The 144,179-nt window shown below is 39.1% G+C and overlaps 2 pseudogenes; both read left to right on the forward strand.

The window, feature by feature from the left end:
* Window positions 1-990, forward strand: part of LOC149178028 (putative 1-Cys peroxiredoxin) — an 18,942-nt pseudogene extending 17,952 nt beyond the window's left edge.
* An 18,642-nt stretch (window positions 991-19,632) lies between these two features.
* On the forward strand, window positions 19,633-110,683 carry LOC149178029 (uncharacterized; annotated as a pseudogene).
* The last annotated feature ends 33,496 nt before the right edge of the window (window positions 110,684-144,179 follow it).

A 144,179-nucleotide genomic window follows, 5' to 3' on the forward strand; every position in this document is an offset into this window, starting at 1 on the left:
CCTGTTAGAAACCCAAAATCATGGGTGGTTTATATATATATAAGCAGTGTAAGATTTAGTGGTGTGGATGAGCAACATGTGATTTGCTCTCCTCTGATGAGTAATAAATGACTCGGTGGTTAGTAGCATGAAAGTAAACCAACGGTGTAATGGGTGAATCCTGGTGATTGGGTAAGCAAGAGGATCCATTCTGACTTTACTAAAAATTTTATTGCAACGGATTTTACACCAATCTGTACCACTGAGTTGGAAAATATTGTTGACTACGCTGATGAATTTGAAAGGCATGGGGTAAAACTTCTTGGGCTCTCATGTGATGATGTTGCAACACATCAAGCTTGGGTGAAAGACATCGAAACCTTAGTGGTTAGTCAATTCTAACTCATGTATCTTTCTATTCTATTCTGGTAATGATGATCTAGAATTGAAAATGATATATATGATAATGATGATCTGGAATTGAAAATGATGTATCTATATGGTGGTCATTTGTGATTTTGACAGAATGGGAAAAAAGTGAGGTATCCCATAGTGGGGGATCCAGAGAGGGAGATTCTTCTGCAGCTGAACATGTTGGATCCTAATGAGAAAGATGCCAAGGGGACTCCATTTCCCTCCAGAGCCCTTCATATTATTGGTCCAGATAAAAGGGTGTGTGAAAATTAACCTATTATCTATCTATTTCATATTCATATTCATGTTTTGAGTATTAATGTTTCAATGGCGGTGACATGTTTTGAAGCAGTTGAAGTTGGGTTTCCCATACCCGAGCACAACAGGAAGAAATTTTGATGAAGTGCTATGTGTATTGGATTCTCTTCAACTGGAAGCTAAGCATCCTATGCCACCCATGCAAATTGGAAAGTGGGTGAATGTGTGATGATATCAGCCTTTGTCAAAAACGAGGTGGCAAAACAGAAGTTCCCACAGGGATATGAGATGATCAGCCTCACATCTGGCAAATATTATGTTCGGCTTGTACATGTTTGAAGTGGCAGTGTCCTTCGTTTTTTCTTTCACTAGTTTAGTGCTCTTACCAGATGTAATATCCCATCTTTTAGTAATATAAGTAGAGTGTAAATAGTTAATTTGATTATTTTTTTCCCATGGGTGTGAAACTTGTGAATCCGTGTTCATATTGTACGTAAATTGAAGTTGAATGTCTATGTTGCAAAAGACACTATGGATTTTAATATTGCTTACAATCAATGTCTTATAGTAATATTATATATGTTGTAATAGGAGATATATTATTATTATAATTCTGTATCTAATTCAATTATCGTTATAGCTCTAGCTTTGTAGACTTTATAATAGTCTAGTGGGCTTCTCACACTGAGAAAGGTATAAAATTATTCTACAAAGTTCAGGCCTGTAACTACACTGTCTTCGCCGAACTTGTTGCAATTAACTATGAGTTCTTAGCGAAGGCGAAGAAACGAGCTTGGTAAATCGTCTCGTGGCTATATCTACGTAAAAGGGTTCATCGAGAAGAATACCCGACCCGTGTCCGCGGAATTTTTTTTCCATCACCTCTATAGTAGTGGCCACCTCAAATTATCATGTTTTTCTAGAGCATAACACCTGTGCACATAATTTATTCGCTGCATGTTTTTCTAGAGCATAACACTTGTGCACATAAATCATTGGTTGCATGCACGGATAGTGTAACATGTCAAATCCACTTTAACTCCATGATTGCTATGCCCAGGTATCGGCTTCAGCAAGACCAACGAGTTTTTCGTCGCATTTCCATTATCGCCTTCGATGTAAGTTGTCTGTCGCATTGTCATTATCGCCTTCATTGTAAGCAATCCAATCTTCTTATCTCCTTATGAACTAAGGAGAGCTGGAACAAAGCTTATTGTGGTGCTCTGAGTTCAATCAACATCATTATCATCGAATATGGAGGTCGAGGGCCACAACTCTACCTTCAGGTTGCTCGTAGGTCTCAGCTTATCATGGAATATGCAGGCTGAGGGCACAACTCTGCCTTCAGGTTGCTCGTAGGTCTCAAGTGAAGCGAATTAACTTATTAATGATTCTCCCAGGTTTGAAATGAAGGGTCCTTATCCCCTCGCTTCCACAATATGTATGATGTTGCGGATGTAACTGAATGTAGGGTTGCGGTGTCTCAGCGATCGACTTCAAGGGTGGGCTCTCCCTCTTCAAAGTGTGCTGGGGCGAACACTTACTTCATATTAGGGAACACAGTAGAGTCAGTGATAAGAAGGTAAGTTGCCACCAGGACCTGGTGGAGGCGTTTTGGTATTTCACTAAATGGGGAGAGCTCCATCATATGAAATAAGGAACTACGCTGGTAGTGTATGCATATCCATAGCTCCATGAGGAACTATATTGTTTCGAAGACATCCAAGAAAAGGTAGCGCCAATACTTACTCGCTTAATTAGAACAATTTCTTAACAATTTCTTTTAAACTTGAATTAGTTTTGTTTTAGGGTTGTCTCTTCTCTTATTCAGTCGCTAATTTAGGCCTAACACTGGCATTACCTGAACCTTGGGGCTTACATATGCTAGTCTGCAAATGACCATTTTTCACCATTTGGAAGCTCATAAGGATCTCACCTCAAGAGCACTAGAGGAATCATGGCATAATGTAGACTGAAAATGTACAGAATTCAGAATTCACATTCATTAACTTCTAGGAAATGAATATAGTCTACTCACATTCACATTAGTTATCTTCTAGGCAATGAATATAGTGTACTCAAAGGTATTCAAATGTTATCCTGTATGTTGTATGTTTTTCAATGTGATCCTGTATGTTTTCATGCATTGTAATTTCTTGTAACACAACAATCTTTGCAAGAAAAAATAGAAGCATTTTTTTTCAAAATTGCAGAAATAGAAGCTTTCTTGCTTGAAAGCATAAATGAAATTCAAACCCTAAGCTTCCCTTTGAATTAACGCTTTGAACAAAACATTTGTGTTGGTTGAAGTTTGTGCTATATCTAATAGCTATAGCATATTGTGATCCAGGGGTCATGTTCACAGAGCGGACATAATAGTCACCAAACGAATAGAATGAACAAAATGACCAAAATAGTGGTGTGCCTGTGTGTTACGTGTCAACATATAGTTCCTGTCAGCGTATAGCTTATTCCAATTAAGTTGAACATAAACATAAATTGTTCCAAACCGGACTATTCTTGAAAGAAGGAACAAAATGAACAAAAGATTAGGGGTCATGTTCACAGAGCGAACAAAATAGTTTTCGTAGAGGCATAGTTCGAACAAAAGAACCGTCATATGCCACTATAGAGAGGAGCGATAAGAGAGGCGTTCCAGAAGTCACAGACACAGAGGCAGAGGAACTCATAGAGGCAGAGGTCGAACAGGTTCTTGCTCATGTTCCACTCGCAGAGGCACATGTTCTTTCATCATTCCAGAACTCGCAGAGGCAGAGGGCGAAGATGTTCTTGCTCATGTTCCACTCGCAGAGGCACAAGTTCTTTCATCATTTTTTCATCTTAACAGATGCTTTTGCTTTCATTTTAAGCCTAAGGCAGGCAAGTAAAGCCATTTTCTCTAGGGAAAAATTTAAAGATAGAAAATTATCTTGAAGTTTAAAAAAGTTGGCGAATCTTACTAGTCCCTAATATGCAAACTATAAAATATTCATTGATATATTTGTAAAATTATTCAAATTTGTAATGATTTTATATATAGCCTCTATATAATGCTCGTGATTTTTAAGGTAAAAAATTTTATATTGTAAAATTTGGGCAAATCATTTTTAGAAAAAATGGAAGTTGGCGAATATTTTTTTTGGAAAAATCACAGAAAATTTGTCCACCTGCAAATATTAGCCACTAAAATTTTCCATGGTTTGCTCTCATGCAAACTGCAAACTACAATTTTGACACAGCAGAGCAAGCATGGTTTGACACGGCATGGATGACCTGTCTCAAAACTTATACTAATACCCAGTGGCGGTTGTTTATGAGCTAGCATTTACTGTTATCAACTAATGTAAGCATTAGTTCACCTGTTTCAAAATGCCAAGCAACCGGTTTTAAAATGCAGAGCAAACAAATAAATATATGATATGGTTTTGCCTCCCTGCGTCAAGAAAAAGCCAAATAAGACTGCAAAATAAAACGCAGTGTAAAATATACAATGTCGACCTAAAACCTTTGCCTAAAAACAATTAAACTAATACTAACTCCAAAATTTTGATTACTATAGTCCAATGCCATGACTAGATAGCATGATAATTATAGATAGCATGATAGTGACTAATAAGATTTGTCACGTCATAAAATAAGTTATAAAATAAAACTTCTACCCATCTTAAATTTCATAACATTCAGGTATGTTTTGGGCTTTTAAATCAAACTTGTAATAAAGCATGGCCCTACTTTCCCATCCACATATAAACCAATTATGATTTTGAGGAACAAATGACCGCTTCCGGGGGCATTCACAACAGTTTTTGGAAAGTACAACGATTTTTGGTTAATTGTCATGGAGCAAGGTTCCATCAGACACCACCGGATCTGGGTTATGAGAGTTATGAATCGTTGATTGTTTCCTGCACCTACACGAAATATCAATTCCACTTTTGGAGATTATTATTATATTATTTCCACAAGAATCTTTAAAGTCTTTGAGACATGCTTGGTGATAAAAGCTGCACATGTTTTAACCATATATTGGATGAACTATTACAAGCCCCAATTTCATCTCAATAAATTAAATATATTTATACTTATATAAAAGTGATTATGCCGAAAGAAAAAGTGAAGTACAACCGAGATGCAACACAAAATTTTTAATTATTTAAATGATAAAAGTTTTAAAAAATTAAGTCAAATTTGATAGAAGCAAGTGCATCATTGAAATCTTTCAGGAAGTTCTAAGCAGTCTTGTAATGAGTTATATATGCAACTACATACATAAGTTCTTTGTATTTAACCTGAAGTTCAAATAAAAAAGTCAATATTGACTCATCACCTGAAGTTGAAATACGGAAACCTTCGACTTCGACTAATGATATGTTGTGCAACCCTACTAAATATTTCCCTATCCTTCCTCCAACCAACCCAAGTCTTAGCATATCTATTCAACAAATTTCTCAAGAATCTAATGTATTAATTTCACATGAATCTAATCTCCAAATTTAACAAAGTGACGTGACAATTTGACTTTAAACCAAATATAGTCATAGTCTAACAAAAATACATCTTTGTAATTACTAGTGCAAATACTACAAGATTTGTTGGAATCATAAGTTTAAGTTGTGAACTCTCCACAATCTAAATGCCCCAAGAGTTTTTTAGAGTGTTGAATCTATATACACAGTGAAAAAATGATTTCAAACAACAAAGATTTAAATTTTACCTATCAAATCTCCCCTTTAAAACATATAATGTTTATACAACACCCTTAAATACTGTTGGGTGGAAATTAATCCAACCACAAGTCAATAGTACTAGTCATCTCAACACTCAGATAAAATAGAAAACAAAAAAATATAAAATCTCAACAGTCATGTAAACTGGATATTACTCAAACCACACCTTAATTATGCCTCTCATCTCAAAACTCACTTAAATAGTGCACAAAAAACACAAAATGTATAAAATATCTTGTTGGCCAGATAAATCGTTCTTACGGACAAGGCTGATCTCCCTAGTATCAAAAGGTATCTAGCAACAAACAGGACAAGAAAATCTACCTTTCTCTAAACACATTGTGATTCATTAATAAAAACTAAAGAGGTGTTTTAGACCCTACCTTAAGTCCAACGCTAGTTTGCAGAAGTCATCCTTCAGCTATGTGAAAGAGTTTCATTTTAAGAACCTGCAATCACAAACAAACACACATCAAAAAACACCTACATAGCTAATATAATAAATCATATTCATCATGGTGATCAAGGAATCCATGAAATAAACCATAAAACACAGCTTATTGAGAAAAATAAGCTTGATTGTATTAACTTTGAAAATAGAAGAACTTTACAACTTTTGGTGCCTTGATGTTGTACAAGCTCCTCCCAGGGTCTGAAACAAGAATCTCCTCTACTTTGACAAGCCTCACACTCTTCCAAATGAGATCAACAAGGTATGTAATCTTTCCTCACAAAAGCTCAATTAGGAAGACTAAGTTCCAGCAGCATTTCACCTAAAAAATATTCAGCTTTCAACCTCCCAAGTAACCAGCCCAATGCTTTATTTTATAGTGCAAAGGAAGGAGGTTACAGGTCCACCTATGAAGGGATAGAGTCCTCCTTCAAAGGGATAAGCTCCTCACATCAAGGGGTTAGCTCCTTAAGGTATGGGATGCATGAACCTTAAAGGAGCGAACTTGCCACCTCAAGATTCCTTCTAGAAGCTTCCAGAAATGACTCAAAGTGAGTTTTTAAGAATGTACTTGCACCTTTTTTATTTTTACAGGGGTCCACACCCATTACACAGAGATAGAGTGGTCAGGTGTGCAGGGGACATGACCATTAGGTACGGGACTGCAGGTAATGCTAAGAGAAAGTGTGGAACCAGAGTTTTAGAGACTTTTAAGGGCTTTCTCTTATTTTCAAGGCTTGACATGAAGAATTGAGGTTTAAGACTTGCAAAGGAGGAAAGTATGAGTGGTGATAGACTCACACAGATTGCAGAATGTCATGGTGACAATATTTTGTGCAACAGATTGCCCCCTAAAGTGCGAAGTCTATAATAAATGAGGATAGCATTTGTCATCTAAGAAGAGTGAGGTACTTTATCATTTCAAGGATCATTCTATGGACACCTCAGTTGGAACCTGTAAAAACATTCAATGCAAAATATATATGTGAACATATCATCACTGAGGTAGGCATTCCCATACTCAAATCAAAACTGACTAGAAAGCTAACTAAACTACTCTGATACAGGAATGGTTTTGTAATACATCACGAGTATAGACATATGTAGACACAGTATGGACGCAACCATCTGTTTATGAATATTCCACTGTATAATGAATAACAAAATTCCTCACAGCCTGGATGGTGGAAACTAGATCCAGGGTCTTGATTTCTACTTTCCGAACTAGTACGATTTTATCCATGTGAATGAAAGTGTCGAAGTCGAACATGGTAGAAATCACTTGATTACCAGTCAATGATGTGAACCATTAACAAGTGTGAGAGAAACCACCAGTAATGTCAATGACTCTCAAAGTACTCAGTACAATCCATGAAATGTGAATAGATACACTGATGCCGAACATGTCATAGAATCCTCTGATTGAAGGTCAATGATGCAACCTGTCGTCGAAGGCGAGAAACTTGCCATTAGGGCATGCAGATTCCAAGGTACTGACGATTTCTAGATCATCTTTCTGGATAATGAGTTGAAGTCGATAGACAGCGATCTGTTGTAAGCAAGCCCACAACACGAAATCATAGATCAAGTTTTGAAGAAATATATTTGGCAAGAACTAACTCAGGGATGGTCAAAATGGATGACAGATATTTTGCAGATGAATGGTTTATTTGAACTGACCTCTTGAACACATAACGACACTGTAGATGGTTTGGTGACAATTGACCCAAAGCTAATACCCAGAAACCCACTGAAGAATTTCAATATGGTTTGCTTAACTGTTAGGCAAAGGATTTCCCAACGCAGGTGAACAAAAAGTGTCGTGTTCAAGAGTGGTTAAATGCTTTTCTAAAACACAAAGTATAACAAACAGGTTCATTTTTTTCTCTTTTCCCCCATCATTTCTGGCAAGTACCTCTTTATTTTGGACAAGCTTGAGGAGGATAACATTTGCTTGGTTATAAGCTTATCCTTCAAATAAGTCCAACTTAGTTTAAAATTCGAACCCTAAGAAGGAGTGGTTCGTTCTTGTTTAAAATTGGACAGGTCCTTTACTATTTAATTTTAACGAGTCCAGTATAGGAAAAACGTGGTGTTTTTCAATTTTAGGGAGTTAGAAGAAAAACTTAAGAAAACTCCATGGATGTCCTTTTTCGTAAATTTGTGTTTCCCAAGCCCGAAAAAGTATAAAATAATACTTGAGAGAACTGCTTGATTATTATGATCCAGGAGTATTTTTCATAATTAGTGGCCTTGATCCGAAAAAGTAAAAAAACGATCAAAGACACGTCGTTTTATTTGAATTACCTTAATTATTAAAATATAGGTCCTGCCTTTAATCCTGTCCAACCAACCATCTCCTGGTCAAATTTAGCCATTGCTTGGTCCAGAAATATAGCCATTGGATGTTTTGCTCTGAGTATTTAATATGCAAAGGTGGATCTGATTCTTCAACTTGTCCTGATGATGAACCACACTGGTTGGTTCGAAACGCGTCGACAAATCAAATTTCATGTGATTTACGCAGAAGAATCTTTCAATAATAATAATAATAATAATAATAACAATATTTAAAATAAATATATAAATAATACTTTTTATTTATAATATTATTAATAATAATGTCATAATAGTATTAATAATATGATATTATTATTAGAAATATGTATTAATATTAGTAGTAATAATAATATTAATAATAAATAAATAAAAATTATAGGATAATTATGATGATGATGATGGTAAAACATCCACTCAACCCAAATTTTGCTCTATCGGACCTAAAGAAACAAATTATTTAGTTTTATTTAATATTTTATTCCTATGCTCAAAAAGCTTGGAGAGAAGCCTCCCGAGCTCACTATAATTTTGACATCGTAAAAGGCTAGGAAGGTCAGTATTGCGACAAAGATTATGAAACTGAGATCTAATGTGGTTGTACGTGGGGCACTCTAAGAGGAAGTGGTTTTCATCCTTGATGTTCCTATTCTCACAGAGATGGAAAATCCTTTCCATCCATGGTGTTTTAGGAACTACCTAACGACCTGTTTCACTATGGAGCTCATGAGAGTTCGTTCTAATCTTTGCTATATTAATTTTCTTCTTTGAGCTAGTTAAAATAGAGAGATACTTTTGATCTTCTAGGGTGGGGTTGATGACATTCTTATAATAACTTAATTTTCTTTTAGCCGCTAAATCTTCCTCACACCACATTTTTCTTTGAACTTAAAAGTAACAATATTTGTAATGTTATTAATGTTTTGCAATGCATCATTCTTGTTGATCTTCCAATAGTTTAATTAGGCCCTCGTGTCTTTATACCACCCCCGTTTGAGCCTTAGGTGGTTTTTCGCTGGAATTTAAAGCTAGCTTAGGAAGTCTATGCTCTCCTATGTTATTGAGTTTGTGCTTGTACAACAGAAGACTAATCATAGCTGGGCTCTCGATAGGGGAAAGACATACTTCTATAAGGAGAATAGTATAGGGTGTATTGCTTTTAATTTTCAAGTTATACGTTATAAAACGCTTCTGGATTTGCTCAATCTTTCTCCAAGATTCTCTAGAGATGCTGCAACCCAAAACTTCACATCCATATAAGATAACAGGAGGGACTAAAGTTTCAAAGAGGAACTTCTTTTTATCCCACATTACGAGGTTTGTCGTTATACAATTATTTTCAAGACCAAAATAAGCTTTCCACCCTCCATTAATCCTTTTCTCAATGCTATAGTTCCAGTTGAGCTTGTGATGAATATCAATTTCTAAGTACTTGTAAGAATACACTTCCTCCAAGTTATTATTGTCATACATAAAATTAGCGTAAGTGTCCTTCTTGGATTTGATAATTATAACTTTGTTTTGTTAGTGTCAACAGTCATACCCATGGTAGAGAAGAAATCCTTAAGAAGCCTAAGTTGCTTATCAAGATCAGATGGGCACCTTGCGAGAAGAACAATATCATCAATACAGAGAAGAAGGATGACGACTATCCTAGCTAAGATCATGCCAACACATCCTGCTTCCTCTAAATAACCTTCGAGCTTATCGATGTAAATGCCAAATAGGGTAGGGGAGAGGCGGCAACCTTGTTTAACTCCGAGCCTCACCCGAGATACACCGCACACGGTTTAGCGTTTCCATCGAATGGGTTTGTCGTGCCCGTTGCACATACCATTGGCTAGTCGTTCACCATGGGCACACTTGCTTGCAGGCTCGTGTCGCCCCATTGCAACCTCCGTCGTCGTTCTACCACAGATTGCCACCATAGAGACTCACTGTGTCAACCTGTGGGTGCCCTTACATTGGGTCGCCCTGGTCACGAATTCGTGCACCCGAACTCCGCCACGTTCTCGTTTAGTCCTGTCGCGATGTTCTGCTACCTGGGCGGTGTGGCGGCCTGCGGCTCGTCCACTTGGCTCGCCCGACCTGCGTCTAGCTCTACCTGACCTCCGACCGATCTCTGTGCTACGATATTTAACTCTGCCTGACCAGTGGGCTCATCTATTATTCCACCGCTTGGATAGCTCGCCCATGACTTATGAGCTCCTTTGCGATAGTCGTTGGATGATCTGAGTTATATTCTTGCCACCAAGGCTCCGTCTATATATACGATGGCCCAACCTTTGGAAGGGGCTTCGACATAGTCAAGCCGACCTTCACTTTGTTGTTTCGCCATGTTTTCACCGTTGGCCATGGTGTGGGGCGTCCACACACGAAACCTCCCACCCATATAAGTTCGCCAAGTATTTTAACACTTAGTCATCTTTTCACAAAGACTTGCGCGTCGCACCCCAGCTCATTTGGCCAACTCGTCGCACCGTTTGGGCACATCCACGACTTGTCGTTCCTACCACCCATCTCACCACTCGCTTGTCGTGCGCCCTCATCGGTTAAATGTGCCTGGTGGGCGTGCCTGACTCGCCAACCTGCACCAACAGCTCATAGGCGTTCCACCCTGGGTCGCGACTCCGCAAGCCATAGTTCAAGCTTGGAGGATCATAGACAACTTGACAAACAAAAAAAATATTATTAATAATAATTAATATTAATAATAATAATAAATTAAGGAAAAGAAATATAAATATCAAAAAAATAAATTTTATTATATTTATAGGAAAATTATTTTTACAATAAAAAGTAAAGGAAATGAAGAAATCATGAATTAGCGCATGATCAACAACTGTTGACAATCGCTAACAGTGGTTGACTATAGTCGACAAAGGTCCTTTTTTTTTCACATTTTGACAATCTTTGTCACAATGTGACAATAAAAATTGACAAACAATTTAAAGCATTAAAACACCAATGGAAAAAACATGGAATTTAAGGACATTGAAGAAACAAAAAATAAAAAATATTGAGACATAATTTAGTTCTCGCGACAACAACAAATTCCACAATGAAATCCAACTTTTAACGCTACACCATAATATAATTATTCTATGCTAGCCTCTTCCAAAACACACTCATACTGTTGACAAAAGAAACACCAATTTAAATTAATAGGACAATGATCACGATACTTTAGGCTTTCCAGCCAGTCCCTTCTTGTTTTCCTTCTCAATTCTCTTTGGTGAAAATGATACAAGGTTTGAACATCTGATTTCATTTCATGAAAGACATGAATATGCTCATCAACAAAACTAGGATGGAAGCCATGTCTCCTATCAATCCTTGTGTGAATATAGACAACAAAATTTATGGTTTCTGCAATAGTTGTTATTTCTTAAATGTAATACAAACCGTCATTGTTCTCCACATTTGTATTTCATTTACAAAAATATACGACTGAAATTAGTACATACACACACAAACATATATACATAAACAAAAATGTTGATATATGTTTTTGGTTATGTTGTGTTTAATCCACAACAAATTTATTAGGCAATAATATAAAAGGATTCAAAACAAAGACAAGGGAAATCATAAACAGGTATAATTTAAAAAATAAAACAACAATATAACCAAAAACATAATTATTTACCCATCCAATTTCTTCCAAATGGCCAATTTACTTATTTTAACAATCAACAAATATATTCAAATGATCAACAAGCAGAACAAATAACTTATCAATGTGCATACAAATAATTTTAAGAAACAACAACAATTATAGAGAACTAATCATCTTTTTGTGAGAGACATGCCACAAGACTAAGCTCTACTCAAGGAAAATACCTGGAAGATGATATCGACTCCAATAGTTCTTCCTCTTTGTTTCTAAGTGTAACATATGCACTATCTTTCATTTTCACATAATGTTGAAAGAAAAGGGAGTGAAATCTACAAACCATCTATCGACTTCACTCTTGATATAGTTGTAAACGTCAAACCCTACCTCTCTCTATCTCTAATATTCATAGTGGCGTTGCAAAGTCATCCCCTACGATTTGTGAATTGTCGAAGCCTATGCCATTTTCAATGACATTTGTCTAAGATTCCCCCTAAAAACAGGTGCAATCGGTGCAACATCTGGGTAGTTATTATCAAAGGGAGCACCACAATACTTTTGAAAAATAACTGTAGCGAAGTGTGGAAGTTGTGACAACTTTGTACCAGGTGTATAGAAAATATCTTCAATATATCCAAGTGCACCATTAACCAACCTAGCCTCAACCATCAAATTACACGTTAACATCACTTTCTGTCCATGACATAGAAGCACTTCACACTCCAACATAGCATCATCATTGTCACCAAATTCTGTTTTTCTAATGCATTCTGCAACACATCTAGCAATAGGAAAATTTAATGATTTAAGCATCCTTCGATTGTGCAAATTGACAATATTATTTGTTATGAAACCAGCTCACAAAAAGATAGAAAATATAGATGAACGCCTTATAACCTCTTCGAAAGGGCAACCTCCTTTACATTACACAAATGAACAATTCTTGGATGATACAAATGACAAGACCTCCTTTCTATATATAGGAATCTAAGGGGTCATAATATAATCAAATCCGACATAACAATAATAATGTAAGGGCACAATAATAACAATAGTGGGCATTTATGGGGACTACATGGGTACAACAATATAATAAGGGGGTTGTACTAATAACAATAAGGGGTTACACTAGTAGTATAAGGGCCTAACATGCCCCTCTTCTTCAAAAAGTGTTGTCATCAATGCTTGAGTAGTTCTTGATGCTTCTGTATAAAATTCTTGTCCTTCCATGTGAAATCCTCAACACGTAAGTTCTTCCACTTGATGAGATGCTTTGAAATTGATCGATTTCGTAGCTGTCGACTTCTCGGTTCTGTAAATGCTTCAGATTCCAATATTCTTTTTCCTTCCTTGTCAAGTTCTGTCAATATTGTTAGAACTGGGATATTCGACAACTTTTGAATGAGTTCCCACCCTGCTTCACCATTCTTCCATTCATACCTTCCTTTGTTTATCAAATCTGGTTGGATAATAGAAATAGCACAAAACAATGCTTCCACATCCTCATCCTTTCTTGAGAGTGCATTTGCAACAAAATTTTACTTCCATTTTCTATAGATGATGTCAAAGTCATAACCCAACATATTTGTGACAAATTTTTCTGTTCTTCTAAAGATAATAGTTGTTCTAAAAATTATTTAAGACTATCATGATCCATTTTTACCTTGAAGTGTCTTCCCATTCGGTAAGGTCACCATTTCTTAAGTGCATGTAGTATTGCTAACATTTCCTTTTTATAAAACCAAATGTTATGAAACCAGCTCACAAAAAGATAGAAAAAATAGATGAATGCCTTATAATTTAGCCTCTTCGAGGGGGAAACCTCCTTTACATTACACAAATGAACAATTCTTGGATGATACAAATGGCAAGACCTCCTTTATATATATAGGAGTCTAAGGGGTCATAATATAATCAGAGCTGACATAACAATAATAATTTAAGGGCACAGTAATAACAATAGTGGGCTTCTATGGGGCATAATAATAACAATAGTGGGCATCTATGGGGACTACATGGGTACAACAATATAATAAGGGAGTTGTATTAATAACAATAAGGGGTTACACTAGTAGTAACCAATGTAAACTTTGAAACGGGAACTGATACTGTTACCTGTTTCGTAGAGATAGCAAAAAAGTGATCTGATTTTGAAAAGGGGTGATGCAGAACACACATGTTTTTTTTTAGAGCATAGTTTTTGGCACTTTAATTTTTTTATGTACATTACGTTTTAGAATGGTAGTGATTTTCATGTTGATTTGAAAATGTGGGTATTCTGCATCAGACCCTTTTTTTAAAAGACCTATTTTTTGGCTTTAAATTTTCTAATGTATAAAATGTAAATAATTATTTTGTAAATTTGATAACTTTTGAAGTGGTCCTTTTCTTCATATTTTCTTGTTTTTTATTTTTTATTTTTTTTGTAGTAAGGTTTCTATTGTTTTGCAAGTTTTAAATTAGAAGGTTGATATTTTGAATTTTCGATATTCTCATATTTATGCATCTTTAATTAATTTTTCAATCCACATGAAATAATTGTTTCTAAAAAAAATATTTTTAACAATGGACATAAAAATAACCATTTTTAACATAAATATAATGAAAAAACTACACGTTTTGATAATTTTTTGCTAGAATTGACATGTCAAAATCACAATTTTTATATGAAAATTTTAACTAAAAATGGTTAAATAATAGTTTTTTTTTTTAATGAATTTCATGTCAAAAAAATAATAATAATAATTTTTTTTCAAAAAATAATGATTAACTTAAAAATCAATGCGAAAATCACATATTACAAATATTGAATGCATAACAACCCTAATTGAGTGTTTATTCTTCTCATAAAATGTCAAAGTTAAAACATTGCAAAGCTTGATTTCCAAGCATAGCTTAAATTTAATCAACAATGTCACATAATCCAAACTCTTCGTCCTCTAGAGTTTCATCATTGTCTTTTTCCACATTATTTTCTGCTTCCTTTTGCTCATCTTTCTCTTATAATGGATCTTTGATGTCTGTGAATCTCCCAATGTATGTCTCTCCAAACATTCCATGTAATGGTGGTTGGGGTTCCTTTGCCTTTTTTTCCACACGCGATTCACTAAAGTCCCCTTTCTTCAACCCAATTTCTTGCATTGTATCTGGAAGAAATTGAAGAGCATTAATTATTTGCTGAATGAAATTGCACTGTACTGGATCTTTTTCAATTGCAATGCAATTTCTTCCTTTTTGAAGGCAACATACTAGCGTTGTACCTAATTATCAAGCACAAAAGAAATAATGAACTAAATTAGTACAATGATATATTAATTGAAAAATAACATATTGAAATTCAATTCCATATAATAAAACTTACCTGAGCCAGAAAATAAATCCAGAGCCCAATCTCCTTCATTTGAACATATGTCTATAAGATAGTTAATCAATCATTGTGGTTTTTGATAAATGTTAATTATCTCTCATTTTTCTTCTTTGTCTTCATATGTTAGTTTTATCACAACAGCATCATAAGTCAGTATTTGGTTGTGACTCTTTCCATCTACCTGATTAAAAATCATAGACATATGGCTATCATATTTTTCCCAACTATCAATATGAATGAACTCACAATCATTATGAATTGTTGATCTTCATTGTTAAGAAGATTTGCCTTTTGCTTGTAACACGAAATAGTAAAAGTTCAATTAACTTGTACATAAATGAATTTTTCAACATTAATCAAATATAAATTTTAAACGTCTTACCATGTAAGCTGCATCCTTGAATTTGTTTTCCCCTTGAAGCTTGACAATATCATTTCCAATTGTATCTCTGAATGAAATGTCACAAATCTCCATAATGGTGATAACGCGACTTCTACAAATCCCGCAACCACTTTACTAAAAACTTGATAAGTATAAGGGTCACTATCATAGTCAATGTTTGGAATATTGAAACCATGGGGAATATCTGCAATGACTAGGGCATAATCCCTTTTAGGTATGAGTTTAGCAATGTCTTCATAGTCGCCTTGTATTACTTGATATTGAATAATGTCTAGCCCATTCCATGAAATGATTAAGAGTTGGATCAAGTTCAACATTCTTAATACGGTTCTTCCTCAGTCTTTCGATCTTAATTTTTTCAATAAAGGTTTTGAAACTGTCTGGTGCTCCGTTATCATCCTTCCTCATCTTTTATGAAATAAACAAATATATGTGTAAGTTATAAACTAAAAATAGTACACAGATGAATAAAAATTAATGTATAAATCAAGATACCTTTTTAAATGCAAGATAAAAATCTTTTAATGTTGATGTAGAACTTGAATCTGGATAGTTGCATACAACATCATCCCAACTATCTTTATTCAACAATCTAACCATGTGTTCTTGAATTTTCATGTAAACTTTGGGACTACATAGATAAAGTAACAAAAAGTTAATATAATGATTTGTATAACGAATACTACCAAGAACAACATGTTTTATTTAAAATATAAATATAATATCGAAATAAATAAAAATAATTCAACAAACTTAATTTTGAAATTCTTCAGACATTTCCTCCAATGATAATTCCCCTGACCTCACACGAGATAATATTGTTTTGACAATTTCTTCATCTTTCACTCCTTGCATCGACCTCCAAGGTGTGATAATCATAGCGTCTAGAAGCTGCTTCATTTCAGGAGCTAATTTACTGTTGCTACATATCAATGGCTTAGACTTTTTGACCCTTTGATTTTTAATGGAAATGTCTTCCCACATGTTAAAAATCTCATCAATCAACTTCCAAACATCTCCAGTTCTAAATGCCAATTGGAAAATTTTATCAACACCTCTGAATAAATCACTATTTTTGTTGCCTTTTCCACCTTTTGAATTGGTTTTCTCTTCAATTTGATAGCCTATTTCCATACAACATTTCTTTCATAAATCTGCAGTAACATTTATCCTATCCCCACCACATTTTTCTTGAAATTCACTATGAATAAATCTAATCCTTTGGATGAAAGTTATAGACATCCTATATTCATTATCTGAATTATGATCCCATGCCACTAACTTTGCTTCTGTATCTGATAAACCAACGTAAATGATACATTTCATTGTTTCAAAACGTGGGTTATTAGAATATTCCTCCATCAATTTTCCTTGAGCTTCTATAGAATGGTTCCCCCCAAGCACATAATAATTGTATTCAAAACATTTTGACTTATCAAATGCTTCTTTGTTGGGAACTTGAAGTGGATCAACAAGAAGCACATAACTAACCACATGAGCATATGGATTGTACCTCATCAATGTCTTCAAGTTGTGAACATGCAGATGATGTGGCTTTCTGACTTGATATTGACATTGTCCTTCACTTGCCTTATAGGTTTGTCTGACATTAAGATGAAATGTACGGCCACCATCAATTAAGTTTCTCTTTGTCAAATTCTGTCGAGTGGAATTTTGTTTTTTTTTTATAATGCCATCATCTAAATCAACTCCTGGTGTAATGATTTCTCTGCTTTTTTTTGAAGTTTCACTAGGTTCTTGACTGTTGGTAATAACTACTTCAAAATCTTCAACTTTAGTTTTCTTCGTCATAACATTCTCAACAGATTTATTCTTGGGAATTTTTACTTTTGGTCTTTTACGGCTCTTCTCCGTTCCAATGTCATCTTCAGTAATAGCAACATATGATTCACTATTAGTTTCAACTTCATAGTCCCCAAAAGTAACTTGTTTACCCTTGCTAGATTTATCCACCAGAGGCCTTTTTTTCTGATTCTTTGGATGTAGTTTTGTAGCATCATCAATTACTACATTTTGCTTGTTTTCCATATCTTCTTTTGACACTGAGTAAGAACTGCTGACAACTTTCATGATATCATGCTCTATGAAATGAATGCCTCTCAACCTAATTGAACAACTTTCAACAAAATTCTGCCAAACAAAATATCACATGTCAATAAAAACAAAGTTAAAAAAATATAGCGAAACACTTTCAAGAACACAAAATACAAATATAAATAACAATACTTACGATGTTTTCCATGATCTCATTTACGATTTGTTTACACAACTTTGTAGATACCTCTCTCATGTCATACAATGAATATGATAGCAGGTATTTAATCCTTTCATGTGACTTGGGAGCTTTTGTAAGTATGTAAACAACTTCAGCTTCCGGTACCAAACACATATCTATGACTCTTCCCATCACCTCAAAAATTCCATTATCATTCGGTATATCAATATATAGATATATATTCACATTTGTGCTTTCTTTTTATTTCACATACCAGATTCTTGATGGAAATTTCACTTCTTTTGAATTCTTCCAGTCTGAAATCATCTTCTTATCACTTGAGGCACTTGAAAGATTTGTAGCCATGAGCTCAGGTGGAGTTCGTTCACCAATGTTTCTTGAAGATGCACCTTTAAGAGTCTTTGGTCTAGAAAGATTCACAGAAATTTTCTTTGATGCCATTTTCCTGAAAAATAGAAACACATAAATTAGTAAATAACAAAAACATATTAACTTAAATTAACAACAAAAATATATCATAAATTTCTTATTTGTATAATCAGAATCGCCCAGCCACCCCTAACGGGATGGCGGGCAGATAGATGGGTGGATAGGAGGTCGGGTGAGGGACGGCTGGGTGGGGTACGCAGCTAGGTGGGTGAGGGTGGGCAGGGTCGGCGGGCGAGCCGGGTGGGTGTGGGCGAGAGGGGTGCGCGTGTGTGGGCAGGCAGGCGGTGGGTGGGGGTGAGCGTGCAGGAGGGGCCGGCCCCAACCTCCCCATTCTCACCCGCACCTAGCCCCCTTCCACCCCCATGCTGATCTTCTTCACTCACACCCTTACCCCCTCCTAACTAAGCCTCCCCCTCACTCGCCCTCCCCACACCCTTCTCCACATCTCCCTTAACCCACCTTCCCCAACCCTTCACCTCCTCCCCCTCCGCCTAACACACATTCCCCTCATCCACTCCGCTGACCCTCACATCCCCTCCCCTCCCCTCCCCTCACCACCTCACCAACCCCACTCACCCTTCCCCTCCCCCTCCTTCCATACTAAATGGTGAATATCACCATTTAGAAACACCAAATAAATGGTGATATAACAACTAAATATCACGAAATACTCTATGATACTAAATGGTGAAATAGCAACTAAATATGACCATTTAGAAATAGCAAATATATATATATATATATATATATATATATATATATATATATATATATATATATAACATCAAATAATTTAACTAAATATCAAATAAAATAAATATCACCATTTAGAAATAGCATAAAAAATGAAAAACAATAAATATCATAAAAAAATGAAAAACAACAATTATTGTAAATGCCAGGCCTATATATAAAGACCTAAGTATAATATCACCATTTAGAAATAGCATAAAAAATGAAAAACAATAAATAACATAAAAAATGAAAAACAACAATTATTGTAGATGTGGGGCCTATATATGAAGACCTAAGTATAATATCACTATTTAGAAATAGCATAAAAAATGAAAAACCTCCCCTAATCCACCCTCCCCTCACCCACTCCGCTCATCCTCCCATCCCCTCCTCTCCCCTCACCACCTCACGCACCCCACCCACACTTCCCCTCCCCCTCACCCACTCCACCTCCCCTCTCTTCCCCACCCCACCCCTCACACCTCCCCTCCCCTCCCCCCGCCCACACCCATGCCCCCCCCACCTCCGCCCTCCCCCTCACCTCCGCCTCGTCCCCTCCCCACGGTCCCCGCCCCCGGCCACCGCCCATGCCCTCTGCCTCCACCTCCCGCCCATCGCTCACCGTCCCCACCCACCGCTCACCGCCTGCACCCCAGCCCATGGCCTCTGCCTCCACCCCCTGTCCACGGCCCGCCTCCCCGCCCGACTGGTGGCCGGGCGATTCCCAAAATCGCCCGCCACTAGTCAGGCAGGGAGGCGGGCATGGGCGAGGGCGGGCCGTGGACGGGGGAGGCCGTAGGCGGGGGCAGGGGACAGAGGCAGAGGTTGTGGGCGGGAGTGGGGCGTGGAGGCCGTGGGACGGGGGTGGAGGCCGTGGGACGGGGGTGTCGGCGGAGGTCGTGGGTGGGGGTCTTGGGCGTGGGCAGAGGCGGTGGGTGGAGGCGGAGGCCATGGGCGGGGGTGGGGGTGGAGGCCGTGGGTAGGCGCCAGGGGAAGGGCACAGTGGGCAGGTGGGGCAGAGGCCTTGGGCGGGGGCCGAAGGGACGGCACGGCGAGCGGGTAGGGCGAAGGTGAGGGGGAGGGCGCTTGGGGGGGTGGGCGGGGGCGGAGGGGAGGGCACAAGGGGTAGGCAGGGCAGAGGTGAGGGGAGGGTACGGGGGGGAGGGGATTGGAGGGGAAGGTGGGGAGGCGTGAGGGGGAGGGTGCGGAGGCGTGAGGGAAGGGGGAGGGGGAGAGGAGTGGGTGAGGCGTGAGGGTGGAGGGGGAGGGGTAAGGTGGTGAGGCGTGAGTGGGTTGGGGGGAGGGGGAGAAGGTGAGGGGTTAGGGAAGGTGGAGAAGGGTGTGGGGAGGGCGAGTGAGGGGGAGGGTTAGTTAGGAGGGGAGGAGGTGAGGGGGAGGGCTTGCGGGTCAGGGGATGGGTGACGGGTCGATGTGGGGGCGGAATGTGGGGGGCGGGTTAAGGGGGCAGGGGCGTCGGGTGTGGGTGAAGGGGGTGAGGGTATCGAGAAGGAGGGAAGGTGGTAGGGGGCGAGTCGGGCTGCGGCGCTTAGCCTGGCAGCTCGCCCGCCCACTGCGGGGGTTGGATGATTCTCAGAATCGCCCAACCCCCACGACAGACGGCCGAGTCGCCGGGCCACCCCCACACCCCTACCGCCCCCCCTCGCCCTCACACCCCACCTGCTCGCCTGACCTCCCCGCCCACCCCGCGACACCACCACGCCCACCCACGACTATTGGGCGATTGAGTTTGATCGGACCCACCATGCTCACGATGGACGTAATTGTTATTTTGACTCAGAGAAATTATTAATTAAAAAAAAAATTCTTCTTCATTAAAGTAATTTAATATGAAAATTTTCAAGGAAAAAAATTTAACTTACCTTTCAATTGCGAGAATTCTTCGTTGAATATGTTGTTGATAGCAATGTAGCTGCTCCACAAATTCACGAGTCTTTCAACGAACTTTAGAAAACCTGGATGTGATGTGAGTAATAGTGATAATGAAATTTAATATATAAGTGAAATTATGGAGATGTTTTACCATACGGTTAATGTGGGATAATTTCTTTTAAAATATTATAAAGCGAATATTGTAGAATTGTTTTACAACGAGTTGAATGTGAGATTAATTTATTTTAGAATATATTATAAAAATTAAAAAAAAAAAATCAATTGTTTAGTAAATATTATATACTTTAACTATTAAAATAATTAATGTAGAAGTTGTAGTTTACAATTTTAATTTTAATGATTTATTTCATAAAAAAATTAGTTTACATTTTTCAATAAATTGTAGAATAAAATAATGAAAGTAAATAAATCTAACAAACTTTTTGGAGGGAAATATTTTCGCGAAACTTTTTGGAGGGAAAATTTCATTCTTTAAGCTATATAATATCTTTAGGAGATTCTCCATTTGTATCATTCAACATCTTCTATTTGAAAGGGATGGATTATTCTGATAGTGAAGTTTTGATTTATACACCATCAACATCTTCATCGTGTAACAACTCTATTCATATTGATGAATATAGCGGGAATTCTTCCACTATGAATAGAAAGTCAGTTCTTCCACTTAGTCCTGATTCTAAGGACTATGAGAGCAGCACTGATGAAAGAGGAGATGGAGAATTTCAAATAAATAAAGAGTCACAGATTCTACTTAGTCCTAATTCTAAGGACTATGAAAGCAGCAGTGATGAATAGCATGATGGTGAAGTTCAAAATAATGGAGTGTCACGGTGTCCACTTATTCCCAATTCTGAGGACTATGAGAGCAACAGTTTTGAAGAGCATGATGGTGAAGTTCAAAAGAATGGAGTGTCACGGTGTCCACTTAGTCCTAATTCTGAGGATGATGAGAGCAATAGTTTTGAAGAGCATGATGGCGAATTTCAAAAGAATGGAGTGTCACGATGTCCACTTAGTCCTAATTCTAAGGACTATGAGAGCAGCAGTGATGAAGAGCGTGATAATGAATTTCAGAAGAATGGAGAGTCAAAGTGTCCACTTAGTCCTAATTCTAAGGATTATGAGAACAATAGTGATGGAGAACATGATGATGAATTTCAAAAGTATGGAGTGTCACGGTGTCCAGTTAGTCCTAATTATAAGGACTATGAGAGCAACAGTGATGAAGAGCGGGATGAATTTCAAAAGATTGGAGTGCAACGGTATCCACTTAGTCCTAATTCTAAGGACTATGAGAGCAACATTCAAGGAGAGCGTGATGATGAATTTCAAAAGAATGGAGTGTCACAGTGTCCTCTTAGTCCGCATTCTAAGGACTATGAGAGCAGCAGTGATGAAGGACAGGATGATGCACTTAGTCCTAATTTTAATGAGTATAAAAGGTAGCAGTGACAAAGGACAGGACGTAGCATATTCAATAAGTAAACAGTCAAATTTTCGACGTAGTCCTAATTCTATGGACTATGAGAGTAGCACTGACAATGCACATGAGGAAGAATATCCATTAAACATCGAGTCAAATTTTCCATTCAGTCTAAATTCTAAGGACTATGATAGTAGTACTGAAGAAGGGGAAGATGAAAAATATCCTCCAAGTCAATATTTGAAAAGCAAAGTTGATCATAGTGTGGATAACATTCCTCTTAATGATGATGAAAATCCTTATACAAATGATGATCCAATGATGGAGATGTTGCCAAGAAATATTGTATCGAGGAGTAGTAGCAGACCTTTTCGTATCAATGCAAGTTGTTCTAGTTATACAAGGGGTAGAGCAGAATATCTGACGAGAAGAAGTTCTATCAGCACTCTCATTTCAAGTGAATGTTGCAAAAAAGATTGCTTGAAACATATGGATTTCAAATTTGCATTAGAAAGCAGGAAGAGATATTTGTCAATGAATAAAAGCATGCAAAATTCATATTTAGTTGGGTGCATGCAATCTACATTGTCAGGTTATGATTATCATATTAAGACTTTATTTATCTGTAGAAAAGCTTTTAAAATGTTTCTTTCGATTGGGAATTTTTGTCTCTTGAGAATTCAAGAAAATTTGGAAAAGGATCCCACATTTTATTCAGAAGTGCGTCATAAAAGACAGTTTGGGCCATTATCAAATACTGCAATGTCATGGATGAAAGATTTCTTTTCAAAGCATGGAGAGTGTATGCCAAATAGAGAGACAATACATATTCCAAATAATTTTTCAAGATGAGAAATCTACAACTTATACAAAGAATATGTAGAAGCTGCTAAGGGACATGGCAGGTTTATTACATATCAATATTTTGTGAAAGTATGGAAGAAAGAATTCAACAATGTCCGTATTCCTATGAAGACAAGGATGGGGATTTGCAGTACATGTGCTTCTCTTAAATAAAAAAGGGACAAATGTGAAGGGTCAGAAAGAGGTAAGAATTCATAACTTAAAATTTTAAAATTGTATAGTCATCAACTATAAAAACATATTTCTTAATGAATTTCTTTTATGTTGTGTAGATTTAATTGTCAAAGAACTTCAGGAGCATCACGAACAACAAACAAATGAAAGGAAGAAGTTGTACAAGCATCGAAAGAAGTGTTATGATAATCCAAATAAATATTTTGGTTTGATAATTGATGGTATGGACCAGAAGAAAACGCTTTTACCACATTTTGTTCGCACACCCAAAAATTTACAGGAGTAAAATTTTATTCAGTTTCACTTGGTTGGTTGTATGGTCTTCAATGGGAAAATGTTGCCAAGGGTGTACTTCATAGCTCAAAATATTCATAATGATGCAAATCTGACCATAACCATAATTCATGATGTGATTTCTCATTGGTCTGGTAATCTTCCTGAAGTTCTGTATCTACAATTGGACAACACTTGCCGTGAAAACAAAAATCAGGTTGTTTTTGGATATCTAAACATGCTTGTTGAATTGAGAAATTTTCAAAAGGTAAAGGTTGGTTTCCTTCTTGTTGGGCACACTCATGACCATATTGATCAGATGTTCAGTCATTTTTCAGTCATATTGAGGAGGAAGCAAGTTGGGAGCTTGCCATCACTAATTGAATGTCTTAAGAAATCATACATGCTAGAGCCTACTTTTGATGTGTTGGAAGAAACATTTGACATGCGAAGGTTTATTCTGGGATCATATGGTGAGGGGAAATGCATTGAACAACTTAATGACATTAGCTTCCAACATCAATTTCGTATCAAAAAAATTGATGGGAAAACACTAATATGGGGCAAGAAGTATTCAACTACTGCAGAATGGGCACCATCATCAGGTTTGCAATTTTTGAAGTTCATTCCAGATCATCCAATATTTGCATCAAAAATATTGTTATTACAATCAGTTGGTGAAGTTCAAAATGCACGTAGACAAAATAGAGATATAAATTATTCTGATTGGCTAGAAGAAATTAAAAAATGTATTAGATATACATATGAGTACTTTGACATTGCTGATTCAGTTTGGTGGGAGTCATTTTTCAATAATCAAAGTGATATCATTTCAACAACAACAAATGAAGATATACCTTTGAAAAATCCATTTATTTGGCCACAAAATGTGTCGAATGAACATGAGGAAATAAACATTGTTGAACAACAATAATCTCAAGGTATTATTAATTCGTCACAGGCAGAGGAAAGAGAGATGTATATTGGTTCCATAAGATCTCGTGCACAACATGAAGCCATGGAAGACCTTTACAGTGGTTCAGTACATGATATTAAGGAAAGTTGCATGATTGCAGTGCTAGCAAATGGAGATCCCAATGGCTATCCATTCTGGGTTGCTAAAGTTATAAAGGTCTTTACAGAAAATGAGGATGTTACAAGTGTTGAAGTACATTAGTATGCCACAAATACACACCCATTCAATGGTGTGTATAAGCTAGAGATGGTAGTTGACAAAAGAAATGGCGGAAAGAGAAAAAGAAAGGGTACAAATATAAATCGCCGCCGCACAGACATATTAAAATTGGAAGATGTTGGCATACTTGTTTATGACTTCAATTTAACAAAGAGAGGAACTCTTTGCTTCAAGACGATAGAGATTCTGAAAGGGTTGTTATAGAAGGAACAGTGTTGAGATGAGATTATGATGAAACCAGTCGTAGATCTAGAAGAATTTTGAAACCTGAAATGTTGGGCATGCATGTGGACTCAGATGGGGCACTAGTTGATGAAAGAGAAGAATATGGAACATCTTCATCAGCATCCAGTCACTCATCTAAAGATGTGAATTCTGATGGTGTGCAAGAAAATATGAGTGATTTTGAATAATTGTTTAAGACAGTTTATATAACTGATGTATGCATCGTATCTTGAAATAAAATTGATGATTTCCATATGGTGTTAAATGAGAAGTTGTGAGGCATTTTTATGTTGTTGGATTATATGTCTTAATTATGGTCATTTTTATTGTTTAAAATATCTACAACGCAGTATTAAATTAGAGATATAATGTATGTTTTATTCAATATGAAAATAATTACTTTTGAATTCATTTAGTGATGTAATTTGTTCATAATGTCATGGTTTTTTAATTTCATAGTTGAAAAATTTCAATTTCTTTTGTATCTAGCATGTTATGGTTGAAAACATGTTGAATCTATACTTAGGAAAAAAAATGATATTCTACCAAAAACATTAATGTGTTTTTTTTCTCATAAACAATTTTGTTTGGCACTTAAAAATTTGGTTTTACTAGCATTTTTTAAAAAGTTTGAAAATTGACCCAAAAAAAAAATCGTTGTTCTAGTATCATCACTTTCGTTTTGAAGCTATATTTTGCATGAAAATTTCGTAGTAAATTTCATAGTCACTGCCATTTTTAAAACATGTTCAAAATTGACCCCTAAAAAATAAAATCATCGTTCTAGTATACACACTTTTCATTTTTAGCACTGTTTTTTATGTTTTTTTCGGGGTTTTTTGGCCAGAGTTCCCGTTTTGAGTTTATAGTTCCCATTTCAAAGTTTACATAGTTAGTATAGGGGCCTAACATTATTTGTTTCAAACAAGTGAATAGAAGAATAAAATAAACTTTTTCCTGACAATCCAATAAACTATCCACACATGTCATAAGAAGATTTGAGTCAGCAAAAAAAGGCTCCGCATTTCTAATATTGGTTAAAAGATTACGAAAAGACTCATGTCTCAGATTTTATCCTTTTTGCCAATAAATTTTGTCCAAAGTCACAACAATGTTGAAGACTTCCCATAGATATTTCCAAGTTGTTCTACCTACATACAAGGGTTTATCCTTGACAGGGGGTAGCTTTCCAAGGTCACCCACAAGAATGATAGCCCATCTATTTGTGTGAATAACCTTGGACCTATAAAGCTAATCTCATCAATCAATATATAGCTAATATGGTTCATTTCTTCTTGAGAGACTACTAGAGCCTGGTTGGACAATGATTTTATATCTTTTTTAGGAATTTTCAAAGCAGAATGTATTCTTTTTCCACAAATGTTAAAAGAAACTATACTGGTTGGAGTGAGCAACAACAATGGACTTTTATAAGTCATTGAATCTGAAAGAGCATGAGAAATACAGTGAATGAGTGAAGACATGTCAGTTCCAGCAGTACCTTGAATAATCATTTTCAAACCAACATCATTCACACCATTAACAAAGTGTTGAAAAACAATCTCAAAAGAAGCTAATTGTTTGTCTGATAGACACAAGGGCGAAAAAAATGTATCCCTAACCAAGCTCCCATTGATTCCTGCCAATTGTAATGAATATCAAATTCCCCTCTACCAAGATTGTTAAGGCCTAAAATTCTTACTTTGCTTGGAGGAACTATTCGAGGAAAAACCTGTCGCTCTTCCAAGTATAGATCAAAATTTTCTTCATGTATAAGGGCTCAACATATTCTTCATTTCCTCCATCTGAAAAAGGGGCTCGATCAACATGCCACACACGATATCTGAAATTCCTCCAATTTTGAATGATACTTTCAGCCGAAACCCCTATATCAAGAAATGTCATGAAACGACTTGTATAAAAGAAACTCACTCTAATATAAGGTTTCAACCTCTTCTAACTCAACATCAGGAACAACATAAAATTGTGGCCAAACAAAAAAATAACATGGTTATCTCGTGGCCTCCATGGCTCCTGCCTACAATTGGCATCAAAACTCCATGAACTTGTTGTTTCTATCAAGCACAAATGCTCCAAAAAAATAGGTCGGGTTTGATATACCTGAATGAAATTGTTTGCACACAAAACCTCATTGAAATGTAGTGATATCTTTTGCTACAATTTATTTCTAACATTCAAAGGGGAAAAATTGCGACTACAAACGAGAATAATGAGTTTTAGCAACAAAAGGGAGGTTTCTTGAGCTCCAATGTCATGCTCAAAAAGCATTTCCACAAGGAACCTTCGATACACAGACAACGCAGGAGCCTCAGATAAGCTACCACTAGCCACTCTTGTCAACATTTCATGATAATGTTTTGATCTTCTCTCTACCTTTGAAACATACTTCGCTATATATTTCAATACTACATGTCAAGACATAACTGGCTGGAAATCAACATTTTCTCGCCACATTGTTAAAAGATATACATTATGAAAATTTAAACAGTCATAGTTCCGCGCTAGTTCATACTTTTTTTCCATTTTTCATCTATAGGTTGACTCCGCACAAACCTCCCATGGAGCATCATAGCAACACGAAAGGACCGATCCTTTTTTACGTAAACATGAATCAACGTTGCATTTCGTATGCCTCAAAACACGATCCACCAAATGTGTAGGAATTTACAGGGTAAGTTACTCAGACAGAACACCAAAGGACACCACTCACAAACAAATCACAGATCATAGATCAATACACCAGTATTATTTACGTGGTTAAAACCCTCAAAGAGGGAAACAGTCCACGGCCCGAGCCAACGTGGCCACTTTAGGCAATTTATTAATAAAATAATGAAAATTTACATAATCTTCTCTCATGAACGATTACCCTACAAATGACCCTCCATGCTCTTTAAATAGAGATCATGGATCAATCAGGTGTTAAGCCACGAATCAAGTGTCAGTAATACTGAGGAGAGAATGAACTGTCAGATCACTACATATCGTGACCGTTGGATTGGAAGTTACAAAAGTACATAGTGAAGAAACACACTTTACCTAACTCTACACTAGGCCAAGTTATACTTAACTATTTCCTATGTGTCAGAATATCCTAACATCCCCCCTTAAGAATAACTTGGGATAGGATTTAAGGATGTACAAATATGACACAATAGGAGAAGGAAGGAGGCATTAGATCCTATCCCCCCTTAGTGACAACTTCCTGAACTCCAACCATAAATCGAAGTTTAGTAAACTTCACCTCTGTGAGAGCCTTTGTAAAGATGTCTACAACTTGATCATCTGTTGAACAATATTTCACTTCAAGAACATGGTCGTGAATAAGCTTTCTGATGAAGTGCATGTGCAGTTCAATGTGTTGGACTGGATCTTTGCATAGTTGAATGACACTTTGATTATCACACCAAAGTGTAGTCGGATGCTACTGCTGAAAGCCAAACTCTGACAGGATCTGATGAAGCCACACAACTTCCTTACTAGCTTCTACAACACCATGATACTCTGCTTCTGCTGAAGAAAGAGAAATGACACTTTGTTTCTTGCAAGCCCATGTAATAGGTCCCGAACCAAGAGTGAACACATAACCTGAAGTAGACTTCCAATCATCAGGGTCACTAGCCCAATCAGAATCAGTGAAACCAACCAATAGAGGAGATGCTTCTGCATTGTAATGAATCCCAAATTGAACTGTATCTTGAACATAATGAAGTATTCTTTTAGTTGCTTTCCAATGACTTTCATGTGGGTTTTGCATAAACCGAGCAATAAGGCCAACAACAAAGGAAATGTCAGGACGAGTATGGGTCAGATACAAAAGTTTTCCTACAAGTTGACGGTATAAGGTAGCATCAACTTCAGGGGAAGTACAAGTGACTGAAAGTTTGGCTTTAGATTGAAAGGGAGAAGGGGTTGGCTTACAGTCTTCCATGTGAAAATGGCATAGAATATCACATGCATACTTGGACTGGGAAAGGGAAATACCTTCCTTGGATTGAAAGACTTGAAGACCAAGAAAATAATGCAAGTGTCCTCAATATGTCATTTCAAACTTCTTTTTGAGGCTAGACTTCACATGGTTTATAAGGTTTGGATCAATACCAGTAAGGGTAAGATCATCAACATAAGAACAAGAATGATAAGAGACTTGCCCACTTTCTTGGTGTAGATAGTATTGTCAGAATGACACCTAGAAAATCCAGTTTCTAAAAGAAAGCTATTCATTTTGGAATACCAAGCCTGAGGGGCTTGCTTGAGACCATAAAGGGATTTCTTAAGCCGACATACAAGGCTGGAGTCTGTTTTTATAAAGCCAGTAGGTTGTTCCATATATATTTCTTCATGCAAGTCCCCATGCAAGAAGGCAGATTTAACATCCATTTGATGGACTTCCCATTTGAAAGAGGCAGCAAGGGAAAGAACAAGGTGGATAGAGTTCATTTTGGAAACAGGGGAGAAGGTTTTAGTATAGTCAATGCCTTCAACTTGTGAAAAAACCTTAGCAACAAGACGAGCTTTATGTTTATCAACATTTCCATCTGGTCCATACTTAGTTTTGTAAACCCGTTTGCATCTAACAAGTTTTCATCCCTTTGGAAGGGGAACAAGATCCCATGTATCATTTGCCAATAATGAATGATATTCTTCATTCATAGCTGCTTCCCAATCTGGATGGCCTGAAGCTTCTGCAAAAGTTTCAAGATCATAATTAGCTAAAGCTTGAGCGAGTAAAGAATAGGCTCTATCAAATTGAGAATGTGTATATTGTTGATCTGTAGGATCACCGGCAAGAGCACTTGCTGCATCCTGAGTAGAAAAAACCCATTTTGGAAGTTGAGGAGCTGAAGGAGGGTCCTAAGAAGGTGGGGGAGGATTTTCATCCTCGCTGTCATCATCTGAAGAAGAAATATTTTCATAAGTAGAAGGGATAGAGAGAGGTGGCACATCCGCCAAACTAGGCTCGTAGGCTGATATATTTTAAGAAAAATTTACATCTCTTCTAATAATAACATTTTTTGGACTTAAGTGGAATAAGTTTGTATCCTTTGACATCTTCATAATATCCAGCAAAAATACATTTTTCACTCTTAGGTTCTAAAGCTTTATGTTTCACATCTGGAATATGGGCCCATGCTTCACTTCCAAAAACATGAAAGTGACTTACATTTGGTTTAATTGAGCTCCATGATTCGTCTGGAGTGATATTCTTTAAAACCTTAGTAGGAGTGTGATTTATTATGTAATTTGCATAGTTAATTGCTTCTGCCCAAAGATTAAGACTAAGTCCTTTAGATTGAAGCATATAATTAGCCATTTCCTTTAAGGCACGAATCTTCCTTTCATCTACACCATTTTGTTGTGGAGTATATGGAACAACATGTTGCATTCTTCTCAGTGAAAATTTTGATGAATTTGTTGTTAACATATTCTCTGCCAGTATCAGATCTTAGCTTAAGAATTTGATGTCCAGATTGTTTTTCAGCAAAGGCCTTAAAGGCCAAGAACATGTTAAATACTTCACTCTTGATTTTTAAGAAGTATACCCAAGTGCATCTAGAGAAATCATCAATGAAAGTTAAGAAATACTTGTAGCTAGAGAATGAAACAACTGGAAGTGGAACACATAAATCACTATGCACAAGGTGTAAAGGGGCCGAGGCGTGCCAAGAGGCACGTTTTTCAAAACTATCCCGATGATGTTTTCTGAGCACACATCCGGAACAAACGCCATCTCTGCAAGATACCATTGGAAGACCTATCACCATATTTTCTTTACATAGATTCTGAAGGGAGAAATAGTTTAAGTGACCAAATCGGTCATTCCAAAGTTTGCTCACTTCATCATTATGAGCAACAAATACCAAGGGAAGATTTGATGACCCAAAGTTATTAAACGTATACAACCTTGTAGAATCATCAGCAATGCCAGTAGGTAAAATTTGTCGAGGATCTCTTAGGTCCTTAATTAGAACATCATGAGGTGAAAATTCAACGATTTTACCTTCACGTGAATGAGTTATCTGATATACAGATAGAAGGTTGCAGTTGTCTATATGAACAGTTCCAGTCCCTACAACACTAAGAGATCTATCATCACCAACATATATATTTTTGGTGTTACAATCATTTAAAGAAGAAAACATGGCTTTGTTTGGCCATGTGATAAGAAGCTCCAGAATCAATGAGCCACTGATGAGAATTAGAAGAAGATACATTTAGTGCATATCCAGACTCAGATGTTTGACAACCATAGGCAGAAAGTGCTATTCTTGAAGATGAAGTTGAAGTTGAAGAGTGCTCCAAATGGATGTTATGCTTCTTCATTGCTACTTCAAAGGCTTCCATATTCTTGAAGCATTTGGATTCTAAGTGGCCATCTCGATTACAAAAGTGGAAATTTCTATCAGTCTTCTTCCCTTTTGTTTTTATTTGCCTTATCATTTTTTTGAAATGATTTTTCATTTTGAAACTGAAATTTCTTAGAACCCTTGTTTGGTTTAAGACCATTATTTTTAGGATACAGCTTCTTAGGATTCTTTGAATTTGATTGTTGTTGGGTGGCTAAGGCTTTCTTAGAAGAGTTTCTAAGATTAAGAAGACCAAGGTGTAAGAGTTTTTCTTGTTCTCTTATTAAATAATGACAAAAGGCATCAGAGGAAGGGGACTTGTATTCTTGTCCTTGAGAAATGAAGGCTTCTCTTGTAGAATGGAAGGTGGAAACAAACACAGAGTAGGCTGGTCCCAACTTAGTAAGAATGGAATAGATAAGGCTACCATCTACTTTCTTAACCTTAACACCTTCCAAGAGAAGTCTAAGGGTCTTGAACTGGGACAAAAAATCTTCAATGGAAGAAAAATTATTGGGGTCCAATTTAAGCAACTCATTTTCGAGTTGATGGGCTCTAAGTTCATTTTTAATTCCAAAAACTTTAGTGATCTGTTCCATTGCTTCATTAGGAGTATCAAGTTCTGCGATATGGAATTTAAGGTATGGAGAATAGACATCCCTATCAACCCACATGCTTTATATTGCCTATTTTCCCATTTGGATACCTTATCTTCATCTTTCAGTTTGGTTTTTTGGCCTGACGCTATTCTGTAAAGACCTTTACTTCTAAGTAAATCCACAATGTAGGACCACCATTGGAAGTAGTTGATGCTGTCAAGAATAACTTGGCATGGAATTTCCATTTTAATAGAAACAGAAACTATAGATGCTGAAACTAAGTGTTCCAATGGAAATATTTCGAAAAATTAGGCTGATTAAAAAAAACGGCTTTGAAAACGTCTTCCAGATGAAGAAGTTATGGCATTTTGAAGAAAAGTTGTTGAAGATGCCGATGAACTGTGGGAATGTGTGGAAATGAATGATAATGTTATATTTTAAAAAAAATCCCCCCCTTTCCAAACTTAATCTAATTAGCTCAACAAAGAGAAACACTTGAACTCAAGACCTCTATTCTCATAAAGTAACTTTGGACCAAGTGAACTAGTTTAAAAGGTTAGTAATTTTTTGAAAAGAGGAATGGTTTTTTTTTTGGGTCACCGAAGCTTTGGGGCGCGTGCGTTGGGTTGTGTTATATTATTTCTACGTAGTTAATAGGGGGTTTGAGGGGCACCCGTAACCCCAATTTATGGGGTCCAGGGCAACGCCCCAGAAAATTTTGGTTTTGGACCCTATGTTAGGATGGGCGGACCCACCTATGATTTTGTGCATGATTTTCGCACATGTTTTCGGACGCCATGGTTTTTGGTCCATGGTATTGGACGCGATGCTTTTTTAGTCCATGGTATTGGATGCTTTGGCATGTATAAATATGTATTGTAACATTGAAAGGAACAGAATGAAAAATCAAGCTAGTAGTCCCAGTTTTGGGATCCAAGGGAAATCTCTGTGTATATGTGTTTTATGTGTTATGCTCTCGCATTGTTTATTTTCTGTGTTTTAGAATTCGTATGCAGGTAATTTTTGTACGGGGTTAAAACCTACATTTGGTATCAAAGTAGATTTGGCTTCAAGGGGATGCCTTTGTTACTGAGGGGTTTTGCTCAGGCTTGTGGTAGACCCTATTTAGTGGGAGATCTACGAGATTGATTCTGGTGGTGAAAGAAGATGGCGAGCAATGGAAAGATAGAGATCGAGAAATTTAATGGTCAGAGTTTTGAGTTTTGGAAACTCAAGATGGAGGATCTGTTAGTGGATAAAGATCAGTGGATCACAGTAGATCCGGGTACTAAACCAACAGGAGTGTTTGATGAAGAATGGAAGAAGTTGGATCGGAAGGCAAAGAGCACAATACGATTGTGTGTATCAGAGTCAGTATTGTTGAATGTTTCAAGGGAAGCTACAACAAAGGCTTTGTGGGACAAGTTAGGGACTTTGTACTAGTCTAAGTCTCTGGTGAATAAACTGTTCCTACGGAAAAAGTTGTATAACCTGAGGATGAAAGATGGAGACTTGGTGACAGAGCATCTAAACGCATTTAATACTGTGGTAATTCAGTTAGTATCTGTTGATATTAAAATTTCAGATGAAGATAAGTGCATCAGTTTGTTGTGTTCTCTACCAGATTCGTGGGATAGTCTGGTTATTGCAATAGGTAGTAATGCAACTACCTTGCAGTTTTATGAAATAATCTAAGCCTTGCAGACGGAGGAGATGAGATGAAAAAATATGGAGAGCCAAAATGGTGATGCCTTGTTTGTACGAGGGTGGTCCCAGAACAAAGACAAAAATAAGTCATCAAGTGGGATATCTACCTCTAGAGGGAGATCTAAATCTCCAGGAAAACCTGTAAAGGTGGTGTGCTGGAAATGCGGAAAGGAAGGCCACTTCAAAAGGGACTGTAAATATAAAGCTCCTGACAAAGGAAAGGGATCTGAGGAGGCTCCTTCTACAGAGGCAAAAACCACCTCAGATGAAGGTGGGGATGTGTACTTGGCTTCTTCAAGTACACATGTAGATCATGAAGCATGGTTGATTGACTCAGGTGCATCCTTTCACTTCACTCCCCATAGAGAGTGGTTCTGCGAGTATGAGAAATATGATGGTGGTGATGTCCTCTTAGGGGATGAAAGGAAGGCTAGAATCGTTGGTCGCAGAAAAGTAAAGTTGAAATTGCAAGGTGGAAGGGTTAGAATGCTTCCAGGTGTTCTACATATTCCTGCATTAGCCAAAAATTTGATTTCTGTTAGCAAGTTGGATGATGCAGGTGTAAAAACAATGTTCAAGAAGGATACTTGCAAGATGGTTCGAGGAGCATTGGTATTGATGTGGAGAGTTCAGATTGGAACTCTGTACAAGCTGCAAGGTAGCACTGTTATTGATGGGTGCAATAGTTCTGTGGTTCCTGAAAGTGGAGCAGAAAATCTAGTGGTCTCTCGAGTGAAGACCATGCTGTGGCATCAAAGGCTTGGACATATTGGAGAAAAGGGCCTTTGGATACTTCATGGTAAAGGTATGGTAGAAGGTATGAGTAATAGCTCTCTGGATTTTGATTTCCATGAAAATTGTGTATACAGGAAGCAGAATCGGGCGAGTTTCCCCTCTGGTGGTAAGAGGGCAAAACATATATTAGAGCTTGTGCAAAATGATGTGTTTGGACCTGTGAAGGTTCCATCACTGGGTAAGTCTGTGTACTATGTATCATTTATAGATGACTTCTCAAGGAATACATGGATATATTTCCTTAAGAAGAAATTTGAAGTCTTTGATATGTTTAAAGAATTTAAGGCTCTAGTGGAAAACCAGACAGAGAAGAAGATAAAGGTGCTGAGGATAGATAATGCTGGAGAGTTTTGCAGTAAGGAATTTGAAGAATTCTACAAGAAGTGTGGAATAGCACAGCAAAAGACTAATCCATATACACCTCAACAAAAGGGAGTTGCAGAAAGAATGAACAAGATGTTGATGGAAAGGGCAAGAAGCATGCTCAGTGGTGCTGGGTTAGGACAAGAATTCTGGGTAGAGGTGGTGGATACTACATGTTACCTAGTCAACAAGTCACCTTCATCAGCGTTGGAGGATAAAACTCCACAAGAGGTATGGACTGGTAAGAAACCCCCTCTTTCACATCTAAGGGTATTTGGATGTGATGCATATGTACATGTTCCAAAGGAGAAACAAACCAAGTTGGATAGTAAATTTGAAAAGTGCATCTTTGTTGGGTATAAGGATGGTTTAAAGGGTTATAAGCTTCGGAACCCAGTAATAAGGAAGGTTGTGGACAGTCGAGATGTGGTGTCCAGAGAGGTGAAAGATGTTATTAAACATGAATTCCAACCAAAGGAGCCTGAGAAGATAGAGTTTGAGCTAAAGGAGGAAGAATCAGACTCTACAGCAGAGGAGGAATCAGAAGATGAAGAGCCACAAACTCTGACTGTGAGAAGATCAGTTCGAGAAAGAATGCAGCCAGAAAGGTATAGTCCATCTGCTTTATGTTCAAATTTTTCTTTGTCTTTTACTGATGATGATCCCAGAACTGTGAAGGAAGCAGTGGATTCAGAGGTTGGAAAACTCTGGAAAGAGGCCATGGTTGATGAAATGGCATCTTTGCACAAAAATGAGGCTTGGGATCTGGTGGAGTTGCCGGCTGGAAGTAAACCATTGGCAACAAATAGGTGTTCAATAAGAAGACAAATGCAGAAGGAAAAGTGGAGAAATACAAAGCTCAGTTGGTAGCAAAAGGTTATTCCCAGGTGCCGGGAATTGATTTTGGGGATATTTTTTCTCTTGTTGCCAAGGTAACTTCTATTAGATTACTTTTATCTATTGTTGTTGCTTTTGATTTTGAGGTAGAATAGATGGATGTGAAGACGAAATTTCTTCACGGGGATCTAGAAGAGGATATCTACATGAAACAACCTGAAGGCTTTGTGGTGAAGGGTAAGAAATAACTGGTATGTAAATTAAAGAAGTCTCTATATGGGTTAAAACTGTCACCAAGGATGTGGTATCAGAAATTTGATACATTTATACAGGGACTTGGCTTCACCAGAAGCAAAGCAGATCACTGTGTGTATTTTCAATTAATTGGTGACCGTGTTATTTATCTGGTCATGTATGTGGATGATATGTTGTTGGTTGGAAATGACAAAGAAGTTATCCAGGATTTTAAGACCCAATTGTCCTCCAAATTCGACATGAAATATCTTGGTGCTGCAAACTATATTTTGGGCATGGAAATTAAAAGAGATTAGGTAAAGAGGAAGCTTTGGTTAAACCAGAGGAAGTATGTCGAGACAATATTGCAGAGGTTTAATATGCAGGATAGTAAACTGATGAAGGTTCCTATTCCTGTAGGTGTGAGGTTATCTACTGAACAGTGTTCCAAGACATAAGAAGAGGTAGAGAACATGTCCCGTGTTCCATATGCTAGTGCAGTCAGTAGCCTGATGTACGTAATGGTATGTACTAGACCAGACATTGCACATGCAGTGGGAGTATTAAGTAGGTTTATGTCAAAACTAGGGAGGAGCACTGGATAACAGTGAAGTGGGTTTTCAGGTATTTGCGTGGCACTAGTGATTATGGTTTGTGCTACCAAGGAAGACCAGGATTGGACAGAGTGTTCAATATTCGTGGCTTTGTTGATGCAGACTGGGCTGGAGATTTGGATCAGAGAAGATCTACAAGTGGGTATGTGTTTAACCTATTTGGAGGTGCAGTCAGTTGGATGAGTAAGAAACAATCTATAGTGGCACTATCAACTACAGAGGAAGAATACATGGCAGCCACTCATGCAAGCAAGGAAGCAGTTTGGTTGCAGAGATTGTGTTCAAGTATGGGGTTAGGATAGGAAACTATAAGGATAGACTGTGACAGCCAAAGTGCAATTTTCTTGGCAAAGAAACCCACATATCATTCAAAGACAAAGCACATTGATGTTCAGTATCACTTTGTGAGGGATATGATAGAAGAAAAAAAGGTGTTGCTGGTAAAGGTGGACACTTTGAAGAATACTGCAGATGCATTGAAAAAATCTGTGAGCTCTGAGAAGTTCTCTTGGTGTAGAGAGACAATGGCCATTTCAGGGCTGGAAAAATGAATAAGCTCTCTTGTGACCCCCTGTGGAAAGAAAACAACAAGTGGGATAATGTTGGGTTGTGTTATATTCTTTCCACGTAGTTAACAGGGGGTTTGAGGGGCACCCGTAACTGCACTTTATGGGGTCCGGGGTAGCACCCTAGAAAATTTTGGTTTTGGACCCTATGTTAGGATGGGTAGACACACCTATGGTTTCGTGCATGATTTTCGTACATGTTTTTGGACGCGATGGTTTTTGGTCCATGGTATTGGACGCGACGGTTTTTTGGTCCATGGTATTGGATGCTTTGACATGTATAAATATGTATTGTAAGAGTGAAAGGAACATAATGAAAAATCAAGCTGGTAGTCCTAGTTTTGGGATCCAGGGGAAATCTCTGTGTATATGTGTTTTATGTGTTATGCTCTCGCATTGTTTATTTTCCGTGTTTTAGAATTCGTATGCAAGTAATTTTTGTATGGGTTAAAACCTACAGCGTGCTTACTTGAGAAAGCTCTCTCTTGCCTACAAAACAAAAACCACAAAACCGAAAACCGACATACAAAAAAAAAACAAACCTTATGGTTTGAAGTTAGCTTTACCCAGAAACTAACAATTTTCCTCAATGTTTTTGATTTTCTGACATCACACTAAGGCGCGGCGGAAAAGAGCATACGCATGAGAAAAATCATTCCTTTATGTTTCTAATTTGCCTAGATCGAATAGAGTCGTAGGCCAAAGAGCATATGTAGAAATGAAAGGTATAGATCCGATAATAAAAAACAGAGAGCTAAATAAACCAAAATAAACAAAGAGAAATAACTAAAAACTGCAAATAAACATTGTATACCTCCAGATCTTAAAAATGACGTAGCTAGGGCTACCGGAAACCTTTTCGTGTCAACCGAAAGGGGTTCCTCACTGGAACAGATGCTCCTAACACAATAGAGCAGTCCTCTCAGCCTAGAAGCAGTCAGTAATAGTATATCTAGGAAATGACAGTCAGATGCAGTTCTACCGGCTTCAGATTTGGATCACTAATGTATGCAGCCCTCAAGTAGCTCTGATGCCATGTACGAATTTACAGGGTACGTTCCTCATACATAACACCAAAGGACACTGCTCACAAACATATCACAGATCAATACATCAGTATTGTTGACGTGGTTAAAACCCTCAAAGAGGGAAACAGTCCATGGCCTGAGCCAATGCAGCCGCTTCAGGTAATTTATGAATAAAAGAATGAAAATTTACATAAGCTTCTCTCATGAATAGTTAACCTATAAATGACCCTTCGTGCTCTTTAAATAGAGATCATGGACCAATCAGGTGTTAAGCAACGGATCAAGTGTCGGTAATACCGAGGAGAGAATGAACCGTCGGATCACTACATATCGTGACTGTCAGATTGTAAGTTACAAAAGTACATAGTAAAGAAACACACTTTACCTAACTCTACACTAGACAAAGTTATACTTAACTATTTCCTATGTGTTGGAATATCCTAATAAAATTCTCAAAATATTCTTCAGGATTGCAAGAAAAAATTTGTTGTGTATTTAATAGGCATGGATTGTCATTCAAACTTCAAGGTATGATGACATTTTGATAATCTATGTCATGCAAATTCCAAGTTGTAACATATTTGTTCAAATAGCACATTGTTGCACCAACAACAACGATGTCTAGCCAATCCAATGTTTCCATATTCGGTGCTTTAGGAAACAACAAAAATCTGTGAATGTGGGTTGAAACTCTATGTTTCCACTCGTACTTGAAATAATTTAAAACATGTAATTAACATACAACTAACAACCCATAAGAACATACATTTTGTTCAAGGCTTAAAAAAAAGGGCAAAAAGGAACAATAACAAATCTATACCATAAGTACTTAGAGCCAAGATATCTCTACAAAACTATCTCTCAAAATATATTGAATATTTTGGTGCAGGTGCATAGCATCTATATGTGGGTACTTAATAACATTTTCAATTCTTTTGGCATGCTCACTTTTTCAATAACAATGGTTGCTTGAAGGCATTAAAATATGCGAGTCAGGCCAGTTTGGGTCTGTTGCACTCAAAGTAAAAAAAATGGTAGGGAAACCCAGCTGGGTGATCATGTCTATGAGTTTAGAACAACACATTGTCCAATATGCCCTTGTCCCCCTAAGTCAATATCCAAAATGCATTAATTTTTCATCTAATTTATTGTCTGGTAAATCATGTTGTTGTCGACGCAACTCTTGTATAGTTACAGGTGCATTTTCATGGATAGTCTTATTTGATCATAATATCTGAGTAGATGCAAACCATATTCATTCATCTCAAAATTGAAAATACGTGGATGCAACCAATCACCATCTCATGTAGGGAATAAAGTTGGGAATGCCATGTCCAACAAGCCTTCAGTATTATATTCATTAATGGGAGATGTACCAATATCAGGAAAGTCTATTGGTTCAACATATGTGCAATCCACAATCTGAATAAATCTTCTCATTCCATCAACTTCCCTAGATTCATTAGGCAAGTGGGAAAGAAATGACAATAGGTGACAATGTGTAATACCCTCCTCCCACATCTACCCAAGTAACCAGCCAATCGAGGTAAACATGTGACGAAGAGTCACTACGATATGATTCAAATCCCTATTTGTTAGTTAAGGAAGTGGAACTGAATAAACACACTATACAAACCTTCCAAACATACTGCAGAACCCCTAGAATTCATCCGAACCTTATAGGTGACTAAACCCTGAGACAAACTGACCTTTTATTGTATTAAACCCTCAGTTTCTCCCATAACATGGGCATGATTATGACTAGAACCCTATATTCAGTCCCACAACATGGGCATGCATGTGACTGGGGACTTTCCCACGTAGTTTTGTGTCCGCGACTTCGATTTTTGTGCCACTTTTTTAGGGCCAGGGCTCAGGTCACTGCCCAGAACTCCATGAAACTTCTAGAATTGAAAGATAACATTGGAACAATGATACAAATGAAAATTATTTAACAAGTACTTGATTGGACCCCTACTAGCCATGACAAGAATTTCGTCAAACATGTCACAAATATGCATTCTACATGTTTAAACAACATATATGAGCATAGCGGTCTCCTAATTATATGAGAATCACTAAGAAGCACTGATTCCTCATCACAATAACTACATTACCATCTATTAAGCTATATATTCATTGTGCATTGAGTGATTAACCAAAACATGATGAAAGCCATACATTTTCGATGTCATAAAACTCATTCATAACCAACATATAATCAACAGAAATATCAAGGATATAACTGCCATATAAGACACATATGAACAAGTATATTTACCCATAAAATACCAATGAGAAAGGGAGCTCTTATCGATGATTGCATAATCCAACCACGTATGGGACTTCCATGAACCACCTGACCGTAGACTAGGCTGAACCAAATATTTCTTTCAACCAGCCACCCCCATGCCATATTCCAAGCATGAATGTGGGATCTCATAAAAAAAATCAATCAAAACCATCCAGGGCTTCCAAAGGCCAAACCACCTCAACCCTCAACCAGTGATTCCACCTCATGGTCGGACATCACTAACCATCACCAGATTGGTCTCTACCCAAGTTGTCCAGGGCTCCAGAGCGTTTATTCCAACCAGGGCTTCTAGGACTAGTAACTTAACCCACAGCTGTTGACGGCTTCAAAGTGTTTTTCCAACCATGGATTCCAGGACTAGTAACTCAACCCACCAAGGAATTCCAGAGTGTTTTTCCAACCAAGGCTTCCAAGACAAGTAACTCAACCTAAGTTGTTACAAGGTTTCTAGGGCGTTTGTCCAACCAAGGCTTCTAGGAAATAATAACTCAACCCACAACCAAAGGCACAAGAAAACCAAATAGAAAACAAAAGTGAAACCACAACACCATGGCTATCCAAGAAATGGAAAGAATAGTAAAAACCACTATCAATCCAGGCAATCCTCCATGTTAATGAAATATCATAACCAAGAAACCACATGCATATGCCATGCATGCCAAAATTAATAAGGAAAATAAACATGCAACTCGATACCTGAAAGAAAAATCCATTGTAGTTGTTGGTCCCAATATCCTCTTGCACTTTCTTGCTCTTCCTTTTCCTTCTTGCTCCAAAACTCCAAGTATGCCACACTCCTCCAAGAGTGCTCCAAGAAAAATCTAAGTGTCCAAGAGTATGAGAGAGAGAGCTCCAAAATGGAACTGACAAAGTTTACCCATTGATCCTCATAAGCATTTTTATTAATGAGGCCTCTATTCTCTTCATTTTCCTCCTCACATGCAACCTGTGACCTTTCACCTCCCTTTTCTCATAATTTCAATTAGTTTCATAAATAGAATGTTGATAAATGCCTCATGACTTTCCAAAGCATTTTCCATTTCCTTTTCTGGCAATTTCCTTAGCCATTAATTAATCACAAGTGTTCCCTATCACTATGACTTTTCACAAGATTCAACTTGGAATACGTGTCCCATTACCATGGTTATAATTTTTCCTTTATTAACTTTTACATGTATTTTTAACCAGGGTTGTTACAAAACCCTCCCCCTTGGGGGAATACCATCCTCCGTGTTCAATGACACCTACAACTACAAGATTGTTGTAAGCAAAAAATACTGCCCCTGGAACTTTATAAATTAGCTCATTGCAGTATTTACAATGATCAACCTACTGAGAAGAAAACCAACATGACAACATGACAAATATAACATCACAATGACATGACACCCATACTACTTATTGGAGATTTATAACATAGGTACATATACCAAAACATCATACCAAATCATGTACCAAAACATTTGCTCAATCAACAAATGGAGAAGGATACATAGCCCACATCTGATCTGCCATCTCCCATGTAGCTTCATTGGGCCCAAAGTGCTTCTATTGCACTTTAACCTGCTCAATTGCTCAGTTCTAGAGCATTAGCATCTTTCTCTTCAAAATTCACTGACGTTCCAGATGGAATTCTCCTTATGGCTCCACCTGCAATACAAACTAGTCAATCACATGATAACCATCTTTAGCATACTTAAGATATGGCTTATGGGAAACATCTTGGACTTTCACTATTAGAGGCAGTGTAAGTCAATAGTCTACTGGTCTAATCCGTTCAATAATCTAGAAATGTCCAGAAAAACATGGTGCTAGCTTGGCACAAGATCCAATCTGCAGGGAGCTCTTCTTTGGCTTGATGTGCAAGTACACCTGTTCCCTAAAAAAAAACTCCTTAAACAACCTATTTTGATCTGCATAACTTTTCTGCCTATCCTGCGCTGCATTTAGATTCTTCTTGATTACTTACATTTATTGTTTCATTTCTACCAACATGTACGGTCCAATAAACACCCTATTCACTGGATCACTCCAACTGATGAGAGTATTACAACTCCACCCATACAATGCTTCAAATGGACTCATCCTCAAAGATTCTTGATACCCATTGTTGTAAGCGAACTCAACCAGTGGAAGGTACTCTTCTCACTTTCACTGTTGATGCATCGCATACATCCTCAACATATCCTCCAATATATTGTTGTCACTCTCTATCTGTCCATATGTCTATGGATGATAAGTTATGTTGAAGGCCAACTCTATACCCAAACCTGTAAATAACTCTTTCCAGAACCTAGAAGTGAACTTGGCATCCCTGTCTGATATGATCTTCTTTGGTACACCATGCAACCTCACTATATCCTTGATGAATACCTGTGCTACATCATTAGATGAATAACTAGACTTCACTGGAATGAAGTGTGCTACCTCAGTCAACATGCCCACCAAAACCGTGATGGAATCATGATGTCTAGATGTTCTCAACAAACCTATAATGAAGTCCATGGAAATTACCTCCAATTTCCACTCTGGAATCGAGATCAATTGTAGTAGTCCACATGGATGCTTACACTCTACCTTTACCTATTTACAATCCAAGCATCTTGTCACAAACTCTGCCACTTCTTTCTTCAAGTTCAACCAGTAGTAGAACTTCTTCAATGTTGTCAATGTCTTCTTATATCTCAGGTGACCTGAATATGGTTTCACATGAAACTTTCTCAAGATAAGCTTCTTGAGCTCCTTGTCATCTAACACATATATCATATCCCTAAATATGACCAAACCATCTATTGTGAGACGAAATTCCACAACATGTGCACCTGCACCTGTACTTGTACCTATGCTTGTACCTATACTTTGTTGTAACCTGTGCCTAATATCCATGTACCTGTTATCCTGCTGAGTTTCCTGTAAAATCCTATCTTGTAGATTTGTCCCATAAAATTTCATAGCTGCTATATGATTCACCTGTATCCACCTTCTAAGAGCATTTGTAAACATATTCTCTTTGCCTTTAATATATCTGATCTCAAATTAAAACTCACTAATTATGGCCAACCATCTAGCAAGGTTGTAAGGTTGCACAGGTTGCATGGTTGCAAGGTCTCATAGGTTGCAAGGTCGCAAGGTCACACAGGTCGCAGGGTTGCATAGGTCGTAGGTCACGACTTTATACCTATTGCAGTTTTTTTGGAGCCCAACCTGTCCTTCGGTCAGTTCGACATGGGAAATGAGGCTTGGGTTACGCCTTTTGGGCCCTGTCTGGATTCTAAATCCTAGATCACTGGGAAACAGGGGTGAATAAACTAGGTATTTGCTAGATAGATAAGGCAAAGGGGAATCTATATGGAGGAAACACAAGAATTAACTCAAAGTGGTAACCAAAATTAAATAAAACCCTCCTGATTTGGTCGGGTCACACTGACATGGAGGAAAAATGTCAAGGAATAATGATCACATGGGAGAAGAAAGGTCACCTACCTAGAATAAGTCATGCACCTCCTTCATTCACCTAGCCTTCCTCCCACTCAAGCACTTCAGTGGAATAAAGAAAATGAATCGGTGGGCGAGCGACTTAACTAGAAAAGGTTGCACGTGCAAAGCTAACATAGTTCACTAGGTTGCAAGGCCACGACACTGCAGAGAATGTATCAGAGTCGTGTGTGACTTTACGATGTGACGACCTATAAGGTTGAGGTTGCAGGGTCGCAAGGTAGCGGGGTCGTGATCTTGGTCTTGAAAAATAGGAATGGCTTGCGACCTAGTGACCTTGGAGCGAGAGGTAACTAAGTCACAAGCTTGTGAGGGGCACAAATTTTTAAATTAGTCAATCAAACTAAATTACGACCTTGCGACCTAACTTGGTTAGAGAGAAATTTTTTGAAAGGAAGGTCGTGGGTCATTGAGTTCAACTATATGAAAGCTCATTTTGTGTGACCTATAACTTGGGCAGAAGATGAACCTTAAGTACCACAAAACTGGGTATTTGAGGGGACCAAGGAGCCTTGGCTTACTGACAGTATGTAGAGGCGAGATTTTATAGGTAATTGAAAGGTACAAACTTAGTGTAAGGGTCCCAAAATTTTGAAGGGATGGAAATTTTAGGAGGGTTGTTGCAAAGGCTACAAATATTGATTCGCTAGTAGAACCTCAGTATCTCTGCTTGCCCTTGATTTAGGATGTAGTGGACCTTTGTGAGTGCATTGTTCCAAGATCATGGGTCCCACTGATGTCTCCAGGTTACCCTTAGTATTGATTAGAAGCTCCCTACTACTTTGACTTGGCTTGTTAACCACACAGACCAAAGACATTCCTGATGACTCAAAATAGGGGTCTGGATAATGATATGAGCCATAAATATCTTTGGTATTGTGGCTATTGGTATCTGGTGTTGCTATATTTCCAGGGAGTCTAGATAGTACCTGGCGGGGTCAGTCTCAATAAATCAAAAACGTCACTCCCCTGCCAGCGAGCCTGGATAGTACCCTAGCAGAGTCGTTGCATTATGTCTTTGGGCAAAAAGCCTTTCTCAATCCTTTTCCCTTTATTTAACTTTTATTCATGTGCTCATTGGAACTTATTCATTGGGCATTTATTTTCCTGGGAAGATGAGGGATCCCGACTTATTTTATTTGCAAGAGAGGTTGTTTCTGGTTTTCAGAGACTTTATTGTTTTCCTGAAATATGTTGCTCATTAAGGTTTTCCTTTCCCCTTCTCGATTCAGTAGGATGAACTGATTCATTCAAGCTATAGCCAAGTCAAAAGCAGGACTTATTGTTGAAAGATAGGGTGCCATGGATAACTAGAGTTTCCCACTGAGATATATCTTCACACCTTCCCTAGGTCATGAATTTAGAAGTGATCAAGTGTGGGAAAAGAAAAAGGTATAGCTCAACCATTGGTGTAGAGGCTACCCCGACCGTAAGGTGTTTGACTCAGGTGATGTTCCAAAATATTTTATTTAGGGTAGGATATTTATTAGATAATGGAGATACAATGATCAAAAGGCATGAAAGAAGATGAAACTAAGTGCAAAAGACAAAATCATGGCCAGAGCTAAGAAATTGTTGAAAACAGAAAAGAAAAGAAATTATAGTACAATGATGGGGAAGCAGCTAGGTGAAGTAAAATTTGAGGTCATGTCCATTTACAGGGAGGGGTTCTGTTATGAAACCAGCTCAAGAAAATATAGAAAAGATAGATCAACGCCTTAGAATTCAGCCTCTTCGAGGGGGTAACCTCCTTTACATTACATAAATGAACAATTCTTCGATGATACAAATGAAAAGACCTCCTTTCTATATATAGGAGTCTAAGGGGTCATAACATAATCAGAGTCGACATAACAATAATAATGTAAGGGCACAATAATAACAATAGCGGGCTTCTATGGGGCACAATAGTAACAATATGGGCACTACATGGGTACATCAATATAATAAGTGGGTTGTACTAATAACAATAAGGGGTTACACTAGTAGTATAGGGGCCTAACATGCCCCTCTCCTTCAAAAAGCGTTGTCCTCAACACTTGAGTAGTCCTTAATGCTTCTGTATAAAATTCTTGTCCTCCCATGTGGAATCTTCAGCGGGTAAGTTCTTCCACTTGATGACATACTTTGAAATTGATCCATTTTGTAGCTGTCGGGTTCTTGTTTCTGTGACTGCTCTAGGTTCCAACATGATTTTTCCTTCCTCTTCAATTTCTGGCAATATTGTTTGAATTGGGATCCTTTGAAACTTTTGAGTAAGTGGCCATACTTCTTCGTCCTTCTTCCATTCATCCCTTGCTTCGTTTATCCAATCTAGTTGGCTAATAGAAATAGCACAAAACAATGCTTCCACATCCTCATCCTTGAAGAGTCTTCCCATTCAGTAAGGTCGCCATTTTTTAAGTGCATGTAGTATTGCCAACATTTTCTTCTCATAAATAGCTTGCTTGAGATGTAGCAGTAAAAATACCCAATCACCTACATCAAAACATTTTTCACTACAATGTTGATCTACCTGTTGTTTCGTTTGATTTTGCACCGAAGTGGCATTATCCTTTAAAAGTTGGAGAACTTGTTGTTGATGCTCGATGTGATCTTTCACTGCTTGAACCTTTTTCTTCTTGATATGTCCTTCTATCTATAGAGTTTGAGGAGTGGTAATTTCTTCCAATCCTTTACAAGATATGGTCGGATTCATTTCTTCTTTCTCGATGTGATCTTTCACTTCTTGCACCTTTTTCTTCTTGATATGTCCTTCTATCTTGAGAGTTTGAGGAGTGGTAATTCTTGCCAATGCTTTACAAGATATGTTCTGATTCATTTCTTCTTTCTCTGGGGTGGTGTCCTGGTGTATATCTTCTTCTTTTGATATTTCTTGATCCTTTTCTTCCTCCTCTTCATATTCTATGTAAAATAATTTTTCTCAGCACACTTATGACCTTTAGTGCATTTGCTATCACAATTGTAACAAAGCCCTTTTTCTCTTTTTTCTTCCAATTGTTGTGGTGTAAACCTGTAAGTTGTGGAAGGCTAGGAGAAACAACACTTCCATCTTTATAGTTGTGAGGGGTATGCTTCTTGGTCTCCATTTTTCTTTCCACTATGTCACAAAGCCCTTTTCCCTTCCCAATTGTTGTGGTGTTGCTCTAAAGAAGGTGTTGCTCTTTGTATCCTCATAATGTGTTATCATTTCCTCCGTGAAAATTGACCACGTAACAAGTTGTTTACGAGAACAAATCCCTTCATACCATAAAAATTGATCCAGTTCTAAATATGAAGATGCAATACATACCTTTTGTAACAGTGGTACACCATGTAGATCAAAATATTTCTCCATCTGAAGTATCCAATTTACCGGATCCTTGCCATCAAACTTCCTCATCTTGCGTTTTCTTGATTTTAGGAGTTCGATCTTGAAATGACTGTAACTCTGTACTTTTGGATCTTTAAATTTTGAAATTGTAACCTATAGTAGCCCTCTGTGTCCTCTTTCCAATGCCACCAGTCTGATCCAAATTGGATTCTCCAAGAAAGAGTTATGCGCAATCTCCCAAGATGACCTGATTATAGACCTTTCGAGAAGAGCGAACTTGTATGAAGTGCCACGTGTCACTGTTTCGACCTTTGGCACTGAAAAATATATACAAGAAACTACAGTCCGTCCTCTTTCTATACCTTACAAAATTTCAATCCGATGCTTAGAAGAAAGTTATGACGATTTTCCCCAGGTCCCCTGTTTGGAATTTAATTCAGGAGTCTTCAAAAAGACCAAATTCCTCAGATCATATCTCAGCAAATATAGTGTGAAAAGCTCTGAAATTTGGACCCGAGATTTAGCACGATTTCTTCTCAAATGGGTTTTCTTTTTAGCTTCTGAAACATCGCAAAAAGAAATTTATAGTGAAAATGCCACGATGACCTGTTTGGAGCAGCGAAATCCTAGAATCCAAAGCTCTGATACCAAATGTTATGAAACCGGCTCAAGAAAAGATAGATCAACACCTTAGAATTTAGTCTCTTCGAGGGGGAAACCTCCTTTACATTACATAAATGAATAATTCTTGGATGATATAAATGAAAAAACCTCCTTTCTATATATAGGAGTCTAAGGGGTCATAACATAATCAGAGCTGACATAACAATAATAATGTAAGGGCACAATAATAACAATAGTGGGCTTCTATGGGGTACAATAGTAGCAATATGGGCACTACATGGGTACATCAATATAATAAGTGGGTTGTACTAATAACAATAAGGGGTTACACTAGTAGTATAGGGGCCTAACATGCCCCTCTCCTTCAAAAAGCATTGTCCTCAATGCTTGAGTAGTTCTTGATGCTTCTGTATAAAATTCCTGTCCTCCCATGTGGAATCTTCAGCGGGTAAGTTCTTCCACTTGATGATATACTTTGAAATTGATCGATTTCGTAGCTGTCGGGTTATTTTTCTGTGACTGCTCCAGGTTCCAATATGATTTTTCCTTCCTCTTCAATTTCTGGCAATATTGTTTGAATTGGGATCTTTTGCAACTTTTGAATAAGTGGCCATACTTCTTCGTCATTCTTCCATTCATCCCTTGCTTCATTTATCCAATCTGGTTGGATAATAGAAATAGCACAAAACAATGCTTCCACATCCTCATCCTTGAAGAGTCTTCTCATTTGGTAAGGTCGTCATTTTTTAAGTGCATGTAGTATTGCCAACATTTCCTTCTCATAAATAGCTTGCTTGAGATGTAGCAGTACAAATACCCAATCACCTACATCAAAATATTTTTCACTACAATGTTGATCTACCTGTTGTTTCGTTTGATTTTGCACTGAAGTGGCATTATCCTTTGAAAGTTGGAGAACTTGTTGTTGATGCTCGATGTGATCTTTCACTGCTTGAACCTTTTTCTTCTTGATATGTCCTTCTATCTCTAGAGTTTGAGGAGTGGTAATTTCTTCCAATCCTTTACAAGATATGGTTGGATTCATTTCTTGATGCTCGATGTGATCTTTCACTTCTTGAGCATTTTTCTTCTTGATATGTCCTTCTATCTTGATAGTTTGAAGAGTGGTAATTTCGACCAATGAATTACAAGATATGGTTGGATTCATTTCTTCTTTCTCGATGTGATCTTTCACTTCTTGCACCTTTTTCTTCTTGATTTGTCCTTCTATCTTGAGAGTTTGAGGAGTGGTAATTCTTGCCAATGCTTTACAAGATATGGTCTGATTCATTTCTTCTTTCTCTGGGGTGGGGTCCTAGCATATATCCTCTTCTTTTGATGCTTCTTGATCCTTTTCTTCCTCCTCTTCATATTCTATGTAAAATAATTTCTTCTCAGCACACTTATGACCTTTAGTGCATTTGCTATCATAATTGTAACAAAGCCCTTTTTCTTTTTTTTCTTTCAATTGTTGTGGTGTAACCCTTGTAGGTTGTGGAAGGCTAGGAGAAACAACACTTCCATCTTTATAGTTGTGAGGGGTATGCTTCCTGGTTTCCATAATTTTTTTTTCAATAATGTCACAAAGCCCTTTTACTCTTTCCAATTGTTGTGGTGTTGCTCTCAAGAAGGTGTTGCTCTTTGTATCCTCATAATGTGCTACCATTTCCTCCGTGAAAATTGACCACGTAACAAGTTGTTTACGAGAACAAAGCCCTTCATACCATAAAAATTGATCTGGTTCTAAATATGAAGATGCAATACATACCTTTTGTAACAGTGGTACACCATGTAGATCAAAATATTGCTCCATCTGAAGTATCCAATTTACCGGATCCTTGCCATCAAACTTCCTCATCTTGCTTTTTCTTGATTTTAGGAGCTCGATCTTGAAACGACTGTAACTCTGTACTTTTGAATCTTTAAGTTATGAAATTGCGACCTATATTAGCCCTCTGCGTCCTATTTCCAATGCCACTAGTCTGATCCAAATTGGATTCTACAAGAAAGAGTTATGCACAATCTCCCAAGATGACCTGATTATAGACCTTTCTAGAAGAGTGAACTTTTATGAAGTGCCACGTGTCACTGTTTCAACCTTTGGATCTGAAAAATACATACAGAAAACTAAAATCCTTTCTATTTCTGTACCTTCTTACGAAATTTCAATCCGATCCCCAGAGAGAAAGTTATGACGATTTTCCCCAGGTCACATGTTTGGAATGTAATTCAGGAGTCTGCAAAAAGACCAACTTCCTCAGATCATATCTCCGCAAATATAGCGCGAAAAGATCTAAAATTCGGATCCAAGGTTCAGCGTGGTTTCTTCTCAAATGGGTTTTTTTTGTAACTTTTGAAACATCGCAGAAAAAAAGTTATAGTGAAAATGCCATGATGAACTATTTGGAGCAGCGAAACCCTAGAATCCAAAGCTCTGATACCAAATGTTATGAAACCAGCTCAAGAAAAGATAGAAAAGATAGATCAATGCCTTATAATTTAGCCTCTTCGAGGGGGAAACCTCCTTTACATTACATAAATGAATAATTCTTGGATGATATAAATTAAAATACCTCCTTTCTATATATAGGAGTCTAAGGAGTCATAACATAATCAGAGCCGACATAACAATAATAATGTAAGGGCACAATAATAACAATATTGGGCTTCTATGGGGCACAATAGTAACAATATGGGCACTACATGGGTACATCAATATAATAAGTGGGTTGTACTAATAACAATAACTAGTAGTATAGGGGCCTAACAGGTTCGACCCTTTTTTCTAGGGTCTACAGTCTATAGATATGCTGGCCATTCTTCTCCTTAACCTAAAAGGGACCAATCCACAAGGCCCGAAATTTGGTGTGCTTACCTTTGTCCTCATAGGCTTTATCCCATTTGAGTACTAGGTCATCCACATTAAATTCATTACTCCTTGCTGGTTTTTCATCAAACCACCTCTTGAATTGGCTTTGATGCATGAAAAACGTCTCCCTAGCCTTCTACCTCTCTTCCTCTACATTAAGAAGGGTGTCGATTCGGCTTTGTGAATCTTGTAACAACTAGAGAGCGGGTAGGTACAAGTTTGGCGGTAAAATTAGTTCTTTCCCATAGACTAGGAAATAAGGGGAGGTTCCAAGAGATGGTTCCAGGGTGACACGGTCGTACCACAGGGAATTATTCAGGGCGTTGTCTTAGTTCCTTTGGTGTGATAGCAAGGTTTTCTTGATAATTCGGATTAGGTTTTTGTTGGTAGAATCTGCTAGGTCATTGCCTTAGGGGTAATAGTTAGCTGAATGTTTCAAAACAATACCATTTTCCAAAGAAAAATGATATAACCTGAAAGACGAGAAATAAGTAGAACTATAAAAAATGAGGGAGGGTTGAACGTCGAAGCTGGTCATGATGTGCTAACTAAAAAAAGGATATTACCTCTTGATCATTGATTTTCCACAACAGGATGGCTTCCACCCACCTCATAAAATAGTTGGTAGTTGTGTGAACATAAATGTGTTATTTCACCGAGTGTGGAACAATTTCCCCACTGACATCTAGCCCCCACTGTTGAAAGAATTCTTCAACTCCTATAGATTGGTGTGTGGCGGTTGACCAAGATTCTCTACTAGTGTACTTTTGGTTGATTGAGCATTTACGAATGTATGCGTGAGAATACTTGAGTAAGGTGGGACACTAGAAACTGGCTCTCATGATTTTATGGGTTGTGGTATCGCCAGTGTAGTGGCCTCTTGCTGGCCCATAATTCATCTCCTTTAACAATCGTTGGGCTTTGTCGGATTTCAAGCACTTGAGAAATACACCATCGTGATGTTTGCAAAACATAATTCCTTGTATTAACTAATAAGATGCAGCTTTAAGCCTCACAACTCATTTCTATCTTGTGAACAAGGTAGGAGGCAGGGTCCCTTGCCCTAAATATTGTTTCATATCAACATACCAAGATGAAGAGTCATGTTCAGTTGTGAGGTCGTTTTGGTACATCTTGATCTCATGGTCCTAGCCTTATAATTCTTCATTTTGTTGATCTGCGGCTTTAGTGGCCAATTTACATAATCCATGCCCTTTAACTGTGTGAGCCGGGTTGAACTCCAAGTCATATTCTTGGAGGAAAGTCATCCAGTTATCTCTTCATTCACCTAAATCTTTTTAGACAAACAATGACCTAACAACAGGATAAGGGATGAACATTGTTACATGGTTCTTCAAAATTTAGGGTTGGAAATGTTCAACTGCTTTGTAGATCGTGTATAACTGTTTATCCATGTCCGAGTAGTTGAGATCCGAATCTGGTAATCATTTTCTCATGAAGGATATAGGTCGCTCATTGTTGTTACCATCCTTCTGAGTAAGCACAATAGTTAGGGATGAGTCTGAGGCAAAAGTGTCCAGAATGAAAGATTTGTCGAATTATGGTTTGTGCAAAGAAGGGGCTTCCATGATGGCTTTCTTGATATGGTCAAATTCTTCCTTCTCTTATTGATTCCATTTAAATCCTACATCCTTCTTTATCATATTTTACAAGGGCTTAACGATCTGGGAAAAATTAGAAATAAACTTGCGGAGGAAGTTGATTTTACCCAGGAAAGACTGCATACCTTTCTTGCTACTATGGAGCGCTATTTGCACGATAACTTTCATGCGTTCAGGATCAAAAATAATTCCATCTTCCGAAATGAGGAAGGGCATGCACCGAAATGAAAATGTTCCACACTTGGTCCTGAAAGTTGTCTTAAGCAATCTGGTTTGGCAATCAACACTTGGTTGTATCCAGAGAAGCCATTGAGCAAGGAGAAAATTTTAGAACCAAATATTGTCTGAAGAATCTATTCCATAGAGGGCACTGGATATTTATCTTTATTTGAACCCCAATTAATATTCTAAAAGTCAACACATAACCGAATTTCACCCGACTTCTTCTGCATGGGAACAAAATTTTAGACCCAAGTGGAATGCCTGACTTTGAAAATGATGTGTGCATCCAACAGCTTCTTCAACTCCTTTTGGATAAGGGGTTCCAGTGTGGGGTGTACTTTCCTTAGTTTCTACTGGAACGGTTTGACCCCTTCCTTTATAGGTATAATATGTTGGATGATCTAGGTGTCATACATCTTTAGGTCATCATATATCTAGGCAAACACATCCCAATACTTTATAAAAAAGTTGATAAATGATTGCCTATCATCAGGTGAACACCTGACACCTAGATTGATAAACTTGGGGTGAACTTCAGTTTTGAGATTGATTTTTTAATGAGAAAGTGTGGAATATTGAGCCTTGGTATTTTGGGGACCCCAGAAATAGTTATGCAGATCAAATATCTTTTCTAGCGTAACAACACCTTTGGGCATGGTATTTCCCTTTCGCTCATCTGCTTCTCCTTGTAAGGCTCTGTCATTCTCTTCTTCATCTATTGTCGCATCCTTGAACACCTCATCTTTATCCATAAATCTAGTATCTGTTGATCATCATTGAAAACGGGTAGATTAGTTACATTATTTGGGACAATAGGATTATAAACAATCTCAATAGAAAATCCATCTCTTAAAGGTGTAATCCTAGCTGCCAAATTAGCTAAAGTGTTAGCGGCGACATTATTGGCTTGTTGTGTTGTACAACAACCCCCCATTTCATAAAATTTTTCTTTAAAAATCATAATATGAAATGGGTCCCTTTTAAACATAGATGTGTGAATAAATTGGTATTAAGTCATCATTAGGAAAAACCCTCATCAAAAGGTCTGACTGAAATGTGATATACCTTTCAAACAATGATAAAATAGGTCTTTTAATTAATCATAAAGCTTTTTATTATTACGATAAAGTGATCGCAAGATCGCATATCGCAATAATAAGAAAAACATATATAAAGACCCATTGAACTACTCCGATCCGAAAAGGGAAATCGCTATCGGATATCGGGGAAACACAAAGCACATCGTGTATATAAGGCACCCCCCCCCATTCCTCCGATGCGATAAAAGGTATCGCTATCGGCAATCGGTTGTAGCAATCAATTCATTAACTGTGGCACCTTCAAATCTTCTGATGTGATAAGGCGTATCGCTATCGGCGATCGGCGATTTCGCAATACCATAAGTAATGTGACCCGAACCCTTTCCCGATTGTGATACATTAAATCAAGGCGCATGTTTCGAAGCATATTAAATATTGGCATGTATTATACCACCTTTGGTGATTGAACGATATTTTGGACTATTATTAAAACCTTTCCCTTTCATGTCACCAATCATCAAATACGATTATCCGCCAAAAACCTAGGCCACGCTTGAATCGATTATTCACCATATAGACGTTATGATGGATATTTAAAATCTCCCTTATCATGATTGACAGGTGTATCGGCCAATTAATGAAGCAGTTATGCCGAGATTTTCCACTTAGATTCTATCTGCGGCAATTTCACTATAATCTTTGATTAGTCGCTAATAGATATAACTCTTTCATATTTGGATCATGTTATATATTTCTTTGTATCATGCTGGTTTCATTCCTTGTGCAGAATTCAGTTGAAATAACAAGTTTGAAGCAAATGGGAAAGAAATCCAAGAGGACCGCAGCAGCAGCGACCCCTGCAGTAACAGTCCAGCCCACCAGCGACCCAGGACCAAGTAAAAAGGGCCTAATCTCAGACACTACATGTCTCGGCCTTGGAAATACAAGTTGGAAAAGCATCTATAATTTAATTGAGGCAGAAGAACCAAAGGAAGTGTCAGAAGAAGCAAGTGCAAGCTCAACTAATAAATCAGAAGCCTCCCTGAAAGATTTAGCCGGCTCATTTTTACACAGGATAGCAGCTTGGGAGAAAATTCTTCCATACACTGATGTAGTCAGATGGGTGGTCGAACAACTTCCAGTTTCAAATAGAACATTTTTCACAGTTGACGGAAGATTTTTTGGTTCATTCTAGCCTGATGACTTGAGGAAAATGTATCATTTGCCCAAACCTGAAAAGAAATACAACAAAGCCTTTCTGGAGAAATTCGCAGAGGAGAATGAGACGGAATCAGCCCCGATTAGGAAATTGAGACAGAATCCTGCAAAGCACAAACATGAATCATCGGGTAAGTACTCCGTGGATTCCTTGTCATCTCCTTACTATTACGCTGGGGCAATGATGTGTAGGATATGGGGAATGCATGATTCATCAAAGTTTACTATCGAAATGGTTCCTTTAATGGAAGCGGCTATTAGTAGTTATGTCATAGATTGGGCAAATATATTGTCTGATAAATTAGCCTCTGCAATTCTTGATTTTAGATTCAATTCACGCAGAACCACCAGGACTATTCCCCCCTTCTATTACAGTGCTTATGTTATGGATATGCTTTGCTTTAATTCTGAATACCCGGTACTTGGGTGGAGATGGACGCCACAAGACCCCAAGCCAATCCACATTTATCATCAGATGTTATGGAAGGCACATTATAAGGACCATTTGTATCAAATCTGTAACGGTTTCATTTTCCCTATCTATTATGCCATTTTTGATAAGTTTGCTGCAAGGATTTCCGAGGAGGCAGAAGTTGACTTGACTGTTGTGGGGAACTGGTTCGGGGAAGATAAGTTCACATATATAAGGGTGTATGGTAGCCTCACAAGACCCCATGTCCTCCAATTTTATGTACCTGATAAAATGTTGGCACGAGAGTTAGCTTATCAAATAACAATAGCTGGAACATCCAAAACATTCAGGACTTCTAAAAAGAAGTCATGGCCTATATTCCCTTTGAGATGCGGTGTTTATACTCTACATGATTACAAACATGCTAAGAAGGAGGTAGGAAAAATAAATATGCTCAATCTTGCAACCATCCCTAACAGGCAATTCAATCCTCGGAAGGTTGCCTATAATGTGCTTGAACAGGCCAAAATTACTAAGTTTGACCATGAAAAAGATGAATTTGACGACCTATTCTCTTCAGCAGAATCATTGTCTCAGGTTAAAACATTGTCCAAGATGAAATATAAGGATGAAGGACTGGTGGAATTCAATAGGCTCAGAGAATAGAGGTTTCAAACTCTGCCTCTGGAATTATTGGTTACTACACCAACAACTAAGTCAAGCGAGCCTGAACAGAAGATTGTTGACGAACCTCCTGCTACAGAGAAAATTTCCGAAAAGGGAAAAGAGCAGGAAACAGAGCAGGAGAAAGAGAAGAAGCAGGACAGTGAAGTTATTGATCTAGAGGCCCAAATTGATCCCAAACTCCTCAAAGAGTGGCAACAATTTGACTCTATTATAAGCAATCCCGAGACTTCGCAAGGATTCGACACACCCCAAATAACAATTGGTCAAGAAACAACAAAAACTACGGTTCCAATTGAAGGAACCAGCGGCCTACCCATTAGCAAAGATGCAAAAATAATTCTTAAAGATCCATCTGATCAAATTGTTTTGCAGATAGAAGACATATCACCATTAGATGTCTTTTACAGTCCCAAACACAGGGCTGTGGTGAAAAGACAGAGAAAAAGGAGGAGACTTGATCAATCTTCCCTTTTTCCAGATCAAACAGAGATGGCTAATGTAGTGTGGAAGGAGGAATTGAACCCTTCCGATGACCTTACAAAACTTTCTCAGTATGCCGGAGCTTATTCGGCAGCCACCATGGATAAGGCCTCGGAAGTAAGCAATCTACTTAAGGAAAAAGATCAAACAATTGGTTCATTGCAGTCACAGGTGTCTGAAGCACAGCGAAAAATAGAACAGTTAGAACAACAACTATCAATACAACGACAGACAAACAGTCAATTAAATGAGCAATTGCTCAAAGAAAAACAGAGGATAGACTTGAATGCAGTACAAAAACAAAAGGAATTGTCCGAAGCATTAGCCAGATTAAAGGCGATGAATGAACAAATGAGAAAGACTAAGGATGAGCAAATCGCTCAACTGTCACAAGAAGTGGAAAAGTTCAAGAGTCTTCCTCAAGTCGCAGAGTTCAGAACCGAAGCTCTACAAATCAATAAGTCATTGATTACACAGCTAAAACTGCTATGTCATAACATTTCTCTGGCTGAGCCTCTTTGTGAGATTACTACATCAATAGTTGATAAATCAGTTGAAGCCAGGAAGGATTTAGAACAAGCCAATGAGACCTTAACCGGATTTCTTGCTTGGCAAGACTCCAATGAAGGACAAGCCGCGAATCTGCCCAAAATTCTAGAGTCACACAAAGACATCCTTTTCCTAGAATGGCAGTCACAACTGATGAAGGCGGAAGAGAAACCACAAGATGTTGATTATCTACTAGAAATTTAATTGAATTGGTCAATGACACTCTTTACCTGTCTAACATGATTTCACAGTGCAATCCAGGTAAATTGGCATCGGCCAAAGCCTTGGAACAAACATGCAATCAGGAATTGGAAAAGAATGGAAGACTAATCGCTGGCATTCAAAGTTTAACTTAGGATGCCTTTTGGTTTTTCTTAATTAAGCCATACAGTCAGAGGGCCGCCCACACTCAAATGTTTAACTCATGCAATCAGTTGCATGATTCCCAAGATCCATGATGCCACATATTCAGCCCAACTGCATTCTCGTCTAAGTCGCCCTCTAGAAGTGCAACTGATGCTAGCTATCTGCCAACTCAATCCAAAAGGAAATCATTTGAAAAAATGAATCATGTTGCTGACTGAAGACAAGCCGATTTTGAGGAGATATTCATAATATAGTTGTACCAATTAATATCACTTTTATTTTATAATTAGTTAGCGTAATTAGTATTTATAGGCCCTTTCATGCATTTAGAAAGGGTCCTTAGTTTTTGTATAAACTCAAATCAGTAAGTCACATTATTTTGCTTCTGATCTATTTTTTTATGAAGACTGGGCCAGTATTCTAAATTTTAACGAAGAAAGCTTTGATGACATGTGCACTATTGCCTTTTGTGGAAGTGTTTCTAAGTTAGAAGAAGGAATTTGAATGCGATTAATATCGGGAGTGATCCAAATAACATATGGTACTAATATCTATGCTCTTGTATCATTTTTTTATGTGAATTGGCATTTGTTTAAATCTTGCTATCATTGAATATATGTATGTGTTTTAACAACAATCCTTGTGCTTTTCACTATTGAATGTCTAAGGACTGTTATTCTTTCAATCATATCTATGTCTATGATATATATGAGGAATAGTGTAATAATGTTTGCTTGATTTCTTTGTTCAACTATTTGGGCTTAGTTATTATCATATGAATAAATATCTTTGTTTATCAACATTCTCATCTATATGCCTGTTTGTGGATGAAGACCATCAAAAGTTATGCTAAAAGCAGAAATTTCCCAGGATAGGATAGTTGTTTAAAATTTTACTTTTAGATTAAATCATTCATTCATTATCATTAGACACTCTAGAATCAACCATTTATCCATTCTATTTACCAATCATTGGGAAACTGGTCCCATTATATCCAGTCGGAGCCACCACACCAAACGGAAAAGGAGCCGCCTTTAAGGTCCGGACCGGGTGGTTATCCCCGATGTTGTTGCAACGATTTTCGAGGCATCAACATGACCCTAGGAACATAATTAATACTAAAAGATTTAAAAGAAGGAACTAAGCACCATACCTTCTGCTGATAATTTTTTAGATGTCGTGATAAACATTGAATAATATTTCATATTTGCCTTGTGATAATTTCAAAATCACCGATCACCTTCAAACATTAAACTTTTAGGTCAATATCCCTTTTTAGCCCAAGGATCAGCTCCTCATACTCTACAGTGTTGTTAGTGCATTGAATTATAGCCTACAAGAAATCATTTTATTTTTTTTTTTTTTTTTTTTTTTTTTTTTTTCTATTTGGGGGTCCATAAGGATACAACCGGCACCAACTCCATCATGAGTCTTAGACCCATCATAATATAAAGTCCAAATTTCATTCTTAGTTACATCTATGTTAAAAGTATTTACATCTATAGTACAAGGTTCATTAGCATCAGTTGGAAGGAAAGGAAAGAGTTCTAGTTACATGTCAGGTGGAATAGGCGATGGTAGGGCTTCATAACACCCAATACTTGTTTCCAAAAAACACATTCCCAACTCTTCTTGAGTGAAACTAATTGGATTATTTGGGGCTTCCATATCAGTGACTGTATGCTTCATGTAGGGCTCGCTATTGACTTTGATCTGGTTGTTCTTACCTTTATAAGGCAGCCATAAGTGGGACAAGTCAGTCACAAAATATCCTTGTAGCTTACTTGACCAGTCTCTACTAAAAAAAAAACCATATGATTCTGGGATGTCAACCACTACTATGGCAATGCATTGATGCACCTTAGAATTGGAAGACAGCCTAATTATCACATTGTTTAATTCTCCCACTGCAGGAACTTGAGATCTATCCAATTAAATGATTTTGACATTTGTCTTCTCAAGTTAGATGTTCAACTTTTTACAGACTGAGAAAGGCATGACGTTAGTTGATGCACCATAATCAACAACATAGTCTTGTATGTTGTAGTTAAAGATCTCAAACATTAGGAGGAAAGGTGGGGTTGAGCCCCTCGAATTTTCATTCACGACATTAACAATGGATTGGAGGTTAATCAAGGTCTGGGACTGGCCTAGTGAGCTAACCTTCGAGGAAGAGGTGGACCTATTGGTGGAGGACGAGGTAGCGAAGGTTTTAATAATTAACTCACGTTGTCTGGCTATCTTGGTGAGCTCATACAATGAAATATTGGCTCATGTATTATTCATATCTTCAATGATTTTGTACCCCAGGGCTGACTTAGTAGTGCCTTCTGTAGGTGCTTAAGGGATGGAAGGGGATTACGTGGAGTTAGTTGAGGGTTAGTTGAGGGTTCAATAATCGAGGAGTTCCTCTTACCACTTACTAAATTAACTTTTGGAGTTTGGCTAAACAAATTCCTAGGAGTGGAGGTTAAGGGCTGATTCAAGCTGTTTGGTGGAAGAATCCTCCTCAACAATGCCTTCTTCTTATCCACCATTGTGGGATCTGGTTCTAACTAGTTACTCCTCAAGTTATATGTCTTTAGTGGCTTAGGGGAAGGGGTGTCTCATATGTTGACTTCTTGGATAGATTAGACTTCTCCTCCGTGGATCCCCTCAAAAGCCAGAACAATAGAACCGACATTCTCATCACGGGGAGTGGATTCTTCCTTAGGGTCAATAGACTCTTCCTCATCATCTAAAATGGTCTTCTTGTCAAGAATCTTGGAAACTACTACAGTTATATTATGTATCTATTGCGAACATGTTTTTTCTAAATGGGAAGCTTGGTGAAGGTGCAATATTTTTCCATAACTAGAACTTCTACATTGAAATTTGCATTGGAGCTCTGAGATGATTTCACAGGGGGATTGGTGTTCTTCCTAAAGAAAGGCTTAGCCATTTTACTCCCCAATGAGCTCTCACTAGTCTTCCTCTTCAATTCAGAGACTTCATTGGTTAATTTCTTCAAGGATTTGGCTAAACCCTCAAAATTGTGTAGGCTTTAACCCCGTACAGAAATTACCTGCATACGAATTCTAAAAAACACAGAAAATAAATCATGCGAGAGCAAAACACATAAAACACATATACACAGAGATTTTCCCCTGGATCCCAAAACCGGGACTACCAGCTTGATTTTTCATTATGTTACTTTTAATGTTATACTACATATTTATACACGCTGAAGCATCCAATACCATGGACCGAAAACCATCGCGTCCAAAAAAAATGTGCAAAAATCATGCACAAAACCATAGGTGGGTCCGCCCAACCTAACATAGGGTCCAAAACCAAAATTTTCCAGGGTGTTGCCCCAGACCCCATAAAGTGGGGTTACGAGTGCCCCTTAAACCCCCTGTTAACTACATGGAAAGAATATAACACAAACCAACATTCTCCCACTTGTTGTTTTCTTTCCACAGGGGGTCACAAGAGAGCTTAGTCATTTTTCCAGCCCTGAAATTCCCATTGTCTCTCTACACTAAGAGAACTTCTCAGAGCTCACAGATTTTGTCAATGTATCTGCAGTATTCTTCAAAGTGTCCACCTTTACCAGCAACACCTTTTTGTCTTCTATCATATCCCTCACAAAGTGATACTGAACGTCAATGTGCTTTGTCTTTGAATGATATGCAGGGTTCTTTGCCAAGAAAATTGCGCTTTGGCTATCACAGTTTATCCTTATAGCTTCCTGTACTAACCCCATACTTTAACACAATCTCTGCAACCAAACTTCTTCCTTGCTTGCATGAGTGGCTGCCATGTATTCTGCCTCTGTAGTTGATAGTGCCATTACATATTGTTTCTTACTCATCCAACTGACTGCACCTCCAAATAGGTTAAACACATACCCACTTGTAGATCTTCTCTGATCCAGATCTCCAGCCTAGTCTGCATCAACAAAGCCACGAATATCCAACACTCTGTCCAATCCTAGTCTTCCTTGGTAGCACAAACCATAATCACTAGTTCCACGCAAATACCTGAAAACCCACTTCACTGCTGTCCAATGCTCCTTCCCTGGTTTTGACATAAACCTGCTCAATACTCCCACTGCATGTGCAATGTCTGGTCTAGTACAGACCATTGCATGCATTAGGCTACCGACTGCACTTGCATATGGAACATGGGACATGTCCTCTTCCTCTTCTTGTGTCTTGGGACACTGTTTAGCAGATAACCTCACACCTACAGGAATAGGAACCTTCACTAGTTTACTATCCTGCATATTAAACCTCTGCAGTATTGTCTCCTCTGGTTTAACCAGAGCTTCCTCTTTGTCCGATCTCTTTTAATTTCCATGCCCAAAATATAGTTTGCAGCACCAAGATCTTTTATGTCGAATTTGGAGGACAATTGGGTATTCAAATCCTGGATAATTTCTTTGTCATTTCCAACCAGCAACATATCATACACATACAAGACCATATAAATAACACGGTTACCAATTAATTTAAAATACACACAGTCATCTTCTTTGCTTCTGGTGAAGCCAAGTCTTTGTATAAATGTATCAAATTTCTCATACCACATCCTTGGTGACTGTTTTAACCCATACAGAGACTTCTTTAACTTTCATACCAGTTCTTTCTTACCCTTCACTACAAAGCCTTCAGGTTGCTTCATGTAGATTTCCTCTTCCAGATCCCCATGAATAAATGTTGTCTTCACATCCATCTGTTCTACCTCAAAATCAAAAGCAGCAGCAACAGATAAAAGTAATCTAATAGAAGTTACCTTGGCAACAGGAGAAAAAATATCACCAAAATCAATTCCCAACACCTGGGAATAACCTTTTGCTACCAACTGAGCTTTATATTTCTCCACTTTTCCTTCTTCATTTGTCTTCTTTTTGAACACCCATTTGCTGCCAATGGGTTTCCTTCCAGCTAGCAACTCCACCAGATCCCAAACCTCAATTTTGTGTAAAGATGCCATTTCATCAACCATGGCCTCTTTCCAGAGTTTTCCATCCTTTAAATCCACTACTTCCTTCACAGTTCTGGGATCATCATCAGTAACAGACAAAGAAAAATTTGAACAGAAAGCAAATCGACTATACCTTTCTAGCTGCCTTCTTTCTCAAACTAATCTTCTCACAACCGGAGTTTGTGGCTCTTCATCTTCTGATTCCTCCTCTGTTGTAGAGTCTGATTCTTCCTCCTTTAGCTCAAACTCTATCTTCTCAGGTTCCTTTGGTTGGACTTCATGTTTAATAACATCTTTCATCTCTCTGAACACCACTTCTTGGCTGTACATAACCTTCCTTGTTACTGGGTTCCAAAGCTTATGACCCTTTAAACCATCCTTATTCCCAATAAAGGTGCACTTTTTAGATTTACTATCCAACTTTTTTCTTTTCTCCTTTGGAACATGTACATATGCATCACATCCAAATACCCTCAGATGTGAAAGAGAGGGTTTCTTACCAGTCCATACCTCTTGTGGAGTCTTATCCTCCAACGCTGACGAAGGTGACCTATTGACTAGGTAACATACAATATCCACCGCCTCTGCCCAGAATTCATGTCCTAACCCAGCACCATTGAGCATGCTTCTTGCCCTTTCCATCAATGTCTTGTTCATTCTTTCTGCAACTCCATTTTACTGAGGTGTATATGGAGTAGTCTTCTACCGTGCTATACCACACTTCTTGCAGAATTCTTCAAATTCCTTACTGCAAAAGTCTCCACCATTATCTGTCCTCAGCACCTTTATCTTCTTCTCTGTCTGGTTTTCCACTAGAGCCTTAAATTCTTTAAACATATCAAAGACTTCAGGTTTCTTCTTAAGGAAATATATCCATGTATTCCTTGAGAAGTCATCTATAAATGATACATAGTACACAGACTTACCCAGTAATGGAACATTCACAAGTCCAAACACATCACTGTGCACAAGCTTTAATATATGCTTCGCCCTCTTACCACCAGAGGGGAAACTCACCCGATTCTGCTTCTCGTATACACAATTTTCATAGAAATCAAAATCCAAAGAGTTATTACTCATACCTTTTACCATAGCTTTACCATGAAGTATTCGAAGGCCCTTCTCTCCAATATGTCCAAGCCTTTGATGCCACAGCATGGTCTTTTCTCCAGAGACCACTAGATTTTCTGCTCCACTTTCAGGAACCACGAAACTATTGCACCCATCAAAAACAGTGCTACCTTGCAGCTTGTATAGATTTCCAATCTGAACTCCCCGCATCAATACCAGTGCTCCCCGAACCATCTTGTAGGTATCCTTCTCGCACACTATTTTTACACCTGCATCATCTAGCTTACTAACAGAAATCAAATTTCTAGCTAATGCAGGAATATGCAGAACACCCGGAAGTGTTATAACCCTTCCACCTTGCAGCTTCAACTTTACTTTTCCACGACCAATGATTCTAGCCTTCCTTTCATCCCCCAAGAATACATCATCACCATCATATTTCTCATACTCACAGAACCACTCTCTATGGGGAGTGAAGTGAAAGGATGCACCTGAGTCAATCAACCATGCCTCATGATCTACATGTGTACTTGAAGAAGCCAAGTACACATCCCCACCTTCATCTGAGGTGGTTTTTGCCTCTACAGAAGGAGCCTCATCAGATCCCTTTCGTTTGTTAGGAGCTTTATATTTACAGTCCCTTTTGAAGTGGCCTTCCTTTCCGCATTTCTAGCACACCACCTTTACAGGTTTTCCTGGAGATTTATATCTCCCTCTAGATTTAGATCTCCCACTCGATGACTTATTTTTGTTTCTGTTCTGGGACTGTCCTCGTACAGACAAGGCATCACCATTTTGGCTCTCCATATTTTTTCGTCTCATCTCCTCCATCAGCAAGGCTGAGACTATTTCATCAAATTACAAGGTAGTTGCATTTCTACCTATTGCAATAACCAGACTATCCCACGAATCTGGTAGAGAACACAACAAACTGATGCACTTATCTTCATCTGAATTTTTAATATCAACAGATGCTAACTGACTTACCACAGTATTAAATGCGTTCAGATGCTCTAAAACCGAGTCTCCATCTTTCATCCTCAGGTTATACAACTTTTTCCGCAGGAACAGTTTATTCACCAGAGACTTAGATTGGTACAAAATCCCTAACTTGTCCCACAAAGCCTTTGTTGTAGCTTCCCCTAATACATTCAACAACACTGAATCTGAGACACATAATCGTATTGTGCTCTTTGCCTTCTGATCCAACTTCTTCCATTTTTCATCAGACACTCCTGTTGGTTTAGTACCCGGATCTACTGCGATCCACTGATCTTTATTCACCAACAGATCCTCCATCTTGAGTTTCCACAACTCAAAACTCTTACCATTAAATTTCTCGATCTCTATCTTTCCACTACTCGGCATCTTCTATCAGAATCGATCTCGCATATCTCCCACTGAACAGGGTCTACCACAGGCCCAAGCGAAACCCCTCGGCAACAAAGGCTTCCCCTTAAAGCCAAATCTGCTCCGATACCAAATGTAGGTTTTAACCTCGTACAGAAATTACCTGCATAAAAATTCTAAAAAACACATAAAATAAATAATACGAGAGCAGAACACATAAAACACATATACACAGAGATTTCCCCTGGATCTGAAAACCGAGACTACTAGCTTGATTTTTCATTATGTTCCTTTCAATGTTATAATACATATTTATACATGCCGAAGCATCCAATACCATGGACCGAAAACTGTCGCATCCAATACCATGGACTAAAAACCATCGCGTTTAATACCATGGACCAAAAACCATCGCGTCCAAAAAACATGTGCGAAAATCATGCACAAAACCATAGGTGGGTCCGCCCAACCTAACATAGGGTCCAAAACCAAAATTTTCTGGGGCGCTACCCCAAACCCCATAAAGTGGGGTTATGGGTGCCCCTCAAACCCCCTGTTAACTACATGGAAATAATATAACACAACCCAACAAATTGAAAAAATCCTTATCCTTATCACAAGAATTGCCAGTTGAGGCTTGGGCCTTCTTACTTTTTGAGTTAGACTCTTCCCAAGTGTCATGGTCAAGTGCTCCTATGGAAAAAAAAAATCCTTTGGTACAACAAGAGCTTCTGTGAAGTTTTCCACTACAGTAGATTTAGCTACTCACTTGACAAACACAGTGATATCACGTGGTAGAGATTTAGTGTAATAATCAACAATTATAGAATCATCTAGAGCTACATCCGTTGGGAATTTATTAAATATGGTAGTGAATCACTGATTAAAATCCTTTACCTTCTCAATCTTATGGCACTTCAATACGCTTAATTCAGTGAAGAGCATAGATGATGTCTTATCTTCGGAGAACGTTTTGAGAAAGATGTTTCAGAACTCATCCTAATTTTGAATGGAAACCACCAGCAAGGAGTGATACCATGTCGCAACTTTATTCTCCAAGGTGTACAAAAAAATCTTGCAAGAAACATCATCATAATACACTCTCATCATTTCCAAGGCTAAATAAAAAATACTGATATGAGCTTCAGTTGTGGTTCCATTTTTAGGGTCAAACTTTAGGAGATATATCCCATGGTGACAAGGCATGTCATAAAGAGGGCCTTGGATTCCTAAAGGGAACTGAGTCATCCAGGCTAAATGTTTTTTACTGTTAACTCTTGGTGGTAGCGGAAATATGACATGGTTTGTGTTGCCTTCAAAATCACTTTCAGTGCCTGACCTAGACCCTTCACTAGTGTGAGGGGTTGTCTACCATTACCTTGAGGGCCCTAAGATGTCCTAAATCCCTGAAGTTCCTGACATTTCTGAAATTTCACTAATTTATCAGGAACTTGAGAGGTCTCTTGTTTTGGGGTGGGGAGGGGGGGTCTACATTGTAAATTTTAATCTGATTCTTAATATTCTCATCATCCCTCGGCCTTTGGACCACCTAAGGTTTTACCCTAGGTAGTTAATCATTGACCCGAGCATTTTCTGGTGGTGCTTGATTATTTCCCCATATATTCTCCTGTAGTGGTTGATTATTACCCCATGTAATGGTGCTTTTAAGGCCTTCTCTCTCGGATGCTAGGGGGATATCCAATCCTTCAATCGATAATCTTTCAATGACATCCACATAGTCATCCAAAATCATCCTAATCAAATGCAGTACCGAATTAACCAAGACGTCTTAATGGGTATGGTGAGGTTTAGAAGTGTGCAAGTTAGGGAGTGAACTTGTGGAAGGGATGCACATCATACCCTTAGAGAACTATCGAGTGATAGGGAATAAATTCCTCAACTTCTCATATGTGACTTCATAGGGGGAGTTTCCTCTTCCACTAGAGCATCCTTGATTGGAGGGGGTTGAAATTCCCCGAGGTGGAGATCCCAAAAAGGCACACCAAAGGCAGGATGAAGAAATGTTTTAGAGGAAGCAGGACAAGGTTGATTACTAGCTTGTTGGGAAGTTTTAGGGCAAGAGCAAGTGTTAGTGTCAGCCATTGGCCCTCCTTATAGTGCCAAATCTGTTGACAAGTTGGAATTTACCGCCAACAACTAGGGTATCTCCCCGTTGCAGAATCCAAACCAGACTCTACATTGTTGCCTTTGTGGGGCCTAACCTAGGTTCAGCATTAGTTATCCAAACAAATCCCTACACTACTGGCCCTTTTGGCATCAGCTCGCGAAGCGCGAACCGAAGTCTCACCCAAAGTAGTATGGGGGGATGCTGGAACCAAGTTTCTGCACCCTGAGATGGTCGTGATGTCAGTTTATACCCTTTGTTTCGACTTTCATGCAAGTCACTAAGCTTTAGGGCTTTGTCAGTCTACCCTTTATTCTACCCTTTGGTACCTCCACGGAGGTGTTTGATTGACTTTCGTGCAGCCTTAACCTGCGATCCAGGTACTTCCACGCTGCTAAGACAACGTATTGTATAGGTTCCCAAGTTATCTTAAGTGTCTTACTTATCTTACTAATCAACCACTATTAGGGCCACGTAAACTGATATGCTTGCCTGCATTCAATTAACCAATACATTCACGCATCACATGAACATTGTAAATTAAACCCAAAACGCAATATAACCAGATGCATTAACAAGAAATAAATACACAGAATTTGCAGAATACTTCTCTTTATTGGTATCTTCAGATTAATAAAAACTTTATCCACCCTGTGCACACAATTGCAGGGATCCTCACACTCAGCTGTGAACTTCCACCATAGGCCTCTGCGCACTCAGCTGCAAAGCCTCTACCTACGCTAAGACCCGAGAACACTTATACTCCAATGCTTAACTCCTTAGTTCATTCTTCCTATCTTCTTTGAACTACTTAGAGTTTACTTACTTATCTCCTTTTTATACAATCCCATGTTTCGCGGACCATGGGTGGATCTTTATAGCTGAATTTACACTTTACAAAATAAGGGCGGACAACCATTTATGACTCTTGACACCTTTGCGCTCCGCGACCACAAAATGTGGAGACTTTACAACTTTATTACAAAATTGTCCCAAAACATGGGCTTGTAGCCCCAAAACTATCCTTGGGGGAATTCGTTCCCAACAGGCCCCCAATACAAACATGGTGACTCACCCTCGAGTCACTCTACGGGCGCGGAGATCTTGGCATGAAGACCTCCTAGTTTGACTGTATGATGACAACCTTGGCAGTGCACTGTGCAGCCGCCTGCTTCGCTTCTTCAACCAACTGCTCTGTCGTTGGTCCTGAACTATCAACCTAGAGCTTTGTTGAGTTTCTTTCAGATTAGAAATGTTTCCTTCAATAGAGGCCATGACCAAATAAGCCTCATCCAACTAGGGCTTCAAGCGCACCTTCAGCACCACCTCTTTGTGCTACACTGCATCGACCTGTTCCTTCAATGTTTTGGCCTCCTACAATTTATCTAGTCTCTGCATGAGAGCGACAATGCGCACTATACCTTTTACTTCGTCATAGTACTACTATAGTTCTTGTGCCTCTGTCTCCAGCCATTATACATTAGGATCCTCCTGCAGGCTCGTCAAGACCTCGAATGATTGTTCGAAAAGTTGTGTGCATTTTGATACTACACTATCTATCGCCTCTATGATAGTGGTTGCGCACTGCTCCTTTACTTCTGGCGGATTTGAAGGCTGGGCCTTCAGCTATAAATCTGCAATCTGTAGGCACAACTCCAGTTGAACATTAGCCAACTTTGTGTGAGCATTGCACACCCCTATAGCAAGCTAGTGAATGCACACCTCGATTGGTTCTCCCTCGGGAATGCCCAACTTCGGGACCATTCAACATGCCTCCTCCACGACCTGAACTATATGCTTGTTTCAGTCAGTTTCCTTGGTCACAATGGCAAGGGCATAGTCTCGCTGTAGGGCCAGATACACATTATTGATATGTTGTTCACTGATCACTTATACAACGCACTGTTCGCAGGCACTCATCTTCGTGATCACTCCATCTTGCAGTAGGTGGAGTGCCTTGCTAGGGAGCACTGCTAAGTTCAACCCCATTCCCTTGAGGGAACTGACAGTGGGCTTGTCAGCTTCATTTTTTGTGGTCAGTGTTCCATTCGACAACACTATCGCACATGAGTCCCTTGCACGCAGCATCTCGGTAGCTTTTGAAGTACCGATAGCGAGGCTAGTGGACACTGTGCCAACCTATGATGCATGGATCTGCAGCTCATGCAGACCTATCTGGATGGCCCCCAGTAGTTGCTACTGTTGCGGCTCAAATTGCTTCAGGACCTCCATAGTGACATCCTACACTATGTTTCCGATGTCATTCAAATCTCCCTCTGTGAGGGTGATTGGGTCTAGCGACGCCATAATGGCCTTGATTTCTTCCTCGACCACACTTTTTCTTGTTCCCTTGGATGCTTGATGCAGTCCAATGTCGTTTGCGAGTCTACTCCATGCTACTATGTTTGCTCGTCCATTTCTTCTTCTGTTGCAAGCAAAGGTGACCTCGCGTCTTTGCCAGAGCCACACTTGGTTTCACCTCTTTTCTTTTCCACCTGCTGGGCAGCATCGCACTCTGCCTGGGCCTTGTCAGCAGCCTCTTTCTTCCTCTTCTAAGCTAGTTGCATCATCTTGAGCTTGGCATCCTCCCTTTTGTGTTGTGCGACAGACTTTCTCGACCCCACCGCCAAGTCTGAGGTAGTGCGCCACTCTGCCAGCTAATGATCAAGCACTGCATCAATCGCGTCATCTGTTTCCAAGTAAGGCAAGTCATACCATGTCTGCTCAGGGTCCTTCCATGCCCTGATCAATATGTGGTGAAATTCTTCCTTGAACTCTATGTACTCCTGCAGTTTGGTAAACACAGTAGGTTACAACCGCAGTTTGCGATTTATAGCCATGCAGGTATTCATTTCCATCAAGATCCAGAAGATCTTTCTATCCTTGATGCACTAAGCATCCTTGGTCACCCACAACAAAGCATGCTTCACTACCTCTGGCAAGTCTGGCGTGACCGAAGGGAATTGACTATCTTCCGGTAGCTCCCAGGCTACCAGCACAATAGACAGCAATAGCCATGCATAGTGGAAGGTCTTGTTGAGCTCCTATGCCTCGCAGCAGTTCGCAAGGAACTCATTGCAAAGATAGCATGCCCAATTAAACTAGACTCCCTTAGCGCATTGGGCTGCAAGAACAACGACTGGGGCCTACACTTCATCTGTGCGACACTTCCTCATAACCTTTCTTGCGAAAATCTGCGTGGCCACCTTGACCATAGGGTCACAAATACTCGAGATGGAATAGCCTCACTACTTCTTCACGAGCTTGAATTTCTCCTTCATGGCCTCTGTGAGGGCCTACTCGCCTTCTTTTCCACCAAACATCATGGCCGTGTTTTCCCCTATGTAGGTCAACTGCATGATCCTATGGATCAATCTATCGGTGATGGGTATCGACTCCTCTAGCCATAAACACCCATCGTGCACCAAGCATAGCAGTTGCTTGATGACCAATATTATAATAGGGATGCGATTATAGTGCGACACCCATAGCAGGTTGAGCAAACTTGCCTTGTCTACTCCCTTGAGCCACTTCCGCGGTTCTAATGCAGTCATCCCGGTGGTTGTGTCAACAACACGACACATTATTTGTTCTATTGCCAAGTGCGGGAACTTTTCATGGTTAGCTAAGTCCCAATCTTCTAGTCTCAATAGAGGAACCTGCCCCAAGTGCGGTCCTTCAAAAGCAATTTCGTCCGGCAACAGAGGTGTGCAAGGCGACCTTGCTCTCGTCAATGTCCTTTATCACCTTGGTCTTGGCCTTGCATGGAGGGATGTACTCGAGCAACTTGGTGATAGGGTTAGAACCCTCAACTTCAACTTCATCCACTTCCACCCCCAAGTCCTCATGATCCATCAGGATGTCCTCAATTTCTTCCTCTTCCAGTTCCAAGTTAATGGTTTTTCCCTTTTCCTGTGTGGTGGGCTTGTCCTTCTTTGGGTTTCTTCTGGACGACTGTTATAGACATTTTTGTGCCTTACAGCATGGAGCATGAAATGTCCATAATCTAAGGGATCCAAAGTCCCTAAACATGTTGTTCCTACCCCTAGAGGAACAAGGCTAACAAACCACAGCAATTCACAGAAGTTCTCCACCTGAAACTGCTCAAAAACAAGTCAATTCAGGATCATGCCAACTGCTCCACTGACCATCTGTGCTGAAAGTCAATGGCTCCACTAGCTACCTGCGTTGAATGTCAACTGCAACACTGGCTACCTATGCTGAGCGAGATTGGACATGTGGCGGACTCATTCCTCAAGGTGTCAGAACCCAGGAAGCTTCCAAAATGACACTTGCCTCAGGGAATTCGACTGGTGATGAGTAAGAGGTTCCAAATCTCCAAGTGGAAGCAAGAACCTCCAAGTGGACTCAAGAACTGACAGAGGGAGAGGACACTAGTCAGATCTCAAGCTGACTCATCCTCTCTCCAAAACATCTATATACGGATCTCTCCTCCATGAGATCTAGAGGCTGGAATTTTGTTATTGCAAATAATTGGTGTTGGTTTGAGACTGGAATCATTGGGTGCTTAATGCTTTGAAGGGAGGTGAAGAGACGAATTCCATTCTGCTGGGAAGGAGATGCTAGATTGGAGCCCTCTGGGTTGTATCTCTTCCTGAACCTTGTTATTTATCAATAAAGCTATCTTGGTTTTCTCCTATATACTGATGTATCTTTGATGTATGATTGCATTAGTGTATTTGATTTATTTCTAATCCTGAATCATTTATGAATATGAATATCTGCCTTTGTGTTATGTTCTTCTCTTGTCGCAAGTAGTTGTTCTCTTGTCACAAGTAGCTGTTCTCTTGTGATCTCGCATGTATCTGTTGAAGCTGGGCAAGCGAGGAGGCAAGTAGCTGTGAACACCCAAAGAGAAGAGGATTGGGATCGAGGGACAAACGGAAGACACCGGTAAGTCCATTGATCTCTCTTCTTTCGCATTTCATAAAGGAAGAAACCAGAATAGCTGTCTCTGTTTGTTGCTAAGGCACTGTCACACCTTAGGTGGATAGGATCGTCCTGCATAGGCATTTTTCCCCACAACAAATTGGCGACTCCGCTGGGGAGATTTGTTTTAGTCATTTTATTTGTGTTTACATCATTGTTTGTTTCATAGACTCAACAACAACGATCGAACTGCTTCTGCAAAGTAGACAGTTGCTGCCTTGATCCTTCACTGGATTTTGTCTATGATCTGAACAATGGACTCACAAATGACTTGATGATCCTTTGTGATAGATCTTATTACCCCCTCAAAGCATCCCTTTGATTGTACCTTGCTTGTGTTTCTGATTTGGCCTGAAACTGTTGATTTTTGAGCAATCTGTGACCCAGAACCCAGTGAGAAACGAGAGTTTCTCCTTCAGCGCAGACACTGTGAAGGCAGTCTGCATTTCAACGCAGGTCCCGTGAAGGCTACCTGCGCTGAATGTCAAACCCACAGTGTTGGAGTTGCGCTGAACCAGTTTAGCCTTGTGCAGCTGGGGTTCTCTGCTCTCTGTTGCCCTGTTTTGATCTCTGTTTTTTGCAGCCTGTAACCAGCATAGGTACCAGTCTGATAACTCCTTTTCTTTGCTTAGATTCCGCCTCCTTTTGTACAAAAAGACTGTGAGTGTTTTTATGTGTTTGTGGCGTCATTTACAGTTTTCCTTTGCATGAGTGAAATAATCATCCTGTAGCCTTTAATTCAGATCAGATTGACTATGATCTTAGGAGAGAGTTCATTGGCTGTTTACAGTTGATTATACATTTGCTTTTGCTTATTGGTTTGAGTTTGTCTCTTTTAAGTGTCGAAACAAGTATTCATTTCGAAAGTCGCAAAGTGATTGTAATCTCTTCTACCCTTGTTGATTTCAAAAAAGTAAACTTGTTTGTATTGGTCATTTAAAAGCAAATTCAAAGTTGTACAAAAAGCTTTCTTTGTAGGCATCAATACTAAGAAAGCGGAAAACAAACACCTGCATTGTGCATTTGCATTTTGATAAGTTTGCATGCTTGATTTAGGAAAAGTGCATTAGAGTGTGCTGATTGCTCTTTGAGAAAAGATGGTGTCTTTCTTTTCCCTTAGTAGCTAGGATTTTCAAAGTTGAAAAGATAATAAAGCTTTCTTATCATCTTAGACTGCATTTAGGAATTGTACCATACATCTCGTGGTGATCCAGAAAGGCAAACTTCTAAAAAGATCAACTTAAAATAAACTGAATGAACCTAACAACGCTTTGCAACATAACGCACAACATAGAGGTCTAGGCTAGAGACGTGTTCCGGCGTCGTTAAGCCTAGTGACTGTCGATCTCGTGGAAGGTGGGTGATTCCTCCTGAGGGACGATAGCGATAGTACGGATTGTGCTCCCACGTACCGTCGCGTATATATTGGGAGACCCCTATAGGCATATATCCTTTATCCTTATGAAGCCGTGTCGGCCGCCCTACTGATCGCAATGCAGTGAACACAGCATTCACGAAGATCGACCGCCCGTACCTTAAAAAGTATTCTGTGGTTTTGCGAAAAGTTTGGCACACCCTCTGCCTAGAACTCCAGAGCAGTTTCTTTTGGCCTTTTTCAGACTCTATAATAGAAAAAGTCCATCCGAGCATTTGTCACTTCGGGCTCGTTAAAACATCGAAGGAGACTAGAGTCATCTTTAGCTTTTTCTCGACTCTTTAAAAGTGAAAAAGCAAGTTGTGTCTAAAGCGTCGTTAACAATTTATTTTAAACGGAACAATCACCCTTTATTCCCGCGTTGATCTTTAGGTTGAAAAGATGGAGCACACCAACCAAGGAATTCCCCTTGGTGGAAATCCTAGTCCCTTCTCCTCTTGGGGAGATGTTGGTGCGCCCCACATGGCCACTTTGTCACTTCCAGGATTGACAATTGGCCTACCAGTCTGGCTCTTTTCAACCAATGTCGTTCAGAACAACACCATTCTTGAACAGTCGAGTCAACAGTTAGACCAGACCAGAGTTGCCCACCAGCCTTCGACTTCTAATTCTTCCTCCCCTCCTTCCTCTTCGCTTGACGGAACTGGTAGAACAAAAAACTGAGTTCCTAAGGAGAAGAAGGAGAGGAAGAAGAAGGAGCCAAAGGCGACTGGGGGCAAACAAGTGTCGTCTGACAAAAATCCACACACTGCACTAGCAAGGCCTAAATCGCCATGCGTCATATGCAAGGGAGACCACTTCCACCGAGATTGTCCCTGTATCCCCCGGATACTAAGAGACTGGTCCCCCCGTTTGCACAATTCGGTAGCGTCGACCTCTGATAGCCATGTTGACTGCTCGCCGTCAACTAGCGGAAGTGAAGCCCCAGGACAGAGTGGGAAAGCTAGATTTCCCTGCAAACTATGTGAAGGCGATCATGCCATCCACCGTTGTCCCTTCTTAGACGAGGCAAAAAGAGTTCTGGAAGATCGCCCGATTTTACGAGCGCAACTTCCTCCTGGATATCAAAGACTCCTGCCAAGTCCTTCGCTAGTTGAGAACCCGGCTGACCCGCCCAGGTGGTCAACCAAAGCACCTGTCATTGAAGATGAACCGTTTGAATCCACACCTGATGAAAGTCTAAAGGTTGAAACGGCAGTTGACCCGGTTTTGCCTTCAGAGGCTCTATCTTCGAATGACACCATCACAGAGGAGAATAAAGACGACACCGTCCAAATTCTCTTCATCAGCACTGACTCTGATGATCAAGGGGGCAATGCCACCATTCCTTTATCGCAGGAAGGAAGTTCATCAGAGCGATATCTGGCCGTCTATTCGGTCCCACCACCAAGCAACCTGGTTGTGTCCTTCGACTGGAACCAACTAGGCAGACCCCGCTTGCCAGCTAGCATACCATTCAGAATTATTGTCCAAATATACAGAATGGTAATGGCTGGCACAGTTATTGATGAAGGGGCATCTGTGAGTATCCTTTCCTCTATTGCTTGGAAAGTGCTTGGTTCGCCAGCGCTTTTGCCTGAAATGAGAAATCTATCAGGCTTTGATAAGGGAACCAGTCGCCCTTTAGGGATCCTCCCCAATGTGCCCGTAACATTGAAAGGGAAGACCGTTCAAATGAACGTGATGGTCGTTCAAGGACCCTTGGATTATAACCTACTCCTTGGACGAGACTATATATATTGCATGGGAGCCGTCGTCTCCTCACTCTTTAGAGTAATGTGTTTTCTGCATGAAGGAAGAGTGGTCAAGCTCGTGGACCAACTTTCATTTCCCGGATCACGCATCGCAAATAGTCATGTACCATCCCTAAATGGTCTATTCACGCAAGAAGTGTCTCAACCCACGGTCCGTCCTCCTGATGAGCGCGAGTAATCTGGGAGGATATGACTGGAACCCAGGGGGCATGCGTCCTGGTCTACTTCGGCAGGGAAACTTTGGGTATAGAGTAGGTTTCCGCGGGAGAATATGACTAGTCCGTACCCCGTCCGTCTAGGAAGAGGGGTTGTTCTAGAATAAGATTCTTTTGTCAAAGTTATGTGAGTCGGCGGGCGTTGTCGCTCACCGTTGGTAGACATCGCCGAAGAAGTGTTTTATTCGTAGCCGCGAACGAGACAATCTTTGGGTAACTTGAAAGAGGTAAGCCTCTCTCTTTAAAACAATTGTTTTGAAGGAAAAGAAGTAGAAGTAACCTTGAAATCGTACTTTATGCCTGGGGGCATGCAAACCTTTTGGAGTGAAAGCAAGGGGCGGCTATTTATTTTTTAAATTTTTAGGTCCTTCCCTTTAAACCTGTAGGTCTAACCCTTTAAACTCGTAGGATTAGTCATTTCCGAACTTGCATAAAGAAAGGATGCGGAGCAAAGCTTAGTGAGATGAAGCTCCATAAAAAATAGAATCTTGATGAGACACTCTTATCATATGACTGGTATATATGAGCAGTTTTAGCATAAAGTTCATGCTCGTTAAAAAATAAACGCAAGATCCGAGCAGCTTTAACGCGGAATTCATGCTCGTTAAAAAATAAACATAAGCGCCACCCGGTAAATAACCACTGTGAATGTAACCTTATCAGCCATTAAAGCCTTGGTCGTGTTTGCACCGTCACATCCACTTTTCATTTGGCTGATCGTTCACCTCCATATGATTGTTTACCCATTTTGAGGAACAGCTGCGAAGAGTGATTTCACCTAGCCATCCTTGTGACACTGCCGTGATTGGAAAATTCCAACCTGTACCTGGAATCAGCTGCTAACCCTGTTCATCACTCATTCCTCAAAATACGAGTCTTCTTTAAGCTCTTTTCAACTGACTCGTAAAATATGAAAAGATTGCCGAGTTTTGGCCTTCCAGCTCGTTAAAGTGACCAGAAGTGCTATCCCTCCTCTAGATTTTAATCTTTTTGGACATGAGGGATTATTGCACAAAAAGATCGAGCGCTTGTTTTATTCGGCTCGTTAAAACTATCGAAAACTCATCCCTTCTGTATTGTTTTATACTTTTTCAGACTTAAGGGATTAGATGATGAAAAAGGACTTTTGGAGTTAAATTTATGTACCTTTTCAGACTCTCTAAAGATGAAAAGGACCGAGTTATCCTTGTCGTTAGACTCGTTAAAATCACTAAATAGCGACAAACTTGTCTTTAGATGAGAACGAGTTTCACTATTGCTAGGCTCGTTAAAAAATAGCGATGGGCTTGCCCGAAGGGCAGGTTATAGAACAAGCATATGTTATCCTCCTCAAGCTTGACAAAAATAAAGAGGTACTGGTCAGCAATGACTGGGGAAAAATTGGGAGAAACTCAAGAAAACTTTGATGGTAGCAAGTCGCTCTTGAACATGACACTTTTCCTCCACAATTGGGTTGGGTTGTTTCATTCACCGGTCACATCACCATGGTCTCGCCATACCATCCATATTTGGGGTAATGCTACCGATCCATCGCATCAGTGTCGCCATATGTTCAAGAGAAGTCGTTCAAAAAGAGTCAACCGGGTCCCATCCACTGCCATACATTATCCTTCATCCATTCATGACCGCCACCCTGAATCATATGTCACAGATCGTTTTCACCTCCATCAAAATCATTAGCTCCGTTCCGTGTCACTGATGTGGGATTCATTAAGGCCCTCCTTTGACGGATCGCTTCTTGTCGACATCAACTCATTATCCAAGAAGTGGTCTAGGAACAACCCCTTCAGTACTTTGAAGCTTGCATGCCTCAATGGCATGTTTCTCACTTCCGGCGACAGGTATACATCAATGACCTTCGACCAGAAGATTTTGCGTGGTGTTCGACGCCAAGTCCTTTATTCACACCACGTGAATTGTACTGCAATACCTTGAGGGTCATTATCATTATCGGTGATTCCTCTCGCGCTTGTTAACGGTTTACATCATTGACCGGTAATCAAGCGATGTCTTTCCATGTTCGACTTCAGAACAATTCTCACATGGATCGACTTGTACTTCGAGTGAAGATCGAACGAGTTTGAAGACCCCGGATCTAGTTTCATCCATCCGGGCTGCGATATATATTCAGGAAATATAAAGACATTTGACATGTACATCATTGCAGCAGATGATCATCCTACTCAAAGGATGATAATTTCACCAAAATTATCAGTCTACCATCAGATGATTGTCTGTTCTATGTACAGAAATGAATTTATAAAGCTGAGCATGGGAATGCCCGCCTCAGCTAGATCATGAAAGCAGTATGAAAAATAATGTATTGTATTGTATCTTATTACAGGTCTCCTCCCAGCAAATGGATGAACTTCGGACCCTCCTGGATAAAGCATTTCACCCGATAAACGGCCTCATACTTTAGGGGGCAACTGTTATAGACATTTTTGTGCCTTACAGCATGGAGCATGAAATGTCCATAATCTAAGGGATCCAAAGTCCCTAAACATGTTGTTCCTACCCCTAGAGGAACAAGGCTAACAAACCACAACAATTCACAGAAGTTCTCCACCTGAAACTGCTCAAAAACAAGTCAATTCAGGATCATGTCAACTGCTCCACTGACCATCTGTGCTGAATGTCAATGGCTCCACTGGCTACCTGTGCTGAATGTCAACCGCAACACTGGCTACCTGCGCTGAGCGAGATTGGACATGTGGCAGACTCATTCCTCAAGGTGTCAGAACCCAGGAAGCTTCCAAAATGACACTTGCCTCAGGGAATTCGACTGGTGATGAGTAAGAGGTTCCAAATCTCCAAGTGGAAGCAAGAACCTCCAAGTGGACTCAAGAACTGACAGAGGGAGAGGACACTAGTCAGTTCTCAAGCTGACTCATCCTCTCTCCAAAACATCTATATATGGATCTCTCCTCCATGAGATCTAGAGGCTGGAATTTTGTTATTGCAAAGAATTGCTGTTGGTTTGAGACCGGAATCATTGGGTGCTTAATGCTTTGAAGGGAGGTGAAGATAGGAATTCCATTCTGCTGGGAAGGAGATGCTGGATTGGAGCCCTCTGGGTTGTATCTCTTCCTGAACCTTGTTATTTATCAATAAAGCTATCTTGGTTTTCTCCTATATACTGATGTATCTTTGATGTATGATTGCATTAGTGTATTTGATTTATTTCTAATCCTGAATCATTTATGAATATGAATATCTGCCTTTGTGTTGTGTTCTTCTCTTGTCACAAGTAGTTGTTCTCTTGTCGCAAGTAGTTGTTCTCTTGTGATCTCGCAGGTATCTGTTGAAGCTGGGCGAGCGAGGAGGCAAGTAGCTGTGAACACCCAAAGAGAAGAGGATCGGGATCGAGGGACAAACGAAAGACACCGGTAAGTCCATTGATCTCTCTTCTTTCGCATTTCATAAAGGAAGAAACCAGAATAGCTGTCTCTGTTTGTTGCTAAGGCACTGTCACACCTTAGGTGGATAGGATCGTCCTGCATAGGCATTTTTCCCCACAACAACGACGCGCGGACCGATAACATAGACTGCTTGCCCTTTTTCTCCTTCACACTCTCCTTGGTTAGGGTAGCCTTCGGTCTAGGCATCCATGGTGATTTGGGGACTTCAGCTAATACCTCTGCAACCTCTAGAGCAGCTCCCTCTACCTCCCTAACAACCTCTGGCATAGCCCCCTCGGCTATCACTGCTTCAACGCTCATAGATTCTGTGGGTGTTGACATGATGCTATGCAAAAACTCCTGTTTCTCCTTTGGCAACGTCTCAAATACTGAATACTTCGTAGTTTTCATGGTTCATGTGCGCCTGAGAGCTCAACAACTCAAATCTCAAAATGCCAAGTGTTTTTCGTTGGGCTTCCACCTGTAATTTATAGGCCATTTTGAATTCAAATCCAACCGTTCCCCCCACATTCGGTTCATTAATGCCGGATTGGCAACAGATTTCCAAGGATCTTACCCATAAAGTTTGTCTTAAATGCCAGCTGCTTGCTCCATTTGGTCATATTCTTACCATCAAATCATGAACAATGACTTTAACGGTCACTTTCCAGCTAACCTGTGTGATTTCTCCCTAGGTAGTGCAGCTCTCTTCACATTGTCACAAACCCTGTGACATTTCCTTGTCCCACACAATCCTCCAATCGTGCAGTTCCCCAACCCGGGCAGTGTAGTTTATAGTCCCGTGCCTCCTTTCAGCTGCCTGGAGCGTAGAGACTATGCTACCTTCATATAGTCACCTGGCCGGATCACCGGTGTATGGATTCAATCGACTGCCATTCACCTTTCCTGGGAAGGGATATTCATTCAATTTAACCAACTGAACTGCTCCACCGTCGATAATCTCCTTAATGACATAGGGCCCTAATCAATGCATTATGAATTTCCTTGGAAATTTATCAAACTTGTGTCATATAAAAAAACCAGATCATTTACCTTAAAGGTGTGCAACTTAATGTGTCAATCATGCCATGCTTTTTCGCGCTATTTTTGGACCTGTTGGTGAAATCCGGCCAGAAATATTTCTTCCTCAAGCTCAACACATTGCGCGAGACTCTCTTCCAGGGCTCTGCGATCCTTCATAACCATGAGTTTTGCTATGCACAGACTAGGAATAATGTATTCCATGGGCATCACTGCTTCAACACCATATACAAGCCTAAAGGGTGTTTGTCCAGTCAACATTTTGCATGTCGTCCGATAGGCCCATAGTACTACGAGTATTCATAGTTCCAAATCACTTCGCTGAGCGTTCCATACCTTGGTCAGCACATTCTCCAACACCTTATTGAATGCTTCCACCGTCCCATTAGCCTGTGGGTGATAAGTCTTACTTTTTTGGTGATATACCTGAAATTCCTCCGTCAGTGCGCTGATCGTTTCGTTTAGAAAGTGCATACCACGATCACTCATCAAAATCTTTGGACACCCAAATTGCGTCAGTACATACTCAAAGATGAACTTCGCAGTAGTCGCGCCTATGCAATCCTTCACAGGTCATGCCTACACCCATCGAGTCAAATACTCAGTTTCGTTGAAAATGTACCACACTCCCGTCTTCTTTCCTTGGGGCTAAATGGGTCCCACAAAACATATCGCCCATTTCTCGAAAGTTTGTAATGTCATCTACGAGTTCAAAGGCAGATCATCTCTCCGTGATGGCTTGCTAGTCCTTTGACACACATCACACGCCTTGCAGTAAGCTTTTGAATCCTGATGGAGGGTTGGCCACCACAACCCTGCATGTAGAATCTTCTATGCAGTCGCCCTTCCTGCATAATGCCCTCCCGTGGCACCCCCATGAGCGTCCGCGAGAATACCGCTCCTTTAAAACTCTAGTACATATCATCGTACTTCACCAGACCCCATTTTGTACAGATGTCCAGAAATGATAGAAAAGTCTACCGTGCACACCACTAACTCCTTTTTCTGCTGGACGGTGTAGCCTTCCAGGGCGGTTCCTATCATTAGGAAGTGTATGATGTCTTCAAAGTGACCATCCGTGACACACACTACAAATAGTTGTGCGTCAGGCAATCCCTCCTCCAAATTAGTGGGCTCTTCCCATGTTTCAATGCGTGACAGTTGGTCTGGTCCCACATTCAGTCATCCAGGCTTCACAATAACCTCAAAATCATACTCCCAAAACAACAACAACCACCTACAAATTATCCCCCCAACACAGGCTTTTTGACTAGGTAAATCAATGTAGAATGATCCATATACATCTTAAAATGTCCACGTAGAAAATAGTGTTTAAACTTCCTGGAGCACGTATACCATGGCTCACCCTTAGTGCTTGGTGGTGGAATAGTTATTCTTAGCCTTGGATAACCTTCTGCTTGCGAATGCTATAGGATGGTACAATTCTCCTCCGCCAACCTGTGTCAATACTACTCCCAGTGCTATACATGACGCGTCTACATGTACGTGAAACTCCTTCTTCCAATCCGGGAAGACTAAAATCGGCACGGTGACCATTTTTCTTTTCAATACATCCAAGATTTTCTGCCAATCCTTGTTCCAATAGAACGTGACATCCATTTTCAACAACTTCTCCATAGCCGCGGTGATCTGGGCATAGCCCTTGATAAACTTCCTGTAATACCTAGTATGTCCTAAGGTTGCACACAACTATTTCACACTCCTCAGTGCTTACAAGTTAAATATCACTGTGATCTTCACGAGATTTACCATAAGTCCCTGTCTACAAACCACATGACCCAATAGAGTCCCAAAAGGCACACAAAACAAACATTTCTTCAAATTGAAAGCAATATGGTACCTCTGACAGGTATCTAACATTAAGTGCAAGCTTGTCACATGGTGTTTTACCAACCCAAACACAGTCCAGTCATCAAAGTACACCTCCAGAAACTTATGAATAACTTCCTTGAATGCAGCAATGACTATGAGTGAAAAAATCGCTAGTGCATTCTTCGATCCGAAAGGCATTACAGTGTATTGGAAACATTCCCACTCAGTCACGAAGTTCGTCTTGCTTCTATCTTCAGGTGTGATTTTTATTTGATGGTATCCAGAGAACCCATCAGTGAAGGAGTACGCTTCCTGGCCACCTACATTATCCAATACCTCATCAGTGAACGGAGTCGGGAAAGGATCATGTACGCAAGCGTCATTCAACTTCCCGAGATCTACACATATCCTTATTTCATCCTTCTACTTCTTTTCCTATACCACCATTGGGCTCACGCAATCAAATTCTTCTATTGGCTCAATGATGCCTGCCATGAGCATCTTATCTAGCTCTAAGCGGACCTTCTCCTTATACTTTGGATTAAGACGGTAAGGTCGTTGCTTAACCGGCTTCGCGTCAGGTTTTAACGTGATATTCATACCGCCCAGGTATCCTATTATCCCTTTTAGCTCAATAAACCTGGCTTTGAACAAATCTTGGTATTTGCAGAGCAATTCAATGACCTTATCTACCGTCCTGTCATCCCAGTAATCTATGATCTTCGCAAATTTGGGCTCTGCCTCTGTACCAATATTTACCTATTTCTTTTTCAACAATGTGATTACATTAGGATTCTCGATCTGTGGTCCTTCAACCTTGCGATGACCCTCGGTTTCAGGGATATTAATATTTCGTGGGTCCTCGTCTTCTTATTCAGTAGTCACATTATAGCATTCCAGCGCATGGCTCAACTGAGTAGTTTAATTAGGTTGAATGAGATCCAAAGGATCGTGTGGTATCCTGAAGATTGTTGCTTTAACTTCTTGTAGCGCTTCGTCAATACAATCAAACCCATCTTTGAAGCTGAACATCATTATGAATCCTTCGTGTAGAATATCCCATTCTCCTGTGCCATGGTAGAGCTCCATCTCTAAGTACTAGTTCATCGAGATGACATCCAAGGTATGACTGAACGAGTGCACCCATTCAAATTGGGGCTCCGCTCCATAAGCCTTAGCCCATTTGGCCGAGTGTGCACATGAATCATCTTTTCCATCATATTTGTCTATTATTCGTACCTTCGGCTTCCCAAAGTTTGTTCTCATCATCCTCCTACACTTGCGCCAATCATCAAAGCTACCCTTATGCGTACCCCACCATCTCGCAGGCATAGCGTGTAGCGCCCAGTCCAAAGCCTGAAAGCACTGCTTCTCTGGTACTTCCCTCTCAGAAGCATCCAAAAATACATCTACATCATTCAAGCCATCATAATTGGGCAGATTTCTTACCTCTAACAATACACAGCACAACGACCGGGTCATCATGTTACAGTTCAGCGTGGTTACTTCATGTAGCCAATTCTACCAGTGCTCTAATTTTTCATCAGATTCTGAGGTGCAGGAACTCTCGCAATCCCATGTAATTCATCCATCCGCTCTCGGATTCACCCAATCTTGGTCTCGCGTTGTTATCTTATATATGCAGTCCAAATTGTCATCGCTCTCATAATTGCGGATTGGTTCAGCATAGCAAAATCCTGTAGCAGGATCTAGAGGTACTATTACATGAAGCAATTTATTTTCAAATATCATCTTTCACTTCTTTAGGTTGATTACCCCATTCATGTCAGTAACCCAATCAATGCTAAGGAGCGCAGGGTAGGGGTTGTTGTCATCCACAATTTCTATCACTTCAAAGTCAGCCAATGCGCTCGTGCCTTCAATGTCTACAGTCACTCCTTGCAGTCGTCCCATGGGGATGATCTTCTGTTGATTTTCCATCCTTAACTAAATCAGAGACCACTATAGCGCGGTTCTCCCCATCCACTCCCAAGTTTGCTTTGGTAAAACATTCGCATCTGACCCCAAATCCAGAATAACCTGATCCATTTCATATTCTCATATCTGTGCAGTTAGTCTCATCTCTCGTCCTGTCCTTGCTTTATGCTTACCAATCTTCCATACAACACGCGGTTCACCCACACTGTTTCCGACGCATCTATTTATAAGTTTTTGTAACCCCTTCACAGCCCTGCTATCGCGCAGTGGCTTCATGTAGGTATCTAGAAAGGTCATAAGCATAGAAGGGTCAATTTCCTGAATAGGCTTATCCCAGCTCCCTAAGGTATAGGCCTTAGTGAAGCTCTTCCTTGCTTCCATGAACGTTTGATGTGCGCGCTCCAAATCAAATTCAGGATCCTTCGCAGGAGCTTTGCGAACCCATGCGTTGTTTCCCCTTATCATCGTCTGTTGAAATTCCACTTCGGAGCACTATATTCACATTCGGATCCTCTTCGCAAGGCTCAACCCTCGTCATCTGCAGGTTCTGAGTCGGCTGAGGTGGTAGCACTCATTTGTTGCGTATCATCACTATCAGTGTAGGACAATCCTCTACCTCATGGTCAAACTGAGTACAATATTTGCACGAAATATGCATTGGATTAGTGCATTCATGGGCATAGTGTCCTAGTCCTCCATAATTGTAACAGATCAGCTGTCTTCGACCTCTACCAGGTCCTCCTCCACCTTAGCCTTGTCTGCACCCCTGAAAGCCTATTCGTGCCATCCCAACACTCTGTTCAGGGGGCCGTGTTTCTGCCTGAACTCTATAGGTGGGTGTTATGTCGATCATAAATTCATAACTTTGGCAGTTGCGCTCATCATGGCCTACTGACCCAGATAAGTTGCAAAATAGTTGCCGCGGTGTTTGTACAAACTTCTGTAGCAAATGGAAATGATCAGTTGTATGTTTCCCTACTACCTGACATATAGTGCACCATAACGCAGGGCTCATGCTTGGTCCTGCTTGGGCTTTTGGCCTCAAAGGCATTGGTCCTCCTCCTATAATGTAGTTCACAAAGACCGAGCAATGGCATTTGTCATGCCCCTAACCTTTACATTTCAGGGACCATATCTCTTCGCACACCTCCAGTCGAATTGTTTTGTCCTACTTCAAACTTTGCATTTTGAGGCAAAGATTTTGCAACTGCACATGGATCTGCTAGACCCCTAGATTTGGATCTTGCATTAGCGTTTCATGCACTCTTATGGAAATCTCCAAGGCCTCTGCCTGAGTTGTAATGTTCTGTTGTGACAGTGCAATCATTAGGTGGGGTAGGAGCAAAGCCACGAACCATTCATGGTGTTGTCCATCTGTTAAGTTCATATTAGCTTCGTGGATTTTACACTTCAATCTATGATCCAATTCCCAAGGTGTCTCACTTGGTTTCATCGAAATTTCCTTGAACCCCACAATTGATTGTGCCTCAGATTTAGGCCTACTAAACTCTTTATTCAACGTTGTCTGGATTTCTGCCAACCCAGCGTTTGGGTTATCACTAGAGTACTTGATGTACCACATTAGCACGCGATCCTACAAAGCGCTAACTGACGTTGCCTTCTTCATGTGATTGTTTGTGATGCCCTGAGCTTCCCATACAACTTTTACAATGAACCAGAACTGGTTCGGGTCTTCATTTCCCAAGCCCTTAAATAGAGGCAGCTTCACTCAATTCACCATGTTGAATTGTGGTGGAGGTGGTGTGGGTGAAGTTGTAGGTGACGATGGTGAAGTTGGAGGTGGCAATCGCAGGAATCCCTATTTTATTAACTGAACTACACTTTGCAGAGAAGCTTGCGCTACCCCGTCATCGTCACTCAATGGAGCTGAAATCAGTGGGTTGTATTCAGGACCCTTTCTTCCTTCGTTCCTGTAAGTCTTTCCACTTCGCGTAGCTTCGAACATCAAGGTAGCTGCATAACCCGTTTTTCACACAATAACATCTTAATCCATGTATTTATAGACTTCAAATACTTACCTCGCAGACCTTTGAAAAAGCATCGCTCTGCCTTGCTATAACTAACTGAGGTATCTACCGTGAATTTAGTCACAAATCCTCCTATGATACGATCGAGCCAATGATTGACAGTGCGGGCAATCTTATCCTCAAAGGCTTCCAATCTTTATACTAACTCTGGGGTCCAGACAATATGACCGTCAAGCCTCCACCTTCCTTGGTTATCCGCTAGCTTCGCAATCCACTCGTATAACTCAATTGGAAAGGAACAGAAAAAGATCTCATGGATTTCTGTATACAGGTACTTGTCCAGCCATTGTTCCTTTGTTAGTTGTGGATTTCTATTCTCCTTCGCCACGAATTTTTGGATCTTCCTATCCAACCAATCTTCGACCTCTTTCTTAGTTTGATTCCAATGATACAACATCACACATCTCTCATGCATATTCCGATCCTGGCAACGAAACCATTTTTTGGATTTGTGGGGCCTAACCCAAGTTTAGCGTTAGTTAGCCAAACAAATCCCTACATTACTGGCCCTTTCGGCATCAGCGCGTGGAGCGCGGACCGAAGTCTCACCCGAAACAATATGGGGGGATGCTGGAACCAAGTTTCCGCACCCTGAGATGGTTGTGATGTTGGTTTATACCCTCTATTCCGACTTTCACGCAAGTCACTAAGCTTTAGGGCGTTGCTAGTCTACCCTTTATTCTGCCCTTCAGTACCTTCGCGAAGGTGTTCTATTAACCTTCCTTAATCGCGATCCAGGTACTTTTGCACTGCTAAGACATCGTATTGTATAGGTTCCCAAGTTATATTAAGTGTCTTACTTATCTTACTAATCAACCACAGTTAGCGCCGCATAAACTAATATGCTTACTTGCATTGAATTAACCAATAAAATCACATACATTCACGCATCACATGAACATTGTAAATTAAACCCAAAACACAATATAACCAGATGCATTAGCAAGAAATAAATACACAAAATTTGTAGAATACTTCTCTTTATTGATATCTTCATATTAATACAGACTCTATTCACCTTGTGCACACATCTGCAGGGGTCTACGCACTCATCTGCAGACTTCCACCCTAGGCCTCTATGCACTCAGCTGTAGAGCCTCTACCTATGCTAAGACCCGAGAACACTTAGACTCCAATGCTCAACTCACTTCATTCTTCCCTATCTTCTTCAAACTACTTAGAGCTTACTTACTTAGCTCCTTTTTATACAATCCCATGGTTCGTGGACCATGGGTATATCTTTACAACCGACTTTACACTTTACAAAATAAGGGCAGACAACCCTTTATGACTCGTGACACTTTCGCACTCCGCGACCAAAAAATGCGGATACTTTACAACTTTATTACAAAATTGTCCCAAAACATGGGCTTTTAGCCCCAACGCTGTCCTTGGGGGAACACATTCCCAACATACACCGTTTGGTTTATGGATACCATCTGGTATGTAGGCCCGACTTCCATCTTGTTGGTTGAATTTTTCTTCGGACAAGAAAGAGAGTATCGGTTAAGCGAAACGTATAAACTTCAACAAACACAAGTAGTTAACTAATGAACACCCAATAAAATAGATACCATAAATAGCAACAACATAACTTGAAAGCATGAATCTTAGGAAAGGCATTGATAGCAAGACTTTAAATAATACCACGTATAAATAAGAAATAAGTTTATAAAGCAAGAATGAGTTCGTGATTGTTAGCCATCAAAACCACAAATGAGCACAGATTCCACGATGATACTATGTCAATATCAATAAAATAATTTATCAACATAAGCATAAGGTCAGCATATCATATACCATCCATGTTTTGCAAAGGAAATCCCACAGCACTAGAAGACACATGAGGAGACATTACACCAAAGCTCATAGGAGTTTTAAATTCATTAAGTTGATAATATTCATGGCACCAACATACAAGGTCTTCATAAATTCCAATAGTGTAAATACACCTTACTCCTTGCATTCACTAAAAGATCATAAGTTCTCAAAACAATATACACCAGAATGATTCCAAAGCTTAAAAGTACTTTACAATTTGTCATGAGGGTATATTTTTAGAAAAGAGTGTTACTTTTGATATACCCGTGAATATTGTACTTCCTCATGAACTTTCAAATTCCTAATTGGTTCTACCCTGTTCTACAACAAATCAAATTGATCCTACTCTAACAATTTAGTAATAGAAAATTCTGGGACATCTATGTGCAACTTCTCCACAAGGTAGGTGCACCAAAGCTTGTACTCAACAACTATTACAACAACCTTTAGCTGCTCTTCATCATGTTTGTGGAGGAATTCAAGGGCATATGGAATGTGAGTGCTTATCTGGAGCTTGATCTGTTTGGACAGAGATACCAACTTTGTGTACACCCTCACTGGCTCCATCACACACTGTGTAATGTTTTCCTTCATGACCTGGAAATATCCTATGCTGGAAGACTCCCTATAAGGGTCACGAAATGCTTGAATCTCCTGTAGGATTTCCTCCTACTTCCTTACTTCTCCAATTTATCCAATAGAAGGAACCCCATGAACTTAAATCACATACTCCAACCCAATTAGAAGATGTCTGCAAGAGGAAAAAACCATGTCAACATCCCTAGCTAGCTTGTCCTGTGATTGTATATTAATGCGTATCATGACTTTTTCATTTTGGGTTGTTATCCAATCATTCTTTGGGAGAACTACTGGTGCTTCTGGATACTTATTTTTCCACTCATGAATATTGTTGAGAGTTTTCATAGCTTTTTTTAGCATGAAGGACTTTTCCTTCACGTCGACTTATATGGCTAGGATAAGGGACATGATGTGATGCAGCTTCAACATCTCCTCATAGACCACTGCCATGGCTTCTCTCAGGGTCTCAAATTCTTCCTTGATTGATGCTTGTAGTTCTTTTTTTCTTGAATGGGCAAGTCACAGGAATTCATTTTCTTCTTCGATCATTTTCCTATCTTCTTCTGCCTTGGCAACTCTATGCTTAGATGCGTAGAGCTTGCCTTGAAATTTTTTTATCTGCTTGTTCATTCTTCCCACATTTATCTCAATCGTGGATAGAAACATAGTTTTGGCTGAAGAAATCATCTCGGGATTTACTGTATTATCTAGGAATATGTATTTCACAGTGGTCATAGACAAGGGTTCTATAGGGTTCCCAACATAATACTTTCTTCTTTCCTGCATAATCTTACGATTGACTTGGTCAAAATTAAGTCTTGTGAGATCCAATACCTCCTCCTCTGCTTCATCGAGAATGCCCAATTCCTTAAGGGGTAAGTGCCCTCTGGTAATGGGGGTGGACAAAGGAACATCTAATGGAGGAAGTTTAGCATGTGCATCAGACTCTTTGTAGTGTTGTTGTTATTGGAGATCTTTCTTGTTTTTCTCATTGATCTCCTCCTATCTTTTCTTCAGCTCCTCATCCTCTCGTTTCCTTTCTTCCTCATTTTCCTTTCTCCTTTGTTCCTCTTCTATCCTCTTCTTTTCTTGCTCTTCTTGATCCTTCCTCCTCTTGAGTTCTTCTTCTTGTTCCTTATTCCTTTCCAACTTTTTTTTCTCTCACCTCTCCTTTTCCTTTTCTTCTTGGACTCACCTCTCCTCTTCCTACTTTTTCAGTCATTCTTCCTCTTGCTATTTCTTCCTTCTTTATTCCTCAAGCTATTTCTCTTGAAGGTCCTCGGGATGATGATCACTAGATTTTTGTGACTTACTCATCTCTTATTCTATTTTCCTTTTTAACTCTTGCTTTCTCCTAGCGAAGGTCACATTTATTTCTTCCAAAGTTTCACCATCTTCATCTTGCTCTTGCTTGCTCGGTGGGTCTTCTTATTCTTCATTTTTATGCTTTGTAAGTATCCCACTTGCCTTTTGTTGCTACCCTTTTCTCTTGAGCAATGCAAGCGTAGCTTGTAGGCTTATGTTCTCTTGGGAATGCTCAACATGCTCTTCTTCCTTTTCTTGTTGCTTTATTAGGATGAATTCTTTGGATGCATTGTACTAATTTCTGACCTTATCTTCATGACTCTACTTGGTATGTATGTGTGACTAGTTACAAATATCCTTCTTACAATGAGTGACTACCATAATTTTGGGGTCATATGTACTTTGAATTAGAGTCACAAAATGAAATTCCTTCATGTCCTTAGCCTCTTATTTGACTTCCTTAAATATCTCAAATGTATATGCTCCAATGGTGAGTGGGAAGGCATGCCATGGATTTTTCTTTCCCTTATTTAGTGTCCCCGAGAATCATGTAGTCATCTGGTAACAACCTTCCTTTAGCAGTAATTTGTCTATGGTAAACTTGAGAAGTGCATGAGGAGGTTTGTATGATCTGAAGACCCTGATGAACATGCCCTCCTGGATGGGAAACCAATCTGCTACATTGGTAATTTTCTCCATAGCTCTCTTTGACATGCAAGGAGGGTCTTCTCCGAAGAGCAACTCATATAAAGGTGCGATGAAAGACTCAGAAGTGGACTCAATCATACTCCTATAGTCTGTGTCCCAAAAGATCTTATAATGTTGATGCATGAGTTTTACCGCAATTGTTATATAGTTATAAATCCAACTGTTGAAATGACGCCTTGCACATACCACATCTAACATGTATGATGCCGTATAGAATTCTGATGGTTGATTCGCCTTAGGATTTTCCGCATGTATGTTCGCCTTCAGTGCGAAAGCAAGGATGTTACCCCTGTTGAATATTGTGCCTCTAGTGGCAACAATGTTCATGATAGGTACCCATGTCCTGAGAAAGGTATCGATGTCAAGCCTTTTGTACAATTGATTCATCATTGCAGCCATGAGCTAGTAAAATTTCTTAAGGCCTTCTATCCTATACACTTGATCATTTTCACTCGAAACTTAGAAGGGTCTTTCCACCAAGACCTTAAAATATCTTTTTTTGGTACCAGGAAGTTTGACAACCACTTGGTATTAAAGGTCTCTTCCTTATCTGGAAACCTATAATAAACAACAATTTTTGTGGATGAGATAGTTGTGAAGGCCTCACCTGTATGGTTCCTTACTACCCACCAATCTGTGTCAGTGTTATGTATAATCCAATCGATGGTCTCTGCACACAGGAAGATAGGCAGATGTGATGCCACTTTGTGGATCCTAGACCTCTTGACGTTGAGGTATACCTTGAAGTCTTCCTGGTCCTCAGGGATGTCCTGCTTAGAAAATTCTACATATATGTCGAACCAAGAGAGTTTGGTAGTCTTATTGATGTTGCATGCAGTGTCCCTGTAGATAGGAGGTGGTGGGCCTTGGTGGCTTTCTTGGACACTGCTTTCAATGCTCTTACGGGAAGGATTGACAAATGTAGGTGTCATTTCTCTAGAGAAAGAGGAAATAGAGATGCAATCGATGTCTACATCGCCTGACATGTCTAACAAAAAATCTCAGAATGAGAGAGATGACATGAATAATGTAAAACAGAAGCAAATGGCTAGAAAAGCTTCAAAATATAGGAAAATTTTGGGCTTAGATTTCTGCTCAGACGGCGGTCAATTGATCACTAGGCATAGGAGGTCAGAGAAAAAAGGAGATGCAAAACAATGACTTGGTGACTTGAGTTAACTGGGTTGCAGACTAGGGTGATTCGTAGAATCATAGATCACAAGAGTTGCTAAGTCACAAGGTCACGTGGGTTGTGTGGGTTGCAAGGTCGCAAGGTCGCAAAATTCATAGATTTGCAAGGTCGCACAGGTCGTAGGGTCACACATGTCACAAATCACGACTTTAGATCTATTGTTTTTTTCGGGAGCCTGACTTGTGCTTCAGTTGGTTCAACAGGGGAAATGATGCTTGCATTGCGACTTTTGGGCCCTCTCTGGATATTAAATCTTGGATCACTAGGAAATAGGGGTGAATAAACCATAGATTGGCTAGATTACTAAGGCAAAAGGGAATATGGATGGAGGAAAGACAAGCTAGAGGATTTCAGGGCTAAATGAACTCAAAGGGGCAACCGAAATTAAATGAAACCCTTCTGATTTGGGAAGATGCAGGGTCACACGACAGGGAGGAAAAAGGGCGAGGAATAATGATCACAAGGGAGAGGAAAGGTAACCTACCTAGAAGAAGTTGTGTGCCTCCTTCAGTCGCCTAGCATTCCTCTCGCTCGAGCGCTCCAGTGGAATGAACAAATGAACCGGCGAGCAAGCAGCTTAAATAGAAAAGGTCACACGTCTGAAGCCAACATAGGTTAGTGGGTCGTAAGGTCATGAGGTTGCAGACGATGTCTTGGAGTCTCATGCAACTTTGCAACCTATAAGGTTGAGGTTGCAGGTTTGCAAGGTCGCGGGTTCATGACCACAGCCTTAAACAATAGGAAATACTTGCGACCTGAAGACCTTAGAGTGAGATATCGCTAAGTCACGGGCTAGTGTGTGTCGCAAATTTTTAAATTAGTCAACCAAACTAAATTGCGACCTTGTGACTTACCTTGGTTATAGAGAAACTTTTTGAAAGGAAGGTCGTAGGTCATTGATTTCAACTATATGAAAGCTCATTTTGTGGGACCTATGACTTGGGTAGAAGTTTATCCTTAAGTGCTGTAGAACTAGGTTTTTGAGGGGACCAAGGATCCTTGGATTACTTCCAGGATGTCAAGACGATATTTTAGAGGTAAGTGAAAAGTAAAATTTGGTGTAGGGGTCCCAAAATTTTGAAGGAGCGGAAAGTTTGGGAGGGTTATTGTAGCAACTACAACAAGACATTAATTCAAAATTTAGAACAAAAATCCCAAACATGTAAGAAGAAATAACACACATGCAACAAGTATTTTTATCCAGGGAAAGGAATCTTCTTAAAACACCAATGTTGGCTTTCATTAATCAAATGAATAGAGATATATTACAATCTATTTGTTGCACTAAGCTCACCTTGCAAGTGAACAACCTATCTCTCTTATCACTAAAGGCTTCTGACCCAGACTTAGTCAAATTTAGCCTCAACTTGAGCTCCTATTTCCTTGCATTGTTCCTTGAAGAATTAGCCCCTATTATTTAGTAAATTCCTCTAATTGAATTCAATTCCTTAGGTTGATCATCTGGATGAATGAAACACCTGTGCTCTCAAGACTAGTCTACAATTGATGTTACACTGCATTAGAATCTCCACCTTAACTGGGTAACTCAAATTATCTGCATGCACTATCTATTTTGGGTTGATTTATTAGTTAACTTGATGATCACTAGTTTGACTGAAGTCCCACTGCTTAATTGACCTTCCACTAGTTCCTCCAAACGTTGGAACTAGTTTAACTGAAAATAACCTGAGATAACTGACCTTGATTGCTACAAATTAGTAATCACACATGAAGAATTGAACTCTAACTCCTCCAACTCAAATTTACTAAGTAAATTGGTTGACATAACCCATGTCACATAAGTTAATATCATCCAAGTTGTTTGTTGATGTGGAAATTCAAATTCTCTCAATTTAATCAAGGCAAAATCAAAGTGAGAATTTCTTGCTACATTGTTCAACACTCCCTCTCAGTAAGAAAGGGATTATTAACCACCCCTATCCTACACCTGTGAAAATAAAACTTCCCTCTTGACAATGCCTTTATAAAAATATCAGCATCTTATTCCTCTATCGAAATTTATTGCAACAACATTATATGACTCTGCACATGGTCCCGTAAATGGTGATTCCAGATATCTATATGCTTGGATTGATCGTGAAAAACAATATTTTCATAGAGCTAGATGCAACTTTGATTATCACAGTAGATCACAGTTGGATCCATCATCTGACCAAACAATCCAACAAGTATCTTTCTCATCCAAATCACCTCACATGTTGTTTGACTAGAGGCCATGTATTCTTCTTTTTCCAAGTTGAGTGCCATCGATCTCTTCTTCCTGTTGTACCAAGAAACCACTACAGACCCAACACTGAAAATCCCACTTGATGTAATCTTTCGGTCTGATGGACTCCCTGCCCAATCTACATCTATGGAGCCACATAGATTTAATCCCATTGTTCATTTGTACCATAGTCCAAACTGGATAGTACCTCTAAGGTACCTTAGAACATGCTTAGCTTCCCTCCAAAATAATTTGGTTGGCCTAACCATATCTTGGCTCAAATTGTTGGCATAGCACATATTTGGTCATGTGTTCACATGATACACTAGTGAACCCACTAATCACCTGCAAACAATAGCATCCACTTCCTCACCTGAAGTGGCATCCTTCTTCCTCCATTTGGTCACTAGAGGTATCGCCATGGGTTTGCAACTTTCCATGTGGAACCTTTGAAGTATCTCATTGGCATACTTGCCCTAAGAGACAAACAATTCCCCATCACCTTGTCATACTTCCAATCCAAGGAACTAGTTCATCAAAGCCATGTTCTTCATTTCAAACTCTCTTACAAGGTCCTCCTTGCAAGATTTGATCAACTGTTCATCACCAGTTAAAATCAAGTCATCAACATATGAGACAATAATCAGTAATTTTCCTTCTACTAATATACGATAGAGGTTTGCATCCGCCCAAACTGGTGAGATAGATATCGATCCTAGTGTACCAAGCACGGGGTGCTTGGTTGAGACCATACAATTCTCACTTGAGTCTGCACACATGAGACTCCCGATCAAAAGTATCATAGCCTTATAATTGCTTGATCAACACCTCCTCAATAAATCCATTGAGGAATGTTATTTTCACATCCATCTGGTGGATCTTCCACCCTATCTCTGTAGCCATAGCAAGAATTGATCTAATTTATGAATACCTTGCTACAGGAGCAAAGGTCTCCTCATAGTCAATCCCCTCAACTTGAGAGTGCCCCTTGGCCACAAATTTGGCCTTGTACTTTTATATGGTTATTTTGTATTCATGCTTTACCTTGAAGATCCATCTCAAACCCACAACTAATTTATCTATTGGGCTTAGGACCACTTCCCAAACTCTATTCTTTACAATGGATTTGTATTCCTCCACCATTGCATCAACCCATACAGGTTGCTCTACTACTTCCTTAAAAGAGGATGTCTCAGTCTCTACAAGCTCAATCATTAGATCCATGTAGCTAGTGTACCAATCTAGTGACCTTCTCTATCTATGCTGATTTGAAGGAGCACCCACATCCTCCCTCGCATCTTGCACTAGCATCTCAACTTCCCTAGTCCTTTTCCTACTTTGTTTGGATGGTTCTGCTTGAGTGGTTGTTTCCACTCTCTTCTCCTTAAATTTTGGTTACTCCACAACTTCTTGAGGTTCCTTCTTTGGAGCTAAAATCTCCTCTTCTGGTGGGATCTGAAGCTCCCTATCAAGAGAGCATATCATGGCTTTATCTTCGTCAAATTTTACATCCCTTTGCACAATTGTCATTATGATGGATGACAAGTACACATGGTAGTTATGGGGAGTTTCTATGTAACCCACAAATACCCCCAATTTTGCTTTCGACTCTAGATTCCCCTTGATTCTTTGAAGACATGGCAGTAAACACAGGCTCCAAAAATCCTAAAGTGCAACACATTTGAATTTATCCTTGAGAAATCCTCCTCAAGTGTAATCATGCCTAGAATCCAATGAGGATTATGGTTCGACCAATGGACTACTGTGTTGCATGCATTGGCCCACAAATGCAGAGGTAGGCCTTGATCATGCAACATTTCCCTCGCTGCTCCCACAATGATATGGTTATTTCTCTCAGCCACCTCATTCTACTATGGGTTGTGGGGTGTTGTAAACTCTCGTCAAAAGCCTTCTTTTGCACAAAAGTTTTTAAATTCATTCAACACTTACTCACCTCCATTATCGCTCCTGAGAGACTTCACCTTCTTGCCCATTTCTTTCTCAACCAATGCCTTGAATTCTACAAACTTGGAGAATGTTTCATCCTTCTTCTGCATGAAGAAGATCCAACACTTCCTTTAGAAGTAATAAATAAAATGAAAAATTATTTTTGCATGGTAGTGTAGGTTTTCAATAAAGTTCCACAGAAATAAAAGTGGATCCTTTCAAGGAATGCATGTGCTTTACTGTCTGAATCATGAAATGTGGATTTTGTGTACTGCCCCAAGGTACATCCTTTTAATACAACTTGCTCCTCAAGTGATCCTTTGGGGAGGCTTGTGGTATCTGCTGCATGATCTTCAAAGTTCCTTGATGTAAATGGCCAAGTCTTATATTCCAAAGTTCACCGACATCACGACTTTGTGCCTTCTCCTCCTTTGTCCTCAATGCAACACAATCCTCCACATCTAGCTTGTATAGGTTCTTCACACAAACCCAATCTTCTTCACATGTCCCATGGCGATGTGTCTGAGGAATGTCTTTCCTTTTCTTAATATCACATCATAACCACGGTCTTCCAAGACTGCAACAGAGACGATATTTTTCTTTAGGCCTAGAATGAACATGAAATCCTTGAGCCTGGGGGGGAGCCCAACTCTCTCTGAAAGGTTACTGTACCAATATCGATCGTGCTATACCTTTTGTCGTCCCCCATCTCGATGTGCATCTACAAATATCTCTCCTCCATGTTAGTGAAAAAATCTCTATTTCCAGTTATGTGGAAGGATGCACCTGAGTCCAAGTACCACACACTCCCCATCATTGTGTTATCCATGCATGCAATGAGTGTAAATTCAAGCTCGAAATGTGAATCCAAAGATTTACCTACTGCTCCTCTTGAGGTCTTCTTGCTTGCCTTCTTGTGTAGACACTTCGTGGCATAGTTCCTAAATTCATGACAATGTAAGCATTTAGTTTTTGAAAAACCTTTCTTCTTGCCCCCTTGACTGGATTTTGGTTTGGATTGAGATTTCTTCCCTTTTCCCTTCTTTGCGTTTCCAGCCAATGCAATTTTTTCTTCATCCTCTCCCTTGGATGAAGTCCCATCTCTGGTATTCCTCCTTATTTCCTCTTGTACCAAATCAGACCATAAGCGCTCCCAACTCAGTAGTTTCTCCCTCCTATTCACTGAATCTTGATAGCTATGCCAACTCTTGGGAAGACCCAGAAGGGCTAGGGTTACCAATTCTTATTTAGGTACATAAAAACTGACCCTACCAAGTTCATCACGGCACTATGTAAACTTTCTCAAATACTGCGGAATTTTCTCATTCTTCTGCATCTTGATACTTCGAAGTTTATCCTTGAGTGGTAGCTTCCTGTGGTCACTACTATTCTTGAACAATTATGTCAGTGCTTTCCACATTGTGAACATAGTTTCTTTTTTTGTGGATATTCGAGACAATATGATCATTTACTCTCTCCAATATTATTCTCCTTGCATTGGCTACATCTTTCTTCCACTGAGTAAGGTTTTGGGCATGAGATGCTTGTGGTTTTGCAACATCTGACTTGATGTATTCTAGCAACCCATTTTCATCCAATGTTGCCTCCATGTGTTCATTCCATGCAACAAAATTAGAGGTTCCTTCCAATGCATACTCTAGCCTTCGTTCATTGAAGGCCATCTTCTCAACTCTTAAGAAATATTGCTACACTGAATTTCAAATTCGAACCTCTGAGAAAAAAATTTGAATTTCCTGCTCTAATGTGAATCCAACTTTGATACCTTGTAGAAATTAGGTTGTATATTTTCAAATTCTCATTAATTTTTAATCAAAATCACAAGACACAAACCTACACTACTACTGTAAGGACATCAATTCACAATTTAGAACAAAAATCTCAGATATGCAAGAAAAAATAACACACATGCAGCAAGTATTTTTATCCAGGGAAAGAAATCTGCTAAAAACCCTAATTCATGCTTTCATTAATAAAATGAATAGAGATGTATTACAATTGCTTTGCTCAATTGAGCTCACCCTACAAGTGCAAAACCTATCTCTCTGCTCGCTAAAGGCCTTTGACCCAGAATTAGTTAAAATTTTCCATGGCTTGAGCTCCTATTCACTTGAGGAATTAGCACCTATTATTTAGGAAATTCCTCCAATTGAATTCCGCAATTCTTTAGGTTGATCATCTGATGACATGCAACACCTGTACACTCAAGAATAGTCTACATCTGATGTTACACTCCCTTGGAATCTCCAACTCAAATGGGCAATTCAAATTCTCTGCATGCACTAGCTATTTTAAGTTGATGATCAGTTAACTAGAAGATCACTGAGTTTGATTGAAGTCCCACTGCTTACCTGACCTTCCACTAGTTCCTCCAAAATTTGGAACTAGTTTAACTGAAAACAACTTGAGATAACTGACCTTGATTTCTACAAATTAGCAATCACACATGAAAAACTGAACTCTAACTCGTCCAACTCAAATTTAGTAAGTAAAATGGCTGACACAAGACATGTCACACAAGTTAAGATCATCCAATTTATTTGTTGATGTGGAAATTCAATTTTTCTCAATTTAATTGAGGCAAAATCAAATTGAGAATTTCTTGGTGCATTTTTCAACACTCTAATGATCTGCAGAATTTAATTCACAATTTAGAACAACATTCGCAAACATGAAATAATAAAAAACACACAGGCACAATATTTTTCTATGGGAACCCAACTGGGAAAACCCCTCAAACCTCTTTGCATTAGCCAGATGAATAGAAAATGCATTATAATTTCTTGCCCACTCTAAGCACAACCTGCAAGTGAATAACCTATCTCTCTGCTCAATGAGAAGCTATGACTCAGACTTAGTCAATTCATGCCTTTGTTTTAGCCCCTATTTCCTTGTGTAAATTCTAAGGAATTAGACCCTATTTTTTAGGAATTTTCCTTCAATTAATTGCGCAAATTCCCAAGGATTGATCATCTGACTACATGCAACACCTGTACACTCAAACTAGTTTACAACTTCTTGTTACACTGCCTTGGAATCTCCACCTCGGTTGAGGAACTTGAATTCCTTGCATGAACTAGATATTTTAAGCTGATTGATCAGTTAACTGGATGATCACTGAGTTAGATTGTTGTCCCACTACACAACTAAACTTCCACTAGTTCCATTAACTGTTAGAAGTAGTTTAATTGAACACAATTGAAACTAAATGACCTGGATTAATAAAATTTAGCAATCACACATGCATAGCTAAATTCCAAGCCCTTTAACTTGAATCTACACAACTAACTGAGTGACAAGAGCCATGTCATACAAGTTAAATGCCTCTAAGTTGTCTTGTGATGTGGAAATTCGAATTTTCTCAATTTGGCCAAGGTACAAGCAAATTGGGACTTTATACTTCTCAACAGTTCCCAAAAGAAAAAACTTGTAAAACATGGTGATCCCAAATGGTTCCCCTATAAAGAAGAAGTTAAACAAAGACATATCCCATATCACCCTAGGATATTATAATGAAGTTGAAGCAAAAAAATCTAAAAGGCGTAAATCTGATTTTGGTGAGCCAGCCATCAAAATCCTTCCTGGCTTTGTGCACAAAATAGTGTATTCTAATTCTGCGAAGCTATATGTCAGTGGTTGATGCACATTAATATGATTTTTTTGTTCTGGCTACTCCATAGAAAATATTCATTCCTTGATCATATACAAAGTACAATATTCTATTGCTCTTATACTTCATTCTTGTTATTAAAATGGAACAAAATAATCCAACAATTTTCATAGTCAATATTGGAAAACAAAGCATAATCCCTCATCGCAAATCACTGCCTTTAGGTATAAACAACTACTGTAAATGAGAGGGACATTGACATGTCTTTGCCACAGATTATGTGCAACTTCACATGTGATAAAATTGCCAGTTCTTCTTCCGGAGAGGGCATCAAACATGTAAAATCTTTTAACTTGCATTGGAAAAAACAGTGGTTCTAGTTCGCAAAATTTTGGTAAAAAAGGTAAGAATCATCTAAATGTCTTATGCAAGTGTACAAGTATACCTCGTCTCTTCGAATTTAAAAGAAAAATAATTTCTTTTAAATTAAATACGTTAAAGTCAATCGTTTATGGCTGGCGTAGAAATATATGACTATTATGTAAATATATGAGCCATCACATTTTCAAAAACAAAATTTATGAATAAAAAATTGTTGTGGGCCCATATATAATGTAAATTGAATGAGGAAAATTTTCTAACAGAACTGTCACTAGTAACTAGCTTCTGCCTTTCACTTACTATTCGTTGCCTCTGCTTCTCCGCATGTGTCTTCGTTGAGAAGGTAGATCTTCATCTAACCTTACAGTATGAATCCAGTCAGTATCTAGTTCTTCTTCCTCTAGAGGGAAATGGCTCTAACCTGCTCTCCCACTAGTACACAAGGATAAAGAACAACTTGGTAGAAGGACTCTCAATGACATCTCGAAGTTCTACTAATTATCACACAGCTAATGGCACATATTTTTATGGCTCACCTTGTCTGAGACACCTTCCACGAATAAGAACAACTGCCACATTGCATCACTCCACTAGCCCAACTACCCGGTCTTTCATTCATATTGACTATTAGGATGCAAATTTTTTGGGGTATAATATTTTTAACTCTCGAGCCGACTAAGAGGATTAATGTTTTGTCATTCCCATTTGATATATTGATATTCACTATTGCTGCTGCATGTGATGGCACAATATTAGGATTTATTCCAATAAATGGAGTGGGTCCATTAGCTTTAGGTAGTGTGGATAAGTAAATGTTCGTAGATTTTGTGCGTGCACTAGTGTCCTTTATTGTGATCTGGTATTTTGCCTGTGTTCTTTTTTATGTTTTCTGACATGTGAGTAGAAGTGATGTGCATTCACTTACCAGTTATATGGAAAGGGATGAAGAGCCATAGCTACCAGAGTCCGTCATATCTCTTTTTTATGTTTTCTGACGTGAGTAGAAGCGATGTGCATTCACTTACCCCTTATATGGCAAGGGATGAAGCGCCATAACTACCAGAGTCAGTCATATCTCCAGTCATTTCCATATGTACTACAATTTATGGTAGGTGCCTTCAGAATCAAATTCCAGGCCTGGTCACTTCTTGTCTGCTCCACTGATAAGTTGATTACCGCCACCTTGGTAATGTCAGGCATTTATTTACTCCTCCAGTTTCTCGGGCTATGTAATGCTAGCGTGGCCCGGGGTCGTCTTGCCACAATATCATTCTAAAAAAACCCGAAGTTCACTTAGAAACGTGAAACTTTGCTTTATATGGAAAAATAGATCCTAATAACATATATTGTTATGAAATTCATTAAAAACATAAACAAATCGCCACCAAATTTCATAAATAGTTATTTAATGTGAAGTTCAAAAATTCCAAAAATCCAAAATATGATAACTTAGTAATATTAAGAATAAGAAGGTTTTTATAATAAAAACGATTCCTTATTTGATGTGGGGTCAATGAGAAAATCCAAAAATTGAAAAGATGTTGGAGTTACTTACGAATAAGAAATACTAAGATATCTTATTTGATACGAGCTAATGAGAAAATCCAATGGGAAGATGTTGAATATGATTCGGTGGATTTATTTTTTTGATTTTATTGAGTGTAAAGGTTCATTGAATCGAGAGGTTCATTCTACAGCTTATTGTGAGGGAATGTGTAAGTATGTCTATTTATTGGTATAGCCGGCTTAGATCCATCTTTACTATGGATCTATGAAGCCCCGAGAGGGATCAAATCTCTCGAAGTTCAAACCTTTTTTTTTAGTGCAAATTTGAGGAAAGATTTGCACCTCGAGAGATTTGATCCCTCTCAGCACTTGATATATCCCTAATTAAGATAGATCTAGGTTGGTTTTAGTCATGTGCGACCAAGGAATATCTATCGAAGATATAATTAATTTTATCAATAATATATAAATACATCTAATATTAATATAGTCATTCTAAATATGCTAAATATGTCTGAGATTAATCTGGTCATTTTAATTTTAAATTTGCTTAGTTACCCCATTTTGTTAAGATGATGAATATTGTTAATAACTTTAATGATGAAAAATGATGAAATAAAAATTTTGAATGCAAAGTGACAATGTAATAGTGTTGAATGATAGAAAATGTGAATAATAATAATGTAGTCAATTACACATAATCTGATCAATCCCAAACTATTTTCTTCTACTACTCTTATTGTCACCCTTTTTAGTTTTCACTTTTCATATTGATTATATGAAAGGAACAGTTGAAATCATAAACCATTTAAATCTTTAGCTCAAGTTGTTGTAGTAAACATCATACCTTGTTTCTCTTTCTCTCCAATATTAATAGATTGAATTACTATAACACAAAAATCAATGTACATTGCCAATAATTTTGTGTGCTTTTACACTGAAATCAATGCACATTGTTAATCCAATCACTTTAAAATTAATGTACCATCATGCATCCAATTACATCAAATCATAAATCAACATCTAGACTAAAATTAATGTATCTAATGAAAACAATAAAATAATATTAGAAAACAACTTCTACACTGAAATCAATGCAAACAATCAAATAGGATTAGAAATCAACAATTACACTCAAATCAATGCATCTAGCGCAAGTAAGAAAATAGGATTAGAAACCAACATCTACACTGAAATCAATGCACTTAGTGCAAGCAATCAAATAGGATTAGAAATGACCATCTACACTAAAATCAATGCATTTAGTGCAAGCAATAAAATAGGATTAGAAGCCATCTACATTGAAATCAATGCATCTAGTGCAACCAATCAATTATAAATAGATATCAACATCTACATTGGAATCAATGCATCTAGTGAAAGCAATCAAATAGGCCCAGAAATAACCATCTACACTGAAATCAATGCATTTAGTGCAAGCAATCAAATAGGATTAGAAATCATCTACATTGAAATCAATGCATCTAGTGCAAGAAATCAAATTTCATTATAAATAATCTACATTAAAATCAATTCATTTAGTGCAAGCAATCAAATAGGATTAGAAATCACCATCTACACTGAAACCAATGCATATAGTGCAAGAAATATTATTCCCACTCCCCCCTCCATTCATATCTAGATCTCCCTCCATCTCTCATTTGTCTCTCTATCTCACCCCACAAAAAATACACGCTCTCTCACTCCATATCTATCAATATCTCTATCCCTCCCTCCCTCTCTCCCTCTCTCTCTTCTTCCCTCTCTTCACCTTCCACCAATATCTCTATCTCCCTTTGTCTCTCTATATCACCCCCAAAACATACACTTTATTTCTCCAATGTATCTATCTATCCCTCCATCATCCTCTCCCTCGCTCTCTCTCTCTCTCTCTCTCTTCCCCTTCTCTCCCTCTCCCTCACTTCTCTCTCTCTCTTTCCTCTTGCTCTCCTCTCTCCCTGTCTCTCCATCTTCCTTATCACTACCTCTCTCTCGCTCCACTTTTCTCTCTCTATGACTTTCTTCTTGCCTTCCTCTCTCTCCCCTTCCAACTTCCTCCCTATTTCCCTACCTATCTCCACTCTCTCACACCCTGTGTCTTACTTCCTCTCTCTCCATTTCTCTCCCACCTCTCTCCCTCTCTCTCTCCAACTATGTTATTATATCCCTCCCTCTCTTCTTCTCTCTCCTTCTCAACCACTTTCTCTCCATCTCTCCTTCTTTGTCTCTCTCCATATCTCCCTTGTCACACACTCTCTCTCTCCACTTCTCACTCTCTATGTCTTTATTCTTTCCTCCCTCTCCCCTCTCCCTCTCTCCTCCTCTCTTTCAAGTACTCTCTCTCTCGTCCTTCCTCTCTTACCTCCCTCTCTCTTCGCCCATCTCTCTCTCTCTTTCCCCCTCTCTCTAATCCTCTCTCTTCCCCCATCACTTTCCTCCTCTCTCTCATCTTTCTTCTCTCTCCCTTGCTCTCCTACCTCCCTCTCTCTTCCCCCATCACTCTCTCTCTCTCTTTTCCCTCCAATCCTCTCTCTCTCTCTCTCTCCAACTATGTTACTATATCCCTCCCTCTCTCATTCTCTCTCCTTCTCTCCATCTCTCTTTCTTTATCTCTTTATCTCACCCCTAAACACACACACACTCTCTCCATATCTCCCTTGTCACTCCCTCTCTCTCTCTCCACTTTTCACTCTCTATGTTTTTTTTCTTCCCTCCCTCTCTCTCCTTCCAATTCCATCTCTATATCCCTCCCTCTCTTCTCCTCTCTATCAAGTCATCTCTCTATCCATCCCTCTCTTCTCCTCTCTCTCAAGTCATCTATCTCATCCTTCCTCTCTCCCTTTCTCTCTTACCTCCCTCTTTTCCCCATCTCTCTTTCTCTCTCTCTGCCGTCCAATCCTCTCACTATCTCCCTCCCTCTCTGCTTCTTTCTTTCCCCCCTCCATCTTTATGTCTCCCTTTACCTCTGTTACCCTTCTCTACCTCTCTCACTCCTCTTCTTAACTCTCTCTTCATTCCTCCTCTCTCCCATCTCCTTCAGTTTATCTTCATCTCAACCTTGTCAGTCTCCCTATCTCTCCACGTCTATCGCTCTATGTCTTTGTTCTTCCCTCCCATATATATCTAGAATTAATATATATCATGATATATTAATATATATTATAATATAAAAAATTTAATATTGTTTTATTTAAAGTTATTAAATTCAATAATATTAATATTATAATATATTAATATGAATATTAGATTTAATAATAATAATAATATTAATATTAGGGTTATATTTTTTTTGTTGCATGATATTAATAATAATCTCGGCCATGCTATTTGGGCCATAGACTTCACCAAAATAAACCTCTCTTTTGAGTGTTCGTAAATATAAAGAGGATTATGAAGTAAATATAAAAAGAAGTTTTATTTATTTACCAAACCATTGGTTTATTTATGTTTTTATTTATTTGTCATACCTCTATTTTTATTTACCATGGGATTTTGCCCATGGTATTAAAATGGTATTTGGTCCATAAGTTTCACCTAAATAAAACCTATTTTTTGAATTTTTTTAAATATAAATAGGTTTATGGTATAAATACATTAAAAAAAGAAGATTTATTTATATTTTTATTCATTTATCATACTTCTTTTTTATTGTTAGTAAAACTCTTTATATTTTAAATTTATATTGTCATTATATATAATAATAATTAGACTCATTTTTAAACAAGGTGAACATTAGATTAAAAATGTTAAATGTTAAACATTACATGTTAAATGTTTATTTTATGTGAGATTTACTCCCATTATGTGTTAAATGTTAAATGATTACATTTACATTTACATTTAGGTGAGATCCATCCTTATATTGGGTTGTAGAGTACCTCTAGGTGCAATAATATATAGTTATATTTTAATAATTAATCTTAGTCCATTAATAAGATTAAAAAATTATATATAATTTAAGATTTAGCCTAATGTTTTGGCTAACATTAATAAAAAAATATTTTTATTATTTTTTGAGGACATGACATACTTATACATCCAAACCACAATGATATGTAAAATACAACGGTGTATGTTATAAAAAATGACAGGTTGGTAATATTTGTTGTGGTTTCCACGTATTTTCGGGATTTCGGGATTTTAAATACTCTCTCGAAAGATACGTAATATTTATCAGTCGCTGATCTGTGGTATGACGTGTCATTAACACCATCCCACTGACTCAACATCTTTTCTCCTTATTCTTTATGCCCAACCTGGAGTCGCGACAAAATCCCCCCTTTACAAATTCTGCGATCGCCCAAAGTTTAGTTCAATCGGCCTTCATGCTCTCAATCAACCCAACGGCTAAATAAATCTCCAATTTTGCCTGCGATCTACGCCCTTTATCCATTATCAGTGAGTTGGTGTACCCTACGTTTGTCCACAGTTCGATTATCACAATCCTGTATTCGCCGCTCAACTAATTTGCAACTGCTTTTTGCATACAACATTTATGGGATCCATGGTGTGAGGACCTGCAGTTCTGATGGAAGTGCGACCGCGTTCAAACGATGAGCGACCGGTTGGAAACTTGAACAAATGATGGAGTGCGCGCTGGACTTCATGTGCGATGGCGTTATATGTTATAGTGCACACAAGGGAGAGAGCGATGATGGTTTATAGATATATGGGGAGCATGAACGCTCAACCCACAGCCGACCTACAACATGGGCAAGCCGACGTGTTTGGGCGAGATTGCGATGGAGTAGGGGCGTTGGGCAAGTCGGCTGGGCAACTAAGACTTTGCCCTACCACTTGTATATATTAACATTGCGTTGGAGTCATTTGGACATTCAACCATCGTACAACAACTTCGTTCAAAGAGAAGTGTGTAGATCTAAGAGGGTGGACACACAAGTAGAAGGCGCAGTTTAGGAGATGCCCCGTTCTTGGGAAAGGCCGCACGGAGGTAGATCGCTTCTCGGTTTTGGGTGAAGGGCACGGGCAGGGTCACCCACCGGTTGGAGTGAGGCGTGCATGGGTGTGTGGTGCAGGTTTGTGCACCGACTTGGCACGGGTTCTTGGGTGGCTTGGGTGAGCACCCGTCCGTCGTACAAGTGTGCACGGTGACTTGGTGAAGTGTTGAGATTGTGAACGGAGGTGTTTCTTGAGTAGAGGCGCCCGTGTGTGACGACTTGGAGGCGCGCCCAAGTTGGGAAAACAACACGATCGTGCGACAAAGTGAACGAAGGGTTGGTAAGTTGTGCGACGACCGTGCAGAGGTGCCGACGAGCTGGGCAACCGAGTTTGCCGAAGATTGTAAATTTGGCTAAGTATGAAACTTGGAGTTTCCAAGTATACTTGTAAAGCTTGTAACTTGTAAAAGACTGTATAATATATTATCGGGCAGATTCATTGTTTAGGGAGTTGCCCCTCCCTTTATATTGTGCAATTGTGTTTTTCATTTATAATTGCTAATGATAATGAGTGTGTATGGGTGTTCATTGGTATAAATGATAACATAATAATACTTGGTTGCGAAACACAAACTAAGTAGGAGTAAGTGGTTAGGCGTAGTCCACGAACATAAGTATTGGTGAAAATAAAGTGTTCAGTGGTGTCGCTCCTCGCTAAGAGCGGTTGAAAGACTACCACCAGCTTGGGGGCGTGACAGGTGGTATCATAGCAGGGTTGCTCGTGACGAAGTTAAGATATTGAAGCTGATTTAGGGTTGAAGAAGCTTGACAATTGGTGGTAGTGAAGCAGGTACTTGCAAGTGAAGGAAGTTGTTTCACATACAAGTGGAACAAGGGCTGGTTCAGGTTGCAGGCATCTTGGTGAAGTTGTTGAATGGTCGAAACTAGATCGCAAAGAAGAAGGAAGCTGTTAGCAATGGCAGCTGAATCTCAGGTTGGGTCTAGTCACGGTGTGAAGGATGCTACTATAGCACTTATGGAACAAGTGTTGGAGAAGATGGAGGACTTGGAAGCTTCCTAGAATAAGAAGATGGATTTGATCGAGAGAGATCAAGAGGCCAATTCGAAGATGAAAGAAGAGCTCGATGAACTCCGGACTCAACACGAGTACACTGATCTTATGTGTACACAACTTGAAGTAAGGGTCAAGGAGGTTGAAGAGGCAAGAGACCAAGGTCTAGCAGAGATCGTGGGCTTGCGAAAATCTCTTGACGAAGCCAGAGATGAGATCGCGTTGTTGAAGAACACCGTGAGGCATAACTCAGGTGGAGGAGTACCTCATGTGAAAGTCAAGGAACCGGAATCTTACGATGGTACAAGGAGTGCAGAGACTCTTGGAAACTTTCTATGGAACATGGAGCAATACTTGGAATGCTTGGGTCTATCTGATGATCAGACGAAGGTTAAGATAGTTGCTCAGTTCTTGATGAAGGATGCGAAGATGTGGTGGTGAAGGAGGATGGATCAGATTGCCAATGGCAGTGTTGGTGACATTACTTCGTGGGATGAGATGAAGAAAGCTTTGCAGACCCATTTCAGTCCTCAGGATGAAACGTGGGAAGCAAGGATGAAAATTAAGTTCATAAAGCAGACCAGGAACCTTCAGACATATCAGCGGGAGTTTGCAAGTGCGGTTCTGGAACTTCCTGACATGGCGGAGAGGGACAAGGTGTTCAATTTCATTATTGGGTTGAAGCCTTGGGCATGCAATGAAGTGAAAAGGCAAAGGATTAGAACACTTGAGGAAGATTTTGCTGCTGTGGACAGGTTGGTGGAGCATTATGATGAGACTTCTAATGATAGGAAGAAGAAGTCCGATAAGCCGAAAGAGAAGAAGAAGGATGATGCTTCGAAATCGGATGATAATTCGAAGACGAAGAAGGCCTTGAAGTGTTGGATATGTGCTGGACCACATACAGTGAAGAATTGTCCTTCTAAACCGAAAGTGGTTGCGATTGCACAATCTAATGCGAAGAATGAAGAAGCTTCTGTGGGGATGATGCAGATACTTGGTGCTGCTGCTGCTACAGAGGTGGTCTCTCGGAGGGATCCTGAGAGGAATAAGCTGGAGTATGTTCGGATGAAGGTTGGAGATGCTGATATACTCACTATGGTGGATAGTGGGGCCTCTCACAACTTCATGGGAGAAGATACTGCGAGAAGAATTGGGCTGAAATTTGTACCGGTGAAGGCACAGATGAAGACAGTCAATTCTCCTCCTGATAATGTTCTTGGTGTAGTTGAAAAGGTGGACACGACACTTGGTGAGTGGACAGGGAAGGTCAACTTCACTATAGTGCGGATTGATGACTATGAGGCTGTGCTAGGAATGGAATTCATGAAACAGTTTGATGCTATGATTGTTCCACATTTGAGGAAGCTGTACATTTACAATGGAAGGAAAGATGTACCCATTCGTGTACCAACCATTGGAGTGACAAGACTTGATTGTAAGTTGGCAGTGATGCAAATGGAGGACGAGAAACGGATGGAAGACATGAGTAAGTGGTTGTCCACAGTTGAAACAAAGCTTATCAAGCAGTTATTGGTCATCAGGACACTTTTAGATAGTATCTTGGATTTGTCAAGAAGGCTAGAAGTGATTGAGGATGATGATGAGGTATATGTGAGGCCAAATGTCCAGGAGGAGGATCGGGTCACTTATCTATAGAGGATGGAAATAGAAGATCCTGACAGGTGGATTGAGATGATTAGTGAGGGTGAGCCTTCAGGCTCTACTCCCTCCACATCTTCTTAGATGACAAGAAGATGGGGCTCATTATTAGCTGCTCATGGCAGTGAGTCCTTAAAACAGGTTGAGAAGGTATCGCAGATGGTGCAGGGGTGGCTTGGCATCAAGCATCATGACATGTTGCAGATGAGATGGAGTTTCCATGGACCTGAACATGGTGGTGAGATTCTTGGTGAGTCTGGGATGTGGCAGAATCCGGGATAGACTGGTGAAGGCATAAGGATGTTCACTCTCATGGCTTGAGCGTGACAATGGGATTAGCTACCCAACTAGTTTAGACATGGGGTCCGGAAGTGCACAGAGAGATGTTGACATCAGGCAGGTAGGAAGGATGACAGTTCACAGGATGAGGACGACACATGATGGAGATGGAAGTTCTACATATGTTGCAGGGATGTTTGCAGTATGTGGAGGAGTTGACATCATGGACCAAGGATGAGACAGATATTGATGATGATCTTGGTGGATGGCTACCAGGATGGTATGTTGTCGAGGACGAAAACGACTTCAGGTGGAGGAGGATGTGAGGACCTGCAGTTCCAATGGAAGTGCGACCGCGTTCAAACGATGAGCGACCGGTTGGAAACTTGAACAAACGATGGAGTACGAACTGGACTTCTTGTGCGATGGCGTTATATGTTATAATGCGCACAAGGGAGAGAGCGACGATGGTTTATAGAGATGTGAGGAGCATGAACGCTCAACCCATGGCCGACCTACAACATGGGCAAGCCAACATGTGTTTGGGCGAGATTGCGATGGAGTAGGGGCGTTGGGCAAGTCCGCTGGGCAGCGAAGACTTCGCCCTACCACTTGTATATATTAACATTGCGTTGGAGTCATTTAGATATTCAACCATCGTACAACAACTTCGCTCAAAGAGAAGTGCGCAGATCTAAGAGGGTGGATGCACAATTAGAAGGCACAGTTTAGGAGATGCGCCCATTCTTGGGCAAGGCCGCACGGAGGTAGATCGCTTCTCGGTTTTGGGTGAAGGGCGCGGGCAGGGTCGCCCGCCGGTTGGAGTGAGGCATGCACGGGTGTGTGGCGCCTGATTTGTGCGACGACTTGGCACGGGTTCTTGGGTGGCTCGGGTGAGCGCCCGCCCGTCGTGCAAGTGTGCACGGTGACTTGTTGAAGTATTGAGATTGTGAACGGAGGTGTGTTTCAGGTAGAGGTGTCCGTGTGTGGCGACTTGGAGGCGCGCCCAAGTTGGGAAAACAACACGATCGTGCAACGAGGTGAACGAAGTGTTGGTGAGTTGTGCAGCGACCATGCGGAGGCGCCGACGAGCTGGGCAACCGAGTTTGCCGAAGATTGTAAATTTGGCTAAGTATGAAACTTGGAGTTTCCAAGTATACTTGTAAAGTTTGTAACTTGTAAAAGATTGTATAATATATTATCGGGCAGACTCATTGTTTAGGGAGTTTCCCCTCCCTTTATACTGTGCAATTGTGTTCTTCATTTATAATTGCTGATGATAATGAATGTGTATGGGTGTTCATTGGTATAAAGGAAAACATAATAATACTTGGTTGCGAAACACAAACTAAGTAGGAGTAAGTGGTTAGGCGTAGTCCACAAACATAAGTATTGGTGAAAAGAAAGTGTTTGGTGGTGCCGCACCTCACTAAGAGCGGTTGAAAGATTACCGCCGGCTTGGGGGCGTGACACATAGCCTCATGCTTCCGGTGGACGGACGCGGTGAGTCCCGAGCCTATCAGGGCCGTCCACCTCAACCGCCAGTGGGACGAGTTTCTGGCGCCGGTTAGCGTCAAGCGAGTGTTGCAAAACTACTCTTGCCATTTCATGTGCTCTTCGCGTGATCTCTTCGCCGTCAATTGCCGCCTGCTGCAGGCCGAGGAGGATCTCCAGCTGGGCGAGCTCTACTTTCTCCTGCCACTCTCACTCCTCCACTCCGACCTGTCGACCGAGAATTTAGTGGTCTTGGCGGCGAGGTTGCGCGCCGCCGCCAGAAAGAAGGTGTCCAAGGCGGCGCAGCGGCAGAGAGGCGCAAATTCGACTTGCGACCTCCCCGGCGAGGGGTGTAGTTCGATGGATGAAAAGTTTTTGCGGAGCTGCCATGATCCGGAGTTGAAAATGGCATTTAGGGAGTACTCGATTTCCAAAAGCAGATCATGGAGACCTAGCCTAGATACTATCCAGGAAACCGACTTCGCTTGTTGAGCCCATGTCTGAGAGTTTCTGCAATTGTAAATTGATTTTTCTGTTTCAAGATTTATTTGCTTCAATTCTCAAAAACAATTTGTATATTGAAACAAGTAACAGTGAATTCGACAATTATCCAAATTTAGTACTTAATCTATTGTGATTTTCCTTGTTCAAGCGGCGGTCATTTGTGGGTTTCTAATAACTGTAACACTCATCCATGAGGCCGATTTAGTTGTTATGCCTATGGTTCATTTTTTCTTTGAAAGAGGGGCGGTTACTTTGAAAGCTCCTTGCTCGAAATCAGTGAATATTTCTGGGCTGTTATAGGAAATCCACTGTGAGATTTATTCTTCCGTTCGCTATTTTTGGTTTAAGAATTTTATTATTAAAAATTTAATCGTTGATTTTCAAAACGAAATATAAAATAATGAAAATTTAGAACTTTATTTTTATTTGTGTTTTGAAATCAATAGAATTTTACAAATGACGAGGAAAAATATGAGAATGAGTAAAAATAATAGGGAAAAATATGAGAATGAGTAAAATAAACTCAGGAAAAAAATATGAGAATGAGTAAAATAAGAGGGAAAAATATGAGAATGAGTAAAATAAACTTAGAACTTAAGTGAAAGAAAATTGTTTTTAATAAAAACGAATGGAAAAAATGAAACTTTCCTTTGTCGAAACAACTCCCTGTCCTTTGCTTTTGGCAATTTGAATTTGATTCCCACACCTATTCGATTTAAAAACTCGTAAAATGGAAAAGATGAAAAAAAATACAGACTACCTTCCTCATTATTGTAATTTTGTTTTACATATGCTTTAATGATTGACGGTTTCTCAAAAGTTTTTCCCATCATTTAATTTAAATTGTTTAATCTGCATTATTTTGAGTATCTCATAAATTTTTCATGATATTAAATCTATTATGCATTCAAAAATATATTTTAAACAATAAAATTTACTAAAATTGTACAGCTAGATTCTAGTGAATTCTGGTACAAATGGTTATATATATATATATATATAGAGTGGGCCTAATGATAAAGAGCATGTGTTTACTCTTAAAAAGTCAGAAGTTCAAATCCAAAAAAATGTAGAGTATGAATCCCTGGTATAGATGGTTATATATATAGATAGAGTGGGCCTAATGATTAAAAGCATGTGTTTCCTCTTAAGAAATAAAAAATTTAAATCTAAAAAAATGTAAAATAACCACAAAATATATATATATATATATATATATATATATATATATATTTTACTATTTAAATATATTTAATAATAAAAAATATTTTTTTTAAAAAATCTAATAGAGTTTCATAATTTTCTTTTTAATATGATTACTCAGTTTATTATATATAGATATTTAATATTAAGATTTTTAATATTTAAATATATTTAATAATAAAAAATAAATGTTTTTAAAAATATATATAAATTAAAATTTAGAAAAAACTGAATTTATAAATTTATTTAGTTTTTCTTTCTAAAATTGACAAATATTTAAAATTCAAACATTAAACTAAACTTAAATAAATTAAAAAAAAAAATCTTTAATTTTTTTTCTTTTTATTTTTGGAACGAGAATCAGACAAATATTTAAAATTCAAACATTAAACTAAACTTAAATAAATTAAAAAAAAAAATCTTTAATTTTTTTTCTTTTTATTTTTGGAACGAGAATCAAGTAATTAATCATTCTATAATAAAATTTTAAACCATATTAATAAACAAAATGCCTTATAATGAAGATTTTTCCTTTCAAATTCCAACATTGCTCCCTCTAAATTCAAAAAGTACTTATTTTTCACATTACTTCCATGTTCATGTAGCAATCTAAATTAGAGTTTTGATTAATCTAAAACCATTTTTCTATATTTAAGTTATTTTAAAAATAAAATTTCAAAAACAAAATTATATAATATATTAAATTTCAATTCTGGTGAATTATTAATTTATACTTAAAAACTGAAAATATATATTTTTTCCGTTATCACTCTTATCTAAAAAGATTTTTTTGGGGAATTTTGTAATAAATATTTAATTGTCTTTTACTAAGTTGAAAAAATTTCAATTTTTTAGAAGCAGAAATAAAATCTTTTAATAGTACACATTCAACATCTATTTAAAATGAAACCTAAAAACATGGTTATAAAAATTGCTATTTACCAATAATTACTTGCAAATTCCTTATAATAAATAAGAATACACTAAATCTATATAAAAATTCCCTTTTATAGTTAACTTTCTTCTCCGTCTTCCCAATTGAATTTCATAAATAAATTATGTTTATGACACATATAAAATCTCTGCAAAATTGTAGGTTCTATGGTCCATTTAAAATTAATATAATTTATGAATGATTTCCATTAAATTTATGTTTTTCTTTCAGAAGAAAAAGAAAATGGATTTATGTTAATATGGATCGGACCTAGAGTATGCCTTAAAACTGTTTTTGTTTGGCTATAGGAAACAGGATAATGGCCCAAGACCAAGAGACATCTGGCAGGAGTGAAAGTCTGCCAAGTTACGGGGTTATTCCAGGTGATGAGGTTTTCCTTGGGTGATGAGTTGCCAAGTTACGGGGTTATTCCAGGTGATGAGGTTTTCCTTGGGTGATGAGTCGCGGGTTATTCGTTTTTCCTTGAATAAGGGTGATGAGTCAGCCTGCCCGGGCAGATAGCAACCATAAATAGTTATTCTCACTGCTGGTTTGACAATTAAATTACAATAAATTTACCCAGCCTGTAAAAAAAATAATATAAATAAAGAATAGTACATTTTTCAAAAATTTGTTACAGTAATGGACTGCACCTGCTATCACCATTTTTAAAAGGAATTGTTTTTAGTGCGACTTTTTTGAGGCTTTTCCAGTGGGTTTTTCCGGTCAAATTTCTCTAAAATCCCGCAACAATTTTTTGAAATCACAAGTTTGATGGGTGATCCTTCACAATCAAAGTGTCCTGGGATTTTTGAGGTTGCTGAATCCAAATATCTAATTAAAAAACCAATTTGAATAACACAAAACAAGATTTCACCTCAAATTTTTCCGCCAAATTCCAACACCGAAATCTCCAAAAATCACATTAAAGACAACTCCTCCTTTTTAAAATGCTATAACCCTTTTTAAAATGATGCTGATGCACAGTGAACAATAACATTTACAGCAATCCGTTGTATCGTTGTTGGACGAGTATGAATTGTGAGTACCACCTGAAAGCATTGAAATCTCTGCCAATAATTTTACATATAGTAATGCATCTTGTCAGTTGAAAGGAATGCACAAGAAATGCGTGATTTGCTGTTACAGACACGTCGCTTTACAGCACGTGACCAATACTGTGCTTACATGTCCTGCGTCTTATTATTCCGAGTCTACCTTGATGGAGTGTCAGTCATGGTCAGCTTGTTGACCTAAGAGTTGCAGACGAAAGTCCGGAAGCTTGGAGGTGGAACCCTGGACAGTGGACGTAATTGCCATGCGGGGCCAAAGCATGAACCAGTGGAATGTGCATGGAAATTTCATCTTATTAGGAAGGCACAGCCCCTGGGAATGTGCATGGAAATTTCATCTTATTAGGAAGGCACAGCCCCTTCAAATGTCACGTGTTCATGGTGTTTATTGCGGTGTCAAGAAATAGCAGGCCCATTACTGCCCTGCAGGCCCATACTACGCATAAACTAATAACATAGCAAATAGTGTTCTGATTGCGGGGATGCGCCTGATTGAATTTGAAGTCATTTTGTAGCACTGTTTGATCCAATACTCTCCATCTCCACGCACACATCCTTAACTGCAGTGTATAATTCTATAACTTGATGTCGTCAACATTTTTAATGGTTGGAATTCATTGTGATAATGTGTGTGCATGTCATTTCAAATTTTTAAGGTAATTTTGTTCGATATAGTTTATATATTTGAATTAAGGGTTTTCCTAAGATCAAGATTTTGTGAGTTTAATATCACACTAATTATATAATATAATAGTAGTTATTTTTAAAAAAATTACAATACTTCTTTCTTTCCGTGGCCTTGAAGGATCAATCGTTCGTTAGGGGGGGTTGATCTTCACTCTCTCTTTCGAAGGCTGAACCAACCCGATCGATGGATGCTGCGATAACAGCGAGCAGAGAATCCGATACAGCAGGCATTGAATTACAGCAGGCATTGAATCTCCTGCACCGAGAGATGAAATAAGAGATTTGGGTGGGAAGGTGGGGCCCCATCAAGGATCAAGGCTCAAGGCTCAAGGTTCTAAGAGGGACGGAGTCACTCACTATTCATATGGTGAGGGAAACCTTGAAAAACCTCCGCCTCCCAAAATGGCCAAATTAGTAGGGAAATATGTGAAAACCTCCGCCAAGGATGCGTAAGCAGGCTCGACCACTATTTACCCACCCACCCCAATCCCCGGGGCCCGGTAGGGTGAGGACCGACAGGGGCTCGACTGATAAGGACCCTTTAGGGGGCTCGACTGATAAGGATGCGTAAGCAGGCTCGACTGTTAAGGAGAGGAAGAAATGAAAATGCATTACATACGTTGCACCATTCAAAGATCATACGCCAGTCATTGTCGATCATTGTCAGCTGGTACTAGTACTGGCTTTCGATCTGGAAAAGCATAAACTGGATCTTGCTCTTTACCACGAGCATAATAATCTGAATCTAAATAACCAAACTCATAGTGTGTCTAACAATATGTAACACGAAGCTAAGGATCTCTACTACGAGCATCAGACTCTTCCTTTCGATCTGACGGGCTTAGTATAGTAGGTGTTAACCAATAAGTAATTAATAGGGCGAGGAACGCGTTGGGCAAGAATAGTAGAACTATCGGTACCTCTCCCCTTGGTCTTCGAGTTCCTCTATTTTGGGGCTCATCCTTACCCTCTGCGGACAAGCAATAAATATTGTTATCCTTCGTTAAAGAAAGGCTTTGCCGGGTCTATTCCGGCCTATTCTTCTTGGCCCTGTCTGAAGTTATCCTTCATTACTCTTACTCATCGGGAGGAAGGAGGGGGTCTTAATCTAGTTTGATCCGGGTTGATATTGCATAGATTCGGAATTACCAATCGCATAGAAGTCCCATAACATAACCCTTACATTGCTCGGAAAGCAGCCCCCTTATCGATGCTAGCTTTTTGCACGGTTATGCGAGAAATCTGAGTAGAAAGAAATCCCCAATAAGTAGAAATAGAATCGGAATGGAATGTCTCTTTGCGTTTGTGTCTACTTCTCAATTAACCTAAATCCCTTCCTTATTCTCTTCCTTACCCGGCTTTCTTCTCTTAATGGATTTTCTCTCTTGGGCTGGGAAATAAGCGTGGGTGGGTGGACACGGAACCAAACACCCCCGCATTCATTCAGAACTAAAGGCAGGCCCGGATTGGCAGGTCTTACCCCGCATCGAAAGGCATAGAGAAAGGTCCAGATTGAAAGGTCCCAATAAAGGTCCGGATTGGAAGGTTCAGAAGGTCATCCCAAAAGGTCAGGTTCAGAAGGTAAGGTCACCTGTAAAGTCATCCCGGAAGGTAAGGTCATCCCGGATTAGCTGGTCTTACCCCGCTACCTATACCCCACTCCACCTACCCAATTGATTGGCCCATTACGTCGTGTCGAAAGCAGCCCAGCCGAGTAGCCCCAGTGGGGTAGCGCACCATCCAAGTTTAGTATCCAAGTCTGAGTATCCGAGTTAATTAGCCAAGCCAAGCGAGTAGTTTCCAAGCAGACAATAGCCAAGTATTTAGCCTTGATTTATGAAAAAGCGTATCTATATGTTATAATTCGACTACCTTAACTTCATTAGTTTTATACAGCTTGACGCCCCTACCGAAGCATTCATCAAGCAAGAAGCACCGGACCGCTTTCCCCTTCCCTACAGGACTTTGAACGACCGAGAAATATGGTTCATTTTTGCCTCATTTTAAGGTGCCGTAAGGCCGCTCGACCCTAAGGGAGAGGGAGATTTCGGCCTTCTTTTTATTAGGCGATCCTTAAATGAATGAATGCATAATGACATATATAATATATGCATTGTCAAAGGATTGACCTTATCAACTCGTAGCGGTCCTTGCACTCGGAAGCGCAAGACCCTCCGGACCTTCCTTATTTCCTCTCCCTTTAGTCGAGCCCCTGTCGGTCCTCACCCTGATAACGCGTCCATCCAATGCATTCTTTCCGATACAGCAGGCATTTCACCTGCCTCACACCACCGATGGCGGCCTTTTGGTCGAGTGTGCTAACGCACCCATCAATCACTGAAACTTGTCCGTGATTCCAGTCATTCATTATATACGTAATTACGTATATAACGAATGAATGCATCGATATGTGTCATACCAGATTCGATGTGAGATATTGAATGACGCTTTCTCATATACGTCATTCCTGATAGATTGAATGACGATTTCGATGGCGGCCCTCTCCCTCTCCCTCTCCTTAACAGTCGAGCCCCTGACGGACCTTATGGTCGAGCACCTAAAGGTGATGGCGGCCTTAACAGTCGAGCCTGCTTACGCATCCTCTCGATGGCGGCCCTTATGGTCGAGTACCTAAAGGTCCTATGGTCGAGCACCTAAAGGTCCTTATGGTCGAGCGATAAATCCCTCACCATCGGAATGGTGAGCCCCTACCGGGCCTCTCCTTAACAGTCGAGCCCCTGACGGACCTTATGGTCGAGCGATAAATCGATGGCGGCCCTTATAGAAGGAGAAAAACCATCGGCTCTAACTTGAAATATTATACCCTCAGCCCACCATTTGACTAGTATTTTCCTGCTGTCTTTATCCCTGTTGAAGTCATCTACCCAAGAAGTGGTCAGGTAGGTATCTGGTTCAAATAACTTGTAATATTTCTCCAACTCCAGGCGTAGATTCTGTTCCATCAATTTCAGATTCAGTTCGTTCCCTAGATCGTTCTCCAGATCCTGTTGCCCGAGCATCATTAGCAACACCAATCAAAAGGGCAGGGGCAGAGGCAGTTGATCCACCACCAGCAAAGGCAAGCATAGCCAAGGTGGAAAAAGCACCATTTACATTTACTACGTATATAATTGACCGCGTAAGGCGTGGACTGAGTTTACCTAGAAGCATAGGTTTCGGTCCTTTTCATTTCCAATCCAGATGCAGAACCAGCGAAGTAAGCAGATTCTATGGTTTCATATCCTATAGCAACAGAGCGAGTAGCAAAGGTTTAACCATAATTCATTGATGGCCCGTAATGCTGCCTCACCCCTATTCCTCGAAGAATCCATAGCTCTTGCGCGCACAGTTTCACCTTGCGTGGGGACAGTTGGATGCGGGTATCTGTCTTTCTATTTCTGCGGGTCCAACCTATACCTTCGGGAAGAAGCCGCAGCATGGTTAGTGGCGTATCAGTATCATAGCTAAGCGTACAGCCACAGCCATCTGGATAACGAAAGATAACGAAATGAATAATGAACATAGAACATATATAAGTGTTAGGTGGGATCTAAACCAATGTATGTGTCGTATCTCCGGCCAGTCCCAACAGTGCCAGCTTCCTTCCCTGTGCCCAGCCCGCATCTCAGCCAGCATCAATTCCAACATCAATCCCAGCCGGTATCCAGACATGCATCCGTACAGCTCCCCGTCCATCAGTGAATCAATCCATCAACCCACCAGTCCCAGTGCCAGTCTGTTTCCCCGCCCTGCGGCAACGATGAAAGCAGCTGCACAACCAGCAGCAACGGAGGTGTAGGCAGCTTTCACATAGCAAGCAGCAGAACAGCATCTGCTTGTCCTTCCTAAGCCCAGCAGTCCAGTGTTAACCTGTTCAGTCATTGTTCAGCGGCAGATCGATCAAGTGGTAAAGAGAAAAAAGGGGGAGAATAAGCAAAGGCTACGGTAGGAGAGGTCTAAGTGGAGATTCTGTAATATACACTCCTTTTTCTCCTTGAGAATTTTTCCTCCTTTGACATTTGATCCCTTTGAGTTGCCTTGATTCCTTACCCTATCACTTTGTGCCACTTTATATCCTCATCAGACTGAGACTGAGCTAAACCTGCATACTTGGATACTCCTTGCCCTCAGAAGCGCAAGCCCTCCGGACCTTCGATTTTGCTTTGATTATTGTGACCTAGGTTGAATTCATCTATGGGTAAGTAAAGAGAAATATGGGGGGGTTATTGGAAACACTGAAGTAAAGGGAATGATATCAATGTAGGGTAAAGGGTTCATAGTCAAGGTTGTTCTAAGTGCTTGCTGTACCCCAAAAGTCTTAATTAAGCAAGTGTTTTCAAAAGCCTGTGAATGCTGTATCGCTAATCTAAGGCGTATAGGGGGTACGGAGTGAAGGTGTTATGTGGTGTGTGGTGGGGAGTAAGAAAGGGTAAGGTAAGGTTGTTTAATCCCATCCCATCCCGTAGAAGTCTGTAGCAGTACCCATTAAGCGATTCATTAAGCGAGTGGTTAGTAAGGGCAGGTATAGGTCTTCAGGTGGGTAAAGAGTTTGGAAACCAAGGTAAGGTAGGGGGTTCATAGCATGCCATGCCTATCCTCCTTTTCCTGGCTGAAGCAAGTGGTAGCACTCCATGCATTAACAAAGGTTGGTTGAAGCAGTAAGTAAAGTTTGGTAAACAGGTGGATAGAGCATGCACGTAAGTAAAGTCAAGTAGTATTAATAAAGTAAAGAGCAATCAATGTTCAGCCCACGCACGCACCCACTAAGCAAGCCTGTCCAATATATAAGTTAAGGTAAGCTGGTATATATGCCTCTGGGGTCAAGAACTCATATTTTTGAGTAGGGTGAGTAAACGAACTCTCGACCAGGGGGAGAGGCAACTCGATTCATTTCTCAAAGTTGTCCCCTGAATGAGGTGATATGCATAAAACTGAGTCCTCCCGTCTGGGTATGAATGTAATAAACCTTCAGGATGTAAGCACTGAATGTATCCGAACACGTAAAGCAAGCTGTCATTGTGATAAAGAAAATATCCTCCCTTCCCTAAAAAGGTGGGGTGTAAAGGCCATAAAAAGTTGGTTATAAATAATAGAGGCACGGAGTGAAAGGTTATTCAGAAAGAATCTAAATAAGAAGGTTAGTAAAGAAGATCCCTATCCCTTTTCCCCTCAATGTGGATGGGTATGGATGCGCATAACCTTGTATCCTTTCAACACGTTCGTTCAGCGAGAATCCCAGCTCCTTGCCTTGCAATCGACCCACAAAAATCCACTAGGGATATGGTCCCCACGACCAAATGATGAATTCGAAGCGATTGACCCTCCTGACCCTCCCTCGTCCAAATGGCTTGCCCCCGGTCCCCCGTATGGAAATTGACCCTTTCTTTCCGATCAAGAAGCAATAAGTACGACCAGCCAAGCCAAGCTAGCGAGCCAAGTCCCTAAAGCCCTCAATCCCTCACTCAATTTCGAAGAAGTTTCGGAGACTGCGTCCCTAAGCGAATCCTAAGTTGCATAGTGATGAGACCAGGATCAAGAGCTTTCAGTCAGTTTTGCGTAATATCGTATACAAAGAGATATCCCATTCTAGCGAGAATTCTGCTTGCCTTATTACTTTACACGAAGTAGTCTTTCACGAACGTAAAGTTAGGGTTCTTCACAACTCGTACCTCGCCCCTATGGTTGGTCGAACGGTTCTACAACTCGCCTCTTATGCTATCCCTAGTTACCGAAATCATAACAGAACGAAGTGAAATACCGGCTACGATATAGAAAATATAGCATTACTGACCTTGCTTGCTTTAATGCTTGCTTGCCCTAGTCACTGCATTGGCTAAAAGTAACGTTCCAGCGATGAATAAGGGTATTTTAGGAACCACCTTCCCACTTAGAACTTTCATGCTTCTATATTGACTGCCTTCCTGCTTCTCTCCGACGAATCACTTTACGGCTGACTCTCCCTTGACTGCTGATTGAACCTTCCCTCCGACAAGACCTTTCATGCTTCCTTGCACTAGGAAGCGCAAGCCCCTCCGGGACCTTCGAAATCGAATCACCCATCGAAGGCCCTTGACCCAAACCGCCAACACCTTTTGGAAGTTAGTATTGGCTTTTTTGATCAGCCTCTTATAAGGGAATTAGTATCCCCTTATTTGAGAATTAGGAAAAGCTCCCCAGCCCGATATTGAACAGGAGTGCCTACCTGGGCTGGGATACAGGGAGGATGGTGCGCTACTCAACTTGGAGAATCCAATGGTTCTGCTGCGCCAGGCAACAAACGGCAGGGCTAATCAAATGGTGGGATTACGCTGCGCTATTCGAATGGACTAATCAAATGGGGCTAATCGAGTGGGCTAATCAGTTTAGCTACTGGAATTGAATGGGATTGGATTGGATTGGATAGGGTTGGATGAATACTGACCATGCCTAGAAGTGGTAGGTCAGTGCTAAAAAACCTATACTCAGTGAACAGTTCTACGTGACCAGGAGGTAGGTTATGCGTTACCAGTAGATCCACCGTGTCCAGTTCGACGTTGTAATTATTATATATGTGCATGAATAGTTTCTCATCCACCATGCCCAGGAAGGTGCTGATTCTCAGTACTAGTTCGACGGGAACAGGAAGCAGGTTATTCTATGTGCGTTACCTCTTCTCTTTCCCATGTGCCCAGTGAGTCCGTGAGTTAGGTTGTGTTCGTGCCAGAGGGGTATTCCGATAGCAGCCCGTGACCAGGATAGTGTTCTACGTCACCTGTTCTTGATAACACACGTGCCCAGTTAGTGAGTGAGGTGAGCGAGGTGAGTCAGTCAGTGAGTGACAGAGGGGGGGGGGGAGGAGGTTAGGTACGAACCCTTCGACCGACAGGGAGAGCAACGAACCCGCTCGACAAAAGAAGAATGGCTCACCCATACATACTGAAAAGCGCCTCCCCAGCTTGCTTTACCATTTACATGGTCTCCCGGCCCTTTCCTTTAAGGACCTTAGCGTAACCGGGCAAGCAGTACCTTGTCTAGTAAATATGAGGCATGTTTGGATCTACCTTTTCTTTATCTTCACTAGTACCAAACCGTTTAGTAGAAGCCCGACAGGAGTGGTTGACTCATAATACTATGTCTTGCCTTTGGCTCGACTTTGAACCGTATCCGTTGGTAATTATTTCTCGTAGTCATTACGCTTTCGCGCCTTCTCAAGGGTGGATAAGAAAGCATCTTGATTAATGAGCAGCATGTTCATTCATCATTTGGTCATTCTTTAGACAACTTAGATATTTATCTACTTAGATTGGGTGGGATCTTCTAACGAAGCCGAACCTTTGGGATTTGATTTGAAAGCACCCCACCTAGGGAGGGGAGGATCTCTTCTTTTATCACATAGGAAGGATCTTCTTGCTGCGCACCTTCTTTTCGATACTCTTTATACCCCACCTTTTGATTATATTATGGAGAGGAGAGATAACTTCCTCTCCTTATCAGTCGAGCCCCCTGTCGGGTCCTTGCCCCCGGAGGGACAAGCGGCTTCGCACCTTCATTGTTTCTTCTTCTTTACTCCGTTCCTCATCTTCTCTTACGCGAGAGGTACGCAAATAAATTTTATATAAGAATGTATTGAATTGAAGTGGATTATATGAAAAATGGGCGTGTTTACAAAATACATTTTAAAAGGATAAAATTCATGTAATAATGCATATGATTGAGTTACTAAAGCAAATCTCTTAGCAAGAGACCTTGTGATTACTATTAGGGTTTTGACCTAGTTGACCTTTTTGTGTGGCCCTCCCACCTTGTAACAAGATTTTGCAGTCCATAATGGTGCATGCCCATGTCCAGTGGAGAAGTTAGTGTATCTTGAAGAAATGGCAGCTTGTTCTACAAGTCTCTCTTCTCATGGAGATCAAGTCTAGGTTTCTTATAAGGCCATGCTAAAATCCAGAATTGTTGTTTTGATTGTCCATGAAGCTCTTGCTTTCAATATCCCTATGGGGGATGAAGTTGTCAGCGCTGCGAAATATTTTTCAAAACTTGGTTTTTTCTATAGATTTAATGGATTTTATCCACGGTTGACTAATCTTCATAAGTGCATTTTTATAGATGGAAACCCTTCTTGTCTCAAGATCTGAATATTTTCCCTCTAGCTTGGGGTTTTTTTGATGTTCTCTTTGCTAACCATGAGGAAAGGAAGATCATCTAGGATTCGAAGACCTAGTTCTAAGGTAGTGTTGGTCTCTTCATGGAGCCCTAATCCCTTTCTTTTGACATAGTTACGATGGCAATCTCCTTGACTCTAGTATGGGTAAGGCTTCCAAACCTTCCCATGCATCTTTGGAATTTCTCTATGTTTGCTACTATTGAAAATGCAGTTAATAGATATTACGGTTGCATCCTAGGACCTGATCATTTCTCTAAAACTACTTATGCTTAAATATGTGTGGAGATGGATTTTAACTAAGGTTTTCTTGTCAAGATCGTGACACCACCCGTTATATTTTGCTTATGAATTCAATGTAAATATTACATGTATTTTTATTTTTTAAATTAAAAAGGAAATGGGCTAAGTAAGGGACACGAATTCTAGGGACTGAGGATAGTTACTTGCTTGGGATATTTAGGTTTACTTGCTACACGAAAAAAATGAATTGTGTTGACAGCCATTGAAGGTTGGTTGGTGAGCTTCAATGGTCTGGTGCTTCTCTAAATTTATGAGGTTGAAACAGAAGTATGCATACCATGCTTACCTTGGAGGAATTGACAAGCAGGGAAAGGACAAAAAATAATGGAGTTGTCGGTTGCACAAATAGGTGGAAAAATGACGAGGTCAACAACTACAGGAGAACGTTGTCTCAAGGAGGAAGTGGAGAACAAAAAATGATTCTAAGAACAAAAAGCACATAGATTACAAAGAGGAGAAAAAAAAAATTAAGGAAGAGAGCACGCTTAGGAGATCAATATGAATGCATGAAACCATGGAAAACACACCGGGGTTCAGAGAGAAAAACACAACTAGGAAAAGAAGAAAAATAGCACCCCCATGAGCAAGCTTGACAGGAAACAACACATTTTTTTGAGTAAAAGAGGAAACAACACCGAAAAAAAGAAGAGAAGAGAAGCATGTGCCTAGTTCAGTATGGAAACATTTGAAGACATCTACAACAACATAGAGAGGTTCTATTCATGTTACAACTCTCAAAGAATTTACTAATATTTTGGTTGAGAAACATGAGTACGAGAGGAATTTTCTCCAGGCGAGGGTAAATCTCAAGATGCCTTTGGGCTAGAGGGTGGAGATGGTCTTTTATAGAGTCTCTTGATAGCTTAGTGTATGAATTTAACCATTGGATTCCTGGTAAGGGAAATTCTAGAGTCCTCCTTTACTTGTTTCATCTCATTTTGGTAGTGGGTTCTAGACTCCCTTCAGTGGGTGGAATCATTGTGTTATATGTTTTAAGGGTGGAGGTGAAGCCTTTGAATCCCTTGGAGTTTATTGGTTGTGGAACAACTATAGGGTGGAGGCAGCATGCCTTTGGTCTCCATGTGCATCACATCGATTGTTAACTAGTTGGAGGGTGGAGATGGGAGAGCCTCTAGAATCCCAAATTCAACCATCCCAAATTCAACCAACAATTGGTATTCAATCCCTTGATAAAACCTTCTCAGTCTCTGGAATATGGCTCGAAGGTGACAACTACAAGTGAAGACTAGTTACAAGTTGTTTATTGTTAGGTAGAGAGTTGTTGTCACTAGCTCAGTTGCCCAAATTCTTTCCAAGATAAGTGTTTTATATGTACTCCTTATCATTAATTTCAAATTAGACTATTAGATTAATGTTGTATCCATTGCATGAATGGCTCATAGTTCTCCGGTAATCAAAAGAAAATAAGTTTTGATACTTACTCCTGAGTGGTTTTGACATTAATGTCCTTTATGCAGGAATCACATACATATGAACAACTATGTGAGTGTTGTGCATTGTGGTTAATATGTCATTAAGTTGTTGATGCAATAAATCGTTAGGCATTGATGTGTATAAAATAATATTAAACTCATTGATCTTCATTCCTGAATAATGCATTTAATCCTTGATAATCTGAAGACATAATAGGCATGTATAAGAGTTATGTGACATCCTTGTGAAACTCGTAATTTAGGGGGCATAACTGACATACAGAGGTGTATAGTTGTCATTGTCACGACTGTGAGAATGCCTGAAAGTTAAATTTGTCAGGAAAATGAAAATGGTGAATACCTCATACATACATACATGTCGGAGTGGTCCCATAAGGATTCACTAGTTGTGAGCCTGTGCTAAGAGATCCGACCTATGCACAGGGGAAAGCTCACTTATTCATATGTTTCTAGACATATAAACCAATATAACTCCTAATGTGCCTGTGTAAATATATCAGGTAATACAAATGTATTATGGCTAGAGGTCAGTCGATCCACTGGTTGTGCTAAATTTGTATGTGTTGAATCAGTTAATCAAACCCCAAGGGTTAGGTTGTAAACTCATGCAACCTCGTAACATATTTGTGAGCGGGAACACCAGATCAATATCGTATAATGTATTGCAATGGTATGTGATACCATAAACCCCCGCAGGTCAAGCACCAAATGGAAGGCCATAGCCCTAAAGGCTAGGCCGACAACCCATATAAACACACCACCATAACTAAAGGTAGAGGCCATACACCAATGGACAATATCGATATGTTGGATAAATCAACGATCGTGGCCCAAAAGCGCAACCCCCCCTGTGATGTCAATATGAGAGGAGGGGGTAGCGTTATTCAATATGAACCAAAGGATGGCAAAATGGGGAGAGGACCATTCAGTGGAAGCCAGGAACCTTGAGTTGGAATGCCAATAGCATAAGCACTCTCCAGGGATGGAATTTGATGGGTAAGATGCTAGAAAAGTATTTTTGATGGTTAATAAATTTCTCAAAACATCATTACGCCCATTTATTTTCACTTTATTTTCTAGCTACCAATAGAAGATTCTCCAAGGCCTTGGTGTTGTTAGCAAGTTGGCATCTACTTGGAAGTTGGAGCTCGCATAAATCTTCAAGTCCCTGAATCCTTAGTGAGCCATGCAAGTTGCAACTGCAAGGACAATTGAGATTTGACAGCTATAACTATACAAAATAGGCTTCGGGTGGCGCGGGACTCTTGACAATGTATTATTTCTCTTTGGGTGTAGACTGGTATAACAGTTCTCCTTTCACAATAATTTCCTACAAATGCACTATATGGCCTATATTTCTCCTAATTTGTAGATGGGTCGAGCTCGGAGCAAGTTAAGTCAGCAATCTTGGAATAGATTTCTCCTAACCTGGAGATGGGTCGAGCTCGAAGCGAGTCAAGTTAGCAGTCTCATTCTCGTGTAGTGTCTATATATTAAGGATCCATACCTTAAATCACTGATTGGCCATTATTAATATGTATGTCTCCATTTCAATAGAATTTATTGAAAATCACTGAAACACCAAGGAAGTGCATTTAATGATATAAAGGGATGCATTCAATAAGTGTATACCAGTGAAGCGTCTCATGGTTCATGAACATCCAGTGTAGCTTTGATCAATTTTAGTGATTTTAAAACACATTTTTTAAATATATAAATGAATTTTGATTAAATAAATTACATCCTTCCAAAGGAGAAAAAATATTATATATATACCTCTCCAATGCACATATATATTTAAAATATAAGATAAGTGGGGATTCATATACGAGGGATAAGTGGGGATTCATATATACACCTGTCCAATGCTATTATTCTATATTTTTTAAGCAACAATGGTAGTGCTCTACCAATTTCCAAACTAAATAAAACATGCAATTGTCCCAAAAGGTACGAATAGAGGTTGATAGGATTATTAAATTGAAATTGTTGAATTGGAAAAGTTGTAATTTGATTTGAAATGATCACTGTTGTATTAGATTTAGGTTGTTTAAGGTGTTTGTGTTAAGTTGGTAATACACATTTTAAATAATAACTGAAATATTGAAATGATGAAAGTTGACTATTCTAGTGGAAACTCTTGTTAAGTCATAATTTATTGGTATATTTGGCTTGTGGGATGTTGGTTATACTCTTTCTATTGTAATTTGATGATACAAATTTCTAAATATTTCACAATTTATATTTAAATTACATTCTTTAGTTAGTTTTTTAACAAGTACTTCAAATGTATAAATATATTGAATATTTATTAAAAAAATAAAAATTGAATTATATAGCAAAAAAAAAAAAAAACTTAACTTACCATTCCAATAAATCAAATTTTAAACAAAATTGGAAAAAAAACAAAAACAAAAACAAACTTATACCCAAGAAAACAAAAATAATAAATAATTAAATGAAACTTTTCTCTACAAACTCGAGCTTCTAAACATTTCAAATCATTTTCTATGCAAACTCGTCCTCCTAAATATTTCAAATCATTAACACATTAGCGAACATTATTTACTTTTTCTCTTAAATATTTATTTTATAACCAAAATTCCATCACATTTATGACATTTATTAGGACGTTGGGCAGATCTATGAAGGATGTTATGAAGGTAGATGTTAGTTGGTGGAGGGTTGAGTTGGAAGTTGAGATAATGATTGTTTGACTTGGATTTGTCTATGGCTCTACAAGGAAATGATTTTTGGGTTTTCCCCCTTGGTGGGGTTTTTCCCTAGCCTCTAGGCTATCTTTGGTGTGTCTCATCTCTTGTATTCACTTTCTTTCATTCTAATGATAATTGCTTGATGAAGAAGATTAATAAAATAAGAAGAAACAAAAAATAATGTTCACAAGTAATTATCATATTAAAGAATTCCCTTTACATTAGAATGCCAACACCAACTCCCTCTCTCACCTATCCCCTCCCTGTTCCTCTCTTTCTCTCTCCCTTCTTCCATCTCTCTCTTCCCCCTTCTTTCCCTTCTTTCCCTCTTTACCTCCCACTCCTTATTTCTATAACCCCCCTCTCTCTCTCTCCCCCCCTTCTCTCTCCCCCCCTTCTCTCTCACCCCCCTCTCTATCTTTCCCTCCCTCCCACAAATTTCTCTCTTGTATCTACTCCTTTCTATCTGATGTAGTGTTCCCACCATAGGTTCTGCCACTTAAATAAAACACACAAGAATACTCTAAAATCCACACTACAAGAATTTATTTCTCTCAAATATAATTTATTAAAGACATAAAATATTTACAAGAGAACTTCTCATTCCTCACTCTCACACTTCTCTCTCCCCCATGCCTCATGGGCTCCTCTTAATTTATACAAATGGATTAGAACCCAAGTAGGTTCTAAATCCCTTAACAAGCTCCAACTATATCTCTCTTGATCCCTAAAACTCTCATCCAAATCCTAAAAATCCTCTAATTACACTTTTAACTCAACTAATCCTCTATTCTAGGATCCCCTAATCCCTAAGATCTCTATGAGATATTTACAAGTCTATCATCATTCATATTCTCTTATAATTGAGAATATTTACAATTAAAACCTCACACACAAATTTTCCACTCAATTTATTAAAAAATATACAAATAAATTAAAACATCACACCCCTAATCAACCCAATATACAATGATTCTCTGAAGCAGGATGCTCGTTCATCACTATCCTTTCCTTCCCCACAACTTTCTCTCTCGCATCTACTCCTCTCTCTTGCCACTTCATATCCCCACATCACTCACACTCTTTGTCTCTCTCCCCATCTATAAATCTCTCCCAAACAAGAACATAAATAATGTGAATTTAAGTATATATATATATATAAAACAGAACTTGAGCATCATGCTAACCATGCTTACAATTTTCCTCAATCTTTCTTTCCAAAGCATGGAGTAGATCTTGTACTTACTCAAGTGATCCAAATATAATCTCCATGTGTCACTAAAGAATACACAAATTGACTTCATGAAATGTATTATTATGTAAAGTAAACATCTTAATCTTTTCCAAAGTTAAAAAAAATCCGTGTGTTCTCAAATTCATGAGTGTTTTGTTATAGCCTTAATTGATTTCTATTTTTCAAAGGGTTTTATCATTAACGTTGATCCAATCTGAAGTTTCTATGTTTAGATTAATATTGTTTTGATTTGCACCATATGAGCTTCTATGGATTTGATGGGTTAAATATTCACGTTACCAATTTCTAAATATATAGTTTCCTATTACAACCAAGACTATGACCAGAGTTAGAGAAATAAATATTTGAGTTTTGAATTAGAGAAAGTTCTTAGTAATTTAGCATGTTGAATTTATAAAACAAATGTTTATGGGTTATATGTTAGTTAATCAATTCAACTTAATTTTCGTGTGATTATAATTTCAAACTTTAGTTTTATAATATGAAGAATTTGACTTGTCATGAAATTCACTATCGTTTATTGCTCTCAAAAATCTATCTAGATTCATTTTTTTCATAAATGAAAACACCTATCTCACTTTCAGAACAGGTTGAATCCATAAAATCATTCCTTGCAAATAGAGTATCAATATTTATATATTAAATTAATTAGCATGCTAAGCAGAACTTGAATATTCTATTTATGAAAATAATGACAACATAGGAGCATGTGCAGCTACAGACACAAGAGAAATATCTACATAGATGAATGTGCAGCCTCAGGATTAAAAGTACCATCTACACAATAACATTATATTTCAGGAAAAAGAAAATAGTTCTAAATTATCGTGTCAATCCTGATATGATGTACCAAATAGATAATGTAAGTGCCCTGTACCTATGCAAGTCTAAGGGAAGCCAAAGAAATAGTTTCCGCAGAAGAGATGAAAATGAAAATATCATTCTTTGGGTGGAGAAAAATCGATGATATGGAGTCTAAGCCCACAGCCAACCAACTACCAATTCCATGCCATATTCTCCTATTGCCATCAAAACGTTCCTCTGCCAGTCTCCTCTCTCTCATTTCTCCACCCTCTCATAGAATTATTTGTACATTTGCCAAATGTTGTAATTAACGCATCCTTGGAATAGTTAAGAGGTCTATAAATATGTACCTAGTATTAAACGTTGGCATGGACCCTTGAGGTCTATAAATATGTACCTAGTATTAAACGTTGGCATGGACCCTTCCAAAAAATATCTATGAGAAAATCCTTTTACCCAGAATGCTAGCCTAGACAGGGACACTGTAAAACATAAAAAATTAAGTCAGTCGGTCTTCATCAGAAAGGAGGACCCTACATGAAGAAAAAAATCAGTGTTCACCCGAAAGATAGAAAAGGGGAAAATAGTTCACCTCCAACTCCTAATAGTAATTAGATGGATAAAAGGGATCAGCTTCAATTTCTATCTGTATCGAGGAATTTTGTAGTACAAAGAGTGAAGAAAGGCGAGCCAGAGAATACACAAAGTTCAGAGTTGCAGGCGGGCGGAATGGTGGGAATTTCAGTTATGGGCAGAGAGCTTGAAAAAAAATATATGTTAGGCTTTTCTTTGTGATTCTTCTTCTTCTACTCAAGGTCTCTCTAGTGAACTTGTCTTTGCAGGAGGAGGGTTGAGGGCAAAGGTAGGGCTCTTGGTTCGGCAAGAGTTATCTCAGGGTTTTTCGTTTCCTTTACTGCGCCTTCGGACATGGGCTTACAATAGTAGCATCTGGAAAAATTGCTTCTATCTCTAATTATGCTCCTTGAAAATATTATAATAGTGTGACTTTGATATTACAAATACCCCTTTTAGACTCTTTTAATGTTGAAGGAGCTAGAGAATTGTTGTAAGTTGAACCACTCATCTCCACTGCCGATAGTTTGGAAGGGTGCTTGTCTTATCAGAATGAAGCGAATATGCCTTTCCCAGTATGAGAGTATTACAAGAAAGTTTAGTCAGTTACAACCCTGAAAAATTATTTCTTCAGTTAAAAAGCCACAAGATTGGGTAATCTATTTATTCTGTCAAATTCATTCAAGATTTCTGTCTAGCCTAACAAATACCTTGCAAATAAACCATGTCTCCAATCCTTCAGATTATTGCCACAGTTGTTTAACATGTGAACCAAAACCTTGTTTAGCGAATTGGACATTAACAAGAACAGTTGATGGAAACCCCATAGATTTGACCCAAATAACCACATCAAAACTCATTTTTCTTCATGTGAAAATAAAGCCCAGAAGACAATGTGGATTTTTTGGTCAAATCTGTGGAATTCCATCTGATGATGTTGTTTCCAACCATATTCGTTGATGAGATATTTCTTTACCAATACCTCCGTCTGCAATTATGGATGGGGTTGGATGAATTTTAATTAGGGATCTGCGTGAAATGAAAGCAGGGAGGGCATTAGCGAAACCGATCATAGGATAACAGTTAGGTTTCTTTCTTGATCATCAAGTTTCGATGTTAAGTAGGGTTTTGGAGATTCAAGGAACCACTATGCTTGACCACCTTTGCTCGACTCCAGGGCAAGGAAAATTACCCAGTGTGTGTTGTTTACAAATTTTTGGTGAGTTGTAGAACAGTGTCTATGACGATAATTAGGAAACTAAAAAATAAACTAGTGAGGATAGCGTAACAAATTAACTAATATAAATGTGAACATACTAATGCCAGCCATATATGTGGTCATAAATGTGTACACATGTCATTTGCACATGAAAAAGGTAGACAAATTTTTGAAGTGAACTGATTCAAAAAAAAGGCTTATTATCAGCCTAATAAGCCTGGAGTTAAATAATAATAATTTTTTAGATCAAGCCAAATATTTGTTTAAGAGTTAGGTGGTGCATATTTTTTCATTGAAGCTCTGACCCACTAAGCTTAGGGTTGGTAATTTAACAAACCATTCCCAACTACGCTTATGCGTTATATAAGGAATAGAAGAGCGATTTTCCCTGCGGCCCGCTGAAATGGTTGGTTCTTTGGTGGTTATCACAAAGTATCTTATTAGCGTAGTAACTAGTCAAAACGAAGCTTGAGAGATATTTAGGCCAGCCATAAATTTCAAATAGAGAGGAAACGAGCATAACTCCGTCTTTGAGAAGATTAAAAAAAAGCCAAGTTTAAATTCTGCATGTATTTTTAGCTCGATGGTATTTAGAGTTAGGACTTTCATTGAGAATGAGAGTATATAACATTAATATGCTCGGTAGTTGACAAGTAGTAATTAGGAGTCCCAAGTGATTTTTTGAATAGGAAAAATGTATTATTTAATTTAAATTATGATGATTTAATGAATAAACTTAATTTATTTTAAGAAATTATTTATTGGGGTGAGGGATATTACTAATGGTATAGCTATGAAAAATTGATATAATATATTAAATTTAAATTTGTATATTTTTAAAGGTTTTATATTGTGTTTTGTGAGTTTTGTTTTTTTCATTGAAATTTAATAATATAATTTTTTAAGTAAGATTTTTAATTTTTAATTATAATTTAAAATAATTTAATGTTACGAATTTTTTTGGAGTATTTGAATTTTATAAATTTATCAATTATTTTTATAATTACAGTAAATTATATATATATATATATATATATATATATGAAAAAATTAATTAGAAAATATATCTAGAAAAATGCCAAACATATAACATTTAGATCATGTTTATTAAATCTAAGATATGGAAATCTTTATGATAAACATGTGACAATCTTAATATATTCATATTATTAAAGGGTAATTTTTTAATGAAATTGTTATTGGTGAAAGGTTAATTTATTATGAGAATATCATTTTTGAAGGGTAATTTTTTTAATCAAATTTTTATTGGTAAAGGGCTAATTTATTATGAGAACATCATTTTTGAAGGGAAAAATTTTGAACATAATGTTTATTGACGGGAAGAACAAAGACCCAAAACTTCAAAAAAAAATTGTAAGATGAGTAAAGAGAAATCCAAATTCCAACCCTGCTCCCCCCGATTGATGTCACTAAGGAGGGGGGCTAGAGCTATCGTTTATGACCATCGATCTCCATGGCACATTGTGGGCCATCAATGGTAGAGGCTAATATTTAATTAAAGGTTCTGTTTTGTATGAACGAACATCGCGCCAAGATCAAAGCCTATCGATTGGTGGATTAATGTGATCCCTCAAGTGACAAGGGCTCAAAATGGTTGTAGACCCGTTGGATAATGGGGTCACCATTGCATATGGGACCATTCACGTCATAGCCCCAATTCATTTTTCCCGATTGGAGTAACGTGTGGCACCGGTTAAACACTTACACTTATCTTTTTCCATTATGTTTTCCGGACTACGCCTACATTTAACTTCATTAATTTCTTTACAAAAGATATGTGCAAAATTCATAACTTTAAACAGCTACAAAAATATGAAAGAGACATCATTTCTACACTTTAATGCTTTATGAAGTCATATATAAATTTTTGTTTACAAATGTTACATCATAGGGAGGAAAATTTCCTCAACCCGTTTTTACAGTTTTTTGCACGGGTCGGCCTGCCCGTTGGGTCCACAAGATCAACCCGCTGCATGACCTGACCACATTCACCCTACTAGTTTCACTCACATGTCACACCTAACCTTGCTTAACATCCACAAAGTTTTCTCGCCGTCGTGTCGTTGTACACCCGCAACGCCCAATGCTCATTGCTGCACCAACTCCACAAAACTCGACCTTCCTGCTACACGTTGTCACAGGTCTATGGTCACCGCTACCCGACTTGAACTCTGCTCATTCAATAAACCCGCCTGCCTTGCGGGCTCATCCGCTCCTCTGCTGAGTTCTGCACTACGCTATAATCTACTCACTCGAACTTCCATCTCTCACCTGGCGACTAGATGGTTGCTCGTTGGTTGATGTCCTTCCTCCATCTCATGTCCATATTATATATGGTGCTCATCGCATCACTAGAGGGGCTTCAACCTATCAAACCGACCCATCCAACTCGACCATGACACCCCATAATCACGTTGGCCTGCCAAAATTATGTTGCCCACCGCCCGCTATAAACTCTTCACGGTCACCCTCAACACTTAGCCAAATTTTCCACTTTCCTTGTCACTCGATTTTGTGCATCCAAGTGTGCACTCCTCGTCGCACATGCTAAACAAGCCCACAAAGTCTTCCTCTCTCTTCATGTTGACTCGCCCGGGTGCACGCCTACCCGATCACCCACTATAGAGATTTCCCCGACACACCCACTACACAAATTGCCTCAACACACCCACTACACAAATTGCCTCGACACACCCGCTCATTATGACCCCCCATCGCATGTTTTGGGCCACACCTTCCCATCACTTCACCGTCGCACTTCAATTAAGTGAACCTGTGTCAAGCACACGACTCACTCAAGGGTGATGATGTCGACTCAGGGTCCTGACATCCTCCCCCACTATGATTCATTGTCGTCCTCGACAATCCTATCGACCATGTCAGCTCATCATTATACTCAGTAATCTCCTTCTTCCACCTCCATAGCGAATCCTCTATTTCCTAGCTACTCTCCTTCGGTGTGTTCTTACATTGAATAAATAACTCACATTTTGCAGTACTCCCAACACCTACTATCCGATGATCCAATATCTTGTCGAAAATTAGGTGTGGCCTGTCCATAATCATGGCTGGTCCTCTCGGTGATGTTGTCATTTCAGGATGACGTGCATCAAGTCTACATCTCTTGTGCTGACTCATATGGAACATAAGATGTTTTGAACACATGTGGTTCGAAAGCTCCAACTCATAAGCAATATCCCCATCTCGCTTCTTCACATGGAATGATCATTCATACTTCCTCGTCAAAGATCTCGCAGTCCCTTTCGTTCGATGAAATTGATCTCCGGTGATCCTTAGAAAAACCATATCCTCAACTTCGAAGTGTGCATCTTGTATATCCTTGTCTTCCCACTTCTTGATCCTCCTTGCAGCATGCAAGTGCACCCATGCTAACTCAAAGGTCTCCTCCCATGCTATCAAGAATCTCTTCGCATATGGACTCCTCATAAATCCTCTCGGTCCGATAGTGTGTGGAGCAAATGCCACCTATCCATTGACCAACTCAAATGGGCTATACTCGGTTGCAGAACTCTTTTGTATATTGTAGCTAAACTGAGCCACATCTAAGAGTTTAGGCCAATTATTTTGATTAGCTATCACATAATGTCTCAAGTAGTCCTCTAGCAGTGCATTAATCCATCAAGTCTTCCCATCTGTTTTTGGATAGTAACTCAAACTCTACAGCAAGTCTGTCCTAACCAACTTGAACAAAGAGGTCTAAAATCTTCCTATAAATCGCGGATCACAGTCAGACACAATACTCAATGGCATCCCCCAATACTTCACAATATGTTTGAAGAATAGCTTAGCAGTCTTCTCGGCCCCACATGGTATCTTCGTTGGAATGAAGATGACATACTTAGAGAAACGATCAACAATGACCATAACTCCATTATACCCCTACAACTGTGGTAATTGAGTGATGAAGTCCATCGAAACACTCATCCATGGTCTCTCTGGAATTAGTAAAGGCTACAACAATCCTCCTTGTCTCTCATTATTTGATTTGTCCTACTGACAAATGATGCACATATGCACATACTCCTCTACATCTTCCCTCATCGTCTCCCCAAATTACCCTCTCTCCAACAATGCCAAAGAACGATGTTGTCCTCAGCGGCTATCCCATGGAGAATCGTGGCACTCCTTTAAGAGGTGCCTCCTAAGTCCAGATGACTTTGAAATGTAAATCAAGTTCCCATAGAACAAGAGTCTGTCTTATAGGAAAAACTTTTGAGTCTTCCCCTCCTTCACCTTCTTCAGAATTCTCTTTGCTTGAATATCAGTCTCCATACTAGCTCAAAGTCTACTCTACATCTCATCGATCATTAGTACTCGACTCCTACTACACTCAGTACGGTCCTCTCCCTCCTCAATTTCATCTAACTTTCCCTTCCTACTGAGGGCATCTACAACTACATTGAGTCTCGCTAGTCTATACTCAATAGTCATGTCAAACTCTGCCAAGAAGTCCTGCCAATGAGCCTGTTGCTAAAACAATGTTAGTATTGACAACAAAAGGCTTCCCAATCAAGTAATGCCTCCATACCTGTAAACAATGGATGATCACATTCATCTCCTTCTAATGAATCGGATACCGCCGCTCTCTATCCTGCAACTTTCGATTCTATATGCCACTGGATGCTCGTCCTGCAAGATTACTCCCCTTATTGAAAAATCTGAAGCATCAATGTGCACCTCAAGTGGTCTCTCAAAATCATGTAGCCTTAGTATAGGTGCTATGACCATCCTCTTCTTCAAATATTCAGTTGTTGCTCGACACTTCTCTGTCTAATTCCATCACTTATCCTTCTTCAAAATGTCTGTCAGTGGTGCAGTCACCTTGAAGTACCCCTCTACAAACTTCCACTTGTAGTTTGTCATCCCCAAGAACACCCTCATATCATGGACATTCTTTAGTTTGGCCCAACCCTAAATCGCCTTTATCCTGCTTGTCTCCATCTGTATGTGACCTTGACCCATAATTTGTCCAAGGAACATAATCTCGATCTCGGCAAACATACACGTCGACTTCTTCAAGTACAACTGATTCTTCTTCAATGCCTCAAATGCCAAATCTAGGTGCTTCTTATGATACTCCATCTTATCACTGAATATCACGATGTCATCCAAGTATACTACTACGAATGAATCCAAATATGGACGCAAAACTTCATTCATCAAAGTGCAAATGTAGCAAGAGCATTGCACAACCCGAAAGTCATGACAAGGAAATCAAAACTCTGATACCTCATCACAATCACAGTCTTCTTCTCATCCCCCTTTGCTATCTGCACCTAGTAATACCCATGCCTCAAATCTATCTTGGAAAACAATCAGCCTTTCGCAAGGTTGTCGAAGAAATATGCAACAAGTGGCAAAGGATATCCGTTCTTTATCGTCTGCTTGTTATGAGAACAATAATCACAACACATTCGAAACTCATTCGTATCTTTCTTCCTCTGGAACAATACTGGAGCACCATATGGGGACCTTGAAGGTCATATGAAGCCTGCATCAGCCAAATCCTTCTATTGTCGTTTCAATCCCTCCAATTCCGGTCCTGACAAATGATAAGGATCTTTTGCCAGAGGTTGCTTCCCTGCCTCTAGCTCAATGTTACGGTCCACTGCACATTTCGATGGAAGTACTTTCAACAACTCATTGGGCATCAAATCTGCATATTTTTTAATACATCAGAAATATCAGCTGGAATAGGTGTCCCCAATCCATCAACGTCCTCAAACTCCCTGATAACTGTCACATATGTCTCAACATATGAATCCCGCATCACCCTACTCATACTTAGTGTAGAAACATGCTTCACCTTCACTTCCCTTCTCTGTTGGTGAGTAGGTAAAGCCCACGTGTGTGTGTTTCCAATTAACATGATCTCATCGAAAAAGGATATTTTAATTTCCTTGTTTCCCTTTAGAAAATCCTTCCTCAATATCATGTCAAAGTCATTCATCTCCATCATCGTGAACTCCAAACAACCCTACCAATCTGCAACTCAAACTGGCGCTTTGTCTGCCAATCCTGACACTTTAGCCTTCGAGTACACTACCTTGACCTCCACACTGGTTGGAACAATCTGCAGCCCAACTTCCTTCACTAACCTTATCATCATAAAATTATGTGTGGCACCTGTGTCCACCAAGGTTTGTACGGTTCTTCCATGAATATCCAAGTCAAGAAACCCCAAACTATGCAACCAATTTTTATTTTTCTCCAAAACTTCAACCTGCATATGTCTCCAGTCTCTACAACCTTCTGCTGTACTAGCTCTGATACCATCTTCCGCAGACCCAATTCGTTTTTCTTTATTGGAGTATCTTACCCCACTCGTTAAACACTTACACTTATATTTTGTCCATTGTATTTTCCGGACTACGCCTACATTAAAATTCATTAATTTCTTTACAACAGTTATGTGTGGAATTCATAAATTTAAATAGCTACAACAATATGCAGGAGACATCATTTCAATAATTTAATGCTTTATATAATCATATGTAAATTTATGTTTTCAAATGTTACATCATAGGGAGGAAAACTGAATCAACCCGTTTTTACAGTTTTTTGCACGGGTCAGCCTACCCTTTAGGTCCACATGCTCAACCTGCTGCATGACCCAATCACGGTCGCACGACCAGTTCTTCTCGCACGTTGCACCCGACCTTGCTGCACATCCACAATGTTCTGTGCCCATCGTGTCGCTGCACACTCGCAGTGCCCAACGCTCGTCGTTGCACCAACTCTATCGAACTTGACCTTTGTGCTACACATTGTCACGGGTCTGCGGTCCACCCGCCTTGTAGTCACCACTACCTGACCCAAAATCTGCTCGTTCACCAGACTTTCCTGCTCTGTGGGCTCGTTCGCTCCTTCACCGAGTTCTGTACTGCGCTATAATCTGCTCACCCGAACTTACATCTCTCTCCTTGTGACTAGATGGTTGCTCATTGGTTGATGTCCATCCTCCATCTCACACCCATAATATATATGGTGTTCATCGTGTCGCTTGAGTGGCTTCACCCTATCAAGCCAACCCATCCAACTCAACCATGACACCCCATCATCACATCGGCCCGCCAACATCGTGTTGCCCACCGCCCACTATAAACTATTCACAGTCACCCTCAACACTTAGCCAAATTTTCCACATGCCTTGATGCTCGGTTTTGTGCGTCAAAGTGTGCACTCCTCATCACACTTGCCAAAGATGCCTGCCAAGTCTTCCTTGCTCATCGTGTTGACTCACCCAGGCACACCCACCCGTTACCCCGCCCTTCACACGTTTTGGAGCAACCCCTCCCCTCGCTCCACCATCGCACATGGGTGTGCCTGTTGCACTTTGGTTAAGTGCACCCGTGTTGGGTGCCCGACTCACTCAAGGGCGATGACACCGACTTGGGTTCCCAACAATGCCTATAGCGCTAACATCATGGGGATAGCATTACCGTATGTAGACCGTCATTTGTGATGCATAATGGGGGCATTGGATGACTCACTGTCAATTTCGTTTTTATATATATGTAATATAATTGCAATTGAGTCGAGGAACTTCACATAGGAGGCATTATCAGGCATGTGGCACCAAAGTGCACCTCATGGTTAGATGACGAAGTAGGATAGTAATGTGCCATGTGGGCATCACAGAAAGGTGGCAATTTTAAACAAATAAAAATTTGAAGGAGTATAATTTGTGACTGACGAGTTTAAGTTGTGAAAAACCTTATTTGCTGGAAGTGTCTCACCGATATGAGTACAATGGTGACATCCGTTTTGAGTTTCGAAAACTTGGAGAAAGTTATATATATATATATATATATATATATATATATATATATATATATATATTACCCCATTTCTCTAACTACCACTGGGATGTGAGGTTTGTAAGTAACACTTCACCGAGGGTAAGGTGGGGTGTTTTTACAGAGATCAACCTAACAACAACATATTATGTATGGGTTCAAAAGCTTGATTATGAAAATGTTTCATTCTGATATTGCGCATGTTATGAAACAAGGCATGTAAAAAACAATTGTCCCAAGAGACTAAAGAATAATAGAGGTCGGAAAAGCATCCAGAGGCCAGATGGTGGGAAGGTGCTCAAAGAAAACATTATACTATACACAAGGAAGAAGAGATCTAGGATATGTAAGAAAAAGAAAATTCAGAAGAAGACAAGGAAGAATTGTCAGAGGAAGAAAAGGACAACCAAGAAGAAACAAAAGTAAAAAAGGATCCACTAAATTTAGAAACAGAGGAGGAACAAGTTCAAAAAGCCCCCATGAACTCTAGATCCCACACCGAGTTTACAAGAAATAAGAATGAAAACACAATCTCCTGGGTTAATTGGGTATATGGACAAAGTGATAAAGACAACAAACAACACTCTTAGAAGAGCAATGCCACAAATCCACCAAAAGAGACGGATTGAATCCAAGTTGGGAATAAAGGAAAAAGACGTCTTGCCAAGGAAAACGAGAAGTTAAACGAGTTTATAGTAAGCAATAATGGAAATCAAATGCATTTGGATTATGGGAGCTTTTTGGAAAAGATTTAGCTCAAAAAAGAATAAATTTTTTGTATGACAAAGATCTCGCTTGAGGGTTTCGATTGAGTCACCATGCTCAATTACAAACCCATAAGGGATATTGGTGATTTGAAACATTGTAATAGTTGAAAACCAAATCTCAGCTCTCTTTTTAATAAAACACTCACATTCGTTCCATTTAAAAAAATACATCACATTGAGTTGGAAACAAATGTTTGAAAGAATCGATGTATTATTCTTTTTATATCGATGATCTTTGTCCAATAATTTTTTAAATGTATAGAGAGCTCTCATTACATTTTATATGTTATTTAGTTTGAATTTTTAATTTTAAAATTAATTTTTTATTATTATTATTATATAATTTTTATAATTATAATATATAAATTATAATTATAAAATATTAAAAAATAATTTGGCATAATGATTTTTATAATTATAATAATGTAAAAAATCATTACAATTATAATAATGTAAAAACAAAATATTTTAATTTCAAATAAGATACATTTTATTTCTTCAGTGTTTCCTTTTGAATGCTCTAAAAAAGCCTAGTTTATCACCATGGATCGAATTGTCAATTAAATTTGCATAAAATTATAGAGTGTGTTGAATTTTGACATTTTAAACAACATGAACGTATGAATGTTCTTGAATTCATCTTAAAGAAAATAGATCATGTTGCCACACAAGAGGTGGGATATATTCAATTGGGAAAATTTATTAGCCTTATTAAATTGTATTAAATTTGAAAAAGTATCCATGAATATAATAAAACTCAAAAAAAACATATTATGTGTGAAATTTTATTTTTTACAAAGCTCTAACTTGTTATGAAGACGTTTTATGGGTTGAAAATTACATTTTACATACCTTTAACTGGCTAAGAAGAGGGGTGCAGGGTTGTTCCGAATAATAAAATTTAATGGTTGATGACGTAGTAAATTTGCAAATATATATATTATGAAAAGTATTTAAAAAAAATGTTTGGTTAAGATTTTTTTTTAATGGTTTAAGATTAAGAGACATTTGAAATGATCAAAAGCATTCCCCTTTATAGACTATCAATAGGTCAATCCAAATGATCAAAAGCATGTCCCTTTATAGATCACTAGTAAGTTATTCCAAGTGGTGTGGATTTCCTTGAATAACAATGATGAGTGATGAGTCAAGTTGCATTCATGGATAGCAACTAGAGAGGGTTGTCCTTACTACTGGTTTGACAATTGAGTTACGTTAGGTCTTTCCCATTGTTTGAATAAAAATATTATAAACAAGTAAAGTTTGATAATATTTTAAAGATTTATAATGAATAAGAGTAGTTGTACTTTTAAGGATCTCATCATCAAAGGATATTATAAGTATTTTGAAATATGAAAGGAAAATTTTTATATAACGGAATAAGCATGTGGGTCAAAGCATGGTTTTGGGTTACACTCTTTGAATAAATAAGGGTGTGTATTGGTGAAAAATGGATGCTCGATCAAGCAATTTTTAAGTGCTCGATCGAGTTGTTGAGGCTCTAAAAAATAGCTCGATCAACAATTTAAAGAAACCCTCAATGGAGTCGTTTTCTAACCCAAGTTAATGGCTCGATCGAAAAATATATCTCGATCAAGCGTTATTTCAGATTAAAAAACTCCAGCCACGGTTTTATGGAGGCAACACAAGCATGCAACTTGGGCAAACAACCAATGGGCGTATGAACGGGTGGGCGCGTGCAGACAAGTGAGGGCATCCACCCAAACACACAAGTGTCAGCTCAAGGCAAGGTGAAGGGGCACACTCGAGAGCGTGTGGAAAAGTCAGCTGGATAACATACATTCAGGCCAACTCCACCATGAATGAAGCAACATGACTCTTGGAAATTTAGTGGTCAAGAAGGTCGTATAAATAAAACATGGGTAACATTCGTTCAACCCATCATCCAAGTTGGCCAAGCAGTTCAAAGCAAGGGTGAACAAGGAGATTCAAAAGGCAATTGAATTGAAGGGGAAATGGGTAAAGTGAGGCTCGTTTAGGCGGTTTGTAAAGCTGTAAGATATCACTGGGTGGATTTCAGTGTTTTCGTAGTGTAGACGGACACATACCTCTACAGGTAGGCACTAAAGTGCGGGCATTGCACGAGAGGTCATGACAGGCGAGTGCTACAGTGCAGGTACAACATTATAGGCTGCTACAGGTGGGAAAAGGGTGCTATAGTGCTGGTGCTACATGAGAGGCTGCTACAGGCGGGCACTCAAGTGCGTGTGCAACACGAAAGGGCGCTACATGTAGGAAGAGGACACTATAGTGTGGGCAAATGCTGCTACATGCATGTGGAGGCCACTACAGTGCGAGTACTACACGACAGGTTGCTACAGGCTCGCGAAGGGTGCATAGGAGTTCAGAATTTAGGTAGAAGGTTGTACGGATAGACAAGGGTTGGGTAGACCTACACAAACTAGTGAACCAATGGGAAAATCACTGCACTACTGTAAAAACAATTGTAACTTGTAAAATATTGTTGAAAGGATTTTATAAGTTATTTGGGTGAACTGTTGGGAATTTCCACTCCCTTTATGTATGATTTGTCCATGTTTATTTCCATTGACATTGAAGATAAATTAATGAAGTATAATTGTTAATTTCGATGCATTGCTAACACTTGAAGAAAATTAACTAAGTGTTGGAGGTTAGGCATAATTCATAAACTTGAGTAGTGAGAAATGAAAAAGTTAGGCAATCACACATCATGCTCATGTGTGGTTGGAAGTCACTACTAATGTGGCGTCGTGACACAACATGTTTGCAACCTTCTATTTCTCAATTCCTTTATCAAGATTCCCCACTTAACCCCTATGATTACGAAATGACCAGAGCCCGATAGTTGTTTCCTTCACATAACTAATCGAAGGGGCTTTAGCTAGAATTACTTTGAAAAAGGTTATAGTTATTATAGAGTTCCATGGGCCCTTTAACGAGAGCATTACTCAACCCTTCTAAAACTAAACAACGGAGAGAAATATTATTGAGAACCAAAACAACCATAAAATCTTCTAAGATGTTCCAAAACCGTTTACTTTCCCTAATGCTTGGATTTTCCCACCTTATACCCAATTCTAAACAGCTCGCACAACCACATTAAAAGTATTAATGTGATTGATATAAGCCAAAGGCTTCATTTGTATCTACCATTTCTATCTACCAAAAAGAACTACCATTTATATCTACCCAAAAAATGCTATTGCATCAAAAATATTATTATTATTGTTATAATTATTAATAATTATTTATTTATAATAATAATTATTTAATATTAAATGTTATTTATTATTATTTAATTTGAAATAATGTAATATAAATATGAACTCTAGGAATATGAACCCTTATATTAATAAACTCTAGGAATTGATATTATAAACCCCAGAGAATAATAAACTAAAGGGGTTAATACTAAACCCCAAGGGATTATTACTAAAAACCATAGGGTTTATATTCCCTCGGGGTTATAGTATTAATCCCTTGGGTTTATAATATCAATCCCTTCAATTTACTAATGTAAGGGTTCATACTCCTAGGGTTTAATACTAATACCCCAAGGGATTAGGAACCAAAGACAATAATATTAACCCAAAAGATAATAAACCCAAGGGATTAATACTAAAAACCCAAGGAATTATTAACCCAAGGGAACAATATTAAACCTTAGGGATTAATATTTAAACCCAAGATATATAAACCCTAAGAAAAATATTATAAACCCTAAAATAAACATGGTTGACCATGGTTTACAATGGTTGATTTTCATTTTGAGACAATGGGATTAATATTAAAACATGGTAGACAATGGTTTACCATGGTTGACCATAGTTGACCATGGTTGATATTATAAACCGAAGGGAATAATAAACCATAGGGATCAATACTAAAATCCCAAAGGAATATAAACCTAATGGAATAAAACTAAACCCTAAGAATTTGAACCCTTCGATCAATAAACCCAAGGGATTGATATTATAAACCCAGGGGATACAAATTATAAACCCAAGATATATAAACCATAAGATAAATATTGTAAACACTAAAATAAACATGGTTAATTTACATATTGAGACAATATTTTCCGCAATGTGATGTTGGACTATAGTTGACCATGACTCATTTCCATATTGAGACAATCTTTGTCACAATGTGACATTTTACCATGGTTGACCATGATTAATATAATAAACCAAAGGGAATAATAAACCCAAGGGCTTGATATTATAAACCCAAGGGATTAATACTAAAACCCTAAGGGATTATGAACCCAAGGGAATAATATTAAACCCAAGGGACAAATATTATAAACTCTAAAATAAACATTGTTGAACATGGTTGATTTCCATATTGAGACAATCCTTATCACAATGCGACATTGGACCATGATTAACCATGGTTGACCATGGTTGATTTTCATATCGAGACAATCTTTGTCACAATGCAATGTTGGACCATGGTTGATCATGGTTGATCTTCATATCGAGACAATCTTTGTCACAATGCGACATTTG

This window comes from Pinus tabuliformis, chromosome 4_1, assembly GCF_031772625.1.
Source record: "Pinus tabuliformis cultivar Carrire ecotype Pingquan chromosome 4_1, CPIR1, whole genome shotgun sequence".
Taxonomy (NCBI): Eukaryota; Viridiplantae; Streptophyta; class Pinopsida; order Pinales; family Pinaceae; genus Pinus; species Pinus tabuliformis.